This window comes from Tasmannia lanceolata, unplaced genomic scaffold (assembly GCF_043159265.1).
Source record: "Tasmannia lanceolata isolate RefF3 unplaced genomic scaffold, GAP_Taslan_0.1 ptg000003l, whole genome shotgun sequence".
NCBI lineage: Eukaryota > Viridiplantae > Streptophyta > Magnoliopsida > Canellales > Winteraceae > Tasmannia > Tasmannia lanceolata.
Window position 1 is genome coordinate 22,174,330 of NW_027518680.1, and position 144,179 is coordinate 22,318,508.

The following is a 144,179-nucleotide window of genomic DNA, read 5'->3' on the forward strand; positions in this document are numbered from 1 at the left end:
GTCCTAGATGTGTATCACAATGGGAACACAAATACTTACTTTTTACAAGGAAAACATATCCTCCTAAAGCCCTCTAGTAATGATGAAGTTAAGGCGTGTAAGAACTAAGAAGGATAAGCCTATGGATTCTGAACCGAATATGGCCTTACATCTCCTTAATAAGAATAAATTCAGGAATGAAAGTAAGGAGAATGGGGTTCTCTTTGCTTTTGTGACAAAAGAAGTGAGGGGAGCAGGTATTGTTGAACCAATGGATGTGCCTCAAGAAGTCGATCGAATGCTCCTCAATTTTTCAGATCTAATTCCCAATGAGTTTCCTAATGTACAACCACCCTATTGACCTAGTGCCGAGTCCCTCTTTGCCTAATCTTCCTACTTATCACATGCATCCCACAAAACATGCTGAATTGGAGGCGTAGGTGGATGAGTTACTACGTAAGGGATTTATTCTTGTGAAAGCCTAAGCCTTATGCTGTTTTGGAATTACTTACGCCGAAGAAGGATGGAAGTTGGAGGCTATGTGTTTATAGGCCATTCCATCAAGATTACTACCAAGTGCTTGTTTCCAATTCTACTCCTTGACAATATATTGGATATAATGTTGGGTTCTATATTTTTCTAAAATTGTTATGAGAAGTTGTTAATCATCATGTTCGAATAAGATCGGGTGATGAATGGAAGACAATTTTTATTAAAACAAATGATGCACTTTATGTGTGGCTAGTTATGCCTTTTGGTGTCACTAACACACCTAGCACCTTTATGCAGATTTTTATGTGTATTCTGGCCCTTTATTGGTCTATTTCTAGTCATGTACTCTGAAAAGACACACTCTATATCAACTTGAAGAAGTGTTCTTTCATTAGTCATATTATTATTTTTTGTTCCATTGTCACCTCAAAATGTGTTGAAGCAGATCCTAAAAAGGCATAATTGAATAACTTCTTCCCACAATTATTCATGAGGTGTGGTGTTTATATGGATTGACAAAATTCTATTGGAAGTTCACCAAACATTTCAACACCATTATAGCACATCGCATGAAGAAGGGACATCTCAAATGGTGAAAGGCAACGAGTAAGGCCTTTGAAGAGATCAAGAAGGATATGACAGAGGCACCGGTGTTCCGCCTTTCAAAATTTTTTAAGTTATCTGAAACGTTGTATGATGCATTCACAAAGGCGTTGGAGGTGTTCTTAGTCAATTGGTAGCGCTGTATATAACCTTGTGTTGTGCTTCCTCCCTTTAGCTAATTAGTAAGCACGACATTGCTGAATCTACTTAACTGCATCACACTTTAGACTTGGCTAGTAGAACCGATCTTCGACTATACCAATCGTCTTGTCATGCCCAAAGTGTTAGATGATCCTCCTACATGCCCTTTTCAAATCCCCTGCTCCCTAAGAGAAGTGTCTAGTAAATAGAGACAAGTACCCTTGAAGAGATACCTCTCGTGTATAGAAAAATCAGAATATCCACCTTGCTGCCTGCTATAAGTCTAGAATAGATAATGCTAAAACCCTTCCATGATGTTCAATCCCGCTTCAATTGATCGAAGCCAATAAGCTTCATGGTCATTGAATGAAGGATATACACAACTCTACTCGAGTCATCCAAAACCTTATTCTCCACTCTAGCACAGTGTTTAACAACAAACGTATACTGCTACAAGAACTTCACCCACTTGGCATGTCTAGTATTCAACTTCTTCTGCGAATTGAAGTATATGAGTGCTTTCTCTTTATTATTTCTTCTTGTCGTTTTTTGTTAAATATATACTATTCGAACAGAAAACACCTAAACCTGATTTTCTATACCCCTGACACACCTTTTCCCGCCAAACCCTAGCTATTTACTATATTTAAACCATCTTTACTTCATTCCCTACAAGACATCTTGAATAGCATGCATTTCTTTTTGGCACTTGAGTCAGCCATGGAGTTTCTTTTGGATTTCAATTCTCATATTTCAGGCAATTTGAGATACAATGCTTTTTGATTTATCAGAGGCATCAAGAAAATTTTAATTCTAGTTCTTGTAGGGAAATATTAGCAGGGGAGCTAAGTTCTTTCTTTCAATTTCATCCATCAATCTTCAATAATAGTCTAGCATTGTTAGAGGCATGTGTCACACTTATTCTATCGAAATTCTTGAGGACATACACATTGACAGAATGGAGTAATGATGTATCGATCTTGTGTTGAATAGAAGGTGCAACAGATTTTTTTTTTTGAATGGTGATTATATATGCATTCAAAAAAGGGGCCAACAATGTAGAACGTAATCAGAGTATGAAAGTAGATCTTTTGGTTCCCGACCGAGCCAAATGATCGGCCTCGCTCTGGCAGATCTCCAAACATAATAACATTTGGCTGCATTGCCCTCGACTCTATCGAGGATTTCTTCGATAGCATCTGCATTTCTCCAAGGGTAATTTGTTCCACAATTCTAGTTAATGATGTTCTTGGAGTCTCCTTCCATTATGACTTGGTCCAAGTCACTTGCCTCTAGCAAGCGTATACTATACCTCTGCCGTGGTTGCATCTATCAGCACAAAAGGCCCTGAGAAGGCCTGCCTCATGATCTCGTTATGCTAAAAAAGAAGACCATCAATGCCTGCCGGCCCAGGATATCCCAAGCTAGATCCATTAAAGTTCGACTTAAGGAAACCTGAAGGAAGTGGTGTCCATCTAGGGGCTGCCCTGATCTGAGAGGTTTTGCTTAAACAAACCTCATTCCACGATCTCCTTATGGAATTTCCCCCCACTTTCTTGAATTCCATCAAGACACCCGCCCACCGTACCAACAAAGAAAAGAAACGTTGTTGACAATAACTGATATCTTTAGAAATCCCTTTTAACACACAGGTGTTCTCTCTTTCGAAGGCATCAAAGCATCGCCATAAGGACCAGACTCTAGAATACCCAGCCCCTCCTCAGCCAAGGGGTGAAGGACCAACTTCCAAAAAGATCCTCAATGTGGGCCAGAAGAGTCCAAGCGACATCGAACAACTGAAACACAAAGGACTAAATCGCCCTGACATATCTGCAGTGGATAAACAAATGATCTAGTAACTCTCCCGCATCAAGTCAAAGTGCAACAATCGACAACGATCATCCTTCAGCTTCTTAGATGGTCTAGAGTAAGAATTTTATTGAGGCACTCGGTCCAAACGAATACACTCTAGGGAAGCAGGGTAACTCCATGCTCTGTATGCTGGTGAGGCAGAAGAAGCTGGCTTCAGGCACGGTTAGGAAGAGTGCCCTTAAAAAGCCCCACTTGGTTCCCATATCCACACCCTCATATCCTCTTCATTCCTCTTGATAAATATTGAATCTCGGTGTTGTGAGGCTGGCCATTCTATCGATCTCTCTATCAAAGAAATTCCTACGGAACTGAACACCCCAGCTCATACCATGATCCTACCTCTGAAGCGCATCTTTGACTAAGCATCCCGGATCCGAAGCTACCAGGAACATATATGGATACTTAACTTTGAGAGGCGCTTCCTCACACCAAGTCATACCATAACTTAATCTTGTTGCCTTTTCCCACTCTGAAGCAAATCCCTCTTTGGAAAAGAAGTAATCCTGACAGTATGCTTCACCAAACAATAATTCCTTTAAAACATGTACTCATCTACCATTCAAATAATAATAATAATAATACATGTATACATGTGATGAGATCCATCATTCGAAGAGATCCAACCTCCAAAGTCTACGTTGTATTTATTTGCTCTGTTCTCCAAAGCTGACTGTGATCCCCCCCAAATCTCCACATCCATGTTTCTAAAAGGGTCATTTAGAAAAAAGGGGGGCATGCCCATCACCTTCGAACTTCTGATACCAAGACCCCTTGAGGGTTTAGCTTTGCTAACCTCTTTCCAATCCACCAAATGATGGAACCTTCTTTTTGTTTCTGAGTCGTCCCATAAGAAGTTCCCTTGAAGCTAGCTGTTCAATGTGCTTGACAACGCTGATCTGGCATTGAATAAGGGCAGATAATACAGAGGCATGTTAGACAGTGTCACATTAATCAAAGTAATTCTAACTCCCAGCTATAGTGTATTACTTTTCCACGAGGACAGGTGCTTCACAATCTTCTCAATGACTGGATCACATTCAGCTTTGTGAAGGAACCTACCTCATATATGGAGGCACATGTATATGCTAGGGATGAATCCCGCTCTAAAAATGGCAGCCCAGTGCATGAGGCTCCCGCCATTGCAGGGTCTGGGGAGGGCTAGATGTACGCACCCTTACCCCCTTCTTTGCAGAGAGGCTGTTTCCGTGACTCGAACCCGTGACCACCAGGCCACAATGGAGCAACCTTACCGTTGTGCCAAGGCTCGCCCTCTATGAATCCACTCTTCATCCAAGAATTTTGTCAAACAAGTCTGCTTCCTCATTCAGGTGGATTCCCATAATCATATATTTATTGAAATCCGACCTTTGCCTCATAGTAGCTTCATATAGCCCTTATTGACTGCCTCGAGGTTCTTTATCTTCTCCTCCTTGGCACAAATAAAAAGTAAGGTATGTTTCCATACTGTAATTGGGATGTGTCAACTCCTAATGGGCTGATTCTAAAGCCTTTAATCAGATTGAGATTCCTTGCCTTGTCCAACATTCTACTCAAAGCTTCAAACATGATGGTAAACAAAAAGGGAGAAAGAGGGTCTCCTTGCCAAAAACCTCGGGAACCCTTGAATGAGCCGTGCAGAGTTCCGTTGATAAGGATAGAGAACCAAGGAGAGGAAATGCATTTATAGATCTACGACCGCCACTTAGCACCGAATCCCATTTGACCCAAGATATAGTCCAAGCAGATCCACTCAACTCTATCATATGCCTTTTTCATATCCAGTTTGCGCATAATACTTTTGGTCTGGTTATAAGTATGGTGATCCACTCACTCATTTGAAATGAGAGCTCCGTCTAATATTTGTCTTCTTGAATGAAGGCGCTCTTGTATTGAGAAATGATCAAACTCATAGCTATTATGATTCTCTCCACAAGAACCCTGGCCAGAATTTTATACACATTTCCTACCAGACTAATAGGCCTGAAGTCCAATAATCTTTCAGCACCGTCCGATAATATGATTCTTCCATGCTCTTGTTCAAACTCATGCCACTATAAAATTCTTTTAACAAAGCCAAAACATCCGCTTGGACCATATCCCAACAGTCTTGGAAGAGGGCCATACAGAAATCATCCTTGCCTGTGGCTGAATCACCTTTCATGGGGAATAAACTTCTTCGAACTTCATCCTCGCTGAATTTCTCTTCAAGCTGTCTACAACTATCCGTGTCCAATTTGGCTGAAATCTAAACCCTCTAGTTGAAGAAGAATTGAGTCGTCCGAGGAGTAAAGGGAGTGAGAGAAATTCACAATGTCAACAGAGATGGTCTCTTGATCATCGCTTCTAACCTCATATATCACCGGCAAAGTTCATTGTGAAAACTTGAAACAGAAGGTTCTTTCGTGCATTTATTTGCTGCCATTGTATTTAGGGTGTTTAACACGTGTTTTGTGCTTACGTCCCTTTCAACTTTCAAGGGTGCTTTTGCCTATAGCAATGAATCAACAGTTGAAATATTGGCCATAAATTTGGTAACTTATTGTTTTGAGATTGACTTCGCCTATTCAAATGAAAATTGCTCTAGAAGGATGAGAAAGTGGAAAAAAGAGTACATGGTGCTGGGCTGTCTTGGTCTCAGACTCAGAAAATAATGATATGCTTAAGAAAGATTGATCAGTTTAGTAAGAACCAAGAAGGAAAGGTTATCTGGCATTTGGGATGTATAAGGCTAGTGAAGAAAGTGATTTGAAGAAATTTTTTAAATTACCGAAATACCTTGATTGTACACAAACATAGAGTAGACTTTCTGTTTCCATTGTTCACAAAAGTGATTTCTTGAAAAGTTCGGCAAGTTCAGTATTAAACATTTTTGAATTTTTCAAGACACAAATGTTGTGCTGACTGAACCATTTTTATGAAAAAAATTGGCAAGCTCAGCATCGGCTTGTTTGAGTTTTTGAAGAAACAGAAAAAAATTAGTTAGGTCTCCTTGCTTGGATTCTGACATAACTGATGAATTTAGCCAAGCTTCAAGATTGAGTCCAAGTCTTTTACTCATTGATACAAAATTATCCATGGGGATACACTTCAATGTTATCTTCTCCTGAAAGGCCTGTGATAGCATCCCATTTAAATTGAGACCAACATTTCAAACCTACCTTCCCCCATCTCTTCCTGTGGTGTGATACCATCAGTCTGTGATTATAATGTACCTAGTGATTTTTTATTTAGACAGGCAGTTTCATTTTTCATCACCTGGTGAAATATATATATATATATATATATATATATATATATATATATATATATAGAGAGAGAGAGAGAGAGAGAGAGGGTTTCCTACACACTTGTGTAGATAAGTTACCTACACACTAGCTTAAAATACAGTGGGGGCCCACATTGTTTGGGTGATCCAAACCATTCATTTGAAAGATCCTCACATAGATAGGGTGTCCATAAAAAATCAGATCCATAGGATCATCCTAACCATTCAAACTATGGAGGCAAAAAATGGACTAATTTGTGAAGGTTTATACACGTCCATTTTACCTCCACAAATCGTAGGGTTGGGATGATCCTATGGATCTGATTTTTTGTGGACACCCTATCTCTGCGAGGACCATTCAAATGAATGGTTTGGATCACCCAAACATTGTGGGCCCCCACTGTATTTTAAGCTAGTGTGTTAGTAACTTATCTATACAAGTGTGTAGGAAACCTTTTCTCATATATATATATATATATATATATATATATATATATATATATATATTTTTTTTTTTTTATGACGAAGGGTGTCCCCACCCCCTTCGAGGGTAGTACTACTCCCTACGGATGCGTGTAGGCACCCGTAGACCACGCGCATCGGGTAAGCCCGGGTGAGATATTTCACCAGGTGAACCCGGACGACTTTAGCCGAAGAGCCACACCCGTCCGGGTTCACCTGGTGAAATATCTCCATTCTTAGTTGCATTTTTCTTAGATATGAATATTTCTAGAACCTTCTTATGATTGACTTTCCACAGTGTGGTCATGCCATGCCATGGAAACTGCATTGGAAGCAATGTTTTAGATTTCAGCCGAAACCCGAAATTTCAGCTGAAATCCAAAATTTCGGATTTCGGCTTAGGTTTCGGCCGAAATTTGGTCATTTCAGCCTAAATTTTAAAATTTTTGTCTGAAATGCTGAAATGACCGAAATTTCAGTTTCTGAAACCAAAACTGAAATTTTGATCCATGATTAGAAGCAGATCAAGACTGGGCAGACTAACATACCAGACTCCACACCTTTTGCCTCATCTTTCTGCATGTAACGAGCCATTGGTGGTTCTGTCATAGTGTTGGGACTGCAGTTAGTTAGAGGCTGCTAACAGCTGAAGCAGCAGCAGTGTCATGCCTCCATCTCACCCAAGGTTTTAAATTTCGGTTTCGGTGTCGGTTTCGGCCACCACCGAAACCAAAATGTTTCGGTTTCGGACCGAAATTTCAGCCAAAATCATGTAAAAATATGATTATGATTTTGTTTATTTTTTAAATTTCAACCGAAATATCTAAAATTTCGGCGTCCGTGATTTCGGTTGAAATTTCAACTATTTCGGTGGAAATTATACATTTCGGTTTACATTTTTAAAAATTCGGTGGAAATTTATTTAAAAAAGTTCAAAAATGAAATTTCAACAAAAATTTAGGTGACATTTCGGCGAAATCTTGTAAAGAAACGACTTCATGTGAATTTCGTTTCGGCACAAGCCGAAACCGAAATATTTCGGCCGAAATTTAAAACCATGATCTCACCATCACATGTTCGTTTCGGCTGAAATTTAAAACCATGATCTCACCATCACATGTTTTACATTTCATAAATATGATTGTCAAAGTAGTTTTTAATTATCAAACTGATTGTGTGATTGATATAAACAGAATTAACTGTGTTTTTCTTGACAGGATGGAAATGAAAAATTCAAGATCAATTGGAAAAGGGTGGCTGTTACAAGCATGTTTGGACTTGGATTTGTTGGACCAGTTGGTCATTTCTGGTCAGTATTTCTCCCCAAGTTGCATACTCACACGACGCAAGACACGTATACATATTTTGCTTCAGTTTGTTCTCATGTTAGACCTAGCAGTGGACTTGCTTACAGGATGAACATTTTAACAAGCACCCACGAAGTATAGTTTGGGGATCACAAAGTTCTTTGTTCTTATCTTTTTTGACATTAAACCTTCACTTTTAATTATAAAATGTCTAGTACTGACTGTTGTTCTTCACAATTCATATAACTTCACCGAGTGCTTGTTAGAATGATTCAAGTCAAATGATGTTTTAAAACTTATGGCAATCAATATTCAAATTTTGGACTGGGTATGGAAATAAGGCCATGTTACTTTTACCGGGAACACTTTTTTTAACTGGGTCTTGTTCAGCTATTGCAAAATTTAGCAAAGGTTTCAGTACCACATGTAATTCTAGATTTTGTTGCTATTGTGGGAAAAAGGATGCAAATTTCCAAGCTGTATAACCTTGCTAAACATGTATTCCCGGGGATGCATATTTCTGACACAGCCCAGTTTCAGATTTTGTGGGGAACATTTTAGAAACATGTATTTATGCTGGATCCAAATATGTTTACCTTTAAAAGACATTTAGTATGATCTTGAGAAATAATATGCTTAATGGAACAGAGTCAGTTGTATCTTAATGTATTGATTTAAACCCACCGAGGCATTGGCTCTTCGGCATAAAGTCACGGGTTTGCTCCCTGTTGACGAGTGTTCGAATCCCGCCCCCGACTTACCTGATACACGTGGTGAGTGGGTCATTGCGTGTATCCGTAGGGACTAGTCCTACTCCTGAAGGGGGTGGGGACATCCTACGTCATCAAAAAAAAAAAATGTCTAACAATTTTCCTATATTGTTCCTTGCTGCTATTCAAGCTTTTCTCAATTGTTTCTCAGTGTTCATTATCAAACAGTCCCCACCATTTTCCCATTGCAACTTCCTCTTCATTATTTTTGCTCTTAAGATTCTTGCTTCTGATTCCTGTTTCTCTTCTCGAATTCACCATAAGCCTTAGTAATTATGATTTAAGTCAAATGCAGAAAGATGTTTGTCGGTGTCGGACAGGTTTCCTATATATATATATATGAGGAAAGTGAAGCTACACCGCCGGCTTAAAATACAATGGGCCCACATTGTTTTGGTGATCCAAAGAATTCCTCATATATATATATATATATATATATATAAGGAAAGGTGTGCGTACTCGGTCGAGTAGATAATCTTATCTACTCGGTCGGGTTAAAAACAGTGGGGGTCCACATTTTTGGGGTGATCCAAACCATTCATTTGAAAGGCCCTTACCTAGATAGAGTGTCCACAAAAAATCAGCCCCATAGGATCATCCTAACCCATGCAACAGTGGAGGGAAAGATGGGGAAAAATGGACAAACACAGCTTGTCCACAAATCTGCCCATTTTTCCCTCCACTGTTGGATGGGTTGGGATGATCCTATGGGGCTGATTTTTTGTGGACACCCTATCTAGGTAAGGGCCTTTCAAATGAATGGTTTGGATCACACCAAAAATGTGGGCCCCCACCGTTTTTAACCCGACCGAGTAGATAAGCTTATCTACTCGACCGAGTACGCACACCATTCCCATATATATATATATATATATATATATATATATATATATATATATATATATATGGGTGGGTGGGTGACAATGGAGGTATATAATTAGCAAAGAAGTAAATATAAAAAAGAAAAAAAAAATAACATAAAAAGAGAAGAAAAAAAATTTGTTATGCTTTTGTTTTGTCTTTGGCAGGCCCTCTTGCACTTACAACCTTGGTCTTTTGGTTTTTCTTTTATATAATTGACATTATCATCTTCAAAAAAGAAAAAAAAAAAAAAAAAAAAAACCATTCAAACCAAAAAGTTCTCTTAATAATAGCCATGTCCCCTGGTGGTATTGGCACATGTAGACATGGCATTTCTTGGGAAAGTGGAATGTCAAGCTTGTATTATACTTATGAAGAAGTCACAGGGGATGTTTCATGTTAGTCATCTTTTCATGAGGGTCTGGAGGGTGTTGGCCAATCTTTCCTGTTAGATTGGGGGGTGTTGTTTACCACCTTGGTCTTTTGGTTTTTCTTTTATATAATTTACATTATCATCTTCAAAAAAAGAAAAGAAAGAAAGAAAGAAAGAAAGAAAAAGAAGAAAAAAACATAATTTGTAGTTTACCATTCAAACCAAAATGTTCTCTTAATAATAGCCATGTCCCCTGTGGTATCGGCATATCGTAGACATGGGATTTCTTGGGAAAGTGGAATGTCAAGCTTGTATTATACTTATGAAGAAGTCACGGGGGATGTTTCATGTTAGTCATCTTTTCATTAGGGTCTGGAGGGTGTTGGCCAATCTTTCCTGTTAGAGGCTGGAGCCATGGGTTTGTGGTGTCCAACTTTCACTTCTTTTAAGCATTTTAATTCACTTTTTTTTAATGGTATTTTAATTCACTTTACAATCTGAAAAAAGCAGTATTAGACGCGCGCGCGCACACACACACACTTTTGGGTGTCTCCATAGGTTGATTCACTTTTTATGCCCTGCAGGTACGAAGGTCTGGATCGTATCATGAAACACCGATTTCAATTACAACCCAAGTCAATGAGGTTTGTCACTGCGAAAGTCGCTGTTGATGGGATTATCTTTGGGCCTCTAGATTTATTTGTATTTTTCACATACATGGGGTTTTCTGCTGGGAAGAGTGTTGTTCAGGTGAAGGAAGACGTGAAGAGGGATTTCATTCCAGCCCTTATTTTAGAGGGAGGTGTATGGCCACTGGTTCAAGTTGCAAATTTCCGATACATTCCAGTGAGATACCAACTTCTTTATGTAAATTTGTTTTGCTTGTTGGACAGCGCCTTTTTGTCATGGCTTGAGCAGCAAGAGGATGCCCCTTGGAAGAAGTGGTTTAGATCTTTGATATCTTTGGAAGAACATGATAAGCGGGGTTCATGACTTCCTCATATATCCCCTATCTTTTATTGCCTTCCATTTTCCCTATTTTTCTTTGGTTAGACATTACAAAATTGCAGATACACACAAATTCATGTATGTGAAAGGTTTGTAGAACACTGCCAACATGGGTTATAATGTTGGGATTTTTGGAACAACTACCATTGAAACTTTGTATATTGAGCAAGCCCTTTTGCTTAAATTCTATGTGAAAGAAGACTGTTGATTAAATCTTGAGAAGAACCCACAAGACTTGGATAGATGCCAAAGATAAATTGCACAGTCGGGAGTTCAGGGAAATGTTTTGAGCTGTTTTGAAGTCTTACATTTTCAGTTTTCTCTTTGGTTAAATTTAAGGAGAAGATCATACACCAATTCATGCACTCGACATTATCTCATGTCTATGATTTACTGTTCCTCTTTATTTCCCTTATATGGTGGTATTAGTGTTCCCTTTGTGATGATCTCAATTTAATTGGAAAGTCAAGACTCATGTCTGTGTGTGAAAGATATATAGAAGACCAGGAAACACTTTTTCAAAAAAAAAAAAAAAAATCATGCTGATGCGTGTTGGATTTTGCTTTTCCGCTTTGGCCCTGTTTGGAATGCAAGAAAAACATTTTTAATGGAAAAACTTTTCTTGGGAAAAATATTTCTTTCTATGATGATTAGAGGGAAATGATATGATTATATTTGCGAGAGAGAGAGAGAGAGAGAGAGAGCATCATACCTTGAAGTTCCTTAATATAGGGAAAATGACCAAAAAAATGGGCTTTCTACTTACTATGACGTGTCAAGGGGGGTGTTTTCTAAATCACCAATCAAAAGTGCATATGACTAAAATGCCCTTGATTCTCTCTCTCTCTCTCTCTCTCTTTCAAATCACCTTTCTTGCAATGATTACCTTTACAATACAAATCCCAAAACCCACATTTTTCCCTCTTCTTCTTCCTCCAACCTACCAATAAAAAAATGTATGTCTGAAAAGCCCAAAAACTTATATTTTTGAAACCCAAAAACCTCCATTCTTAGATGCCAAAAGCTCCATTCTATTGCACAAAATCTCATTTTTAGATGCCAAACTCTTCCTTGCATTGCACAACGCCTCCATTTGCAACAACTATTGCAAAAAAACGTTATTGGATTCCGAAATCGCAAAACGCTTCACTACAAACCACCATTACATTGCACAAAGCCTCCATTTGATGGAAATGTGTGTATTTCTAGCCCTCTCCCTTCTCTTTCCATTATAAGGCATGTTTCCAAACTTGAATGAAAGTTCTCCACGTTAAACTACTGTCTTCCATTGCACAAAGCCTTCAATCACTATTTAATCACATTTAAATTACTTTAAACACTTTATAATCATTATTATTTTACTGTAAACCACTAATTTCTTAAGTTAAACCACTATTTCACTACGATAAACCACTACTGAAGGCCACTAAGTGGGTGTTTATAAGTAATTTATATAGCTTCTTTGGTTAAGAATCCTCAGTAGTAGTTTATAATCGTAAGTAGTGGTTTATTTAGATTTACCGGTGGTTTAGAGTGTTTTTAATTGGTTTATATGGCTTAACAATGGTTTAGAGTGTTTATAAGTGATTTATACAGGGTAAGCAAGTGTTTATAGTGTTTATAAGTAGTTTATATAGGGTAAGTAGTGGTTCAAAGTGTTTACAACTGGTTTATATAGGGTAAACAGTGGTTTATCTAAGCCTATCAGTGGTTTAGAGTGTTTATATAGGCTTATCAGTGGTTTAGAGTATTTATACATGGTTTATACAGGGTAAGAAGTAGTTTATAGTGTTTATAAGTGGTTTATATAGGGTAAGCAGTGGTTTAGAGTGTTTACAAGTGGTTTATATAAGCCTAGCAGTAGTTTAGATGTTTATAAGTGGTTTATATAGGCTTATCAGTGGTTGAGAGTTTTTATAAATGGTTTATACAGTATAAACAGTAGTTTATATGTTTATAAGTGGTTTATATAGGGTAAGCAGTAGTTTAGAGTGTTTACAAGTGGTTTATATAGGGTAAACAGTGGTTTAGAGTGTTCGTAATTATTTTATATAAACCTAGCAGTGGTTTAGAGGGTTTATAAGTGTATAATATATGGTAAACAATAGTTTAGACAATGGTTTAGATTGTTTATAAGTTGTTTATATAAGCCTAACAGTGGTTTAGATTGTTTATAACTGGTTTATATAGGCTTAACAGTGGTTTAGAGTGTTTATAAGTTGTTTATACAGTGTAAGCAGTGGTTTATAGTGTTTGTAAGTGGTTTAGAGTATTTACAAGTAGTTTATATAGGGTAAACAGTGGTTTAGAGTGTTTATAAGTTGTTTATACAGTGTAAGCACTGGGTTAGAGTGTTTATAAGTGGTTCATGTAAGCTTAGTCGCGTTTTAGAGTGTTTATAAGTGGTTTATATAAGCCTAACAGTAGTTTAGAGTGTTTATAAGTAGTTTATATAGGCTTAACAGTGGTTTAGAGTGCTTATAAGTTTATATAGTGTAAGTAGTTGTTTATAATGTTTGTAAGTGGTTTATATAGGGGTAAGTAGTGGTTTAGAGTTTTTACAAGTAGTTTATATAGGGTAAACAGTGGTTTAGAGAGTTTATAAGCGGTTCATGTAAGTCTAGCAGCGGTTTAGAGTGTTTATAAGAAGTTTATATAGGGTAAGCAGTGGTTTGAAGTGTTTACAAGTTGTTTATATAGGGTAAACAGTGGTTTAGAATGTTTATAAGCGTTTTATATAAGCCTACCAGTGGTTTACAGTGTTTATAAGTGTTTAATATAGGGTAATCAGTAGTTTAGAGTGTTTATAAGTGGTTTATATAAGCCTATCAATGATTTAGAGTGTTTATAAGTAGTTTATATAGACTTAGCAATGGTTTTAGAGTGTTTATAAGTTGTTTATTTAAGATTACCAATGGTTTAGAGTGTTTATAAGTGGTTTATATTGGCTTAACAGTGGTAAGCAGTGGTTCATATTTTCTTGTCATGACTTAGTAGTGGTCTAGAGTGTTTAAAAGTGGCCCGAATTGTCTTAGTAGTCGTTTATGTTATTTTATGGAGACTTAGTAGTGGTTGAAGTTGTGCATAATTCTAAAATGATTGCTTTACTTGTTAATTGGAATGGTTTTTTTTTCAATTGGTTATTTTGACAATGGTTTAATTTTGTGTAAACAGAATAAATGTAGAACGAAGGGCTTCTTTTATCTTACACATCGACGGCTTTGTAAATGATGCGGTATCATTTGAATACGTCGGCGGGAAGAAGTTGCCACTAATTGTGGGTCGGAAAACAAAATTTTGAGAATTTGACACTCTAATTCACAGCAAAATTGGGACTAATCGAAGTGATGTTTCTTTCTCTATAGAGTGTCGATATATTTTAGCCCCATATCAGATCATCTTATACGATATTCGAGATGATAACGACCTTGATCTGGTGATGATGCTTTTTTATAGTACGATCATTAATTCTCTGAGCTTGTATGTAACTAAAGAGTACGATTTTAGAGGAAACAATTCTCCTGACCCTACGAATGTCGGTCTATCGTATCGGTGTGGAGATCCTCCTGAAGACATTGTGATGGACATACCAGTCATAGGTAAAATAGTTGATTGTTTACAATCCATTCGTGAAATTGCCTTCCCTCTATTCTTACTCACCTTTGCACAGATGTCACGCCGACTTAAGTGAAGTTTATGAAGATCCTATTTGTTACCGGAATGTTGGTGTCGCTACGATCCCTACCTCATTTGTAGAGAGGCTTCGAGGTCGAAAATTAATTCTGTCCCTGCACTCCCTGCATCATCGAGTCCATCGGCCGCTGCTCGAAAAGGAAAAAAAAGAAGGCATAGCGGTGGTCATAACATACATCGATAAATTATAGTAGAGAGCAATTGTTGAGTGCTATTCATATTCCTTCCTTTTATTTCTGAATCAATTATTTTATCTCTAATTGCTACCCGATGTGCAGCTACGAAGTGGACTTGAATCAGGTTATCGATGATCCCAATTTTAATGAGACCGATGCCACTGAGACCGAGTTTGAGACAACCCTCCCAGGCAAATACGATGCGGAGTTGTGTAGGGATTTTGGAGGTAATGTTCATGCTAATGATTCGATTGGACCGAACGATGGCAGTAATAACGATGATGATGAGGACTTCGGTGATGATGATGAGGACTTCGGTGACAATGATGACATGAGTGATGAGCAGGATGAACCTACTAATTGTATAGGAGATGCTTTGGGAAATACCTATGCAAGGCAGCCGATGGAAGTAGATGAAATAGTTGTAGGGGCTGATGAATTAAATGAGATTGTGAGACTTGAGGAGTTCATGGTTGGGGCAATATTAGGGCTGCAACTCGAGCCGGGTTTTATCCGACCCCCATTGACCCGACCTGAAAATAGCCTGGGTTGGGTTCAGGTTTCATGGGTTTCGGGTCGAGCCGGGTTGAGCATTCAAAAACACGAATGAATCTCGGGTCGAGCCGAGTTTGAAGGGGCCCGACCCGACCCGACCCGAGTTACATAAGTTATAGTATGTACATTTTTTTCTATTGTTAGTTAAAAGTTAAAAGTGAAAACCCACGCACCCACTGTTACTGTATGTGAGTGTAATTTCTGCTTCTATGAGTTGAGTTGATTCAAGTGTTTGATTCAGCATTGTTTGATTGTAATTACAACATTGTTTGATTACAGCATTGTTTGATTCAAGTGTGATGTGAGTGTAATTACATCATTGTTTGATTCAAGTGTAATGTGAGTGTAATTTCTGCTTCTATGAGTTGAGTTGCCTTGCCAAACAAGAATTTTCCTTAAAAAATTGCGTCAACGTGAAAAAACCCGACCCGACCCGAACCGAACCGACCCGAGATATTTCTCGGGTAGGGTTGGGTTCTCCAAAACCCGACCCGCCCGACCCGAGTTGCAGCCCTAGGCAATATTCCCAAATCTTAAAGTCTTTCAGAAGAAAGTCAGAGCGTACGCAATCTGGCATCATGTTGTGTTTGTCCCACAGGAGACAAATCCCACAAAGTATGGCGTTAGATGCAGTGAGCGTAGTTGCCCATGGCGTATCATAGGGACCACTTATACAGATTATCTTAAGGTAAAAACATTTATCCCCCAGCACACATGCTCAGGCACAATGAAAGGGAACGATCATCCCATGGCCACTGTAAAATGGGCTGCTGAAAATTGTCTAGCCTTATTCTCCCGCCCAGAAGACGTCAAGGCTACTTTGATAAGAGAGTACATCAAGGTCCAGTGGGATATAACAATGTCATATCGAAAGCCCACATGAAGAAGGAGCTTATACACGAAATTAAGTGCGGAAATGCCAAGGCGTCTTAATGCTCTGTGTATACTGAGGAGTTGGTAAGAAGGAATCCTGTCACAGTAGTACGGTTGTGCCGATCCCGAGAACTATGACCAAGAGGGGATGATACTTTCGCCCATTTATTTTGGTCATTTGGCCCTAGCATACGTGCGTTCAACCGAACAGTTAGGCCCCTTGCCCTAATTGACGGGACCCATTTGCGGGGAAAGTACAGGGGACTCTACTAGCCGCAACTGGGATAGACAGCAACAATGGGTTATTCCTGCTAGTTTTTGCAATAGTCGAGGGTGAGACATATGAAAGCTAGGTATGGCTTCTGCATTTGTTCCGTCATAATTTCATTTCAGCGGGCCGAGATGTCATCACGATTGGGTTTGACCTGATGAAGGGGTTGCCTAGAGCCGTAGCTGAAGCTTTGCCGAGGTCACACCATAGTTATTGCATCCATCACCTCAGTGCGAACTTCCATTCAACCTTTAAGAATGAAACGCTCCGGAAACTCTTTATGACAGCTGCATATTTCCTAAGGGAAGGTGCTTTTAAGGATGCGATTGAGAGTATTAAAAGTCAGAGTAAAAGAGCACACCAATGGATATCGGACATTCCTAAAGAAAATTGGGCCAACACGTATTTTGAAGGATGTAGATATAACGTGTTGACAACTAACGCAGCTGAGTGCTTCAATGCCATTTTAAAGGGAGCAAGGGAGTTACCAATTGCAGCACTTGTTGAACACACAAGATGGAAAGTTTGCGACTTCTTTCAGTTCCGTCAGAAGACAGGTAGAGAATGAACGACTCGTTTGACACCAACAACGGAATCCTGGTTGGCCGAAGCACGTAAAGAAGCAGGTGGTTATACGCCGTGGCAGTGTAGTTGGACCGAATTTCAAGTAACGTTCAGGTATCACGTTGACAAGGTGGACTTAGCTAAGCAAACATGTATGTGTATGTTCCAAACGATGGGAATGCCGTGCGGGCATGCGATAGCAGCCATGGGACTAAACCACTAAGATCCATACAGTTACTGCCAGGATTGGTATCTGGCTGATGCGTATCGGAAGACTTATGATGGAGTAGTTTATCCCACGTTAGATCGATCGCAATGGTCGGATCCTTCCCATACTTTGCCGTTGCCGCCAAAATTAAGACGACAGCCAGGGCGACCCAAAAAAGTCAGAGTGGAGAGAGGATTGCAAAGGGGAGTGCATCATAAGTGCGGTACCTGCAGGCAAGTTGGACATAATAATAGATCATGCAAGAATCCTCCCATCGTAAATCGTCAGCAAAACGAGGCTCCAATCGGGTTTTCCGCACCAATGGAGAACAGGTATGATCGATCTAACATGGTTTTTTTACTAATTATAGTCCTCGATACAACCCGTGCGAGCTTTAATCGATTCTTGCAAATTTTATTGCAGGCCTGGTCTATCCTGCCTGCCTCCGTTTTTTCTATAAATATGAATTGCAGGCCCGGCATTTTTTGGAATAAATAAACATTTTTTGGAATAATTGTTTTGGAATACATGTATGTTTTTTGGAATAATTGTATATTTTTTGGAGTACATGTATGTTTTCTGTAATGGGGTGCTATAATTAATGAGAACATTTTACAAAGCAAAGGGAAGCACGGAGAATCTACACAAGGACAACAAGCTGAATCTACAAGCATTGTGCATATCCTGTGACCAATTACTCTTTAATATATAAATGCTTCGGTAGAAATGGAACAAAAGAATCTCAGAATTGTATTGCAGCTTTGAAGTAAGCAGACCTTAATTTCCTTGTCAAAACCTAAAAGGCCATACATAGAATTCTACCTATGAGGTGCTTGGCTAGACACCAGCATACAAACTACATTATCCAAAATATCATCCAAGAAGATAAACCTAATACATCAGATGTCAGTATATCTAAAGAGTCTGAGCAAAAAGGTATCCATCATCATCAGAGAACTGAAGCCATCTACTGCTCTGGAGGTGGTGGTGGAGGATATGAGGAACTGCCAGGCTGCTGACCCCACTGACCACCGGAGAGGTACTGGTAATAGGCGGTCCACTGGTCATCAATGTGTGTAGTAAGACTCTGAAAGTGATTGGCCATCTCCGTTTCAACGTGAGTAGTGAGCGCCTGGAAGCGACTGGCCATCTCCGTGTCAACGTGAGTAGTGAGCGACTGGAAGCGACTGGTCATCTCCGTGTCAACGTGAATTGTAAGCTTCTCAAACTGAGAAGCCATGGATCGCTCAAGGGCCTCCTGCATAGCGGCGAAATCCTGAGATGCCCGTGGTGCCTCAGGTGCCTGAGTATCCTAATCCGCCTCTTCTTCTTCTTCGTCTCCAGGTGCAACTTCAACTACTTCTTTGTTTAGAGCCATGCGCCGGAAAGACTTATCATCAAATGGAGCGGTAGGAATGATGGTCTCCTCACTATCCAAAGCAATACCAAAGTTGCGGAAGATACACATAAGGAGCATGCCATATGGCAAGGAGGCTCTGGACCGCTTAAGTGTTTGGAACATAAAACGAAAGAGGATATAGGGTAGACAAACCTTGCGACGCTCAAGAATACAATAGATGAGGTAGGCCTCTAAGGGCCTTAGAGTATCGGTCATGCCCCCGCGAGGGGTGAAGTTGTTGAACATGAAGTTGTGAAGCATCGTAGCTTCAGGAATGAGATGGGAGGCTTTCACTATCATGTTGGGTCTATAACTCCGAGTAATCCGACCATACACAGTGTCGTGATCATGATTATTAAGTAAATGGATCCCATTTTCAGGCCAAAAGTAATGCTCAAAACCATCCAGACTAATCTCAAGCATCTCGGCAAGTTCATGATAATTGAGTCGAATCGTTGTTTTCTTGACGCGAGACTCAATTTGGAAGTACGAATGAGTGATTGTGAGATTGGCATAGAAAAGACGTACCAATCTACGATAGATAAGCTCATCAAGATGAAGAAATTGTGTCAATCCAAGAGCATCAAACCGAGCTTGAAGGTCGAAGTGTTTGAGGATGTCGGGCTCTATGAAGCGTCTGGTGAGGATGCCACGATTAGCCATTTTCGGCCATGCCTTCTTGGCTTGTGCAGAGGAGAAGTAGGAATTTGGAATAAGCTCCGGTTCGGGAGACGGAGCCCTAGCTTTCTTAGACCGCTTTCTCGAAGGTCCTTCATCGTCCTGGCCTTGGGAAGAACCTTTGATTTGGAGATTTTTGGTTCGAGGCATGTTGAGAAGAGTTAGGGAAGAAGAGAAGTTGTAATGGAGGGAAGAACAGAGATGGGAAACCCTAGATGGAAGAAAATGGAGAAGATAAAAGAAAATGAAAGAGAAATTGATTCTAATGGTAGAGATGAGGTAGAAAATGAGGAATGTGGAAGAAAAACAAGACAAAATGGAAGAAAATGGAAGGAGGAGTGGTAATGGAATAAAATGGACAAAAGGAGGAGGAAATGGAGGAATAGGGGGACAAATTGGGGGTTTTAACAAGGAGGACACATTTTTTGGGTTTTTGGGTAAAAAAGAGGGTTTTGGAGGAGGAAGATGATGAATTAGGGTTAGATTTGGAGGGATTTTGAGGAAAAATGATTAATGGAGTTAGGATTTGGAAAGGGTTTGAGAGAAGGAAAAATAGAAGGGGCAATTGAAAAAAATAATCGCACGTTCCAGGGCTTTAAATGTGCTTAGAAAATTCTTAGAATTCCGAGAAGACATCTTGGAGTTCCTAGAAATTTTTTGTAACTGTGATGTTTGCGGCGGAATTCTGAGAAAAAATCTCGGAGTTCTGAGCAAATTTTTTGTAACTGTGATATTTGCTGCGGAATTCCGAGATTTTTTTTTTAAACTTAGATGTTTACTGCAGAATTCTGGGAATTTTCTTAGAGTTCCGATCACGGAATTTCAAGAGAAAATCTCAGAGTTCCAAGAATTTTTTTTTTTAAACTTAAATGTTTACTGCGGAATTCCGAGAATTTTCTCGGAGTTCCGATCAGGGAATTCCGAGCAGTATTGTTTTTAAACACCATATGTACCCATAGGTGCTATATTGGATTTGAATCAAATTTCGGATCAATCTATATTGATTGACCGCCTCCATTCATTATGTTGTTGCTAGCAAATACCACTATTTTGGGTTTTGGAGCCTTTTTTCATCCATCCCATCCCCATGAAAACAAATAAATTGAATTTGTTTCTCGATCACCTGCTTTAAATAATTAATGATTCAATTGGAAAAGGAACATGGATTCCTCTCATGTCTTATCTCACTGCAAGCACCATATGTGAACTCATGAGCATGCACAACAACCAAATCCTAATCCAACCAATTATTAGATGCCAAGGTCTTGAAAGGTACATTCAATTTGAACCTGCATTGGAGTTGCAAAATGGAAGAGACGGTCTGATCCTTACACAATGAAGAAATTTACACACATTACAATTTGGAACTGAAGAAATGGAGTAAGTGGTCTGACAATCAGCATAACACATTACAATTTATACACATTACAATTTGGAAATGATATGCCTCGAGAGCGTCGACCCAACATAATCACTCGGCCTCACAATCAGCATAACAATCACTGCCCTTGAAAAGTGGAACATAAGGTGCCTAACCCTTCAATGGTTCCCTCTCTAGACAAGTAAGAGAGGAGTGGACAACAACAAAAAGACAAGTAACAGATCTGGGTCACCTGCAACAGCACCACCACAACCCCTACAAGTTGACAATCGTGCCACACCCGCCATCTAAAAAATCCTCTAGTAGTTGTCTTCTCATGACCGTGATCTCTGCCTGAGTGAACTTTGGCGAAACATCACGTGCCAGGTAATCCATCTCATTCAGCACAAACAACCCACAATCATTGCTGCAAAAGAAGAAGACATCATCGAGCAAGCTTGTGGAGCACAAATAAGAGGCACAATGAATTTACGTTTCCTAACTGATTCTAATGAAATTTAGTACCTATTTCTCTGTATGGGCCTCTTGTGAAGTTCTTCCACTAGAAACTTACTTACATCCACCTTCCACTTTTCTGAGTATAGTCCCTCGAGGTATCGAACCTATGAAACAATCATTACAGGGTAACGATTTTATATACTTACAAATTTAACCAAGGAATGTGAGACTCGAACTCACCAATGGTCGAACCTCTGTCCAGTACTTAACATCTTTCAAGGAGTAATAGATGTAGAACTTTTCGTCGACCATATCAAGGACCAAAATAATCCAATGCTGAGGGACATGCACCGGGAAGAGGACTCTTTTTAGGCTATCCGGCGGGCGGTCGTTCAAGTGCCAAACGCACTTCTCAACGGACTCGGGGTCGGCGTAGCCCTTGTCAGTTAAACAATCCTTCAGAAGCAATACAAGCAAAGTGATTCGTGAGCAAAACACATTCAAAGCTTCCTCAAAAACTACAAAAAGAAAGTTTGGAAATGAAAAACGATTTATTCTTACGTAGAGGTAGGTGCTGATGGAAACACAGGCTCTTTCTCCAGGTTTTCTATTCCGTTCATCCCGGACGTTCAGATACTCTGCGTATACGTTCATAAGCTACGTAAGATAACATATAGATATTAGAGACGAATATCGCTAGTGAAAGAGTCAGTACTAGAAAAAATAACCAAAACACTTACCGGAGAAGTTAACCACGCTACGGGGTCGTTAAGAATAACCAAGTCTTTGGCACACATGTACTCGTCGTTGATCTGTATGACTCGGTGGCTGCAAAACTCTGGATTGTTTAGCATTTACAAAGGCTAGATAACTATATTACAGAAGAGCTTGAATCCAATTTACCTTTTGGGAAGCGCAAGAAGCAGTTCGAGTAACCGATGGTTTTGCGGCTCTGTCACCATCGGTTTATTGTTCGTCTTCTTAGGCCCAAAACCCGTATACGGCGAACTAGTGTATTGAGAGGCTTTCTTCCTTCTCAAACCCAGCTTCACTGCTCTCTCAATACTCCAAAGTTTCAGAGCCACAGGTATTGGTGGAGTGTCGTACATGGAAATTACTACCGGCTCTATTCCCTCCTGTCCATCTTGGCTTCCAAAAACGATCAACTGCCGGTCGTTCCCTCCATCCAGACCTTCACCTTCAACTACCTTCGGTGCATCCTGGCTGTGAATGATGACCAACTGTCGGTCATCCCCTCCTTTCATCATCTCCTCCTCTCCTTCATCTCCATCCTCCCCTTCGGCCTCCTGCTCCCCTTTAGCCTTCATCTTCTTCAACTCAGCTACTTCATCTTCAAGTTGTCTTACCCTCCCCACTAAGAAATTAAATTCAGCCCTGTTTATAGGCTTCTCTTCTCCATACTCTTTCTTCTCTTTCCTATCAGCTTCTCTTTTTGTCCCTCTTCTTCTCTTAACAGCTACGTTGCTCTGAAAAATGAAAATGTGAAGTTAATAACATATGATATAAATAGTTATTGAAAAAGAACTTAAAAGACCGTAAAAGTAGACTCAGAGACGCTATCGTTTCTTCCTCTGAAATCCGAATGTCTTGGAGGCTATCATCGTCTCCGACGCCTTCTGTCTTATAAACCTATAAAAAATATAAAAAATATAGATAACTTGAATACAATGACCTTATGTAAGCAAGAGAATGATGTTCCTTACCACTGATATCAGAGTAGAACATTCTGCGATCAAAACATTGTCGACATCGTCGACATCATCTTCTACGATGGACTGCCGCTGGCCCTCTTCTCGAGGAAGAGAGGATCGTTGAGATTGTCTACATCATCTGCTATGACGGATAAGAGGCTCTCTTCTTGAGGAAGAGGTAGTAGGCACCTCACAACCTAAAATCGAATAGTTCATTTGGGTTAGAATAAGTGAGGACTAGGGGAGTACAGAAGCTTTAGGTCTCACCTGCGTCTTCTTATCACAGACCAAGCTAATAAGGGTTATCTACTCCTTCATCCATGTATCGATCCTCGCGGTCCACTTCAATAGGCGTGGACGCGCATCTAGAACTGAAGGTTCCCACAGGGTAGTATGCTCGAATAGCCACACTTGGAATGAAGACGTATAATGATTAGAGAACAAAAAATTAACTTACATGTGGCTTATATGGTATATACTATATGTACTCTTTACCTGTAGCACAATAGCACATCCGGTGATATATCCCATCCTTTTCTTCGAATATGAATCCAATGACTCTATCAGGAAGTCATAGACGGGGTATGCTCAAGCAATTCTTCCACGGTCTCTGCTCCTAAGTAGGGGAAAATGCAGGATTTCGTCTTGTGATCCGTGGGGTCGGTCTGTGCAAAAAGCACAGACCAGCACAGGAGTAGCAACACATGTCTCACTGTCGCCTGGATCGATAAAATCTCGTCCGACATGGACTCTGCCCTGATAACCTTCGCAATCTCACTGAATCTTGCAGTTGGACCGGCAAACCTCCAACCTTCGACCTCCTCTTTCGAATGCCAGTCTATCCGTATTCTATTCCCTATAAGGCTTAGACCTAATGCTAATGCTACATCCCTAACCTCGAAGGGGACTACGATGCCACCTACTCTAAATGCCCTGGACATGGGTATCCAGGATCGCACGAGGGTGATCAAAATTGCCTTGTGTAATTTTACACCTTGTAGGTTAAGCAAGCCCCCAAATGGGCTTTTACTTAGGGTATCAGTATGTACGTCCCACAACTGCAGGGACTGGAAGAAGTCCTAAAACTTGGAGGGGCAGCATCTCGACGTAAAATAAGACGACTGCAAAATAAAGCATTATCAGATATATAGCATATTAGCAGAAATACAACGCTTAAAAGAATAACAGCAGGCATTACCATGATTTCATGAGATGATTACTATATGCAAAAGATGGATTCTAATCCAAATAATCAGATGTGGACCTGCTCAAACACAATGTGAGGAAACAAATTAACACATGTCCATTTAATTTCTTAGAAGCCTATTAGGGTATTGAGCAAATCTCTAAGGAGAATGAACCTCCTAATTTATCTATTAAACCATTGTTAACATGAAAAATTAGGGGTTTAAACACCTGATTGCTTGCAAACTCAAACCCAATATACCAGTGAAATGTCCATTCTATTTTTTAAAAGCCTAGTAGGGTGCTGAGCAAATCACTAGGAAAAATAAACCCCTAATTTATTAATTAAATCACTTTTAACATGGAAAAGTAGGGGTTTAAACAACTGATTTCTAACAAATTCAGCCCCTATAGAGCAATGACATGTCCATTCATTTTATTACAAGCCTATTAGGGTGTTGAGCAAATCACTATGGAGAATAAACACGTAATTTATCAATTAAACCACTAATTTCTCCCAAATTATGTTTTTAAACCATCAATAGTTAGTTAAAACACCTTATTTATCAATTAAACGACTGATTTCTCACAAATTAGGTGTTTAAACAAATAATTTCTCAGAAATTAGGGGTTTAAACCACCGATTTCTCACAAATTAGGTTTTTAAACCACTGCTTTCTAACAATTAGGGGATTAAAACCATCAATAGTTAGTTAAAACCCCTCATTTATCAATTAAATCACTGAAAATGGTTTAAACCACTGATTTTTCAAAACCCTAACTGAGAAAACGACTAAACCACTGATTTTTCAAAACCCTAACTGAGAAAACGACTAAACCACTGATTTTTCAAAACCTTAAATGACAAAACGACATAGAGAGGGAGAGGGAGACAATGAGAGAGATGGGTTACCAACCTGTGAGATTTGTCGGTGAGATTTGCCGGAGAGAGAGAGAGTAAAAACTCTGTAAAGTAAAATGTAAAAAGAGAGAGTAAAACTCAATGTTTTTTTTACAATGAGGGCATTTTTGTCCCAAACCCATCCAAACCTGTCAACATCACTTCGAATTTGTAATTTAGAAAACACCCTCCTTGCCACGTCATAATCAGTAGAAAGCCTCTCTTTTTTTTGTCATTTTCCCTAAAATAAAAAGTGAATAAATGTAGATATTTTCTTTGGGAAATGATAAATCCGCCCCTTATCTTTACATGGGACAGCCAGGTCTGCAGCTAGCTGTCCCTAGTAACCAAAAGGGGAGCAAATATCACTTCCCTTTTTTTGGGTTAAAAAAAAGGATATTTTAGAATTATTTTTCCTTTCCAAATTTTTCAAGGGAATTCCTACAATCAAAATAGGGCATTTAAGGTGAAGGCAAGGGCCTTTTGGACATTCAACAAGACCCATTTATTTATATTTATATCATTAATTACATTTCTTTGCTCCTGTGGATTCAAGTGAACCTATAAATAAAATCGTAAGAACAGAGAGGCTTGAGTCACTGAAGTTCAAGAGGGCTTTCCTTTGTTATCTTTAAAAAAATACATAAGACTGGATACCCTTCGAGTGAAGAATAAACAAACAAGCAACCCTATTAGAGCATGGAATTTTATTTTCCATGGAAAAATGCATTTTCTATAATTTTGGATGAAGGGAATTTTTTTTTCAAAATTTTTTCCATTGAAAATGAATTTTCCAGTGTCTGGCAAACTTATTTGTAATGAATTTTTTTCCAAAATTGAAAAACTTCCAATGTTTTTACAGGGAACCTGATAAGAACACAAAGGAGGTGGAAAGATTTGTTTTACGTACTCGTCAAGTGAAGAATAAACAAACAAGCAACCCTATTAGAGCCTAGAGTTTTATTTTCCATCGGAAAATGTATTTTCTATGATTTTCTAAATTGCAGTCAAATTGCAGTTTGGGGAGCAATAAGAAACAAAGGAGATGGAAAGATCGGTTTTAATTTTCCATGGAAAATGTATTTTCTATAATTTTGGATGCAGGGAATCTTTTTTCCATTGAAAATGAATGTTTTAGTGTCTGGCAAACTAATTTGTAATGAAATATTTTTTCCAAAATTGAAATTTTTTCCATGTTTTTCAAGGGAACCTGATAACCTACCTACCAGAACATGGAATTTAATTTCTCATGGAAACTATCATTTTCCATAATTTTCTTTTCCCTGGATCTATTATCTATATACCCCTAATTAATTGCTGATTGCTTCTTGGTAATTGTACAAGTCGAATGAAAAAAAGCATAAAATAAAAGACAAATAGCAATAACAAAACAGAAGTGCACAGGTTCATTGTCAGTTTTATTTTATTTAATAAGTTCTCAATTTTATTTATATATCAGAGAACACTTCTCCAGTAAAAAGAATACTAGCTTAACATATACCAAGGCCCTTGTTTGTTTTGGATTTTGAGAACGACTGTGTCAATTGATTATTGGACTCAATTAAACGTACATTTGAGTCCCATTATCAGTTTTGGACTCAATCGGTACTTAAAAAACCAAAACAAATAGGGACTAAGCTGTATTTGGTTAAGCATGAGGCCAAACCAAACAGCCTTAGTCAGGGTCTTCAAATTGATGTCAATGTTCAACACAAAGCCAAACGAAAATTGAGCAGCATCTTTCAAGTTTGTAAGAAAAAAATTCACTGGACTCCCCATTAAATAAATAAATAAAATCACTGGACTCCACTGTTAATCACAAACCTTTTAGATGTTTTTGTATTCAAACCTTCATTGATAGAAGAAAATGGTGATAATACTTGCAGTAGGGATGGAGATTGCCCAAATATTGATGCGGAAAAATGGACCCCTTTGTAACTGAAACATCTCAGTTGTTTCACGATTAACTTGCGACTGGTGTGACGACCAACATTGTTAAATCTCAATCTCCGATCTCGGCAGAAATGAACACCAACCACAATATTCTTCCATGAGAAACCATGTCGAGCCCTAGACATGATTCCTAATTCCAAGATCGACCCAGGATGCTTAGACTAGAATATAGAGCAGCTGAAAAGAGGTGTCTAAAGAGGTCATCCGCTGAATTTAATGAATGAGAACACCAGTGTTACACATCTTGCATCCTGAAAAATGAACAAAATGCCTCCGGTATGTTGTCTTCAAGATTCCTCATTCCAACCACTATGCATCATGACAGTTGTTCCGCCACAAAATCACATAGTAGAATACAAACTCAGACTTATATCATCACCATCTTATGATATCTCACTCCAACTCCAGCATCCATTAAAAGTTCCATAACCCAATCGCGGTGAAACTGGCAACTGAGAAACATTGCTTCAGGCCATTTCATTTCTTTCTACAGTTCAATTTAATATAGAAATGCATAAAAGGATAAGAGAACTTTCAGAGCTACAGGTGCTTGCGACATTCTGATGAGCTCTCCTCGAGATATCAGATATATGAACTATAACCTCCTCCAAGGGGTACTTTTGGCTTGAATATAGAATGAACTGATAAGTACGGGCAACGATTGAAGCAAATGCTCTGAAAGAAAAATTAAGGAACTTGTAAGCCCTCAAAGCACGAATCTGAACTGAATGATAGATATATGTGCGAAAACCATAACTTTTTTTGACACTGACTATTGTTTATGTTATAAGAACAAATATAGCATGTCTATGTAAAGAATCATATGATAAAAGAGATTGACTAGCAAAACTATCATCCAGAATCCCAGATTAATGAAAACGGCCATGTGTGAAGAATCAATGGCTTGTAGAGATCACTCTCGATCAGGGGCTAGGACCGACCATAAGGGTGGAACCAGGGGCAATGGGCCAGACCTGCGATGGCTGACCAGATGCACAAATCCAATCACCACATGTGGGGCTGGTGGAGTACAAAGACAAATTCTCATGCTGAAAACACTCATGATAAATGAGATGAACATACAGACAAGTTTCAAGAGTTTTTAAATTTCCTCACCGATGTCTAGAAGTATGACATTCAGAGAGGTTTGGTGAAGGCAAAGATTAGATGGGAAATGCAGATGATGGAAAAGGAGGACAAGAAAAGCCAATCTCGGTCCATGAGCATGGTATCTTGCACCATATGATACTCAAAGTAATTATACCGGACAGTTTTAAGCATTCACAAGGTTTTCATCTATGATTCTAGAAATTGGTTGATGGGTTGGATGAAATAGCATGGGACTCATTGCCACCCATAGGAGCCACTTGTGTTAAAGTATAAAAGATTAAATAACGTCATCTCCAACAACTTAAGCTTTTGAAGTAACTGGTTGTTTCACATGGTATCAGAGCAAAGGTCTTGAGTTCATACCTCCCGGATAGCAAAAATCCACATGCAATGGCCAAACCCAAAAGAGGGGCCACACATGAGGGGGAGTGTTAAAGTATAAGAGATTAGATAACGGCATCTCCAACAGATTACGTTTTTGGAGTAACTGGTTGTTTCATAACTAGGAATCCTCTCACTAGAACAAGTGATTGAGATCGACTTTGAAGGTATACAGCAGGGTTAACTTGGGTCTGAAGGATTATGAGGGTGGTTGTCATGGCTCAAGTGAGACAGTCTCATGTGCGAGCCAAATTGCTGAAACAAAATTCTATGTTGGCCGTTGGCGGAAACAGAAGCGCCAAGGATGGGTCGGAAATGCTTAGTTAGCATGCTTATCGAGCTGAGGCGACAGCCTGAATGTGTTGGACTAACAAGACCCCATAGAGAATTGCTAGCCATTCACGGAGATTTCCGATTTAATTATGATCTAAAGGGACTTTCAGATTGTCAATGCCTACAGTGAAGCCAACGACAGTCAGAAAAGATAACACGGCTACTAAGGGTCTGGAGTTGCCCATCCATGAAATTGGCAATCATTTAGGTGGGAGGGGTTTCAGTTCTTCTTTTTTTCTTTTTTTTTTCTGGTTGTTGTTGTAGCTTTTTGTAATTGTAACTCAACACATTAGAATCCAGAAAAAAGGTGGAACCTACAGGTATGCTCAGTAGCAGATCCTGATGATCGACCAGAACAGGTAGGCCTCTTCTTGCTGATACTGGGATAAGCTTCAAGGCCTGAAGAGCTCTCTGCGCGGAGAACTGTACATATTCGGAACAATGAATCCTGTTTGCTTCTTTCTGCTCCATCTTTTCCATTGATGAACTCGTCTTCTCTCCGCATTCCTCTAGGGTCTGACCATTTGAGAGCTTAGCAAGATAAAGCCAATCAGCATCAACCATGTGACGGATGAAAGCTGTCGTGTCATGACAAACTACACAAGAGTTACAACGACTATCCCAACTACCGTCTCTACAAAATATATCCTCCATTATCTTTTCAAACACTTTCCACCTGACTAAGAATCTATTCATAAAATGACATGACCGTCCATATTGAAGTGGTTCACTGAGCGAAGTACTGACAGATTTTGTCTCATATCTCAACCCATGCTGGGACGTAAATTCTGTTTTGGCATTGAATTGCTGTGATTCCTCTCGTTGCAATAAAATAATGCTTTGAAGGGTTGGCTCACTAAGAAGATTGAGTTTCTTTGCTTCGTGTAGAACAGATTCAGATGATGTTACATGCAAGAAAGGCACATCTGAAGCATCTGGGACCAGGCGATCTGAATATAATTGTGCTTCCATGATAATTTGCTCTATCTCACTCGGTAGACAATACTTTTGGTCTTCAGAAGTGTAATTGAAAGATAAGTCCATCCTTGATGGCTGAGGAGAATCAAGAGAAGAGCAAACCAGGAGTTTTGTGCCTTTGGACTGTGGTGCTGAACAGAGGTAACATCCAGCTGCAGTAAGGGAAGTCTGCAGCGTGGTTGAAAATTAGAATGTGAAAAATTGGAACTGTCACATCATCCATCATGTATATTTAGACATATATAAATTATCGAAGATAAATTCTAATCATACTATGGCAATAAATTTTGATAAAATGAGTCAAAGCCTATATTCGTTTGGACGTCCACATCATTCTAGAAAGAGAAGAGGCGGATTGCAGTTGGTTAAATATGCAAGCATCAGAGTGGTGCAAACAAAAAACATATAAAACTAGCAAAAAATATCAATTTATTTGAACTCTAAAACAGGGGCCAAGATGTTAGAATGTGTGAGATCTCACCGTTGGATTAGGTTGAGATCTCACCATCGGATCGTTGTGGCGGTGGATTAGGCAAGTAGATTAGAAGAGTTAACCTTGGGAGATTAGGAAAGTAGATTTGATTAGGATAGATTCCTTTAATAATTATCAAGATTTCATTCTATGTTTAGCCCTTAAGTGCTCTATATAGCACAATTTGGGATTGATTGTAATCAACCAAGATTCTATCATAAAAAATTATTATTATTAAACCATGCCATGTGCTTTCTTTATGATTCTTTAACTACAGTTACCAATATCAAATTAGAATATAAGTATTTGGCCTATGCTAGCATAACTAAGCGACGTAAGCATCTAATTCTTAACCCTGCCACACAACTGAGGCATAAGGCCGCAAACACAACACCAATGGCATATCTTTAAGCCCCAAAGCTATGGTAGACTGAACTGTGAGGAAGCATATATCCATGTAAAATTCCAATTGAAAATATAGAACCACTTCAGTTTTCTGTGGTATCTTTCATAGGGTGGTCCTATATCATCATAAAGGGACCCCATTGCTCCCGCCAATAGGAGTGGAGGACTTAAGTCCACATGTACTCTTTTGTCGAAAATAACATGCATCTGCTCCCCGATGCCTAACCATGATAACATATTGTTAAATTAATTGTTTTCCCTGTAACAAAAGCTCTTCCGTCTGTATAAATAGGCTTTTCTTAATTGCTTACTCCAACCATGAGAATTGCATCTTGTTACAAAGTACATGAAAACATGATAGGGCCAACCACTTGAGTGTAAGCGTTGTTTATGCATATATATAGGATGGGGCCCGTCGCTAACACACACACACACATGGATACGTGGGGTAGCCCCAATCCCAATGAATTTTCTTTTTCTCCCAATATTATTTCACCTCTTCAACTTTCTCCTATTTATACATCTGATATTTAACATGATACCAGAGCTATGGCACACTCTATCTCTAAGTTGGTCTGGTTGCGATCATGTCATGTTTAGAAGAATTGACCAAAGTCGTAAGATTCAGAAGATTAGGTTTTATTTGTTCCAAGTTCCAACCTAGGTGTGCATGCATGACATTTACACTCCAACTTGAGGAAGTGTCACACCATGTTAGGACCAATCACTTGTGTGAAAGTGCTGTTTATGTTTACTTATATAGGATGGGGCCCACTATTAGTGAACTTACTAATGACATACGTGCAATTAGTTAGTGTCTACTAATAATAAGATGATTTTCATGGGGTGGTTGCCTACCCAAAGAAATTTCATTCCCTCCCAATATTCTTTCTCCAAGTTTGATGTGCACAACATCTACGCTTAAGCTTGAGCGTGCGTACTTGTAGGACCAATCACTTTAAGTGGGTAAAGTGTTGTTAATATTTATTTATATAAGATGAGGCCACCATTAGTGAACTTATTAATGGCATACTCGTAATTAGTTAGTTACAAATATATATAATATGATTATTTTTGTGGGGTGGCGCTAACCCCAACAAAATTTTTTTCCCCCTATATTCTTTCTCCTTTGCTTCTTCTACTTCATATAAATCTGATTTGTAATACGCCTAAATCTTATGTGCCCTGGGCAAGAGCATCTTGCATTTTGCATCTGTTAGATCTACATGATGGTTAATAGAAGGAAGAAGAAGTATGAGAGATTAAGAGAGATAGAGAGAGGGAGAGAAAATATGGAGGAAGAGAGTTACGTCTGTTGGGAGAGAGAATGCATTAAGCAATCTCTCCCCAACACGCATAATATGTATATATATGTGGAAATGTCACAAATGCCCTTACTAGGGAGACAGTACATTTAACACTCCCCCTCAAGCTGGAATGTATATATCATACATTCCAAGCTTGTTACAGAAGTCTTTCAATTTGGCACATCCCATTGGTTTGGTAAACATATCTACAAGTTGATCTGCAGATCGGGTAAACACCGTGCAGATTTCACCACTCTGAATTCGATGATGAATGAAGTGACAATCAACTTCAATATGCTTGGTTCGTTCATGAAACACTGGATTCGTTGTAATATGAATTGCCGCTCTATTGTCACAATACAATTACTCTGGAGATGTCGATGCGAAGCCAATCTCTGATAAGAATGAGCGAAGCCATATTAGCTCCCCACTCGTATATGACATAGCTCTATGCTCGGCTTCTGCACTTGACTTGGACACAACATCTTGCATTTTACTTCTCCACGACACCAGATTACCTCTGACAACTGTACAATATCCTGTCGTTGATCTCCTATCAGCAGGAGATCCTGCCCAATCTGTATCATTGAATCCTTCTACCTTCTCATGTCCATATTTTCTGAAGCATAGACCTTTGCCTGGTGTACCCTTTAAATATTTGATGATTTGGATGACAACGGCCCAGTGGGAGGTACGTGGAGCACTCATAAAGCGACTAACCATACCAATAGCAAATGATGTCTGGACGGGTCACAGTCAAATAGATTAGTTTTCCAACCAATCTTCTATATCGACTAGGATCATTTGGCAACTCTCCTTGATCAAGAAGAAGTTTAACATTTGGATCCATAGGGATAGCTGCAGGTTTCACCCCCATTGAGCCTGTCTCTCCTAAAATGTCCAACACATATTTCCTTTGTGACAATGAGAGACCATGACGAGAGCGAGCAACCTCAATACCAAGAAAGTACCTGAGCTAACCCATATCTTTAGTAGAAAATTCACCTTGGAGAAAGGACTTCAGATTGTGTATGCTGGACTTGTCATCTCCTGTAATTTACAATATTATCAACATACACTATTAGGAGAATATATCCACAACTAGATTTGTGGTTGAACACAGAATGATCAACAGCACACTGGTTCAACCCAAAATGCAAAAGCGCAGCACTAAATCGTCCAAACCACGCCCTGGGCGATTGCTTGAGTCCATAAATCGCCTTCAAAAGACGACATACTGATGAGAACATCTCCCCCTGAGCAACATACCCAGGAGGTTGCTCCATATAAACTTCTTCAGACAGATTGCCGTGAAGAAAGGCATTTTTTACATCAAGCTGATATAGAGGCCAACCACGATTTACTGCCAGAGATATCAATACACAAACAGATGGAATCTTAGCAACTGGCGAAAACGTCTCCTAATAATCGACTCTGAACGTTTGAGTGTACCCTTTAGCAACAAGGCTGGCTTTGAGACGCTCAATAGACCCATCTGGAAGATACTTAATGGGAAATACCCAACGACACCTAATAGTCTGTGCACCAGAAGGAAGGGGAACCAGCCGCCACGTTTTATTTAAGTGAAGGGCAGCCATCTCAGCATCCATAGCAGCCCTCCAACCCGGATGATTCAAGGCATCTGTAACAGACTTAGGCAAACTAATCCAAGACATGCTAGAAACAAATGACTGAAAGGAATGTGAGAGATGGGCATAAGAAAAAAAATTAGATATACGATGAGCAACAGTACGAGATGCAATTGGTGAATCATGAATAGGAGAACAAGTACCTAAAGGCTGACAATCCGACTGCGGAGCACGATCAGTGGGTGAAGATGGCGCTTCTTCAATCGTAGAATGAACGACCTGGCGAAGTTCCCGAGTATAAGTTTGAAGGTCAGAACCCTTAGAAGCCCCAGGAGGACCCGTTGGAAGATCAGGAACAGCCACAGGGATTGGCAGAAGAGGATCCATCAGAATAGGAACAGGCAGGCTTGAGATGTCAGCAGGTAATGGAGAGCCTGTGGAAGACAAATAAGGCTGGTCCTCAATGAACGTGACATCCACAGAGACATAAGTCTTTCTAAGACGAGGACTATAACATTTATAGCCTTTTTGGGTACGAGAGTAACCTAAGAAGAGACACTTTTCTGCCCTTGGTTCCAACTTGTCAAGTCCGGGAGATAGGTTATGAACAAAGCATGCACATCCAAAGACACGTGGCACCAAGGGAAATGGATCACCGAGAGGGTAGGTTATGAACAAAGCATGCACATCCAGTTTAATGGAACATTTAAACTGGTTAACTACTTCAAAATAAAAGTGACGAAATGCATTAAACACTTGAGATCTATCTTTAAGTAAAAATAATCACGTGGCTCTCGAATAATCATCAACAAAGATAATGAAATATTTATGTCCATTTAATGACGTAATTCTAGCTGGACCCCAAACATCAGAATGAATAAGTTCAAATGGACGAGACACTCTACTACTAAGACGAGAAGGAAAGGACACACGATGGTGTTTCCCTAACTCACACGACTCGCAATGAAAGGATGGAACAGATTCCGAAACAAAAGAAGACTTCCGAAGCGTATCCGCAGGTGGATATCCCAAACGACAATACCATTGATAAGTATCCACCGAGGAACGAAGAGCCACACCAGCACCGACCTGGTCAAGGTAGTAAAGACCATCAATCTCACAGCCCTCCCCAATCCTCGTCCCAGTCTTCATGTCCTGAAAAACACAATAAGAAGAAAAAAAGGAAACAGTACAATTCAGTGATTTCGTTAACTGGCGAACAGATAACAAGTTAACAGGAAAGGACGCAACGTAAAGAACGGAAGACAATTGAAGTCCTGTCGAGATGGAGACAACACCCATCCTAGAAACAGGGGATGTAGTCCCATCTGCCAATGTAACAGTACGAGGTCCCATAGAAGGGAGAGGTTGGAGAGAAGAAAGAATTGTAGGATTATCAGTCATATGGTGGGATGCTCCTGAGTCAATGAGCATGTCCCAGAAGAAGTACCAAAGAGAAAATAGGAGGGACTACCTTTATGGGCAAACGTGGCAACTGGCTCTTTTCCCTTATCCCGAAGACGGATAAGCTCGTCATATTTTGCTCGAGGGATAACAAGAGACTCAGATGTAGATGGAGCCATAGGAGAAGAAATACCATCAGAAGCAGCAGCAGCGGCATTTGCAGGCCTGTATAGATGAAACTCAGGATGCAAATCATAGCAATAATCAACAGTATGGCCATCCAACCTACAATGAGTGCAATGGCGGCGCCCACGAGAATAGCTAGACTGAGCAGTATACAATGAAAAACGGCCTTCATCAACCTTGAGAGTAGTAAGTTGCTGAGCGGAGGTCTCCACAAATTCCATAACCAAAGCCGACAAACCAAACAACCAACAGGAATATCCCAGTCACCACCGAAAAATAACAAAGAACCTCCACAAAGCACTCAACAGCCTACTGCAATGTCACAGTAACTGTAGCAACAACCACAAGAAGACAATCACTAACAATAACCACCATAGCACTCCCAAGAAGAAACAACCAACACGAGGCTATAACACACACAACCAACCATCCACAAATAAATCACTAGATCTGCGCCAACACATGCAATAGATGTACCATCCAACCTCATCAAATCACCAACAATAATACTAGGGTGTTGATTTAGATCATAGATAACAGCCTGAACCAAGAATACCACGAACCACAAGTTTCGTAATAAGAGACAAAATATGGTTTAGATCATTGATAAAAGAGGTCTAAGTATTGGAATCACAAACGAAGGGACAACACAAGGGAAAAAAAGGATTTAGGGCTTGGAGAAGGGAGGCCGAAACTGTTGATTTGTGAATAGGACAAAAAAAAAATATTTGGGAAATGGTTGGGCGAAAATGAAGAGTATTGGGTATGGAAGATTTTGGTAAATTTTGGGTTGAAAATTCCAAACGGTTAGGGCTGAAATCAAAAACCCAATAAAGGTTGAAAAAAAAAGAAGGCACGAAGGAGAATACCGAATCTTTATTGTTGATGTGGATCTCTCACACAAGGTAGAGTTAGAGTTTAGCGTGGAGGCAAGGGGACGTGAGTGGATTAGGGTTAGGTTTTAGGTATGAATAGGGGGTGCAAGTGGGTTAGGAATAGATTTTAGGGTTGTGTTTACGGTTAGAGTTGAAAGAGAAGGGATTGTGTTCGTCGCGTCTTCAGGGTTAGAGATTTGGGATTGTGTTCGTCTCGTCGCGTCGCGTCGCGTCTTCAGGGTTAGTGTTTTAGAAGTTCTAGGTTTTGGGCTTCTTCAAGGATGGGTGGTCCGATCTTCAACCTTGAAGCTCTGATACCATGTTAGATCTACATGATGGTTAATAGAAAGAAGAAGTATGAGAGATTAAGAGAGAGAGAGAGAGAGAGAGAGAGAGAGAGAGAGAAAATATGGAGGAAGAGAGTTACGTCTCTTGGGAGAGAGAATGCATTAAGCAATCTCTCCCCAACACGCATAATATATATATATATATATATATATATATATATATATATATATATATGTGTGTGTGTGTGTGTGTGTGGAAATGTCACAAATGCCCTTACTAGGGAGACAATACATTTAACAACATCATTTTTTATCTACATGATGAAGTAGTGCATATGCATATGATGTTATGTGAGGCACACATGCATGAAGCTAAAGACACCTTATTCACCCTAAAGAGCATTAAGTGAACTCTACTTGTCTCCTTTTCAAAGACAGGAAATATATTAAAGATATTAACATGATTAATCTCCTCTAAAAGTCAAAGCCAAATAAGAGAAGCAACCAACCCAGTTTTAGTTAAACCATAAATATAGCCATCACTAGAGATACTGTTTTAAAAGCAAAAAAATATGTGAGTTGAATCCCACGGGGGACTTAAGTTCAGTCATTCCTTAGAAAAACATATGTCAATTGGTTTTCTATTTTGAGAAAGATAATGATGTATTCATCAAAAGAAAATTACAGAAACGATTAGAGTTGAACCCCACAGGAGACTTAGCTTCAGTCCTACCTTACAAAATCCTATGTCAATTGTTTTTCTATTTTGAGACAGCAAAAGAAAATTAAAAATTCAAAAAAAAAAAAAAAAAAAAAAAAACTAATCTTGCCCTAGAAACACAAGAGCGCGCCATCTGATGCACTTCGTCGTTAGTTGATCCCCTAACATGGTGGAAGCCGACTTGAAAACCATCCAATCGATCCCGGATCTCTTAAAAAAACTGCAAAAACCTCTTTCAACCATGCTATGTCCGGGGGAGAGCCGTCTAGGGAGAATTGGCAAGTATGTCCATTTCCCTATCAAGGAAGTTCCGCTGAAGTTTAATTTCCACAACATTCGGCTCTCCTCCTTCAGGAAGCACTCTTGAGCCCATGCTTCCTTGTTTAAAATCACTCCAAAAAGATCGGGGAACATTTCCTTAAGCGCTTCCTCCGAGCATCACGTATCTTCCCAAAACCTCACTCTGCCACCTTGGTACACTCTAAACTGAAAATGCCGGCAAACTTTTGTGTTTTAAAATATCCATCCAAATTGTTAGGTTATTAGAGCACCAACCCCCATGACAAGCTCCATACTTTCAATAACTCTGGTCCAAAGGGGCTTCCTTACTTACCAAAACCACCACAGCCATTTACCTAGCAGAGCATTCTCAATGTTCCTTCAATTTCTAATTCCCAGCCCACCATCTTTAATAGGCCTGCACGCCTCTTTCCAGCTGACAAGGTGGAATATTTTCATATCATCAGGCCCACACCACAAGAAATTCATCTGAATTTGTTCGATGCATTTGATTAGCCCTATCGGACATTGAAAGAGCAAGAGATAGTATATAGGGATGTTTGCCAACAGAGCCTTGATCAAAGTAATTCTTCCTCCAATCGACACCAAGTTCCACTTCCAGCTGAATAGTCTCCTCTCTACCCTCTCTACAATGGGGTCCGAGGCCCTCTTCTTTGGTCTCCCCTCTTCCCAAGTAGGTAGTCGGGAAAGATTCAACTGAGCACCCTAACAGCTAAGCCAACCTCTCTTTGTCCCCATCCTCTAGATGAAATCCCATCAGATTTGATTTTCGAAAATTAGACCTCTGCCTAGTACCCACTTCGTAGCACCTAACCATGACTTTAAGTAAATTTGATGTAGTACCGGGAGAAAAATATACAAGGGGAGAAAAAGAGAAGAAGAGGAGAAGGAGAAGAATAGACGAAGAATAGGGGAAGAAGAAGAAGAAATTAGGGGAGAAGAGAAGAAGGAAGAATAAAAGAAGAGACGTAGAAGAAGAATAGGAGAGGAGGATAGGCAGGGTTTGTGGGCTGTTAGGACGGATGTTAGGGTCTTGAAGATGATGAATGAACCTGAATTCAAGGGCGATTCGTGGCTCAATCGGGGACTTGGATCGTTCAACGGTGCTTGGATCTTTCGCTCTGATACCAAATTTGGTGTATGAAAGGGAAGAGAAATAGAAGAAAGGGGATAGAAAGAGAAGAAGAAGAGAATAGATGAGAAAAGAATAGAATAATTTAGGGAGACGAAGAGAAGAACCGGGGAAGAGAGGAGAAGAAGAAATCTGTAGAGGGGAGAAATATCAATTCAATTCAAAAATCATCAAAGTTATTAATTCTTAATACAATGAGGCCTTTACATATGCAATTGAAATAAAATTCCATGGAAAATAAAATCTTAAAACAAAAACATGGAAATATAAATCCTAGAAACTAAATAACATGGAAATAAATCCTAATGGGCAAATATGCCACTTATTGGCCTATTATCTGCATCAGCTTTATTCTCACTTGCCTTACTGAAAACCAAAGTGTCTTCGGAGAACTAGAGGTGAGATACTTCCACACCCTATGACCCAATGCTAAATACATCAATCAGACCACATGATTTACTTTTTCCAATATCTTACTAAGAGTCTCGGCTATGATCACAAACAAAAACGAGGAACAGGATCACCTTGTCTCAACCCATGAGTTGAATTGAAGAAGCCTTTTGCAGATCCGTTCACAAGGAGAACCGCACCGACGAGACACATCTCACCATCCACGCTCGCCATCTCATGCCAAATCCCATCCTCCCTAGGAAAGAGTGCAGGCAATCCCACTCAACACACAATTATTAGATAAGAAAATATGAGTATCAGGTGCAGGAAGGCAGATTAGAGAGTCATCCACCTCTTGATTCATTTTGTGACAGCTCGAGGGATCTGATATGTTTTCATTAAGATATTTCGGGTAGGTGGGTAATCCCAGCATGATTATCAGATTTATATGGAAACTAGTCGGACAGGTTTTATGGTTGGCGGAACATCTTGTACAAATCACCACTTAAGCAGTTTTGTTGGAAACATGGAAGTTGAGGAATGATAGTGAGGAGGAAGCTGCACGAGAGAATAAAATGCTTGGTATTCCAATGGAAATCATGTAGAAAGGAATTTTTAGGTACTACGGTGACTTGAGCTGCAAATGGATAGTAGCAAGATGGACAGAACCCGCAATTGAGATACTCAACCACAACTTTGATGGGAGCTCAGTTGAAAATATAGTGATCAAACACCAGCGATGGAATTATCTGAAGTATATCCAAACAAGTATTAGAGAGTAGTAGATTGACGTGGATACTCTTTCATCAGCTGCCAAGGATCACGGACCAAATTGAATCAAAGGTCCAAGCCTTGTAAAACACTAACCTTGGAAGGCAAGGTAAAAAAATTTGCACGCTTGGTTTTTTGAAGTGGAATCATAGCTAGTGCATACTTGTTTGGTGTAAAAACCCAGACTTCGATAGATTTGTTTTTCTTTACTGGAGTGTTTCCCTTTCATTCACTTAAAAAATCCATGAACCCACTCATTCTCATGTGTAACAAAGGACGCCAAACACCTAGAGAAATCCCCCCGAAGATCATCCTAGAATCTTTCAGAGGAGAGAGAGAGAGAGAGAGAGAGAGAGAGAGAGTCCTCATAGAATTTAAAGTATTCCGTATGCTACACTTGCAAGACTGAACCCAACATTAGACATAGGCTCCAACTCATGCTGCTCACTAATACAGGTAACTTCCACTCCCTTGAAATAATAGAGATGGCATCTAGTAATACCAACTGCTTTTTTATCAGGAACAAGTACAACTCATCCACATCCCCCATGCAAGGGTCTCTAACAACAACGCTGTCAATCTAAAGTTCAAACTCCAGAATAAAATGCACAGAAGAAAAATGTCAAAGAAATTAAATTTTCCTTCTACTAGATGAAATAACTCAACCAGTCAATTTGGATAGTCATTAAGAATGAAAAATGAAATACCATTACGGCTAAGTTGAATGAACCTTGCATGGAAAGTTACGGATGTAGTCCAACAACAACTTTGAAACGCTCCCTCGAACTGGCCTATGCCTTTGCGAGATGAACTGTAGCACATATATTAGAACATTAGCAGTAAAAAAATACTGAACTTTGACATATGGATGAATCGAACTTTCTAAAAAATCACTTTTATTTCCAGAAAGAACTGACTCGATGTATAAGACACATGAAAAACAAGCAATATCTTAAGAGAACTACAAATAAACAAACCTGCAAGACCAATGTAACAAACTTCAAAAGGCATAGGTCATTAACATTTGATGGGTCCAGCTTTTCTAGATCAATAATGGCATATCCATGCTGCAATCAATAGAAATGAAAGTAGTAAATGGCTGGGATATAATTGGTTATTGCATCTGAAATTTCGTTCTACTTCTCAAAAGGTAAAGAAACAAGAAGATTAATCTGCAAACATGGTTTTAAATTTCGGCCGAAATCGAAACCGAAATTTCGAAAATAATAAGACAATACTTTTTTTCGGTTTACCGGATTTCGGCCAAAATTTCGGCATTTCGGCTGAAATTTCTTCCAAGGCCGAAACCAAAATTTAAATCCATGTCCGCAAACACATGCATTATGAAATTCAGAAGAATGAAGTATAGCTCATAGGAGGTAGACATAAAAGTGGATACAAAACTCCAGGGAATTTATGAAGGAGCTCTTTTTCATCATTTTAATCTACTGCACTACAAACATAACCAAAATCTAGAAATTAAGGATAAATATGGAAAGTCCCATCATACTAGCAGATTCTGCCAAGGATTTAGTTTGACCTTCTCTGTTTTTCTTTTCCCAACAGGCATAAGGGAAAACTTTCAGTACTATTAACCATGGTTACCGGAAACGCCTGGGGGAAGTGTGAAACGCGTTTCGGAAACGGATACGATACGTATTTTTAAAACATGTGAAACGCTCGTGAAACGTTATGGAAACTCCCGGGAAACGCCTTTGAAACGTTTGTGAAACTCTTGGGAAACGCGTTTCCCAAATACGGGAAACGCATTTCTAATCAATGAGAAACACGTTTTCTGGATAGAGTAAACTCGCTCGTTTCCAAGAATTGTGAAACTAATTTTTTCCGTGGAAACGCGTTTCCTGAAAAATAAAACCTATTTTGTTTATAAAAGTTTACTACCCCTATTGTTTACTATGATAGACCCATTTAGTGAACAAGGGGAGTCATAAATACACTATATGGGGGCTGCTTAAAGTAAAAATTGGTTTGAAATTTATATCAAACCCTAACCGATTCCTCCCTGTCTCTCGAGTCTCTCTACGCTACAAAGCAGAAACCCTAACTTCTTGTGCGCCTCTCTCTCCTCTCGACCAAACCGGACGCCTCTCCCTCTCTCGGACGCCGCCGGTCTCCACTCTCCAAGTATCTCCTCTCTCTCTCTCTCTCTCTCTCTCTCTCTCTCTCTCTCTCTCTGCTTCTTTCTTTTTCTTCTTCTTGTGCGCCTCTCTCTCTTTCTTTCTTCTTCTTCTTCTTCTTTTTCTTCTTCTTCTTCCTGGATATTTCCCCCCTACAACCGTTCAAAGTTCAAAGAAGTTAACGATTTCTGTTAAGGGGGGGATATCACTGCTGTTCGTTTGAGATTGTGGCGACTGATTGTAGTCCCCAAACCGATTGTTGGACTAAAAAATTAATGTAATTTCTAATTTGTCCAATAATCGGTTTGAGACTTTGAAAATGAGAGTTTAAAAGTCACAATTTCAAATGAACAGGGCTTAAATGCATTATTTGTGCACAATTGTGAGTCTGTGACAGTGTGACCCAAATATAGCCACTTTGTTCTCTTTTAGTAGCAATTTGTTGCTGACTTGCTGATTTGCTTATGAAATTCATTTTTTCTTCTCTTTTAGTAGCAATTAGTATCTTAATTGTTAGTTGTCGGAGTCTTTCATTTTTCTGCTGTTAGAAAATTTCATATTTTAGTAGCAATTTATATCTTTTAGTAGCAATTTTAGGTTGCTACTGAGTATGCTTTTATATTTTCTTTTATTTGTGATTATATTTTTAATTCTCTTTATGGTTGTTCACTTGTTTTTAATTTAATAGGATGTCTTTCGACAATGAATTCGAAGGCGTCGACGCCGACTTTAGGTATGGAGATGGAGATAATCAAGAAACCTTGCCCACTGAATCACATCAGAATTAAGATGACGATGATGGTGATACTGGTGAATATATATGGGAAGATGATGATCATGAATATTATGATGATGAAGATGGGATGGTTGATGATGATCTTTATGATGAAGATGGAAATCTTCTGCCCGGGGCAAAAGGCCCTTTATGGAGACATGTTGTTAAAGGCAGAAAATGTGGGAGGGGCCATGGGGGATCGATTGCCTGGAAATGTTGGCATTGTCATATTATATACCAGGGATCCTATACCCGTGTGCATGCTCATCTAATGGGTGCTCCAAAAGGCCAAAAAGCCGGAATCGCTTACTGCGATGTTGCTAAGAAAAATAGAGAACTACAGGCCAAGATGAAAAGACAAGTAGAGAGGTTTGAGAATGCATCAGGAGCACCTAAGTTGAAGAGGTCACGCCTTGACAGGCCCACTCTTATGACAGATAAATCCTCTACATCAATGGGTGTTGCAGGCCCTCTTCCAAAAGCCTTAAAAATACAAGGGCGGGAAGAGGTAGATTATAAGGTGGTGAGGTTCTTGACGGCGAATGGAATTCCATTCAATGTGTTGAGGTCGCCGTATTGGGAAGAGATGGTTTTTGCAATTAGTAAAGTACCGGGTACAAACCGCCGTCATATGAGAAAGCAAGGACAACCTTGCTTGATAATGAAAAGGAGAGGGTGAGAAAAAGTTTACAGGTGTTTTCACATAAGTGGGAAGCTCATGGAGTTGCAGTTGTTTCTTATGGATGGACTTCTGTGAAAAATAAACCGCTTATCAATGTACTTGCATCAAATTGTTTTGGGTCTATGTTCCTATATGCACATGATTTTTCTGTAGTGGAAGGAAAATTATATCTGAATTCTTACTGACAGCTAGTGAGAGCATTGGACCTTCGAATGTCGTTCAGATAACTACAGCCAATGCGGCAAATTGCAAGGCTGCAGGACATGCAATTGAAAATGCCTATAAGCATATTTTTTGGTCTCCATGTGTGGTGCACACTTTGAATTTAATTTTTAAGGATTTGGCTCGTGAATTCATATGGATGAAAGAGACATGTTATAGGGAAAGATATAGTGAAGTATGTAACGAACCACTCTCAAGCTTTAGCTATATTTAGAAGCCACTCAAAGCTAGAGCTATTAAAGGTTGCAAAAACAAGGTTTGCATCTCATTACATTACGTTGAAGCGACTTCTTGTTGTTAGGGAGGCGTTATTGCAGACAGTGGTGTCAGACGCATGGAGATCATGGACAAAGGCGCTTAATGATGAAGAATCTCGAAATTTTCCTGCAAAAGTGAAGAAAGATGTGATGTCAAATGAATTTTGGGATTCGGTTCGACTCATTATTTCAATGACAAACCAATTTATAAGATGATCAAATTTACAGATCAAGAGGGCCCTCTTATTAGAGAGGTGTATGAGGGCATGGACAACATGCTAGGAGAAATTCGGGACAATTTACAAGGAAATGATAATTTTGAAGGGATTTATGGAAAAGTTCATCACTTTGTTTGCGAAAGATGGGGAAAGATGATGAATGTAAAGCTTCATTCCCTAGCATATGCCCTCACACCTAAGTATTATGATCTTGATTATCTGAAGCTACCTGCACCAGGTGGATTTCGACGGGTGACTCCAGGTATAATGCTTAATTTTGAAATTTTGATTGTCTTTATAAATTATTTTTTGTGTTTTGGTTACGTATAAAGTGATAGCATATCAATTTAACTTTTTAATATAATTTTTATGTAATCTTTGTCAGATCAAGATAATGAATTTATTGATGCTGCCATGAAAGCAATGGAAAGAATAGTGGGGGAGGATGCGGAAATGAGGATTCTCCTTAGAGAGCAATTTGTTAAATTTGTTACAAGGAGAGGGAGGTTTGGTTCACACCTTGCAACAAGAGAAGCAAGAAGTCAATCTATGAGTGTACTTGAGTGGTGGAGGTTCCACGGAGGCGATACTCCTGAGTTAAGAAATTTAGCGATCAGAGTTCTTTCTCAGAGTGTTAGCTCGTCATCGGCTGAGAGAGCATGGAGCACATATAGCTACATCCATAACGTTAAAAGGAATCGACTGAATGCAGCTCGTGCAGTTACATTGGTTTATATCCATTCGAACTTAAGATTGCTTTCGAGGTAATTTCTTCTCTTGTTAATTCATATTTTAATTGCTGCTTGTTACTTTGGTACATTTTTTTACATATTTTCATTTTTTTAATCTTTAATAGGCTTAGTGGAAGTCACAAAGAAGGACCACACCGCAAGTGGGATATAAATCCTGAGATCCCATTGATTGATGACTCTGCGGTTAGGCTAGAGGAAATGAGGTGGGAAAATCTTGATGACCCTGTCGATCATGTTACGTCGGATGCTCCACCATTGAGGCCACAACCAGTTGCAATACGACCTCCACAACCATCATTGCCTTCGCTCACCATGCTTGACACGGCGACTACATCTTCATCACCCACTAATGCGCCTTCGTCTATGCCTCCACGATTCACTAGACAGCAAGGCATTAATCAATTTGTTCGTGGTGGGGGGCGGGGAACAAGGGGAGGAGGCAGAAGGGGTTCACCTAGAGTCGGCCCTTCAGATCCTAAGGGGAAAAGAAAATCTACATAGAGATTTCTGATATTTTGGGTTTTGGCTACTTCTAAACTTTTTGGGCATGTACTTAATTAATTGTGTTGTCACTTGTGACTTGTGATTAACTATTTCATGCTGAATTGCATTTTTTGGGTACTTAATTTTGATATAGAATTATATTCTCCACTTCTATTTCTACTTTTGATATAGAACTATATTTTTTGGGTATCACTTATCATAGCAAAAGCTTACATGTTCTCTCTCTTTTTTTTGCTTCAAGAAAGGCGTAAATTCAGGTACCCATGATGTGAATTTTCTCGGGATGCCACTGGAGTACAAAACAAGGGTATGAAGTGCCACTTATTGCTTCAAGAAAAAGGTACTTTAATAGTTTAATACTTTAATTTGCTTATGTTTTACTTTTATACTTCTATAATTTTGTTTTATAATTGATATGATATGAAATTGAAATGCATATTTATGATTTATCACTTTGAACTTTGAATTGTATTTGCTTATGTTAGACTTAGAACTTAGAATTATATATATTATATTCAAGATTCTAGTACAAGCATTTTCCTATTAATGTGTGCTACTATCACATTTATGTGTTTCACTAGCGTTTCCTTTAGGTTTCACTAGCATTTCCTTTAGGTTTCCCAAACGTTTCCCAAGACGTTTCCCAATGCGTTTTACATGCGTTTCTCTATCGTTTCCCGTTTTTCGTTACCCCCTTGATTTTTTTCATGCGTTTCACGTTTCCGTTTCACGTACCATTTCCCGTTTCCGTTTCCCGAACTGGTAACCTTGCTGTTAACAATATCATGGATAGAGTTACATGTATGTTACAAGCAATTTGTATGACTCCTTCCGTTTTTAATTTTCCTTTATATTTGGTGTTAGAAGAAATGTTAGTAAGAATATTGATTGAGGAGAAAATGCAAGAATAGAAGCAAAGGCAGGAAATAACACGCTGATGAAAATAGTATCATGCAACGAGCTGTGTAATATTAATTATTTGCATGAAAAAGAAAGTAAAGTAATACTTAAGAATCATGAAACATTGAAATGCTCATTGCTGCAAAAAATAACTATCCATAGGTTTGCTCGAATGATGGTTTGGGTTGGAGGATGGATGCGGGGTTTAAGGAAGAACTTGAACAAAACTGCTAGAGCAGGCAGGAAGTCGTGGTGGATAGGGGATTGGAAGCGTGAGTATTGTGGTTATATGAACATTGGGTGTAGAAAAGAATGCAGCTGCTTCCAGCAAATGACGGAGAAAGGAAACAGTCTAGATTCCAATAGAGATTTCACTACTGTATCAGGAAGCTGGAAAAGACAATACTAGAGGAGTCACACCATAATATCAGCATGGCTGGAGGGCAATTATTCCAGAATGCTGTCTATAGAAGGAAGTGGCTGGCTGGGGTTGTCTGATTAAAAGCAGAAAGACAGAACAAAACAGTGCTTAAGGCACCGTTCAGTTGTCGGGAAAGGAAAGGAAAGAAAAAGAAACCTGACAGAAAACTGACAGAAACTAAAAGAAAATACAGAAATATGTCTTCAGTTGCACAGAAACTCAACAGAAACCTATTAGACATCATGACATCATGTAAACATAAACTGTGATAGTCCTAACATGCAAAATGGGGCCCACAACCTACGCCACAAATGTGACCAAAATAAGTGGGTCCAACATTTGGTAAGTAAATAAAGAGACAAAGTGACCAACATTTGGATGTCATATTCTCTAATAATGAATAAGAACACAAAATAAGCAACCAACCTATGAAAACCGAAACAAAGAATAGACCCATGTTGTTGCGTACGACTCATGTTGCCAGGGCCTGAATTAGTTTTATCTTTTGTTTATCAACATTTTCTTTTATCCCTAAATTATTTTCTTCAAAAGTTGAGATGTTTCATTAACATCAGCCTTTAACTAAAGGCTGTACGGTTTGTGTAATGCCAGTCCAAAGTATAATGGGGCCTACAAATTAGTAATCTGAGGGCTGTGTTTTCACAAACAAAGTGGTAATTGACCAAGATATGTTCGGTTCTAGCATAAAAAATGAGATTAAAAGTCATATAGAGTGCAGTTACATTGTCACAAAAAAAAAAGTGTTGGGCTTGTGGAGACTATCTCAGAAAAAAGGTGTTGAGATTAAAAGTCATGTTTTATGTACTGTTTCTTGCAATCCATGATAAACAATTTTCCCTCCCAACGTGGTGCATATACTAATAATGGACATACATCTAGTTTTTCCTTCCAATAGTTTTTCCTCCCAAACACGACCTAGTCCGCATCAGAAAATGCATATGGATCCATTGTGTTATGGGCTAAGATCCCTATTCCATAATTAATCGTGCCATTGACGTATCCGAGTTGAAGATAGAACATAAGAAAGATAGAATTTCAACTAATTAATAGGAATAATATTCTCAATGGTTTTACACATTCTCTTTCTTTAGAGAACTTCAATCAAACAATAGCCATAAAAATCCTCCAAGGGAAAATCAGAACCCAAAACCCAATTCATCATCCAAAAATTAGAAACCCTAAATCCTAAATTCCAAGCCCTAAAATCAGAAACCCTAAAACCAATTTCATATCATCAGAAACCCTAAATCCTAAAATCAGAACCCTAAAAATCAGAAATCCTAAAATTCAGAAAACCTAAACCCTAAAATCAGAAAAAATCCAAAACTTTACCCTAATCAGAGAAGAAGAAGATATCTCTTTGATTCACACGCCCAAATTAGAGAGAGAGAGAGAGAGGATGGGAATGTGATCTAGCAAAAAACCTAGAAAGGGTATCAGATCTGGTCGAGAGAGAGAGAGAGAGAGAGAGGAAAAACATAGCAAAAAATAGAGAAAGGATGAAAAAATATTGGAAAACAATAGAGAAAAGGGGAAAGACGAAATATGAGAGAGAGAGAGAGAGCGCGTACTTGGAAAACCTTGGATCGGAGGAGGAAAAGTGGGTTTGCCTTTTGCCTAACACACACAAACCAGTCAATATGAGAGAAAAGTCTAGGGTCGCGTTTTGCTCTTTGTTGAGTGTGAAGTCAAGATAGGGTCAAGAGAGAGAGAGAGAGAGAGAATCGCGGATAAGTGGCTTTTTCTGCTTCCCGCAAGTGGAAAAGAATCCGGGGAATTTTTGGTGAAACTCATATTCCACGTTTTTTTTTTAAATCCACATATGTTAATAGGGTTTCCGCGGAAATTAAGGAAACACCCAAAAAAAACGAGTTTCCATGGAAAAAAAAGTGGTTTCTGCGGAAACATGATGAAAAAGACAGTGCCTAAGGGTCTGGCAAGCTACCAGAATTTGGGTTGTTATCCTCTCCAGTAAGCTGACTTTGAGTATCAGGGAGGCTTTCGTCATATTACACTTAGAGAAGGAAGCCGACAGAGTGCACACACTTGCAAGGTCTATGGGAAGCAAGTCAGAGTCCTTAACCCATTGGAAAACAAAAGGGGGGAAGAAAAAAGAGGCCCCAAGTGGAGGCAAACTGCTGACCCCAGCTTGACATCAGCATAACACTTGCAGACATCAACAACAGACTACACATCATCAGATGGGGTTAAAAATTTCCCAACCCCGCTGTTTTGTGATGAACTTTTATGAAGTCATTAAAGTGGGTTTTGAAGAGTTCATATTTGGGAAACCTTGTATGGCTAGGACACATAAGATTTTGAAGAATAATATAAGGCCACGTTTGGATACCTAAAGTTTTTGTATTTGGATTTGGATTTGAGTTTTGGTACAAAATACATCAATCATCCTCATGCACGTGTTGTACAAGAGAGAAAGAGAGAGAGGGACGGAGGGAGGGAGGGATGTCTCGTTGCTGCTGCTGCAAGGTCGAGGAGCAGCGAGCGTGAAGGTAATTGCCACAAATATTGATTTCCAAATAATATCTTGCAGAACAGATTTGAAAATCGGATTTTTTTTCACTGTTGTAGCTGATTTGGAAATCTAAGGATCTGATCCAGTTCCAAATCTCAACTGCAAATGTGAGAAATCCAAAACTAAATCTTGTGGGTATCCAAATGACTCAATGAATAATGTAAAGGGGCGGAAATCGACCCATTTGCCCCTCCTCTCGCCAAGCTTACAGGAAAAGGTCGCCCAGCCCCTTCGAGTCCTAAAACAGGGATCGAAAAAATCTGGAGTTTCAGGACTGATCGCAAAGGGACAAAAATGTCGGTGGAGTGTGACAAAAAAAGGGACGATTCTTCGTCAAACCCTTGGGGAGGGGCTTGCAAAGGAAGTTCCTGGGCGAAAGGATAATCAATCTAAAATCCTCAGTCATGAAGATAGGCCATCCACACCATGGAAATTTAACAAAGTTCCAGCTTTGGTGAGGCGGGCCCTGCTCGCTTAAGCCACTATCAGTGGGGAGTCCTCGTCTGAGAGGACTGAGAAGCCATTGGGAGTCCTAACTGAGAGGACTCAGAAGCCATTGGGGAGTCCTAATCCCCGCTCCAAATGAAGCTCGGTTTTTGGAATATAAGGGGATTAAGGGAAGATAGGAAGACACAGGCGGTGAAGGATTTTATTTATCGAAGCAGGCTAGACTTGGTGGTTGTTATTGAATCCAAACTAATGGGGGTAGCAGACATCATCATCAACAAGACTTGGGGTAGAAATCAGCAAGAATGGGTTACAAAAGACGTCGTGGGTACAGCAGGAGGGATTATTGTAATATGGAAAGAAGGGTGATTCCATCGAGAGGAAGTTCGCATGGGAAGGTTCTCGATATAGATCATCTTCTCCTCTTTCGATTGGAATGAAAAATGGATGCTTACAGTCATTTATGGACCGGTCAGCGCCTTGGAGAGACGAGACCTATGGTGTGATTTGATGAACATTAGAGAAGCCTGACAGGGTGCATGGATCCTTGATGGTGACTTTAATACAATCCGATTCCCTTCAGAGAAGAACACACATACCAAAATCACAACTAGCATGAGGAACTTCTCTAACTTTATCCAAGACCATGAATTGATAGACCTTTCACTAAACAGAGCAAGGTTTAGCTGGTCCAATAATCAGGGTCTACTAATAATGAGCAAAATTGACCGGGTTCTTATCACACGAGAATGGGAGGAATGCTTCCCTCTAATTTCCCAGAAGGCGCTCCCAAGATCTGTGTCTGACCACAACGTAATTATACTGGAAATTTCTAATTTCTCTAGGGTCCCCGGCCGTTTAGGTTTGATTTGGACCTCTTGGAGGTAACGGGTTTTGAAGACATGGTCAAGCAGTGGTGGGAAGAAATCGAAATCAAAGGCTAGAAAGCATACATTCTCTGCCAAAAATTGAAGGGGCTAAAATTGAAAATTAAAGAATGGCAAAAGACAATTGATGAAGAAACTATACAAAGGAAGGAAGAGATCTCTAGCAGTCCGGTCCTCTTAGAAAGCAGAGAGGACAACGGCCCGTTATCACTGGAGGAAAAAATGGATCACCTCAAACTCCTGGAGGAGAATGAGGCGATTTTACGAAGAGAAGAGATCCGGTGGAGTCAAAAATCTCGTGCCTTGTGGCTTAAAGCTGGGGATATGAACTCGAAGTATTTCCATAGAATTGCAAATTCACGAAGGAGAATCAACTCAATCAACTGTTTGAAGGATGGGGATTCCATAATTGAAGACCAAACTCTCATCAAAGCAAAAATTGTGGAATATTACTCGATTCTATAATTCTATACTCTAGATCCTCGGAGTGGTAACCGAAGTTGGCTGGAGTTCAATTCAAGAGTATTACTCCGGATCAAAGATTAATGTTGGATCGGAACTTTTCCGAGGAGGAAGTTGAACAGACCATTCTCTCAATGGCCAGGGATAAGGCCCAAAGCCCGGATGGTTTCCCAATGGCCTTCTTTCAACATTTTTGGAGCATACTAGAGGGAGACATTATGGCTTTCTTCCATGAATTCCAACAAAGAGGAATCATCAGCAAGGCTGCAAAAGCAACTTTCATTGCTCTAATCCCTAAAAAGGAGTAATTGGGATTACGGATTTCCGCCCAATTAGTTTGATGCATAGCATTCCTAAAATCATTGCAAAACTGCTGGCAAGAAGAGTGAAAAATGCCATTGGAGGTATCATATCCCAGTTCCAAGGAGCCTTTGTTGAATCAAGACAAATCTTGGATGGGGTCCTCATTGCTAATGAACTTATTGACTAGGTGAAGACAAGCGAACGTTCGAGCTTAGTGTTGAAGATAGACATTGAGAAAGCCTATGATCCTGTGGACTGGGATGCCCTTGATTTTATACAAGAAAAGATGGGTTTTGGTCCAAAATGAAGGATGTGGGTCAGGTCACTCATATCATTTAACTCTTTCTCAGTCATCATCAATGGTGCAGCAGAGGGCTTTTTCAAGGCATCTCGAGGTATTCGCCAGGGGGATCCTCTAGCTCCATATCTATTTATAATGGTGGTGGAGGCCCTTAGTCAGATGATGACTAAAGCAAATAGATCGGGCCTGATTCGTGGGCTCCAAGCTGGATCTGCTGGTGAAGAAATTACTCACCTCCAATTTGTGGACGATACATTAGTGTTCTTGCAAAACAATCCCCAAGCCATCCCTAACACCATGAAGATATTTAAATGGTTTGAGGTCACATCTGGTCTTAATATCAACTTCAGCAAAAGCATGCTCTTGGGAATCAACATGGATCAGCGAGAGATTCAAAGGCTGGCAAGGACAATTGGGTGCAGTGCTGGAACCTTCCCTATGTCATATTTGGGCTTACCTTTAGGGTTTGGAATTCCATCGACTGCTCAATGGGATCCGGTGGTGGAAAGAAAAGAGAGGATGCTAGCAACGTGGAAGAAAAGGTATATCTCTATTGGGGGCAGAATAACACTAATAAAAGCTACACTCTCTAACATGCCGGTTTACTTCATGTCTCTCTTCAAAATACCGGTCAAAGTAGCATTGAGAATTAAAAGATTACAGCGGAATTTCTTATGGGATGGAGATGGTGAGTCAAAGAAGTTGAAACATCTAATTAATTGAGAGGTGACCGAATCCCAAAGACACGGAGGCCTGGGATTGGTAAGCTCAGATTACGAAACAAATCATTACTTGGAAAATGGTTATGGAGGTATGGTGTGGAGAAAATGGCATTGTGGCATCGGGTAGTTGGGTTGAAATATGGTTCTGAATGGGGGGACTGGAACATTAGAAAACAATCGGGAGGAAGGGGATCGGGAGCATGGAAATCCATCTGCTCTGTTAAGGAAGATTTCGAACGGGAAAACGCTACAAAGTGGGTGTCGGCAGAAATGTAAGATTCTAATTAGACCTCTGGTGTGGTAAAACACAACTGAGTACGGTATTCCCAAGATTATTTAGAATTGCAGTAAACCGTGATGGCAGAGGCTTCTGGGATATACGCTTACGGAGGAATCTTAAGGAGGAGGAAATCCACGACTTACAGAGGCTCCTATCTGTTCTGGAATCGAAATACTGCTCATAGTTTAAGGAAGATGAGCGGATATGGATGCCTGCATCCAACAGAGACTTTACAGGAAAATCCTTTTTCTCGGCCTTATATGCTGGCCAACCATCACCAATCGAGTGAATCTGGAAATCTCTTGCCCTTCTGACGGTGGTTGCTTTTGGGTGGACGGAAATCCATACGAAAATAAATACTTGTGATCGCTTGAAGAGAAGACATTTCAGCCTAGCAAGTATGTGCGTTCTCTGTCGGCAACAAGAGGAAACGTTGGACCATCTTATATTGCATTGCCCGTATTCATACCGTGTATGGGTGAGAGCGGTAGGAGCTTTCAGTATATCCTGGGTATGTCCCGACTCTATTAATTCTTTGCTCCTTGAGTGGCATTCTAGCCCCTTCAGTTACACAGGTAGAGCATTATGGCCGACCTTTCCCTAATTTGGAATGTTTGGAAGGAACATAACAGGCGGATATTTGAGGAAAAAAGCAAAACTTCTGGTTGCCTGGCTTCGGACATTAAAGTGGAATTAGTTTCATGGACAAAGACTAAGAAACGAACTACCTATGGGATGGGTGATCTTATAAGGAATTGGTGGTCAGTCATATGGGACAAAACAATCAGAACCAAGCCCATACCCAAATGGGTTCCACCGCTATTGGGGTGGCTGAAACTTAACTTTGACGGCTGCTCCCTCGGTAATCTAGGGAAGGCTGGTATAGGGGAAGTTATCAGAAACTCTAGCACTTCGATGGCTATGACTTTTTCTGGACCGGCTGGTATCTGTGATGCAAACGAAGCGGAAATCAAGGCTCTCCTATTCGGATTGCATTGGGCTTTTGAGAATAACCAACGTCCCCTAATTGTCGAAGGTGACTCTATCAATGCCGTAGCTTGGGCCTCTGGTTTCTCTAAGGGACCCTGGAAATTGCAGGAATTAGTTACAAAAATATTGGATCTGATAAGGGTGCTTGGTCCAAGGATTGAACACCGCAGGCGATCGGCGAATGAGGTTGCCGATAGCTTAGCTAAGGCTGGAGCCCAAAGGGAAGAAATTGAAATAGCATCCTTTCTGTAAGCCCAATTCAGGATGCTGAAAGGAATGAAGTAATATTACAGGATATTGTATTTTATTTTATTTTTGAAAATTGACAATTTTATTGATACTATGGAAATTACATTGAGGACCAGACATCCCAACTTGCAATACATAGAGTCAATTAAGGATGGCCAGGAGCATACTCCTAGACTAGCTAAAACCAAAGGAGAAAATCTACTAGTGCATCCGTTCCGCTGAGGACCACACTTCAATGGGCTGCCATCATGTCGAGTAAAATAATAACTTGCCTGCCAAATCTGCATCTAGTATCACAGCCTAGAATGTCTTCACCACTCCCCCATTATTCCATAGCATTACCCCATGGCCACAATTGAAAAATGTGCCATTGAAAAAAGTGCCATATTTGGGAGCCTCTTAGACAAGGCTTTCCTCAAAACAGACTTGTCATCACCATTTAGATAGTCATTTAGTTTGGTCTTCTAGGCAAGTCATCAAAACCGAAAGAGACCCATCCATGCTATGCTGGCTTTGGGACGGGAGCAGATGTACAACCCCGGAAATCAGGACCAGGACTTCCAGAGAGTCGCTAATCGCCAACCGTTCCTCCACCAGACGGCAACCCACCGCCTTAAACTAGAACCATTTTTGTCTGAATCGAACACATAATCCGATCCTCGAATTCCTGGCGAGCTTCTAGATCAAAAGAGTAAGGGAGAATCGACTTCTTAGGGAAATATTCCCGGGTCCTCAGGGGAAGCCATTCCTACTTTAGCACGGAAGCTTTCTTCAAAAAATAAAGGGAGGGGTACCTTTTAATGGCAATCCCCCTCTCCCTCCTTTGTGCTTGTGCTTGGCCTGACCTGTTTCTAGCTCACTAACTGTTGTGTAGCTTCCTTTGATCTTTCGAAGACCCCTCCCCCCACCCCCCACCCCCCCAGCAAGCCAGAAAACCATCTGGAATCAGTTCTGTTCAGGGTAGCTGGGAACCACTGGGAGGCAGAAGCCTGATTGCTTGGGCGGGTCCGCACGAGGCCAGCAGGGTGAATTGAGCCTCTGGATGCCTAAAGGATGGCTTGGCACTCTCTTTTGCCACGATTCTCCCAAACGAATAAAAGACCAAGGCACTGTAAACTGTAAAGTGCGACTGTTTGTGTCGCCAAAAAGCGGGTAACATACGTGCAATGATTGAGAGTTGAGACGATCAGAGGCAAAGAGTGCTTCAACACGAGTATTTAGAAAAGAGGATCTGAGGAATGCGCAGAACATATAGGTTGTTGCGACCATGGTTTAAAATTTCGGTTTCGGTACCGGTTTTGGACTCCTGAAATTTTGAAATTTCGGCCGAAATTTTGTAACATTTCTTTTTCTTTTTTTTTAAATTGCATTTTCTCGAAATTTGGTAAAGGCCGAAATTCGAAATTTAGCCAAATTTCAGTTTCGGTCCGAAATTTCGGATTTCGGTTGAAATTTAAAACCATGATTGCGACTACCAGAGGAGATTTCCCAATTGTAGATTCTCCACAAGAATATAGCATACTGTGAAAAAAAAAAAAAATTTGAGAGTTAAACGTGAGAAATAGCAATTTAAGTTGGATAATTGGATATTTGGCACAACGTACACAAATAGGACATGAATGAAACTAGGTATAGGAGTGTATGTAGTACCCATGGTTTTAAATTTCAGCCGAAAGGGACCGAAATTTTAAGATTTACACCAAAAAACCAAAATTTTAAGATCTACACCAAAAAACCAAAATTTTAAGATTTAAACCAAAATTTCCACCTAAATCAAATTTCGGTGATTCCACTGAAATTTCAAACCTTGGTAGTACCTACGCTCATGAAGAAACACGCTGAACTAGAATAAGGAACGGAGAATGACAATGAACTTGCGCCATCAATTATATGATGGGCAGCACGTATAGCCACCTAGAAAGCTTCAATCGGAGTGGTGAGGCAGATCTCCCATGTGATGTGCAAAGTCCTTTGAGGAAACTGCTGTTATTTGGAGTTGTGGCAATGGTAGCACTCAACAGCAGTGTGGTTCCGACATCCACAACTCTGGCAAGGCACATGGATGTCTGGCATGATACAAATTAATAAATTCAAGTGCTCAAGGAACCTGTGGAGATTGAGAAGCTTAGTGGAGAGTAGGTGATGTGGGAAACAGTCGCCCACCTTATGTATGGTGACTAGGATACGGACCAAGTCTAGGATGAGCAACCCCAAGATATCGATAATGTGAGTTTCCACCACGCCTGCCTTGTCCACGACCACGACGATGGCCTCTCCCACGACCACAAGAAGCAAATCAACCAACAAAGTATAGAGCCCCAAAGGTGTACAGATAGGCTTTCTGAGGAGCCGATAACTTAACAGATGCCTTGGGAGAAGTGAGGACATCAAAATATAGAGCAATACTAGCAGGTCAGTGAATGATGGAAACTCTGATCGGGTCAATATAGACGTGTTAAAATATGATAATCATCTTCTAATCCATTCAGCTATAAGAAACTTTATCGCATTATCAAGAGGTTTGATCATACAAATTGATCAAACAAGTTCATCATCTTCATAAGGTACTCGTGTGTGTGTGGGTGGCTTGAAGTTGGCATCATGCATTCTTCAATTTGTTGTTGTGCAAATGAACCCTTATGTGCTTTCCAAAGAGCACGAGCAAATGTCATATTTAACACCTGGGCTAATAATACTCCTGGAGAGAGAGTGGAGTCTAGCCAAGCAATGACAATTGGTCTTTTGTAAGCCAAGATTCTTCATATGCTGCAATTTTCTCCCAATGATAGATTTTGGTTTGTTCAATAGTGCTCGCATTGCCTCTGTTCTTCACATATTCATCAGGTGGTTTAGCAAGGCCTCAAATAAGATCAAGAATGCCCTATGCATGAGAATGGGATGGATCTGAGATCTGACCCTTCCACAGGAAGTAGGTATCGTTTCTAAGATTAATAGTCACATGATGGGGTAGAATAGGAAAAGGATTGATCGAAGAAGGAGAAAGTAGAGAAGTGATAGATAGAGGAGAGGAGGGGCTGATGTGAGATGGAAGAGGACACAAATGGAAGGGAAAGGAATTCAGGGTTTTGTGAATTTCAAAGGATTTAGGGATTACTTTCATGGAAATTGTGCTAAGTTGCACCTTTATTTTAAGTTGGGTGCTAAAATGAACCAAATTTAAGTAATAGATGGGCTCTATCTTGTGTTTTAATGCTCATCACTTAATGATAAAAGGAGCCTTAGCGAGAGAATAACAAACATAAAAAGGAGAAAACCCTAGAAAAAAACCATTGGGCATGGAAGGGAATGAATCAGGATGAGATTAATGTAAGAAATTATGGTATCATGTAAGAAAGTGAAAGCGGGAGTTGTAAAGGGTTTTGAACGAATGAAAGAAATTGTAGATCTAAGGGTTCAAACCAAAGAAAGAGATGGCTATGGTAAGAGAATACGAATAAGATTGATGAAAATGAAATACTTGTTTTGGAAGATTAGACCTCGTCCCTTGATGTGAGATTTTTATTCTCTGGCTTTGATATCATGTGAAATATGAATATGCAATGGAGGAAAGGATAAGAGAGCAGACACAAGGGAGAAAAAAGGTGTATTACATCAATCAAACCCAAATAGGAGTATTACAGTGTAATATAGATTAGGTTACAAATGGAATAAATACTCTTAGGAGGATCGTACTACCCTTTCTAAAATTTATATCTTCAAGGAATTGGAAGGCTTGTCCATGGGTGGAGGGAGACTTCAAAAATCCAATTGCTTGGGCCTCAAAATCGGGTCATGGAGATTAGCAAATGCAATATTAGAGGTGGTGGACCTTGGTAGAGAAAAAGCACCAGGGATGTGTGGAAAACCTTACAAGGGAAAGAGTAAAGAGAGATGTTTGGTTGTGGGCCAACATCTTCTTCCTATTATAAAAACACTCTTTCCAAATAGTGGAGGGCCTAGTTATCGGTTTTCTTTTGTTCCGCATGCGATAGACAAAAAGTTTCGTTCCATTTGACAAAACGAAACAAAAGACAAAATGAAATATTTCTCCCAGAAATCTGAACCAACTAAGTTTGTTTTGCCTTTATGGGCGAAACAAGGAAAACTGGAGCATTCTAGATGAAACCAGGCAGAATTTCTGAGCAATTGCTACATTTGTGTTGCGATTTGTCTTTTTCAAGTTTTCAATTTTTACCCTCACTTAGTGATCGTTATATAATTGTTTGAAAGGGCACTTGATGTCTTTTAACCCTCCCAAACGAATGGGAGGGTTAAAAAACCATTAAAACCTCTCATTTTACAAATTTGCAAAACCCATTTCTTCCCTAGAACCCTACCTAGAACTTGAAGACCATGATTTCTCACCAATCACCATTTTCTCCTCCAATATCTTCTTCCAACATCATTCTCCACCAAGGGGAGAATTCTTTGCCTCCATCAAAGTGGTGATTCAAAAGAGATACCGTATTTTAGGCTTTTCATTGCCTTATTTAGGATTTTTTGTCATATCTTCTACTTTTTATTAATCTCTCGCCCCAAATGAGTTTGGGACCTTCTAGGGGAGCACCTTACATTGGTTCCACTTCCACTAGATGGAATGACCCGGCATGGACAGATGGCAGGTTGGTGTTGGATCAATGAAAGAAAACTAATTGGACATTTTGTCGTAAAGTTATATCAAGTGGAGGTATTATTCGATTAAAAGAATACCTAACAGGTATTCCAGGTGAACTAAAAGCTTATAAGAAAGTTCTATTGGATGCAAATGGAGAATTGCAAAGCTTTTAGATAATTATAGAAAAGAAAAATCGAGAAAGAGTATAGCTTTACAAGAGATAAGTGATCCCTATGGTATGCCACGTCATGAAGTAAAAGGGAAATTATGAGGATTTTTTTCTTTCTTTCTGTTTTTTTGAAAGATGAAAATGATGAAAATGTTGCTATTACTTGCCCCCTTGTAGCTAAATCGGATCAATAGTATGGGGAAAGAAAATAGCGTACAAGGGAGTAGAAAGAGGGGGAAAAAGGATCAGAAGTGTTTACACAATTTTTCGCCCTGAACAACCCCTAGAGCTCAGAGAAGCATAAAGAAGCGATTGATCGGACTAACTGGAAGTTGGCATGCTCATGATGCCAATATCGCTTTCAATATTGCCAATTCTCCATATCGACAACCAATATTTGGTACGGTCAATGTGGTTGGGTTGGGGGGCAATAGTAATGAAAACGAATGCATTGTTTGGCTAAGATTTGTTAAGATAAAGTTTAGAGAGAAAAATGAATGAGTTAGGGTAATCTCCCCCTGACTCGTATCTTTATACTAAAACATAAAGAAATGTACAACGTCCTAAATGCCCTTAGGCAAGTTACATATTCCAACACTCCCCCTCAAGCTGGAATGTAGATATCATACATTCCTAGCTTGTTACATATATCACTCAATTTTGACTTATTTAAGGACTTTGTAGACATATCAGCTAATTGGTCCCCTGACCGAGTAAATACAGTGCAAATCTCTCTTTTCTGGATTCTTTGACGGATAAAATGACAATCCACTTCAATATGTTTGGTGCGCTCATAGAAGACTGGATTGTTGGCAATGTATATTGCAGCTTTGTTGTCACAATAAAGCTGCGAAGGAGAAGATGAAATGGAGCCAATTTAAAAAGAAGTGAACGTAGCCAAAAAAGTTACGTGCTTGTCTGTGCCATTGCGCTGTATTCAGCCTCTGCACTGGACTTAGCTATAACATCTTGCTTCTTACTCTTCCATGAAACAAGATTGCCACCTACAAATGTACAATACCTAGTGGTGGACTGTCTATCTGTTGAGGATCCAGCCCAATCTGCATCAAAGAAGCCTTCAACTTTCATATGGCCATGTCTTTTGAACATCAATCCCTTCCTTGGAGCCCCTTTCAAATACTTGAGAATCTGTATCACCGCAGCCCAGTGAGAAGTACGTGGAGAGCTCATATACTGACTGACAACTCCAACAGCATATGAAATATCTGGCCAAGTAACCGTAAGATATATAAGTTTACAGACAAGCCTGCGTTACCTGCCAGGATCCTCCAACAACTCTCCTTCTCCTGGAACGAGCTTCACATTAGGATTTATGGGTGCAAAAGCTGGTTTAACTCCAAGATTGCCTGTTTCTTTTAGCAAGTCCAAGACATACTTTCTATGTGATAGGAACAAGCCTCTAAAAGAACAAGCAACCTCTATCCCCAAGAAATACCTGAGCTGACCCAAATCCTTAGTAGAGAATTTCTTTTGCAAGAAGGTTTTCAAACGCTATATACCTTGTGAATTGCTCCCTGTGATGATTATGTCATCCACATAAACTATCAACAAAATACACCCAGCTGAGGAGTGATAACTGAAGACTGAGTGATCCACTGCGCATGACTGCCTCACTGAATCTCCCAAACCACGCACGCGGAGATTGTTTGAGGCCATAGAGTGACTTGCGTAGGCGACACACGTAGAAGGAAGTCTCCCCCCGAGCAGCAAACCCTGGTGGTTGCTCCATATACACCTCCTCAGTCAGGTCGCCATGGAGGAAGGCATTCTTCACATCCAGCTGATGAAGGGGCCAGCTATGATTAACAGCAAGAGACAGGAGCACACGTACAGAGGGAATTTTTGCAACTGGACTGAAGGTCTCAGTGTAGTCAACACCAAAAGTCTGAGTGTACCCTTTCGCGACTAACCGTGCTTTTAAGCGCTCGACAGTACCATCAGGGAGGTATTTGATGGAGAAAACCCACCGACAACCAACAGGACGGGCACCAGGGGTTGGGAAACCAGATCCCATGTATCATGACTATGAAGAGCGTCCATTTTTATGTTCATAGCATCACGCCCTGATGTTCAAGAGCCTCAGCCACTGACTGTGGTAAAGACATAGAAGACAGAGGGAACAAAGCTCTGGAAGGTACTGGTGAGCTTATCATAAGAAAAAAAAATCGAAATAGGATGTGCAGTGGAACGGGATCTCGTACGAGATGCAATAGGAGAATCAGAAACAATAGAGGAAGGCGGAAGAGAAGATACCTGAGAGCGGGAGAGAGGGATCATCGGCTCAGAAGATGATTGTGCGAGAGGAGGTAGAACAGATCTATCTGTAACTCGGCGCTGCTGATACTGCTGTGTAATTTTAGGTGGAGCTGGCTTCTCCAACGTAGCAGAAGAAGTAAAATATGCAGAAGCTGGCTGCACGGAAATAGGAGATGACAGAAGAGAAGCAGGTAGACCTGGTAAGGGAAGCGATACCTCGGACTCGAGAGAAGGGTTTAAAATTTTCGCGCCATGTTTAAACAATGCCTCAGACTCAAAGAACGTAACATCGGCTGAGACAAACCAGCGACACAAACGAGGGCTATAACAACGATAGCCTTTCTGCATACGGGAATACCCCATAAAGACACAACGCTCAGATCGGGGATCGAGTTTGTCACGGCCAGGTCCAAGGTGATGAACAAAACAAACGCATCCAAATACACGAAGTGTCAGAGGAAACTGTTCCTTACCAGGAGATAAAATCTCGAAAGAAGCACCCTCTAAGACGGAGGAAGGAAGACGATTCGCTAAGAAACACGCAGTGAGAAGGGCATCACTCCAGTAAGCCTTAGGAACACTCATCTGAAAAAGAAGAGTACGACCTACTTCAAGCAAATAACGAAGTTTCCTCTCAGCAACACCATTCTGTTGAGAGGTGTACGCACATGAAGATTGATGTAGAATCCCATGTTGGGAGAGATAAGATTGAAAGCCATTAGTATCAAAAAAGTATTCTCTAGCATTGTCAGTCCGAAGACATTTAATATTGCAATTATATTGATTCTTAATTTCAAAATGAAATGTGCAAAAAGCAAAGAACACGTCAGATCTACTTTTCAGTAAATATAATCAGGTCATACGTGAGAAGTCATCAATAAACACAATAAAATACAGAAAGCCAGTACTAGGAGCGACCCTAGAGGGTCCCCATATATCAGAATGGACTAATTCAAATGGACTAGACACTCTACTAATGACTCGGGAAGGAAACGACACACGACGATGTTTTCCGAGTTCACATGACTCGCACTGAAAACTAGAAAAAGGTTCGGGAACCGGAGAAGTTTGCTGCAGCCGCTGAAGTGAAGGATGCCCTAAGAGACAATGCCACTGAAATGTATCCACAGAGCTATGTAAGAAAGTAGACGGCCAGCAGTCAAGACAATAGAGTCCATCTACCTCACGACCCGTTCCAATCGTCTTCCCAGTCGAAAGATCATGAAACAAGCAATAAGATGGGAAAAATGAGACAGAACAGTGAAGAGATTTAGTAATTTGGCAAACTGAAAGTAAACTAAATGATGATTTTGGTACACATAAAACAGAAGATAAGGTAAGTGCAGGATGACGGGAGATATGACCAACACCAGTGATAGGTGTAGTGGACCCATCAGCAAGGGTGATAGACTGGGAGGGAAACGAGAATGAGTGAAAAGAATGAAACTGAGAAGAGTTACCAGTCATGTGGTTGGATGCGCCAGAGTCAATGATCCATGACCCTGAGCTAGATATAAGGGTAGTGGGTGAACTACCTGGCTGGGCGAAACCTATAGACGGAGGATGAGAACTGAGCCTCAGGCGCTGGAACTTCTAATAATCGGCACGAGATGATGTATAGGTGGAATCCGCTGGCGCAGTAACAAAAGCAGAGGGAGCGGAATCTGAAGCAGAAGCAAAAGCAGTAGTAGCACCCATGTGAGCCGAGCGTGCCTGACGAAGCTCGGGATGCAGGGTATAGCAATGGTCGATATAATGTCCCTCGCGCTGACAGTGAGTGCAAAAAGAACGGCCACGGCCACCACCAGAAATACCACCACCACAGCCTGCACGGCCACGGCCACGGCCACGACCAGAGGAGGCCCCACCACGAGGCGGACAAGTACTGCCATCATAGGTCGAGAGAGGAGAACCATCAACAGGAACAGATATCACTGGATCACCAGGAGAGCACTGCTGGACTCGGGAGTAAACCTCAGTAAGGGAAGGAATATCACCAGAACCGATAATCTACTGACGAAGGTGCGTGTACTCTGGACCCAAACTCTCAAGGTACTGCACAACACGGATTTGATCCCTCTGACGGGCAGCCTCTGTGAGATCCATGGTAAGTGGCATATAAACACCAAGCTACTGACATAGGCCAACGAACTGGCTGTAATGGGTGGCAAGAGGGAGATCACCACGGCAGATCCGACTAATGTTTGCCACGCCAACCTGATCCCACATCCGTTTCGCAGTAGGCAGAAGCATCAATGGCCCAAAGACGTGAGGGGCCATACTCTGCCACAGAAGGGTAGAAACAAGAGCATCCTCCTGTTCCCATCAATCAAAGGTGGGATCCGTCGTAGGAGGAGGATCACGACGAATGACGTGAGCTTTCCCACGGGCAATAAGATACTTCTCGATGGCTGCTTTCCATGTAATGTAGTTTGCCCCATCCAACTTAACAATAGTAATCTGTGGGAATGATCCATCCACAAAAAGATGTGGTGGCGAAGAAGATGCCAAAGAGGGTGTCTGATGAACAACAGGAGTCACTCCTGAGAAGGGATTCTCAATCACTTCCTCCATAATAACAAACAAGACAGAAAACAGACAACCCAAACAAAGACGAATAACAGTAGATAACTGAATAGGTGGGCAAGCTAGGGCAAGCCAAGAAAGCTAGACGCGGCTCTAAGAATGATGGTCATCAACGAAGCTTGACAAGACTGAAGCCATGAGGCACAAAGAGGAGCCGCAAAGACAAACAAGAATCAAAGTATGATAGGAGATGAAGATCTAACACATAGAAAGAGGGAGAAAGAGTTTTAGGTTTTACAGAGGAATGGAAGAAAGAGGAGGAAAAATTATGTGGCTTGAATAATAGGGGGGGAGGTTAGGCTTAGGGTTTCTCGAGGAGAGAGAGAGGGCGTGGGATTAGGTTTTTGAGTTCGTAAAAAAAAAAGAGTGGAGATGGAGAAGTTAGGGTTTAGGGCTAGGTGAGGGAGATGGAGAAGATGAAGGTTAATGGAGAACCCTGGGGATCAGAAAACCCTAAGGCTCTGATACTCATATCTTTATACTAAAACATAAAGAAATGTACAAAGTCCTAAATGCCTTAGGCAAGTTACATATTCCAACAAGATTAAATACTCATCGAAATTCACAAGTTGTACTATTATGGCTGATGGTTGGATTGACACAAAAAAAGTCCATTAATTAACTTCGCGTTTATCATCCCAAAGGGGTTATTTTTTGTAAATGTGTGGATGCATCATGCATAACAAAGAATGTTGATGCTTTGTTTTTATTTTTGATTTGATCATTACAGACGTTGATCCAGACAATAGTGCAATTTGTAATCGACATTGATCCTAGTTAACAAAGTTGCAGGGAAGAAGTTGGAGATGAAATACGAAACTTTCTATTGGACCCTGTGTGCAGCTCGCTAGATAATAATGCTAGAAAACCTAGCCAGGTCAAAAGATTTCCCAATTATTACTAACACGGTAGAGGGAGCTCGAAAGAACCCGATTTATCTTTAACCATGGAGGGTTGCTACCATTTAAAAAAGCCGTATGAGGTTATTGAACTTGAAGAGCAATAAGTTTACTAAAAAGAGAGATTTGTGTTGTCCTGCTTGGACAAGGTTTGTGACAAACTTCTTGACAATGCAAAGCCTTATTTTGCACAAGAAAGGTCTAATGTAGAATTTTGTGTCTAACGAGTATTCTACTAATAGGAATGTCAAAAAAATAAATAAATTCAAACACTAATGATAATGCTTTATGGTCAAGTACTCTGCACAGTAGATGCCAAGACAAACATGTCATGATTTATTTGTATGAGGCCATGGATAAGGACAAGGAAGTAATAAGGGAGAGATTGAAGACCAAGAAGTTCGAGTACAAGTCGATCTAGAAAGTTATCGATAGAAGATGGGATAACCAACTTCAAGAATTTCGTCAAGGTTTTTTTTAATACTAAGAATTAAATATATTAGAAAAAAGCACACAACCGAGATGATCAAGGCGGAGAGAAAAAATATACAGTGACAGAAAAACGCAACAACAGTCAAGAGGTAAAAGGTCAAAAATCTCCGGGGCAACCCTACTAACCCCTCTTCGAGCAAGCCTATATGCATCGCTATTCGCCGCTCTTTTCACATGCTAAACCATACCATGGAAGCCCGCCAACTTTCCTAAATCTCATTAATGAAATTGGCAAATCTCTAGGTCTCGAGATGCAGCCCCTGAAGTAATTTCCTCGAGGTTTTACATTTTAATTCTTCAATTCATCTCTTTATGCTCTCGACTTAAGAGCTTAATTCTAATTTTCACATTGCAATGACAGTACATAAATTTTAACGAAAAAAATTCTTTTTTCGGCCAAAAATACTCCTTCAAGAGAGAGGAGAAACACAGGAACATATAACTAAAATATAAATGAGCAACATTTACTACGAGTAAAACATGTCCATAAAATTAAGAGAAATTGATAAAAAAAAAAAATGCTAATGTAACCATCATAATCAATAGCATATCGAAAGACAAAATACAACAGGACATTTCATTTCATTTACCAATAAAGCAAGAGACGGAAATCAGGCATACAAAAAGATTTATGCTTCACCATCAAATATTATACTTACAGCCATGATGGTCACAGCCTGACTTATCAAATTGCGGCTAACTTGGTCGATAAATGAGCGTGTTTTTCGACAAGCAGAGATAACTGCCTGTAATTCGTATTTAAAAGTACCTGCATGGTTTGAACCAAGGTAACCTTGTCAAGGTACTAAAGATGGACTGGAAAGCAGACAACTAGTACTATTTTTACCACTCCTTCATTCCAAAGATGCTAATAAACAAACAATGCATTTACAAATGAAAATCAAAGTTGTGAAGCACAAAGTCAACAACTCCATCAACACACGGAATCCTAATTGCCATATGTATAACACCTAACTTGATAAATTTCGTAATGACATGCGAATCCTGTTACGAGCAAACAACGAACTTTGGTTTGTTGGATCTTCCACCCATTCTTGACTAGCCCCTAGGCATATCTGCATAAAGAAAAAAAAATGCCAATTAGACTAATAGTTTGACAGCACACTCTATGCCACAATAGGAAGGAAACAAATGCAAAAGTATACTAAGTCGTGTACCATTGAATATATTCCTCTTCCGGTGATAAATCTAGGATGAAGGTACACAACAAGCATGTGCAGAGTATATGCATAGGACTGTGCTTCCATTTAGATGATTGGTTAATTCCTGGTATAATTTGTTCCTAGATTATTTTTATGTAGATTGGATGTTTTGCTGCCTTGAGTGAAGTGTGATCTACTTGGTGTTAGCAGCCTCGAATCCACAACAAGTATGTGCAGACCAGTGTTTAAAAATGCGGTTTCGATGCAGAACGCGGCCGAAGAAAATCTTTGTCGACTCGGCGCGGACGCGATCAAGAACGCGGTTGACGCGGCCAAGTCAAATGGAGGGCTTGGATCATCCAGCCAATTAAAAATGTAAGCCTTACATCATTGGATGATCCCATGATCTAAGCTATCCATTTGTTGAGCCACAAATTAAATACGTTGTGCCCAAAAATTCATTTCAGTAGGATGATCCAAGCCTTCCATTTGAAGTGGAACGGCATATTATGGAAAGCCAATTAAAGCTGTAAGGCTAACATTATAGGATGATCTAACCCATCCATTTGATGAGCCACATCATAAATACATTTTGCCCCAAATATCATTTTCATTGGATGATCCCAACCCTCTGATCTATATAGAGGATTCCATAATATGCAGTTTCCACTTCAGATAGTAGGGCTGGGGTCGTCCTATTTAAATGAATTTTTGGGCAAAACCTCTTTACGCTTTGACCTATAATAGGCAGCTTGGGTCATCCAGAGGCTTACATCATAGGATGATCTAAGCTGTCCATTTGATGGGCAGCTTAGATCATCCAATGTGATATGATGGCAGCTGTCCATTCTGAGAGCAGCTGTCCATTTGATGGGCAGCTGTCCATTTAATACGCTATGCCCCAAATGTGATATGTGCACCACCATTTTTTACTCGAGAAAATCACCCCAGCGTGTCTATGACTGTACTTTTACCTAGAGAGGGCTGTCCCAAGTAAGAAAAAGGGTTGAATGTATCATTTACCTACATTTAGTGATTTAGGATTTCATTTTCGTTTACCTCAAGACAGAAAGAAACCTTTCTTCTTCCTCCTTTGCCAACTTACCTCAAGACAAAAGGAAACCTTTCTTCTTCTTCCTCCAAAAACCAGCTTATGATTGCAACAAAAACAGTTGATTCTTCTACCCACGAAAAGCCAGTTTATGAAGGCAATGAGAAAAGGGTTTTGTGCAGAAACTAAGGTAGATCTGGCTATTTCAAGATGAATGGAAATGGGAATCATATGATATTTTGTTGAAAAAATCAAGATCCGATCCTTTTTTTTCTTGTCTTTTTGAAGTTTAGGAGTCACGGATCGCCTAGATTCACATGCTGGTAGATCCCATCTGAAAAAAAAAAGTTTGATTCATGTTTGATTCGGCCCGGACTCGGCGAGTCTGCGACTCCAAAATGCGGTCAACACAAATCCGAGTCAACTCGGCCGAGTTCCGAGCTGAGTCAACGAGTTTTTAAACACTGGTGCAGACTATATGCAAGTCGTGCTTCCATTTAGATGATTGGTTAATTCCTGGTATAATTTGTTCCTAGATTATTTTTATATAGATTGGATGTTTTGCTGCCTTGTGTGAAGTGTGATCTACTTCGTGTTAACAGCCTCGGCTGTTGTTCAGTTTTTTATATGGTAAAGCTAGTTTGCTGCCTCAGATTGTTGCCTTAATGTGTAATAGCTAGTTTGCTGGCATAATTCGTAATTGTGTTGCCTTCGTGAAGATTGATTAGTGTGAAATCTTTCTGATGCACTTGTGTGGAGTGAGCTCACTTCACTTGCTGCCCTGTTTTGTGGATCATTCAGCCTTCTTATAGCTCTTGCTACCTTGTTTCCCAAGTCACTAATGGAGGGTTTAAGGTCGGTATACATCATGATTTTAAATTTTGTCCAAAACATTTCATTTCGACCGAAATATTTCGATTTCGGCTGCTAAGGAAACGAAATCTACTTGGATTCAAAAAATTACGTCTGAAATTTAGGAATTTCTAATGTTTCAGTCAAAATGTGCGAAACATGCAACTTTTCATATTAAAAAAAAGCAAAGTTTCTGTTGAAATGTCGACCTAACGACAGTAACTCTGACAAAAATCAACTCCAATCCTAAAAGAACAACGAGATTCATTTAGGATATTTCAAAAAAAAAAAAAAAAAAAAACCTAAAAAGAAAAACCAGTAGTGAAGAATCTTACTTGGATTTCAGCTGTGATTTCATACCAAAATGTTTCCGTGAATTTACTAGATTTTGGTCGAAATTTCGTACCAAAACTTGATGAACGAAACCGAAACCAAAACTAAAATTTAAAACCTTGACATTAGTTGCTCCCTAAGTACGATTATCTATCAAGATCTATTTGTTGTCCTACTAGTGAATCTCTATAAGGTGTAAAATCAAACCTAGTTTTTTCAAAAATCATGGAGATGCAAGGGATGTAACTTTCATTTGTTACATTAAGTGGGGCCTAATACATTATACATTCCATAGGCTCATTTGAGAAGGTAACCCTTGGTGCAAAGGGGAAATTAAACTTTTGAATTAAAATGGACCTAATGAGTCTGCTAATAAGTATGAAGAGTGGATTTGAGAGAATTATCAAATCATGATTTGGTTGTGGAATGGTCGGGAACCATAAGTTAGTGCAAATGTGATGTTCCTTGATACAACCAAAATGAGGTATGAAAACTGCATATGAGGCATATTCCTCAGAGGAAAATATATGGTGTGTTTGAGTTGTTTAAAACATATTCTTATTTCAACAAGGAAACAAGAGTTTGAGTAAGCATTATAGTACAATTCATGGTATGTGGGAAGGTTTGAATATGTATCAACCACTCACATCTGACCTGGAACTATTAAAAAGGCAACAAGAGAACTTAAGGTTACTAAATTCTTCTTTGGATTGGATCTAGAATATTTGCTTGGTTCATTCACAAGTTCAGTGCATTGGGATTTCAAGATCCGCTTCACTTCTCAATATTAGAGAGGAGTCCACCATGACATCTACAGCAAACAAAGGTGATGATGGCAGAGGACATGGTCGAGCGTCAGGGGCAATGTTACCGAGGTTGCTACCCTCCCTATTGACCCACGATCTGGATCATACGACCTGAAGCACGGATCATTTGCATCCCAGGTTGTTAAAAATGGTGATCCGGATCGCACAACCCCAAACATGGTTCGTTTGTGACTTGGATTGCTAAAACTGGTGACCCAAAAGAGAGATAAAGATGTATATTAACATATACCAAGAGAGAGCATACCCAAAATGGAAGAGTTGTTTTCGCCCTTTGAGAAAGAGACATCAAAATAGGTTTTTCCCTCCAACTGCCCAGTTTACAATTTACATGTGAATACCATACTTCCTCTTTTGTCTTATGCTCTTGAAATTTTGGCACTTGCCTTGTTTTTGAAGCTAACCAAACTTGTCGGTTTTTTATGATTTTGTATTCATTACTCACAAAGTTCACGTCATTAGACAATTTTCACTAGTTTCCAATCCCCTTATGCCCTCTTCATTTTGTATTTTTAGAATTGATTTTTAAGTGTAGAATTATATATATATATATATATATATATATATATATATATATAGAGAGAGAGAGAGAGGGGGGGGGGGGGGGGAGAGTACCAGAGAGACCCGAATTAGTGCTCCAAATTGACCCGCGACCCCAAATACTAAATCAGCTAAGCCTGCCCCCATTGTACTGCATACTGGGCTAACATTGTACAGCGTTCTCATTCCTGTACCGCGTATCAGAATGAATCATGTTCCAAGTAACAGTGGTCAAGGGAGAGGTCGTGGTGGTGTTAGAGGACTTGGTAACAGAAAGTGCAAGGAGATCAAATCATACAACCGACAGCTGGTGGGAATGGTGGAAATTATTGAGTTACTAGGGTGTTTTGGGCACTTGACCCGATGATGTATCATTGTATTTCCCAATTATAAAATTAATGAAGTAATGAACTGATGTTATAGTCCATCTCCTCTCTTCTATTTTGCTCTCTTCTCTTCTCTTCTCAGTCGCTATCTTTATGGTTCATCACCTTCAAGAGATTTTTTACATGGTATCATAGCATAACAAGAGAAAACACTCAGACCATTTGGATATTCAAATGTAATATGGGTAAGACAACAATACTTCAAGATTCTCTAAGACATTTCTAGATCTCTTTTATCTGTTGCTTCTGAATATCACTAGCACAACTTTACAATTACCATATGTTTTAAGTTTTTACTTTTACTCATCCTAATATTAAGTTTCTTAAACTCAACTCAACTCAACAAAGTCTTTGTCCCAAACTAGTTGGGGTCGGCTAAATGAATCCTTTAGAAAAAATTCATGAAGAAGGTAAAAGGAATCTACCTAGCTCTAATACTGGTTCTAGTTGGGTTCTTCTACGTGGATCATTTTCTTCTATTCTATCCTATCCAAGGTCATGTTCTCTGTTATGTTCCTAGCTATCAAGTCTTTCCTCACTGTTATCACCCAAGTTGTTTTCGGTCTGCCCCTACCTCTTTTTACTCCATCAATTTGGCACGAGTCGCCTCTTCTCACCGGAGCATCCAAAGGCCTACGTTGGATATGTCCATACCATCTTAAGCGGTGCTCTCTCATCTTCTCCTCAATTGGAGCCACCCCCACCTTTTTACGAATGTCTTCATTTTTAATTCTATCTAGCCTTGTGTGGCCGCAAATCCATCTAAGCATTCTCATCTCCGCTACACTCATCTTATGCACATGCTGCTTCTTGGTGGCCCAACATTCTAAGCCGTACAGCATGGCTGGCTTCACAGTTGGCTTATAAAACTTTCCCTTCAACTAGGTAGGGATTTTACGGTCGCACAGAACTCCTGAGGCAAGCTTCCACTTCAACCAACCTGCTCTTATTCTATGGTTAACATCCTCTTCAATCTCTCCTTCCTTATGTAGAATTGAACCAAGATAGCGAAAGATATCCCTCTTAGGTACCTCTTGTCCAGACATATTTACTACATCCTCGTCCCACCTCCTTACATTACTAAAGTTGCATTCCATATATTCTATCTTAGTCCTACTCAGTCTAAAACCTTTAGATTCCAAAGTAATTCCCCATAACTCTAATTTAGCATTTACTCTTGCTTTGGTTTCGTCGATTAATACTATGTCATCTGCAAATAACATACACCACGGCACCTCATCCTGGATACCCTCCGTAAGCTCATCCATAACTAGCGTAAAAAAAAGGACCGATAATATTCATAGATGACCATAAGGGAAGTATTCAGGGGTCAGAGGACTGTCCCTACGGGACCCTTGGGGTTCCATCAACCTCCTGGATTAGTATGTAATTGTGGAATTAACCTTGAGCGAGTTTCGGAGTCCTGCCTGGATGGAGGCTATTCGGTTATGGAAGTTTTTGAATCGCTTGGGATCCCCAACCCCTGTTGTTGAAGACTTTTATTCTCTTTTGGGCAGGAGACTAATATGGAGAGGCCCCATTGGGCCCAATGGTACCCACCGAGATCACATGCGGGTTCTTTGGGAAGCTTGGAGGACTGGGATACTAAGGGAAGGAGTTTAGATTTTGGAGTAAGGGAGTTCCGTGGTCGGCGAGCAGTGGAATCATCTCGCAGAGGTCTCTCGAATGGGAGCGACTGGTTATGTTCAAAATGCAATTACAGGAACTTTGGTACACGTACCGTCTGCAGAAAATGCTTACTTCCCCGGAATAAGGGCAATTCAAATCTAGTTTGGAGACCGAAGGAGGCCCAAGTGACCCCCCGAGAAGAGACTGGTTGTCTGGAGATCCCGATGTCGGTGGTGGAAGAAAGAAAAAGACATCTCAAAACATGTCTTATTGGAAATTTGAAATCTGGATCGTGGCTCCTAGAGGATTTCTGGGATTGGGCCAAGAAATTCTGGGCCATCCCTGACCTGGAAAAACCTTTTGCCATCAATCATGTGGAGATCCTCTTCTGCTTCTCTTCGGAAGCCCAATCTTTGACCGTTCTCCAATGTGGGGGGGAAGCTTTTGGGGAATTCCTCTCCTCTCTCAAACTTTGGTTCCCTGCGTATAATTCGGGAGCTAGAACGGTTCGTTTAAGATTTTATAATATCCCTCTTCATGCTTTCCCCTCTGCCACGGGGGAAATTCTGGGATCGCATCTGGGTCAAGTCCTTGAGACCCAGCTTTTTAGTAATCACTCTCATTGTCTGACTTTTGCCTCTGCCCTGGTTATTTCCCCTGTCTGGAATTCCATCCCTCGTTCAATTAATCTAAGGCTCTGTTCACTTGTTTTCCCGGGAAAGGAAAAGAAAAGGTTTCCCAGGAATCTGACGTGGCATTCGGAAAAGAAATCTAGAGAAACTATGTAGGAAAAGGTTTCTCGCGCCTGTTCACTTGGCAAGGAACTGTGCAGGAAAAAGTTTCCCGAGAAATTGCTTGCCCGCATTTTTTCATTAGTTTTCTTGGGAAAGCAAATCCCACCAAAATAAAGGGATAAGGAATCTCACACTTGTGAGAAAAGACTCATTTCCACATCATTTTTCACAATTTCCATGTCAGATGTGACATTTTCCACATAGGCTCCTTCAAAATCCCGTGAAGACAAGTGAACATGCGAATTTTAGCTTTCTCGAGAAAAAAGGGGGTGTTTTCCCAGGATTTGGTCTCCCGGGAACGCAAGTGAAGAGAGCCTAAGGGTAGATTCCACCATTTACTCGGTGGGAATCAAAGTTGTGTCTGAAGACGGGTATTAATTCTTTGGCCTTGTCGGTTGTGGGAGAGATTAGCAGTAAAGACAACCTTCCTCTTTTTGGGAATATCGAACAATCTCTCACTGATAAAGGCTCTCCGGCAGAGGTTCGCTTACCGAAATCTGTGGCCGTGGCCACCGGACGTGAATTGGAACCGATGGCCCTACTTTCAAATTTTGAAATCCCCACCTACCCTCGTGATTCCCCAGATCCTGTCATTGTCTCATCAGGGAGTATGAAGGCCCAGCTGATGGGACCAGTGACCTCGCCATATACTACTTAGTCAAAAAGGGAAGCGCCACGTGGCTCAAAGGGCAAGCCGGGTAGAAAAGAATTTGTGGAATTCTCCAGCATTAAATCGGTTGAGCGGAAGGCCCATGAATTAAAAATAGATTTTTTAGATCGAATTTGAGCCCTGATATTAAAACTACACATGGGCGCACATACAGACTTACAAAAGGTTCTGGACCGAATTGTCTGCGTCTTGGCTCCACGCGGCGGCCTTTCATCTTTGGGTTGGAAAATCAAATGCGCCCATCCTAAAAAGGGGTTTAGGAAGAAAAATCCTCACTCAGAAAGCCTCCATGAATTGAGAATCCTACGACCCTCTTCTAGTCCAGCTATGTCTGAAAAAGCATCTCTTGAAGGCCCCAGTAATGTAAGGGGGGTGAATCTACTTTGGTGGACGAAGACTTGGAGCTCCTAAAGACTCTTAAATATAATGAAAAATTGGCAAGGAAGGAATCTCCCACGCCAACTGAGGTGCTAATTTCTCCACTAAAGAAGCAATGATTGGAAGAACGGGAAGCAATTCAAAGCATAGGTGCTCCCTCTTCCCATCTCACCATGACTAGTGAGGAGGAACTTCATACACCCCTTCATAATCTGCCCATTTGCAAAAAGTTGCTGGAAAAAGAAAGACGAACGCGAAGACGGTTATGGGAGGAGGAAAAACCAAAAAACAATCAGCGATTGCAAATTTGGAATCAAAGCGAACAAATCTGGATGAAGATTTTCAGGGCTTAGGGTCAGGAAGTCCAAGGGTTGAATAGGGTCAACTACAGCAGTCTAAGACTCCAAATAGGCTAGATAAAGGAAAAGGAATTTTGCTCTTGAACACTGAGGACGAATCTGGGAACCCAGACTTGCAAGGCTTTAATGATTTCCTGACAGTGGGTGATGTATTAGGGATGTCATATCAAGAAAACATAGGAAAGACTAGAGAAATGTTCCGGTCGATGCAAGCGGGATCTGCAGCGAATGCAATCGAAATAGCCAAAGAGGATGACCCATAAGCTGATGTCAAAGAAGAACCCTTAGAGAAACCGATTCCTTATAGAGGAAATGGTTGTAGGGAGAGTGGAAGCTGGAATCAAGAATGAACTAACCAGGGGTGCTGAGATCAACCCCTTAAAATGAACGTATGACGGTTACTCTTATAGCTAGGTTTTTTTGGGGATGCAGGAGCTTGGAAGAGTTTAGTTCAATGGGGGTAACACCACAGTCTTGTAAGATGATGTTCCAAGCTCCTTGGATGGTGGCTAAGTAGTAGTGGTGGACTCATGTTGTCTAGATGGTACATACTTTGTGGATGCTAGAAGATGTACAGAATACGGTCTTTTTGTCTTTTGTGCAGTATAGGGATGTCTTTTGTGTAGTTCAGGGATGTATTCAAACCAATGTCTATGATCCACTTATCTCTTTAGACTGGATCCAGCATGTCGGTCCGGTCCGCCTTAGTATTTTGTAATTGCAGGATGGGACTACTGGTCCAGATTGCTAAACTTAATATTAATGAAAATTGTCAATTTTCAAAAAAAAAAAACTAGCGTAAAAAGATAAGGGCTTAGAGCCGATCCTTGGGGCAGTCCTAGTGTAATTGGAAACTCACTAGACGTGCCATCCGTGGCTCTGACACTAGTTACTGCTCCATCGTACATATCTTTTTCTTGAAAGATAACAGAAATTTCATTGATACTGTGAATGATACATTGGTGACCAGAGGTCCCGTCAGGTATTACATAGCATCAATAAAGATGGCCAGAAGTATACTTCTAACCAAGGAGGTAAAAGGTTAACATATAAATAGAAAACAGACAGCATTATATTGGGTATCCCACCGCCTACATCCACTTCCCTATTTCACTGAACTTCGCGATTAAGAACTTCTGATATCCCTCGAGTCAATCTATGACTGGATTGCTGAAGTACTACCAAAACCCATTAGGCGAACAACCATGGTCCATCGTACATATCTTTAATCACATCAACATATTTAGTAGGCACTTTTTTCCTTTCAAGGACCCACCCTGGGAACCCTATCATACGCTTTCTCCAAATCAATGAAAACCACATGAAGGTCTTTTTTATTTTCTCTAAATCTCTCCATTAACCGCCTAATCAAGAAGATAGCTTCCATAGTCGATCGTCCAGGCATGAAGCCAAACTGATACTCTGACACCTTAGTCTCTTTTCTTAGTCTATGCTCAATTACCCTCTCCCAGAGCTTCATGGTGTGACTCATTAGCTTAATTCCCCTATAATTGGTGCAACTCTGAATATCTCCTTTATTCTTATAAATAGGTACTAATGTACTCTTCCTCCACTCATCAGGCATCTTCTTAGTCTTCAAAATATTGTTAAATAATCTAGTCAACCAAACCAAACCCACATCATCCAAGCATCTCCAAGTCTCAATAGGAATATCGTCAGGCCCCCCAGCCTTAACTAATTTCATATTTTTCATAGCTACTCTTACCTCTGATGTTCGGATTCTATGAACAAACCTCTTATTTGTAGCATCAAAAGCGTTATCAAGTTCTCCCAAATTCGCTACAAGTTCCCCATTAAACAACTTATCGAAGTAACTTCTCCATCTCTCTTTAACCTCGTTTTCTTTTAGAAACAATCTTTGATTCTCGTCGTTGATGCATTTTATATGATTCAAGTATCTGCTCTTCCTTTTTTCACCCTCTTTCGTCCCTATCATGTGGTACAAATCCTCATATGCCTTGCCTCTAGTTTCCCTTACTGCCTTCTTAGCTTCTTTTCTAGTCAATTTATACTTCTCAATGTTCTCCTCATTTCTACACTTACGCAAACATTTATAACACTCTTTTAGACCTAATCGCCTTTTGGACCTCCTCATTCCACCGCCATGTGTCTTTAGACAGCTGTCCACTTCCTCTAGATTCTCCAAGTACCTCCCTAGCCACTTTCCTGATATAACTAGACATCATATTCCACATAATAGCAGTCCCCTCATCAAGACTCCAAGGTCCTTCTTTAAGAAGTCTATCCTTAAACTTTAATTTTTCCCCTTTAAGATCCCACCGCCTAGTCCTCGGATGTCTAACATATCTATCTTTTCTCCTCCAACATTTGATGCATATATCTAACACCACTAGCCTATGTTGTGTGACTAAACACTCCCTGGGTATGACTTTACAATCTTTACACCCAGCTCTGTCCTCTCTCCTAGTGAGGATAAAATCTATCTGGCTACAATTGTTGCCACTGCTAAAGGTTATCAAGTGTGAATCTCTTTTCTTAAAAAAAGTATTTGTTAACATCAAATCATATGCCACTGCAAACCCTAAAATATCTTCTCCTGCCTCATTCCTATAACCAAAACCCAATCCTCCATAAACCCTCTCAAAACCTCCATTAGTTCTTCCCACATGACCATTTAAATCTCCTCCTATAAATAACTTCTCTCCATGTGGTATTCCTTTGACTACTTCAACCATGTCGTCCCAAAATTGCCTCTTGAGAGAATCATTTAATCCTATTTAAGGGGCAACGCACTAATAACGGTAATCGTCTCTTCACCTAATACTAATTTAATTAGCATAATTTTATCACCCTTCCTTTTAACATCTACAACTTCATTTCTTAGGCTAATATTAAGTTTCTTAAATGGAAATAAAATATTATCTATACTTAACCTATTAAAATATTCAATATATTAATTGTTACAACCATATTATAATGTAAAATATTGAGAATTGATTAAAATATTTTGGCAAATCCATGAATCCTTCTTTTTGAGGTTTGCCGAATCTAACACTCGATACTCGTGTCGGATTCCGACACTCGTATCCGTACTGATGCAACATAGATCCAATCTCATGAAGAAACAAACAGAAGAGGATTGTAGCTAGATTGAGACTCGCTTAATGTTATTATGTGGCTTAAAGGTTTTTTGGTTCCCCTTTGGAGATTCGCACGCTTCTTTGATGAGATTAAAGACAGATCTGTAGGTTCCTCTCTCACTTTCTTGCATGTGAGACGAATTGCAAATGGGATTGCCGACAAGTTTGCTAGGGATGGAGTACATAAGCAGGAATTAGATTTTTTTTATTTTTTACCCCCTTGATACGCTATTTGGTTTTTTGTGCTTTTGTATTTCTATTTAGTCCTCTATTTGTATTGGTGGGGTGGACCTACTCGGTTTTCCCTTGTTTAATGAAATTTGCTAACATTCAAAAAAAAAAAAGGTTGTAGCCAGATCATGTGCAGAGGCAAAATACTAGTTCATGGCATCTACCATAGCAAAGCTTACATGGTTGAGACTTGAGATAAAAATCACATCTTCTTTACTGTAACAATTAGTCTAGAGACACCACCTACAGGAGTTACACTTGAGATAAAAATCACATCTTCACAGCAACAATTAGTCTACTATCAAACAATCTTACAAGTACAACCCTATTATCCATGCTTCGACAAATAACATTAAAAGACTATCATTTCATACATGAGGAGCTAGAAGATGATAAATTTATCCAAGCTATGAATCAAGTAGAGAGCTAGTTGTAGATGTATTCAAAAAAGGTCTCACAATAGATCATCATCACTATTTGAGTGACAATATGAAGATGTTTCGTAAAAAAATTCAGCTTCGGAGGGTGTTGAAAATGGTGAAATTGCTTAGATAGGGGTATTTTGGTCATCCGACAAATTATTATTGTGTTCCCCAATTTCAAAATTAATTAAGCATTGAACTTTACCTTCCTCTCTTCATAATATTTATGTTATATCACCTTCAAGAATTTGTCGTAGAAACAAGTTTAGAAGTCTAGCTTGGGCGAATAAAGTCTATTATAAAGCTTTTGAGGATAATGGTCCCATTGAGAATCGACAATATGGTGCTTCTGATGTTGAGATGTTGATTCAGTTGCAATCTCACTTGAAGAGTATGAAACACAGTTTCAAAACATGGATTCGGGTCAAAACGTGGCCAAAGAAAATCCTAGTCGACTCGGCACGATGCGGTCGAGTAATCGGTTGACATGACTGAGTACTCGGTCGATGCGGTCATAACTCGGAAGAGTCCAAGGAGTTTTCATTGAATTTATAGGGCAAAATACGGACCCAAACAAAAACGTGCCCAATGTAAAAGGGAGTTTACGATGATGCGGGGGGTTTTTGAAATTATGGTATGAAAAGTTCATTGAGACTTCTCGTCAATCAACAAGTCATCCTTCCTCATTCCTGGCAACATTGTTGATTGTTATGAACCCCTCTTCTCCTCTCTAGTCAATCTTCGTCTTGGATCATTGACTCATGCTTCTCTTACCACATGAAAAAGTGAGTCTTCAGTTTTCTCATCATATAAGTCTACTTTATTTAAAGGGGATCATATAAGTCTACTTTAAATTTGTTAGAGTATTAGCCTTAAGGGCATAGTTGTCTTTTTGTATGGTTTCTCCTTTATATATGAATACATTAGTGAGGGGGAGCTCCCAACTCACTAAACTTTTCTTTTCTTTCTTCTTCTTCTTCTTCTTCAACATGGTATCAGAGCCCTAGGGTTACTCTAGCGGCCCATTGAGGATCACCATCCTCCCACCTCTCTCTTCACCCTCCCATTAACCCTAACCATTTTCTTTCTTCATCTCCCTCCTCCCAAAACCCAAAACCCTAACTTTATTCCACCCAAAACCCACAACCTAACCACTTCCCTTCACCTTCATTATGGTCTAAATCCCTTCGTGGGTGTTTAAGCTCTTCTCCGCGGCTCCGATTCTTCTTTTCCAACCTTCCATGTCTTGGTCTTCTCTTGTCCTTCATCGAAGCCGCGTTCAGTCTAGTGGATCCGTCGCGTAGTCTCTGCTTTGTGGGGTTTTCTCTCCGTTTGTGTCTATGGATTCTCCCATCATCGAGGATCCCTCTCTTGGGCAGGCTACTTCTAGCCCTACTCCCCCCCCCCCTGGCTTCATCCTCCACTCGTTCTTCCTCGGGGGATGGTTCATTCCCTCCGATGACTATTGTTCCATTAGATGGGTCCAATTACGTCAATTGGAAGGTTGTTGTCGAAACTTACCTCATTGCTCGACACAGGATCTACGTCATCCGTCGGCCTCCTTCTCCTTCCACCGATTCCTCCTATGAGAAGTGGGAGGAGGACGATGCTCTTGTATGTACTCTCTTATGGCAGAGCATGACCTCTCAGATTTCTGGCACCATAATCAATCTTCTGACCGCCAAGCATATTTGGGATGAGACTCCAGTTGTCTTTTCTGGGGCTGGCGATCTTGCTCGCATTTGTTCCTCCTATTCCCAGTGGATGCATCTCAGGCGTGGTGACACCCCCCTTTCTAGGTACTACAGCCAGTTTATTTCTCACTGTCAGCAGTTGGATGTTCTCATACCTCTCACGACAGACTTAGCTGTTGCTGCCCAGCAGCGAGACCAACTCTGTGTTGTTCACTTTCTTGAGACGCTGGGTCCTGAGTTCCTCCCTCTCCGGCAGTAGATCTTTGGCTCTGGGACTATGCCCTCCCTACATGAGGTCTATTTACGAGCTCAGCAGTATATCGTTGGTACTTCTCTGCCCACTCCGTCTTTTGATGGCTCTGCGACGGCGGCCTATAGCACTGATGATCGTGCTTCCGAGGGAGTGGCACCTTCGGAAGCGGTCGTGGACGTGACTTTAGCCGTGGTGGCCGCGGCTCGGGCCGAGATTTTCCTGATGGACGGGGTACGAGTGGTCGTCCTCGTCCTTACTGCTCTCACTGCCGCCGAGAGGGACACACCCTCGAGACATGCTATGTTCTTCACCTTGAGCGTCAACCGGCCTCTGCTCCGCATTTTGGCCGATCAACACATCTCTCCGCCACAGATCCATCTGAGTCAGTGCCCTCTTCCTCTTCAGAGCAGAGCCATGCCGCGCCATCTAATGGTTTCTTTCTTTCCCTCGCCGAATACGATGAGTTACAGCACCTCTGGCTGACCAGCCACCCTCCGCGTGCCGGCTTTGCTCAGCCGGGTAGCTCTCCTGCTTCTCTTCTCACTCGTTCGAGCTCCTGGACCATTGATTCTGGAGCCTCGAATCATGCTACATGTATCTCATCATCCCTTGACTATTTTCGTCCTCTCTCCTCTCAGTTTATTACCCTTGCTGATGGGAGTACTACTCCCATCTCTGGTATTGGTACTACCTCTCCTTGTCCTGGTATTACCTAATCCTCTGTGCTATGTGTTCCTAAATCCCCTTTTAGCTTACTTTCCATTAGTTAGATTACTAAATATCTCAATTACTCTGTCTCATTTTATCCGTCTTATTGTTTCTTTCAGGATCTTCGACTGGGAAGACGATTGGCTCGGGTAGAGTGGTGGATGGACTCTATCATCAGGACTGTGGCCCTTCTCTCGCACTTTTGCACAGTTCTGTTGACTCCTACCAGTGGCACTGCCGTCTTGGTCATCCCTGTCTTGACTGTTTACGACGCACTCCTCTTATGTCTTCTCCTGTTCAGCCTTTTACGTGCGAGGCTTGTGAACTTAGAAAACACCACCGTGTGTCATTTCCATCAAGGCTTGTTAGGAGGGCCTCGCACCCTTTTGATATAGTGCACTCTGATGTATGGGGTCCCTCGAGGACTACCTCTATTTTTGGCTATAGATATTTTGTTGTCTTTATTGATGATTTTTCTCGCATGACTTGGGTTTATTTGCTTCGAGATCGGTCTGAGGTTTTCTCTACTTTTCGCACTTTTCACGTCGAGGTTACAAATCAGTTCAGTTGTACTCTAAAATGCTTGCGCACAGATAACGCTAAGGAATATTTCTCCAAATCCAATGGTTTTCAGGATTTTCTTTCCACTCGTGGTATTGTCCACCAATCTTCATGTGCTCACACCTCCGAATAGAATGGTGTAGCGGAAAGAAAGATGCGGTCTTTACTTGATGGGGCCCGTACACTTCTTATTCAGATGCGGGTTCCCAAATCTTATTGGGGTGATGCTATCCTCACTGCATGCCACCTCGCCAACAGGCTTCCTTCTTCGGTCCTGGATGGCTCTTCTCCCTTTGCCATATTGCATCCTCATCATGATCCTTTCCCTCTCACCCGTACGATTTTTGGTTGTGTGTGTTTTGTTCACAACCTTGGCCCAGGCTTAGATAAGCTGGATCCTCGGGCTGAGCGATGCATCTTTCTTGGGTACTCCCGGACTCAGAAAGGTTATTGTTGTTACAGCCCTCACTTGCGTTGATCATTTGTCTCTGTTGATGTTACCTTCTTCGAGTCAGAGTCTTACTTTCTCACTCCTCCTGCGGAACGGTCCACTGTTCTCGATTCGGATATCCCTCTCCCTCGGGTCGTCCTTCCAGATCCTACTCCTCCTCTTTCTCCTTCGCAGGTTCCTGAGCTGACCTCTGTGTCTGATCTTTCATCATCCTTACAGGCTCCTCCGGCTACCCGTCCTGTTACTCGCTAGATCTATCAGCGTAGTCCGAAGTCTGGAGCCCATCCTCCTCAGCCTGTGCCATTACTCTCTCAGTCGGAGATCCCGTCACCCTCCCCTCAGATACCTCTTCTTCTCTCTCCTGCTACTACTTCAGATTCTCCCATTGCTTCTCGTACTCGCTCTCATTGTACTGCTCATCCCATTTCTTCTGTTATTTCCTATGATACTCTCACCCCTCTATTTCGAGGTTTGGTATCTTCCTCGTCTTCTATTCTTTGCCGCAGTCTTTGCCAGCTGCTCTTGATCATTCGAGCTGGCGTACCGCTATGGATCTTGAGATGGAGGCCCTGCAAGCCAATCATACATGGGATTTGGTTCCCCTTCTTCTCAGTGCTCAGCCCGTGGGTTGTCGCTGGGTTTATGCCGTGAAACACTTACTTGACGACACCATCGAGCGCCTTAAGGCGCTGCTGGTTGCCAAAGGTTATACACAGACATTTGGCGTTGACTACAACGAGACCTTCTCTCCTGTTGCCAAGATACCTTCCGTTCGGGTTCTTATCTCAATTGCCGTGAGCCAAGGGTGGCATCTGCATCAGTTAGATGCAAGAAGGCCTTTCTACATGGTGAGCTTACTGAGGAAGTGTATATGGAGCAACCTCCTAGGTATGTTGCTCAGGGGGATATGTCGTCCTCAGTATGTCAGCTAAGGAGATCTATATATGGCCTCAAGCAGTCCCCTAGAGCTTGGTTTGGCCGTTTTAGTGATGCTATCATGCGCTTTGGCATGAAGCAATGTGATGTGGATCATTCTGTCTTCAGTTACCACTCCGCTGCAGGTTGTGTGCTATTGATAGTATATGTTGATGACATTATTCTTACAGGCAGTGATTCAGTAGGGATACAAAAGCTGAAGACCTTCCTGCAGAAGGAATTTTCAACCAAAGACCTGGGTCGTCTTAAGTATTTTCTTAATATTGAGGTTGCCTATTCTACTAGAGGCATCTCCCTCTCCCAGAGGAAATATGTTCTGGACCTTGTTAAGACATCTCGGAGTGAAACCTGCTTCTGTTTCCATTGACCCAAATGGGAAACTTCTTCAAGAAGAAGGAGATTTATTAGAAGACCCTGGCAGATACAGGAGGCTAGTTGGCAAGCTCATATACCTTTCAGTCACTCGTCCAGATATATCATTTGTTGTTGGTGTTGTCTGCCAACATATGAGCTCTCCTCATACTTCACACTGGGCAACAGTGATTTAGATTCTTTGCTACTTGAAAGGAGCGCCAGGTAAAGGCCTCCTATTCAAGAAGCAAGGGCATATCTGAGTGGAAGGCTTCTGTGATGCAGATTGGGCAGGTTCTCCTGCAGACAGGCGATCCACCAATGGATATTGTACCTTTGTGGGAGGCAGTTTAGTGTCATGGAGGAGCAAGAAACAAGACATAGTATCCAAGTCCAGTGCCGAATCAGACTACAGAGCCATGTCCCATACTAGTGGAGAGCTTCTTTGGTTGCGTTATCTTCTATCAGAAATTGGTTTTCCTTCATCCTCTCCAGCTCGGCTTTATTTTGATAATAAAGCTGCGATTTATATAGCCACCAATCCAGTCTTTCATGAGAGAACCAAGCACATAGAGGTTGACTGTCACTTCATTCGCCAGAGAATACTTAGAGGCGAGATTCATGTTTCCTTCACTCGATCTCTGGACCAGCTTGCAAACGTTTTCACTAAGCCCTTAAGTAATGCTAAATTGAATGACAATTGTAACAAGCTTGGAATGTATAATATATTCATTCCAGCTTGAGGGGGAGTGTTAGAAGTTAGTGTATTAGCCTTAAGGGCATAGTTATCTTTTTGTATGGTTTCTCCTTTATATATGAATAAATTAGTGAGGGGGAGCTCCCAACTCACTACACTTTTCTTTTCTTTCTTCTTCTTCTTCTTCTTCTTCTTCAACCCTCTAATACTCTAGCGAATGGTTTTTATAGGTCTAATTTAAATTCTTCTATTACTCTAGTTGATGGTTCATTAGCCCCTGTAAGGAATAGTGTGTCCTATCAAATCTCTTTATCATTTTTCCTGCTCATTTCAAAGTTTCTCCTTAATCTATCATTTGTGCATCTCTTCGAAGTTCAATGAACTTTTTCCTTCCGTCATATGTGCTACAGGATCTAAAGACAAAGGGGGATTAGTGGCGAGCTTGGGTTTGATGAACTCTACTATCTGGATCGTAGACTTCCAAGTGTCTCTTCATTTAGTCATCTTTGCTCATCTTTGGAAGTGTTGACTTGATCACCCGCCCTTCGTAGTTTATAGTTGTTCCTCGTCTTGAGTCAGTTTCTATATTAGATTGTGAAACTGAACTAAGAGAGTAGTTCCTTTTCAGCTATTCATTATACAATTTGGGGGCCAGCTAGAATTCAGAGTTTGTCATGTCATAAGTATTTCATTGCACTTATATTGAATGAAAGATAGATCAGAAGTTGTGTATATTTTTCAAGTGATCCATATGAAGTTCAAACTCAATTTTTCAAAAACATGTGTTTGACATTCAGACAATGCAATGGAGTATATGTAACCAAAATTTCATAAATATCTTGTACAATCTAATATTTTACTTCAATTATCATATGCACAAACTCCACAACAAAATGGAGTAGCTAAATATAAGCACCACCATCTTCTTGAGGTTGTTCGAATTTTATAGCTTAGATCTTCATGTAGTTACATGTCTTTCTGGGGTACTCTCACACTTAGAAAGATATCCTTGTGATAATCTTACTTAATGAAAAGTCAGTTTGTGCAGATGTTACCTTCTTTCATACTCGATGCAAAGAAAGTCCAGATGAGTTGAGCGTTTTCTTCTACTCTTCTTCCACTTCCTAGTTTGGTTCCCTTGTTCGATATTGATATCTATACTCCCATGTCTCTGTTAAAGTATACAAGATTAAATAAAGCCTTTCTCCAACAGCTTAAAATTTTGGAGTAATGGAAGTTTGACATGGTATCAAAGGTCCTAAGTTCAAACCTCCTTGATAGCAAAAATCCACATGCAATGGCCAAACCCAAAAGGGGCCACATGTTGTGCAGTGTGTAGGCCAACCGTAAAAAGAGGGGCGGAGTGTTAAAGTATAAAAGATTAAATAACGCCTTTCTGCAACAGCTTAAGCTTTTGGAGTAACGGTAGTTTGACAGTCTCCAAAAGACAAGTATACACAAGAAAGAGAGTGAGGGATATGACTGAAACCATCAATCTTCGCTTGTGTCAGAGGATCCAATTGTTCCAATTGCTACTTTAGATCTTCCTACAGTTGTTCGTAAACGTAAAAAGTGTTGCACTCAACATCCAATTGCCAAATGTTGTTTCTGTTAATAATATGTACGATATGACTCAAACCATCAATCTTCGTTTGTGTCAGAGGATCCAATTGCTACTTTAGATCTTCCTACAGTTGTTCGTAAAGGTAAAAGGAGTTGCACTCAAGATATAGATTCTGCTGGTACATATGGGACATGCATATCTTAATAGAAATCGTAGTACTAACAAGCATCAACCTGATCTATTTTTGCTTTACTTTTTTGTTGAACAGCAAACCTGATCTATTTTTTCTAAATAAGAGATAATATAGAATATGTATATTTTGCCCGATGAAAGTAATAAAAATGCCCATGACAATGCACAATAGCTTAGACATAAGAAAGACCCAAAATGTTGATGTGCATATGAAAACAGTAAGCCTAAAACATGTGTCGGGCATGAGAGGACATACTCACTTTGTACATATCTGCTTTTGAGAATTCTAGAAGTGGTCGTATTAGTAGAATTCCATGGTTGCCTGAACTTTCTTCAGAACAATGTATCCAAGCAGGAAACAATTGAGAAATAAATGCCATGCCAGCAAGTCCAAGGACACCACTATTGCGGGATAACCTGAGAATGAACAATTCAGCCTGCATTGTTGTCATTTCATCACTTAGAAACTTTACACTCATAGTAATGAAGAGTAATTCCATTCAATAATTTGAAAAAAAAAAAAAAGGTCTGAAATTTTAAGATTTGACAAGTACGAAACAAAGAGCAACCCTTTCACTTAGTGACCAAATAGTGAACATACACAACTTTCAATAGAAAGAACCCGGGGAGATGGCTAGATCGGCCTTCTGCCAAAGAGCGGTGTTTCTAGCATTGTGGTCAGCCTAGGGTCGACAGCTCTGATACTATGTGAAACAACCAATTACTCCAAAAGCTTAAGCTGTTTGAGATGGAGTTATTTAATCTTTCATACTTCAACAAGATGCAATCAATTGTCATATCATCAATTCTGGTTTTTTTTTTTTTAAAGATATACCAGTTTATCATATCTTCCTTGGACATGTGGACTCCTAAGCACGTGGGCTTCTAAGAACTCGTGAAAGGGATGAGTAAGAACCAACCAGTTCCTGATATCATTATTCACATACATATACACCGACAGATCCCGGTATAGACACCCTTAAAATTAGGAGTGACACCAATGTCGGTTTGTCCCTATGATTTGTGGACAACTATTCCTGTGTCAGGTGTCGACACGGATACAAGGTGTCCGACATGGCAACCCCTAAAAATTTTGAAATGGAAACACGCCAATATGCATACTTACATATAAAATTACTTATTACTAATCATAATTTGCAATAAAATAAATATGGTATTCATTTAATAAACTAATATATCTTATTACTTTTTTAATGGTCTAATATATCTTAGTATTAATCAACTAAAAGTCTCAAGAAACATGAGATAATCAAATAACAGTGCATTCATCAATCTATTCTAGTTATCTTTAGTCTCCAATTCTCGATTATCCGTCAAGAAAACGAAACCATTAGGATACAATGAATATATTATTGGAAGAGTGTTGTTATCTTTAGTCTCCATTATCCATCAAGAAAATGAAACCAGTAGGATACAATGAATATATTATTGGAAGTGTTTGACTAGTGTTTTAGGTTTAGAGGAGGGATAACAAACAAATATTAGTTAAAGAGCAAAAAGAGCCAATAATAACATTATGAATTAATGAAAAATAGGAGGTAAACAAAATATTAGATAATAAAAAGTATTTCACTTAACATGGTACAATAACGTCCCGAAGTGACCACATTAAGTCCGACAGTTCTAGCAAATATGTTTACAAATGTCGAAAGGAGTGTCAATAAGTGTCAACACGTGTTTCTGTTGAGAATTTTAAGTGTTGGTTAAATTGTAGGTTTGTCCTATGTGTTGAAAAGGAGAACGAAATCAAATAACGCAAATTGACAGCATGGAAAATCCCTAAATTTGTGGATGATATATATAAGTGATCTATATATAGACTCATACATAAATATGAGACTGATTAGGATTAGGGACTTTTGCACTCCAATATTTTCACAGGGGTCTTTCACTATCACAACCACCATGTCATTCTGACAAACAAGCCGCCCCTTATTTAAGCAGCATGGTGGTTGTGATGCCATATCACCCTCCGAAATAGCAGGCTCTGAATGTTTCTTGTATGCACCAATGAAAAAATTTCGAAATAAAGAGATGGATCAAAGGTACCAAAACAAGTTGGCAATACCAGTTCCCTAGATGTTTTGTAAAACGTTGGGGACAGAATTCTCACTCCTTGAGGTGGGAGTCTGCAAGCCTTTGTAGGGGCATGCACTCGCCCTCACAAAAGTTCGTTAAAGGTGAGGGATAATGGTCTCAGCCCTTGAGGATGCAGCTCCCAATATTATATTAAAACATATGGTATGATATTTACAGTCATCAGCAGCTCCGAGTGCACGCGCGCGCGCGCACACACACACACACATAGCGTGTGTGTGTTACCATTCAAAAAAAAAAAAAAAAAAATTTGTGTGTGTTACTGTGTGTGCACTTGTGTGGGTGCGTGTATGCATGTAAACAGCAAAAAAACACATGGATATGTAAAGGGCAAATAGACAAACTTGAATTAAAAAATACAACCAAACCTGATCATCTGCATGGTGTGCAATAAGCAAAACATCAATCCTATGCCGGATACAGACATCCTGAAAGACTTGATACCTGAAATTCAAACCTGCAAAAGTTAAGAAATAATAAAACCAGCTATTTATTTGCATCATGTCAAATTATAAATTCAAAATTACACGAGCACAAAATGGCACCCTCTGAAAAGAATGATAGAAAAGTTAGATGATTTTACAACCAGTTTAAGGGTACTTCTCCCATTCAATTGTAACTTTATGATAGGTAGGTGGGTTAGCAACTTTTTTTTTTAAATTGACATTTATTATTCCAAGGAGTGCCAAATAAGGGACAAGCTGTCCCCTAACAGGCTACAACAGTACCGCCCCGTACATACATTAGAATTATCTTACATATCAGCTATATGTACCCAACCCCATTCCCCATTACATTACCCAATAACCTAACTTGCATTGAATCCAAAATAAACGTACAAAATAAGCTATGATTTGGCCGACACATCGAATTTATTGCCAACTCACATGTCCAGCCATGTCAGACACGACACGCGTATCCACACGTGTCGACACTCCTTTGGACACTTTTACTTGTATTGCTCGAAGTGTTAGACTTAATGTGGGTGTGTGGACATGTTTTGTACCGTGTCAAGTGTGACATTATGTTTTTTTATTGAATATTGTGTTTACCTCATTTAGACAACTCGTATCCATGTCGAAACTGGACATACGAATCCATATCCACAAATCATGATTACATATACTTTCTATTTTAGCCGTGTCCCCGTTTCTAAAGTTTGGGAGTTTGTCGTGTCCGTGTCAACATGCGACACTCCATGTCCGTGTCAACAAATCATAGCAAATAAGTGATTCACAACCACATTGTAACTCGCCCATAACTCACACTTCCAGGTAGAAAGCGGATCTTCCACATTTTCCTCATATCCAATCCCAACATACACTTCATTTTCCTCATTTCCTCAAACTCTTCTGACCGCACCTTAACTTCCTCTTCCGAAAGCTGATTATCCCCCTCCGCCGATACGTGATCAGCCCTAAAAAGACAAGATCTAATGTTGACACAAAGCTCAACATCCATAGAGTCAAGGGAAGGCCCCAAATCACGAATTAACTCCAGCATACAGCCCTCACACGCCTTTCCACTCAGGTTCTCGGAGATTCCTTGCTTCTGATTCTCTCCTTCCATTGTCTCTTTCGAGATGCTAATTCAAGGTTTACATTTTCAAGAGAGTCAACTGGAATGGCGCATTCAAACTGGATAACCTTAGCAAAAGAACGAATATCTCAAGCTTTGGCTATTGGAGATAAAATCTTGGATGGCAACCAACATCACATTAAATTTAAGCAAAACAAACCCTGAGTGGAATTGAGGGGATTACTCCCTATTCTCCTAGAACCCAGATCATGTACTTTCAACCAGACTCGCCGGACTAAAACAATTCTGCACTTACTTCTCAAGCACTGTACCAAGGGGAACACCCACGCCCAATTCGCAAATTAACCTATTTAAACATCTACTCCAGAATTGTTTTAAACAACTACTCCAGGCTTGTTTCAGATTTCTTTAGGCCTAACCTTTTGTTCTTCCTTATCTCTTTCCTTCATTGCAAGGAACATATTTTTGGTTGCCCTCAAATCTTCCTTATATGTAATCCCGAAAACATCCCCTACCGATAATACGTCATTAAACTCTTCCGAGCATGATCCCCTACTCCTAGAGTCATCAGAACTATGATAAACCTGCACTGCCTTACCTCTAGAGTCCTTGGGGACTTGGGGCTCCCCACCTTGCAGATCTTCAATCCCCCCTGAATTCCCCAAAGTCAACGTAGATCGATTGGTTTCCAGGTTTCTGATAGCAGTTTTTCTTTCCTCCTCACAAAGACGCCGCCGAGTACTTCTTTCCTTTTCTAGAACCTTACTGAATATGGGGAGATCAAGGAGAGGAACATGCAGTTCTTTATCGCTAGTCGATTCCGAAGCAGGATCCAGATAATTGATGGAAGAAGAGTTTTTCTTTAGCTAAGCCCATCGCTTTTTTAGCGGACTAAGAGAAATCTCACAGGGGGTCGGAGATTCCTTCCTAGCAAGTTTTTCATTATAACGAAGGTCTTTCAACAATTCAATATCTCCGTCCTCAAACAAAAAGCCCTGAATGGGCGGAGAGCATCCCTCTTAGATCGATTCTTTTCCTGACATAGCTTGCGAACTGATAGCGTCGAAATTTTGGAGTAGCTTCTGAGTTTCGACAGTTACTCTCTTTCCCTTGTGATTTTCTTTTCTAACAATTCCTTTGAATTTTCTCGTAAAGGCTGAAAGGCCCCCTCGAGGGGCTAGTACCTGTAAATCCGAGTTAGTGTCCCTCCAGCGTACTTTGACTTTTCCTGAGCACAGGCGCTTTACTTTAGACTTCTTGTCATTATGGAACCTAGTTTTAATCTTTAGCGCCTTTTTGTCCTTTACCGAGGTCAAAATACAGCTGTCAGCAATATCTTTTCGAAAGGCCTTTCCTTTCTCTCCACGAGACCCTGCAATTAATGTTTTCCGTGTTGAACCACTTTTAACCTGGTCCCACTTTGCAGCCGCATCAGCTTTCCTACTCTCCGACATAACAGATGAGACAATGGCGGTAAGCTTGGGAGATTCAAAATTCAAACTGGGTCCCACCAATGGCTCCCTGTCAAGTTCACAAGTATTGGGATTAGAGCTCATCCCCATTTCCGGTGAGTCATCCATCGCCGGTAACTTGGCACCGAAGACCTGTTCAGGACCCTCGCAAACGTCCAAATTGTCTTTACTGCTTGATTCACCCATAACTGATACCGCCATACTATTAATGATGTCCTCAGAAATCATCTTAACTCTAATAGAATAAATGCAGAATTCCACCCTTAAATTAATGGATGAGGGTATAGATTTCCATTTTTTAACTCCAGTATAAACTATGATGGCTGCCTTCCTGCTCGGAATAAGGCCTTTTCCTGTTGTCCTCTTCCTCTCCTCTCCTAACCCCTTGATATTGCAGAATAATATCTTCATTGATGAACAATTTAATTTCCCCCTTCCTTGGCCTCATCTCAGGCCTTTAAGCTCCCTGAGCCCCTTTACTTTTACCCCTTTTCTCAGAGTTGCCCTTCTCCTTCTCCTCCTTAGCCACCTGCAGCATTTCCCATGTTCGATCTTTGTGTTCGACAAAGTTTACACCCAACTTCGTCCCCATTTCTAGCGTTGCCACCATCTCTTGCTCCCCCACACTTGAACTCTCTTGAAGGGAGCTACTGTGCAACATTTCACCTAATTCTCCGTTACTTGATTGAGACAAGAGACCCACTTCCAATACAGAGGTAGCGGACATGGGAGAAGCTGGTGCAATTGCTACCATATCCTTCGACAGGTCTTCTGGGACCACAAACCCAATAGTTGGATCGGCTTCATCGCATCTCTGTTTAGCTTTAAGCGCTCATTTCTAAAGATGATTCATGGCTTCCTCTCTCTCATCCTCGTAGAAACCAATAAGTTTTTCTTCTTATGGGATGTCGAACGAGGAATGTTAAACTTTACCTTTCTCTTTTTGGAAGTAACAGCCCTTCCCTTGAACATCTTAGATTCCCAAACTGCCATATCCCAAAGATAATCCAAGATTAAGTCATAATCTTGGTTGGACGATGGTGAAATCTCTCCCTTCCAAATTTTCTCCGCTATCACGTTCGTATCACCAAGTTTCGCCCATCTGCTGGCTGGAATTTTCTGCATTGCCAACATTTTTTGAAGTTTCAACCTTTTCATGATGGATGACAGCTGTCTCAGTCTCTTTTTCCAGGTGTTGGCTACATTTTGCCTGAGGAATACTCTTCCCCAGCTGGCAATCATCAGAAGCATCTCTCTTCCCCAAAACAGACGTGATAGATCCTTTTTTGAATTTCAAATTTGAGATGTGATTCTGAGAAACTTGTGGGCCCAACAGATTTGGAAAGTAAGACGATCTGGACCTCCTCATAGCATTTACTTTATCATCTGACTGGTTGCCCCCTGGGGGCCCACCCAATCGAGTCATCCGTCCATCATGAGATTTTTCCAAAATGTCAATCAACGGCCGCGATTTTGTCTTCTCCAGCAATAACCTTTTCTCATTTCCTGAGCTATTGGATGAGGTAAGACAGTTCGGGAGCCGCTACAACGAGGAGCAGCCATCAGAACTTGCAGTTGTAGGTTTTGCCCGCATTTTCTTCTCCTCTTTTCCATTATCGGAATCCATCGGTTCCTCTTCTCTTCGGACCCCAATCAAGAACCATCTATTTAGCACTTTCAGATGGATCAAGGGCTGGAATAGAGACCCTTCTTCTGTGAAGATATGAACCCTCGCGAACTCCAAATGACCTCCATCCTCTAATTTCATATCCACATCCAGGACTGACCCCAAAACACTTCCTAAGCCTTCCACTGTCTTTCTATCCCACGTGTGCGAAGGGATACCATGAAGATGAACCCTGTTCAATAGGAGACGCTCCACAGTTCCAACCTTAGAATCCATTCTCCAAAGGCTTGTCCTCCTCTGCGAGATATCGACGCTGCTAGTTCTTCTGTTTCAAATACAAATAGCACCTCTCTTTTTCCTAGAATTTTTGGTTTCGGAAGAGTTGGGATGTCCCAGAACCAGCTTGCCCATTCAAGTAATTTCTCTATTTCCCATTTTTCCTTTTTTAGAACTCCAATCAGACATTTTTTTCAAAAACACCATTCTTTGTACTACTTCTCTACCAGAGACCATCACCGACGGGATATGGTCTTCTTTTTCTATTGTCACGGATACCCCCATCGCCCGTCGATGCAGACCTTCTTTCATCTGAGGATCTTCATATGTGCGCCCTTCCTTTCTGGTTACTGATTTCCTTCCACACCATCTGCATTCTAGACGCTTCTTGAAATTCTGGTAACCACAGATTGAGCATATCTTGTCACCCGGTAACATCTGGGCTCTACTTTTCGGTGCCTTCCCCTTTGTAACATCACTGCAAGCACTTGCTGCTTTAGTTCCTTCTCGAAGGGCCTTGGCCACACGCAGAGGGGTCTTCCTGATACCACCTCTATTGGAATCCTCACCCAAACCCTGCAACGAAATCTTAACGGATCACGTCCGTCTCTGATCCTTCCTCCAAACCCAGCTCCAGAAACCCTAGCTTCACCCTGTTCTCCAGTTCTGCATCCAGATACCCCTCATCTAAAGCGCTCATTTTTTCCGGGTTCCCTCGGCCTTATGATATAGGGGACTTAGGTGGGCTAGCAACTCAATGTAACATTTCTTCCCATGGCCCTATGATGTAAAGGCCAGAAACCCTACTTAGCTATATTTGATTCCGATGACATCTTAGAATAACTCTAAGAGAGACAAGAAGATGTAGCAGACCGAACATGATAAATACTCAAAGGTAACATATCAAAGCAAATTGAGTCTAGTATAAAACATAAACAATGCATCCTTGTTGATCGTAGCTTTGATTCCCTACTTGAAAAAGAAATTTATGGAGGAATGGGAATGGTTTTGCACTTTAATTTGTTGACCATCTTTTGGGGCTGCTTCTGCATGATAATGGCAAATACCTTCATTATCTTAAGTGTCAGACACGATCGAAGTTCATATGATCATTAGGATTTTATTGTGTCCTCGTCGTCTACTACTATTTCCTTGTCTGGCCTCGGCTGCACCATCAGCCAACATTTCACTCTTTGTTTCTACTAAATTAGCGCGAGTTATCGTGAATCAGATTGCCATTGGAGACACTTGAACAATCAATTTCCCATCCATCAAACTTGAAATAGACAATGGCCATTTCAATGGCTGGTTGGCTATGGCTTTTTTCTCAGCTCAGGCCATCTTGGCTCAATTTTGTTGTTCATTAACCTCAATCGTCATATCTGACATTCGCGCTTAATAGAGGTGTTTTTTTCGTCCCCGACAATCACATGAGATTTTAACAACTTCTCTTTGCCTTGATCTCAAGTTAATAGAGTTCGTCCTCATTCAACATCCAATGCACAATGATTTCATCTTGAATTCATATCCTCAAACCCCTCAACTGCATAATTCATATCATTGAGGGGAAAGAAGAGAAAAAGAGATAGAAGAAGCAGAATTAGCGTCAAACCATTCATACGCATAGCAGTGTTTTAAGAGACATACGCCTCGAGGCGAAGCAAACTCAAAATGCCTCAAAACGGAGGTTAAAAGGAAGGAGGCATGTGAGGCAAATGCCTCAGACCTTGACGTGTATTGAGTCTTACGCCTCATGTACGAGGCTTTAAGCCTCACAAAGTCGCAGGGAAACATTAACTTACATAATTGAGACTTGATATACTATGGAACTCAAGCTTCTTCTTTTTTTGAAAGTTTACTATTGAACTCAAGCTTGGTACAAAGAAACTACAATACCCATACAAACAACGATAAAATCCGTACAACAAAAAGGATGATCATCTCATACACACAGCCAGCATGGTACAACACTCCCCCTCAAGCTAGTGTGGTGAATACATAGTGAAATACATAACAAAAAAAGAGTGTAATGGCGAGAGCAACGGCCACCAAAAAATAACAGCTCCCCCTGAAGCAGCACTATGGCGAGAGCGATCACAACAGGAGCTCCTCCTGAATGAGAGCACGACGAAGAAATCCGCATCCCAATGAGCAATGGAGGCGCCACCAACGATCCAACGAGCAAAAAAAATAGGCACACCAAAGGCGCGCACAACGAACAACGGAGAAGCACCATCGTAGACATCATCCGAGCAGCACATCGCTAATAGAAGAACTCCAAACACCAGAAAGGTGAGAAGAGCCAACAACCGATCAACAAACAGGGCGATAGAAAATCAGCCCATCACAACAATGATCAACAACTTGCGCTCAACAAAGTGGTGCACGACAACCAACCAACGACAGCCAAATAGCACGCCGCCTGGACAACAAGGTCGAAATCAATGCTAACGACAGGGCATATAGCCACCAACAACAACAAGACCGAACGCAAGGCTATTGACCGGGCATATAACCACCAACAACAACAAGGCCGAATGCAACGCAAACGACGGGGCATATAGCCACCATCAACAACAAGGCTGAAATCAACGCTAATGACCTGGCATATAGCCACCAACAACGTGGATTGCAACGCAAACTACTACAACGACAACAAATGCGTAAAACTATGCAAGGCAACTACACACGTGTAGAAGCACCAACAAGGTGGATTGTGACATAAGCCACAACAACAACAAAGGAATAAAACTACGCCAAGCAATTACACTCATCGTGTAGAAGCATCAACATACAAGACTCGCAAAGCGAGTCCACCAACAACCAACCACAACCAACCAACCAGCAATCCAACCAACCAACAACCAACCAAACAACCAACCAACCAACCAACAAACCAATCAACCCATAGGGCGCACAAACCACCAACCAAGCGCGAAGAAGCCACCAACCGACCAACAAATCAACAACAAAGAAGGGTAAACAACATAAAAGGAATCACACTAAGAATCAAACAACAACAAGTAGGAGCGACTGACCAAAAAAACGAAAATGGTGAAAGAAAATCAACCAGAGTTACCGATAAACACCAAACAGGAGGAAACAACTAACAACATGAAGAACCAACAACTAACAATACAAAGAAGCAACTAACAATGCGAAGAAGAAACTAACCAACCAACCAACCAATGAACCAACAAGGGAAACCTCACAACACTCCAACAAGGAGGACGATATTACACGAACTCGAAGACGAAGACAAAACATAATAGGAAGAACAACAACCAACAAAGAAGCACCAACAAGGAACTCCATGTGGAACAACCACCCACAAGATAACAACAATACAACACTCCATCCATGGAACCTACATCAACACTCCCCCCCCCCCCCCCATCTCCTCAAGTTGAGGCCAAAGGCCTATAAGTTGAAACGAAAAGAACTCTGAAGGCACCAAATCTCTCTCGGCATTTCATCTAACACTTGGGGTGCAACTTGGAAATGAAGAGAAAGGCCATACAGGCTAAACAAATATAGAAAAGAGAAAATAAGGGATTTAGAGTTGAAATTTGGGGTTTGGAAAAGGGTTTTGGGATGCCTAAAGAGATTTGGGAAGAAGATTTCTTTCCAAATGTGAATTCAAAAGAAAGAATTGGATGTAGCGCAAAACATAAACAGAACATGGTTTGTTCTACAGCAAAGTGGGTTTAGAGTTTTGGGTTTTACGAGAGAAGTCCAAAAGAAAAGAGATGTTGCGTAAAAAAAAACAAAGGAGAGAGAGATTGGGAGAGATAGAGGAAATCTAGTGGAAAGATTTTAGGGATTTAGAGAATAGAAATAGGGTTTACCGTAAAGGGGAGGAGATGCGCAAGAATGAGCACGACACAAGAGAAGAGGGAGGGAGGGAGTAGGGAAATCATTTTCGAGATTTTGAGAGAGATTTTAGGGTGGACAGTGAGAGATTAGAGAGAGGGATTTTCTATAAGGGAAAATACATGGAAAAAAAGGGTTTGTCGATTTGTGTTTTACGCATAGTTGTAAATTCCGTTTCGGTCGCCATTTCGTTTTGGCCACCGAAACGAAATTTCGGTGGGATTTCGGTCATTTCGGTGCATTTCGGTCGAAACTTTTCGTTCACACAAAAAATATATTAAAAAATATGAGAAAAATTCAAAAAAATAAAAAATCAATAGAAAAAGATGAAAAACTAATAAATAGTCCAAAATATGTGTCAGGGTGCGGGTACGACACGACACGGGTACGTGGGTACGTGATTAAGTTCCATATTTCATAACATGAGATATCAATACATCATTCATTAGAAAAAAAAAAGTCTGTTACCAATGTGTTGACCAGTGCCTGACAAAATGAATAATTTTTAGAGACCAAATAATGAGATTTTTTTTACCGGACTTTTGGGATTTAATAATGTTTGGACAAAATAGATTTTATGAATTTTTAAAATTTGAAAAATACCCCACCGTTTGGAAGTTAAGAAAGTTAAAATTTTGACCCGACCATTTTTCTTTGAATTTTGTACTAGAACTGGAGAGTTGACTTTTTTTCCTTTTAGATTTGGGTGTTGAAACTATTTTTAATAAATCCAAAAGGGGGGTATTCTGTTATTTACATGTAAATCTTAAGTAAATGGACAATAAAATAGTAAAGACATTTACTTAAATGGTTTACATGTAAATACCGAGTACAGGAAAGTAGAGAAGTACAGGAGAGGAAAGAGAAGCAGCAGGAATCCAGTCAAACTAGCCCTTATGCACGATTCCGGCCGGAATGGAGAATTTCGTCCATTCCGGACGAAATTCCGGATTTCGGAAAATTTCGTCCGGAATGGCCGGAATGGAACGAAATTTCCACCGGAACGAAATTTTTGGAATTTCGTTCCGGAATTGTAACGAAACCGGTTCGTTTCGTCCATTCCGGACGAAACGAAACGGAATTTACAACTATGGTTTTACGGCAAACCCAAACCCAGATTTGGGTTTTGCGCAAATGCTCAGAAATGAGAGAGGGAGATACGAAAAAAAAAAAGGAGAAAATCTAGGGGGAAGATTGAGAGAGAGATTTGAGGGAGAGAAAATATGGCAAACTCAAGATGGTTTGGGATAGAGATAGCGAGAAGAGAGGAAATGCGAGGATGAAAAAGGAAAACGTGGGATGGATCTTCTTCTTTCTTCTTTCCCTGGATCTTTCCTATGATACCATGTTAGAAATGGGGATTAGGTTAATGAGGAAGACGAAGAGGAATGGAGAAATGGAGAGTAGGGGTGTCAATGGATCCAGACGGTCCGAAGGATCCTCTGAATCCGAACGTTAATGAACAGGATCTAAACATATCAACAGGATCCATGGGCCTATTTTGGATCATCAAATGTGGGATCCGAAAATTTTCGGATTGGATATGGGCTTGCAACAAATATCCATTGGATAGTCACGATCCGAAATGTTTTACCAAAATACCTTCCAAATTTGCATAATGTTTATAATTCTTTGAAGGGTATTTTTGTCAAAATCTCCAATTAATGAAGTGGAGTGCGATTTCACGACTCAAAAGCGACTTCTCGCCTCTCGTGTTTTAGGGTTTTTTTTCCTTTTGTTGTTAGATTTCAAGAAGAGAGAGGAGAGGAGAAGAAGAAATTTTGAGCTCCTCCTCCAGCCACCAATCCCCTCCACCATCCCCCCCCATACGCCACTTCCACCACCTCTTCTTTTAAGTCCAAGCTGTCTCTCCATAATCACCTCAAAATCACAGCACCACAATTATGCTTTCATTATGCTAGTCTATTGAACATATATGATGTCATGAATATACTATTAGTTCATCATTTTGTTATTACTGAATGTTATAGTTATACATCATATTCTTTGATAATAGTTATAATTCGTGTATGTAATTTAGATTAATTTTATTGTTTACAAGCATTATTTTACTCATAGATTAAACATAAATAAATTTTACATTTATTTGAAGAAAATGCATATAGACACACTAAGAGTGGACTGGAATTCTACCTCTTTTTAAAACAAAAAATTAATTGTGTACTTAGTTCAGTGGGACATAACAGGACTCTCCGATGGACGGTCCAAATTAAAATGGATCGTGATCGTGACATGGAAAGTAGGATCCGAAGAACAATCCGAATCTGATCCGACCGATAAGGAATTTGAATGGATCGTGACTGTGACATAAGTGGATCGGATCCGAAGTGGATCCGTTGACACCCCTAATGGAGAGTCTCCATTAAGAAGTCCTCCCATGTAAATGATGTATAAATAGGCCCAAAGTAGGGCAACCTTGTACAAAGACTACAATACCCTCCACACATACACATAATACCTAAACTACCCTTACATACTCTTCAACATTTTTAAATTTAATTGTGGGAAGGTCTTATATGACTCAATTCATCATTTGAAATCACATATTTGGTGATTTTGAAGAGCATTTTTTTCAAAATTATTCTTTGCTTGATTTTGTTTCAAAATTATTTTTTGCTTGATACTTCCAACCGCTAAACAGAATCAAGGTCGGTCACTTCTGGTGGATTTCTGTCATTAAAAGAAAACTAATAGTGGTAGAGCTTCTGGTGAATGATCAATGTTTCGAAAGAAATCTACCATTCAAAAACAAGGTGACTATAGACCTCTAATTTTGTGGGTTTTACCTTTATAACTCCATTCCTATTGTAAGTAACTTGGTAATGATAGTTGGATGCTGCGGTTGATACTTTATTTTGTTAGTGTATTAGTGGTTGTATGATGATATTTGGTTGAAAATAAAGCACATGTTTTCTCTAGATTTTGTAAAGCACATGTTTTTTCTAGATTTTGTAAAGCAAATGTTTTCTAGATTTTATGGTATTTTTTATTTTTCCTAAATTTTTAATTTTTTATTTAAAAAATTCATGAGGCGTACACGTCATGCCTCTGAAAACATAGGTCTAGCAATGATATGTTCACTATCCTCACATACAAGCAGTGTTTAAAAATGCGGATGTGACGCAGAACACGGCAAGAAAAATCCTTGTCGACTCGGCGCGGATGCGGCCAAGAACGTGGTTGGCGTGGTCATAACTCGGGAGAGTCAAACGAGTTTTATTAACTCTGTAGGGCAAAACGTGGAATGCGGATGCGATGCAATGCGGAACACAGCCCAGGTAAAAGGGAGTCGACTCGGGCGAGTTCCGAGTCGAGTCAACGAGTTTTTAAACACTGCATAAAATGTTCCTGGTGGAGATTGATATAATTCCTTAGTATATTGGGAAAAACTTTCTCCTTTATATGCAAGTTATAGAACCTCTAAGATAAGGGTAGCGGAGTAGGTTCTCACACAATGTATTCCACATCTCACTCATAGATAAACTCTTTTCCTTTCCTCTACGGATCAACTAGACTCGCCAAATCAACACACATCCCTTCAACTTCGTGCATGCAAACTGGACTTTCTTCACAAAGTCCAATCAGAACTACGAGTTTCACTCTCCTTCGTCTATGGTTGATAGGCGTAAGACCTTCAAGCTCAAGCAACGAATCGCAAGCTATCTCCATCGTATGCTATCTTCTCAGATCATAACTTATGCCAGTTCTTCAAAGCATCTATCTACAGCCAAGATGAATCCAAACATATGAGCCCAAACCTCCACAAGCACCATTGCTGAGAGCGATTGTCACCCTCAATCAAACTAGCTCCAATATCAAATTATGTAGGGTTTGCAAAAGAATTAACAACCATTACAAACTAATTACAGATGAAGTGTGAAACTATTCCTTAACTGAAGTCTAATATAAAAGCAACTCAAGGGGATTAGATACGTCTGTATGACTGTATATATATATATATATATATATATATATATATATATATATATATATATATATATATATATATATATATAAGTATGTGTATATGAGAAATTATATGGTGTAAGGCCTTACAACAATAAGGCCTTTGTACGGTGGAAGTACCACCATTGACATTTGATCCAACACCAGCTCCTCAAAAAGCTCAAAAAGTGAGCCGGATCAAATATCAAGGGCGGTACCCCTACCGTATTGTTGTAAGCCCTTACACCGTATAAAATCTCTGTGTATATAAAGAAAAAAACTAACATAGAAATCTAGAACTAAAAGCTTTCCAAAGTAAAAAAATCTTCAAAAACAATGGAATCCCAATCAAACTAGGAAACAGCCCTGAAAATAAAACCACTACTGAACCATGTCAGAATCTTTCGGTCCAAAACAAACACAGAAAATGATGGAATTTTGATAAACCAATAGACTGGAAATCCCATCAATTATATTGCTGGCTGATGCAATTCATCCATCATCTTAGGCATTAGATTTAGTTATATTAATGGCTGATGCAATTCATCCATCGTCTTAGGTGTTGGATTTAATTTTTTTATTGGACTATTGAAGAAGTGTTAATTTTCTTTTAGATAATACTTTATTTGATTTATTAGCATTTTATTTAACCTGGATGTAGGGGATGTTTGGATGCAGGGAATGTCTGCATCAGCCTATGGCCCACCTTACCCCCTTTTTCATGGCCACTTACCCTTTTAAACTCATTTGTTACAGCCTTTTAGCCTTGACCCATTTATTTCTTATTTTCAATTGATAGGACCCAAAAAAAACCCACCTATAGCCTTTTTAATGCCTTTTATTTTATCCTATTGGTCAAATATAGGATCTCACCCGTTAAATAACTCAATCCCTTCATATAAATACCTGGAACTCCCACCTAGAAACATGGTTTAAAATTTCGGTTTCGGTAACCGTTTCGGACCCCACCAAAAACCGAAATTTGGTAATTTGGTTCCAAATTCCGGACCGAAATTTCGATTCCGAAATTTTGTAACATTTTTTTTTTAATAAATAATGTCTTTAAACCGAAATTTCGGACCGAAATTACCGAAATCAGAAATTTGGTAAATGGTGAAAAATTGAATTTCGGAAATTTTCGGTTTCAGTCCCCACCGGTATCCGAAATTTCGGATTTCGGTCGAAATTTTAAACCATGCCTAGAAAGGACTAATTTTGGAAGACGTAAAGAAATTGTATCACATCTATTCCCTTCTTTCTCTTTTGTTCACCCTACTCTATTACACTTTTTACCTTCTTACATTCTCCCTTCCCACTGCCCTTTTTATTTCTTTGTCTCGCTCTTTATTTCTTTCCCCTTCTGTTACATCCCTACATCATTTTCTACCCTTGCCTTTGTCACCCTCCCTTTGGTTGGATTCATAAAGTGTTCCCCGTCGGTTGCGCATATAAAATGTTCACCCTCAATTGGGCATATAAACCGTTCCTCTCTTCTACTCTGATCTTTCCCCCTCTTGATCTTGATCTTTCTGGATCTTGATTTTCTCTAACGTGAACTTTCTAGATCTTGATCTTTTATTAATATTGATCCTTCTTTCTTTTATCTCACATTGTATTGGCTGAGAGCAACCCCTTTTCGTCTCTACTCTAACTATCCCTCGTCCCCCACGTGGAGACCAACTGCAGCCATGGATTTAAATTCCGGTTTTGATTTCGGTTTCAGATATAGCCGAAACAGAAATTTCGGCCGAAATTTGATAAATCAAAGCAAATTTCATTATTGTACTGAACTTTCAGTAATTTTGGCCGAAATTTTGTAAACAAACTTAAAAAATCACATTTTTCCAAAATCTCTAGCCAAAAGTCAGGTGATTTCGGTTTCGGTCCCAACCAAAATCTGAAATTTCAGTATTTCGGCCGAAATTTAAAACCATGACTGCAGCAGGACGATGCCCGAGGCTCAGTACAATGTCACACAAACGAATCCATCATATTCTTTCATTAGCCAGCCTATATTCCTTTTTATGAATATTTCTCGCCAACATTAACCATAATCTTTTCCATCTAATTTTCCCTTTTTATATCTATTCTAGCTATCCCTTTCCCCCTCTAGAATTCTAACTGCAGCAAGACGATGCTCGAGGCTCAGTACGATGTCACAGATACGAATCCATCATATTTTTTCATTAGCCTATGGCCTACCCATATTCCTTTTTTTGAATATTTCTCCCCAACCATAATCTTAATCTTTTCCATCCCATTTCCCCTTGCAACACACCCTGAATCTATCATTCGTACAACTTGCCACATACCTTTTGGGTCGTAGTTAGACTTTCTTCAGTATATCTAATTTTGTTTGTTAGGTATACATTGAGATCTGATTCTGATTTCTTTGATTGATTATCAAACTTTCCTTTGATTAAAGTTTATTATTGGTGCTTTACATGGTGAGCTGATCTCTATTGATGACTATTTTTAAAACCCAAGGTCTTTATGAAATTTATAGTTGCCAATTGATTATTATGGGATTTTTATTTCGTTGCGGGAATGTTACTATTAAACTGAATGAGAAAGCTTATATTGCTCCTAAGTTCCAAAAAATGACTTGTGAACCTTAGGTTCGCATTGCACCAATGGCACAGCCTCATACGTAGCTCTAAACAAATAGATATACTAACTTACATGACTCATAACAGTTAAATGGACACCCAAGCTCGGGGCTACAACCCAAGAAGTGAGGACACTTATGCATTGCATTTCTGCATCAAATCTTTAAGCTTTGTCCAAACCTTCATCATGCTCTACAAGTGATTAAATCACTAAGATCTTTCCCATTATCTGCTTTGTACTTGTAATTTTATTTTTTTTCCTGAATGGCTTTGTACTTGTGATTTTGTTCAGTGTTGACATGAGTTTTCTCTCCACCATGCCAAGCTGCTTTAGCACATGAAGTCAACACTACCTCTAGTTTTCTGAAAATAGCCAATGTCACATTTACATTCTCAACTTTTGCTCCAATTAGCTTAAGCGCCAACACATAAGAATTACCATGCATTGAGAGAGTAAAATAGATTCAGCCTGACCACAATCTTTCCTTGCAAAGTTACACCACTGATTTCTTTCCCAACATTCACTCTGATCTTATTAATGTGTTTAATGTGCAGCATTTGTGGGTTTATCATCCTCCATGACAAACCACTTTAACAACTCCAAGTCATAGTTCTACTCATTGTAATGTCAAGAGCTTTGATGTTGTTATCAATGATAACAATTGCATCACACATTAAATAAACTAACCGCCTATTAGAATGACGGTTCTAGCCAAAACCATTCACAGCCATGAGGACCAGTTCTGTAGCAGTACTACTGAACACACACAAAAAAGAGAGAAAACACCTAATATAATAAATAAATAATAAAATTCTTGTTGTAATAACAGTAAATTCAAAGTCATCAATCAAATATTAGTAGAAATATTGAAATAGAAAAGACCCACCTCATATCACGAGCTGCTTCTTGCAAATGGCCTTGCTTCGGCCGACCATCCGGCCAATCACAACACGCAATCTCACTTCTAATTCCTATACTCAGTCCAGATCAGTATTAAGTTTGGAATAATAAAACAATACCACTTGAAGAACAAAAGAATTATTTAGAGAGAGAGAGAGAGTATAGATACCCATTTTGGAGACTGCATCCCGGACATGACAGGCCTCATCTTTGCTCTCCGAACGTAATCCATGGTCAACAATTATGCCCAAAAGCCCCTCAATAAAACCCGAGCTTTCATCCTTTCCAATTTGAGCATCCATTTTCCAACCTGAAGCTAAAACGCAAATCCCAATGCTATCCGGTCCGCCCGAAACCCCCAAAGCTGCAAAAGGAATTCAATTCCATATTAATGTATAAAAGATTAAATAACGCCTTAGTAATTGGTAGTTTCACATGGTATCAGTGCAAAGGGTCCTGAGTTCAAAACTCCTTGATATTAAAAATCCACATATGTGAAGGGGAATGTTAAAGTATAGAAGATTACATGATGCCTTCTCTAACAGCTTTAAGCTTTTGGAGTAATTAGTCGTTTCACATTCCACGATAAACAAGATGGAAATTGGGGTTTTTGTGATCTCGGAAGTTAGGGTAAACAAAAAAGAGATGAGAGAGAGAGAGAGAGGACTGACCGATTTTGTGATGGGGTTTGATGCCGGCCATGGCCATCCTTCTGGAGAAAGTTTCTCTGTACTTGGCCATGTCGATTGCATCTCCGCAGGAGGAAATTTTGCAGAGAAAACGAATGGAATGTGTTGGAATAAGAACAGCTCTGAGAGAAGGGAGAGCGTGAGATAAATGGAGGGAATTCAGCAACATGTTTCTCTTATCCACGCCGAAACCCTAGAAAGGGAGCGTCTTTAGGATTATGGTGATAAAGCTCGGGCGATTTATTTGAAATATATTAGGTTTCGCTGATAAATTGGCCCCTTCTCCCCATTCGCACCCCCTTTAACCTTTCCACCGTTAAGCCCCCAAATCTCTCTTGCGCGGGCTTTTTTTTGTATCTACGAACGTAGCCCCCAGGGGTGCAAGTTTGGCCTTGTCAACCTTGACCCACCCTGAGCCCGAACACGGTCAGGGCTGGATTTCCAACCCTAAGGGCAGGTCAGGATTCATTTTTTTAGACCCTGACTCAGGTCGGGTCGGGTTCTGGGTTAATGCCTCGGGTACCCTGACCTGGCCGGACCCTTTATAGAATTGAATCATCTATGCATGTTCCTTTTGCTAATGTTTTCTATTATCTTGGATTGGTGTTTCTTTAGATTATTATTATTAATTGTCTCTGTTGCCCATCATGTTGTTGAATTCATATTGTCTTATTTTGTTCATTTTCTCTATTTATTGATCATTTTGTTCTATATGATAAGTGGTTGCTTTATTTTTGGCACTCTTAACAAGTATTTGCACTAGGGTTTGCCCAATCAGGGCCAATCAGGGCGGACCATGGGTTGAGGTTTTTCGGCCCTTACTCAGGGTCAGGGCGGGTCAGGGCCGAGATAATGGGATCCAGGGTTGGGCTAGGGTTTTGAAAAACCCGACCCAACATGACCCTGTTGCAGCCCTAGTAGGCCCACTATATTTATATATATAAAAAAAATTATGTGCGCATACATTATCGTAAAAGGGAAAACTGTTTATGAGCTTGAGCTCATATAGCTTATATAAGCTAGAGTGGGTAATCCAAAGCATTCATTTGGAAGGACTTTACATAGATAGGGTGTGTACCAAAAATCAGCTCCATAGGATCATCTTAATCCATCCAAAAGTGGAGGGGAAAATGGACAGACACTATTTGTCGACAAATCTGCCCTTTTTTGCCCTCCACTTTTGGAGGGGTTAGGATGATCCAATTGACTTGATTTTTGGTACACACACTATCTATGATGGGGCCTTGCAAATGAATTGTTTGGATCACCACAAAAATATGTGGTACCCATGTGTTTGGGCACTCAAGCTCATGTAAGCTTATATGAGCTCAAGCTCACGAACAAAATATATTTTCTAAAAAAATCCCAAGTGCCTACGTGCCCACTTTGTTCGAAGATCCAAATCATTTAGGGCCCCAATAATCATCTCGATGATCCTAACTCTTGGGCCTCGTTTGTTTTAGATAATGACAACCGATTGTATGCCCGAAACTTATTATTAGACTCAAAATTACATTTAAATTTGAGTCCAATAATAGGTTTAGGGCTAACAATCAGTTGTCATAATCCAAAATGAATAGGGGCTAAGATATAAAGTAAGCCCTGTTTGTTTAAGATTATGACACCAGATTGTGAGTGATAAACCGATTATCGGCCTCAAATTTAAACGTATTTTTTAGTCCAATAATGTTTCGCACCCACAATTGGTTGGCATGATTTGAAGGTTTGAGTTCTCTGTTATGATCTCCTTAGCTTTTGTAACAAATGGAGGGGGAAGTTTGTGTTAGAGTCAGTGCCCTAAAAACCAGTGTACTTTGCTAATTAGTTAAATAAAAAGTTTAATATCATGACATTTATGGGTGTTATTTAATTAATATGTGAGATGCGCTTAATTGTTTTACACATATTTGTCCTTACGGAGCAAAGTAGCAATTCCATGCTCAAGGATTCACAGATCCTATGGAGCAAGAAGATATGGAATTCTGGTTCTTTGCAGACCTTGAAGGTTCCTAGTTGGGGTTGAGATTGGACGTCTCATCCTGTACACAACTAGCACTAATCTTGCCTACATGTACGTATCGTAGAGTAGTTTATTTCAGTCACTTGGGTAGTAGACCCTAAGAAAGAAGAGTGGGTGTGACGATGGGATCGCGCATTGAATAGGATTATATTAGGATAGCCTGTGGACAGGAGACAGGAAGGCTTTTCTACCAGACAAGACCCTTTACATATCCTTCGACCTAAGGGATCATATTAATTTGTGGGTTTGTCCTTCTTTCTTGGTCTATCTAATAGTGGTTCTTTTAAGGATCACCTAAGGATAGTACTGGATGTTGGACAAACCTACGGGACTAATAGGGATACCCGACATGAAATTCTCTGCCCAAATAATTGGGAATCATCTACAGTTTTGGTCAGAGCAGTAGGCCTATAAAATTACCTAGCCAAGTGGGTTTGATAAAAGGTTTATCAAATATTTTCCAAAATATAATTTGAAATGATTTTTAGCAAATGCATTTGCAGGCCCAAACTGCTTGACTAAAAGGTATACCAGGATTGGGCCCAAGAGGTGGTGTGTGTCTAGTGTCCACCCTCTGTAGGACCCAACTCGGTAGATGTGGAAATGGAGAAGGGACTTGCACATATTTGATATGATTAGAGGTATGATGATTCGACGGTTATCTTCAGGATTACGTCTTGATGGAGGCCACTGATCCAATGCAATTGTAGTTTTGACTACGGAGCAAGATCGCAGTGGGGCCCACCATTGGGTTCTGCAGGATCGGCCTTTAAATCTCTGCAACAATTCTACTCACAACTCGAATGACCCGTTTAAATCTATTTGATAGGGGTCCCGCATTTATTTGGTTGCACACACGGACTAGTGTCGTGGGATTTGATGCAAAAGTGAGATTTACAAAATGCAAATGGTGTATATGCACTATGGGACGCATTGGAAATACCAAATTGGTTAAGTATTAACCATAGGGCTATTTTGGGAATTACATAAATATATCATGGAGCTTTGATCCTATTGGATAGGACGGATTTGTAATTTGATTTAATTAGGAATTGAATTGGAAATTACAAAGGATTTCAAATTAGATAGTGGAAACCCACATGGGAAGAATTTGGGTGGGACCCATAAGTGTGCGGCCCCATATGGAGTGTACATATCAATTATAGATTTAATGTTATGAACGTTATTTTAGAAAGTGTTAGATGAAAAATAAATAAAGAAAGAAAAAGCTTGTATGAATGGAAAAAGAGAGAAATCGAATCTCTGACCAAAAGTTTTGGAAACAAAATTAATATAAAATGAAAACCCAAGAGAGTTGGGCAATAAGCCATGTCCTTTTTAGGTTTGCCATATATTTAACTTATATGTTTCCATTGTTGACTTTTCTAACATTGATTACTTTCCAATCTTTGGGTACTATAAAGCAACTTTTGGGAATTGTAAAAAGCAACATACAACATTATTTAAATCACAAGGGTGGACAAATTGAGGTTGCCCAAGCTGCTGGAATTAATATTGACAACCCTAAATTCGTCTGTCTCTCTCTATCTCTTTGTTTTCGACTAGTTTTGAGTTTTGAACTCAAAAGGCATTCTACAAGCAAAGTCCCATAATCTTAAAGGTGTTTTCCCACATACATATTATGATTTAGATCAGAATACAATCAAGAACAATTGTTTTTCTATCCCCTTTGTGAAGAACAAAAGATTCCATCGGATCAACTTGCAGGTTCGCGGCGTTTGGAACGATCATGAGTGTTTGAGGAGTAGATCACGCAGAGGTTCTTCTTCACAACAACAACTGAGATAATTTATATTTTATATGTTTGCTTTATTTTGATCACCATCAGATCATCTAAACCCTCGGACTCCCTTGGGAAGATTGCTTACCTTATAGGGGGCACACACAATCAAGTGTTAAGAACGACGAGGGAGTGACAAAAATCCTGAGATGCCAAGACTTGCGAGATCGTTACACTACGAACTCAACTAAATTAAGGAAAATGATAATCACATTCCATTGTTTTTATAATGGCCCTCTACTCTTTCACCTTTTGAGTGAAGTATTGGTTTTTTTGGATTTCAAATCCTAGTTTCTTGTATTTCAAATTAGAATTGAAAAATCTTAAAGTTCAGAACCAATAATTTTTTTTTTGTTACAATCCTAAGTGGAGGCCTGTGTAAGTATGGGATTAGGTGGTACCCAACTGCGCTACGAGATAGGTTTAAAGGGCCTAGTCGAACCTATTCCATCAGTTCTATAGCTTTTGGCATATTGGTTACGAACCTAACATTTGTTAAAAGAGTAGTAACCTCGAGTCACGGAATGGACAGTTTGTGGAGAGAGGACTACCTGGAAAGGGCTTTTGGTAAAAAAAATAATAGAATGTCTAGCTTGTGGAGAGAGGACTATGTGGAAAGGACTATTGGTAAAAAAAAAATAGAATGTCTTGATCAGATGATCTAGACCGCTATTTTTTATTATCATTTATCTAAATTTATGCGACATCCGTTCTGGACGAGCTTTAGACCATGTGGCCTCAGGATGTTTTACTAGCACAAGTGCCATGATTTAACGTGCATGTTCCCATATGTGTCTAAAGTTTGCCTTTTATACCATTGATCATGAAAGTGGCTTTCTGTGTAGTTATTCTTATAAGAAAGAGAGACTTCTTTCATTGTTTTTGGGAAAACATCAAAGAACAAAAATGGCAAAAAAATGAATCCCGTAGGATTTAATGCCAAGCTATGTGGGAATGATGTTTATATATTAAATCAATATCTCACATGCGACAGCCCAGCCGCAAAATGCCTTCTGCGATGCTCCCTAGCAATAATTAGTATATATCTTTTAAGAGGGCACCATTTGATCCAACTCCCTCACTGGCTTGCAATAACTGAAGTGATGAAAGTAAAATTAAATGTAGGTGAGTGACTTTGATTCAATGGGATGACCTTGCGGCTGAGATTGGGTGCGCTTCACTTTCGTATACCTCCCTTTTCTCTCATATGAATGCACAGAGGAATGCTTCATTATGGGGCCACCGCATGATACTACAATGAACCACACTTTGAAGGATGAATGCTTTAATAGGGCACGATCTCATTGTAATAGAGAGAAGTATGAAATGTGGGCATTAATTGCAATATAGTACGGATCGCGGTACCTTTAATCTTTATGACAAAACACGCATGATTCTCATTTTTTAGGTAGAAACAAAGACCGCAATGCCCTTTCTGACATAGTCAGTGCGCAGATATAGTTCCTTGTAGTTTGTGGAAGAGGGTACACCTCAATCATTCTTTTTGCAGGCACCCTTCTCACTATTTTAGTATATATTGGGAAGAAAATGACGCTTCATTTAATGCACATCTCGTCCACATTAATGCATGGGACGCTTGCATGCTCACTCTCCACGTACTTGTTTTTTGTCACCTAATACACAGAAAAACGTTGGCGTCCAAAGATAAATTTTGGCGCCCAATTAAGTAACGGAGGCGTCCTTATAAAAACGCTGACGCCGACGTTACTTAATATAAAGTCCGTATCAACAAAGAAATGAATAATATAACGGTGACGTTAATGTAAGGCAAGCGTGTTCGAGTATGTGCCCTAAAACCCAGTATATTTCGCATGTTAATCAATAAAAATTTCTTTTCATGACAATTAATGGGTAACTATAAGTTAAATATGTGTGATATGCTACTTGTTATTGACACGTATTTGTCCTTAGGTAGCAAAGTAGGAAACCCATGCTCATGGATTCACAGATCCTAGGGAGCAAGAAGATATGGGATTCTGGTTCTTTGCAGACCTTAATAGTTCTTAGTTGGGGTTGAGGTTGGACGCCTCTTTCTATATCTAACTAGCATCTATCTTGCCAACATGCACGAGATGTAGAGTGACTTATCTCAATCACTAGAGTAGTGGACCCTAAGCTAGATAGAATGGGTATGACAATGAGATTGCGTACTGAACAGGATAAAATTAGAATAGCTTGTGGATAGGAGATAGTTGAGCTATTCTACCAGATAGGACCCTTTACATGTCCTTTGACCTGAGGGGTCATATTGGTCTGTTGGCGAGTCTCTCATTCTTGATCTATCTAACTATGATTCTCTTGGAGTCACTAGAGGGTAGTACTGGAGTGTTGGACAAACCTTCGAGGTCAATAGTGATACCCGACATGAAATTCTCCACCTATTTTATAGGATAACATCTACGGTTTTGGTCAGAGCAGTAGGCCTAGAAAAATACCTGGCCAGGTGGATTTGATTAAATATTTATCAAAAGGATTTCACAAAATAAGTTTTGAAATATTTTAAGCAAATGCATTTGTGGGCCAACAGTGCTTGATTGAAAGGTATACCGTGAGTGAGCCCGGGGTTTGTTGATGTCCACCCCCCGTAGGACTCAACTCAGTAGATGTGGACTTGGAGAAAGGACTTACATATTTTGATGTGATTAGGAGTATGATAATTTGATGGTTATCTTTAGGGTTACGTCTCGATGGAGGCCACTAACTCAATGCGATTGTAGCATTAGCTATGGAGCAATAATCGCAGTGGGGCCTACTTGTGGGTTCTGCAGGATCTACAATTGAATCCCTGCTACGATCCCACTCACTACTCAATTGACCTATTATTATCTATTAGATAGAGGTCCCACATTTATTTGGTTGCTTACACGAACTAGTTTCGTAGTATTGGATCCATTGAAAGGATATATACAATGTATATAATGTATATGCACTATGAGATACATTGGGAATACCAAAATGGTTAAGTATAAACTATAAGGGTATTTTGGAAATTATAGAAAAAAATGGATGGAGCTTTTTATCCCATTGGATGGGAGGAAAATATTTTTTTAATTAAAAGAATTAAATAAATAATTGTAAGTTTAGCTTATAAACTCATTTTACTAAAACAGTTATAACTACTCATCTCTTGTCAAAAATTAATGTGTAAGTACTCCTTTCGAAGAATTTTGAAAGATCTACAACTTTGTAGTCTATGATGTTTTCTAATTTGATCATTTACTTGTCCAAAAATGAGGTCAAAATTTGACCTACAGGCTTATAGCGGGAATGTTGAAAAAGGAAATAATGTGTGAGATATTTTGAGGATTGTTTTTATCCAATAAAGTAACCACGCTTTTTAATTGGAAAAAACTCAATTTAGGGATTTGTAAAAGTCCAAGAATTTCTAAAATACTCTCACATTGTTTCTATTTTAAAAAAGCCAACTAGCTTGTTTCCAAATTGGAGCTTCTAATTGTGGCTAGTTTCCATGTTTTGTGAGATTTCACTAAAAGTTTTGGGTTGTTGATGTAGAGCGTAGCGGTAAAGTGACTTAGATCAGATTATTTTTTTATTTTTATTTATGGAATTTTTGGAGAAGATAGGGTTCTTGATCTTACTTCGAGCGTGGGAACACACGAGATCAGATTAAGCACTGAATCGTCGACAAAGAACCTTGCATGCAACAAGGGATGAAAAGATAGGAGAAATTGAAAAGAAACTAAACTCAATAATTTGCAATTCCCATTTCTCAAGAACAACAAGAAGAGATACTCCAAATGTTAAATCATCAAAAGGTACCAAAAAAATGAGATATCATGATGCTTTATATCTAGCCCATTACAATATGAAATGACTTACCTACCCCTAGTAGGCAAATGACAACTAAAGACACATGAAAATAAGAAAATACAAATATGGCACCACATGACTAATACTACTGAAACAAAAATAGAACCTACACTAGGGAGACAAAGGCTGACGTAAAATGCCCAGGGGACGCTCTTGCATCAAACTCCCCGTCGTGAAAGAACTCGTCGTCGAGTTCCCATCAGCCTGGTAGTGGAAGGGCTCTGCCGGGGTAAAAAATGTAGATGATCAACTCTCTTAGGGAGAGTAGTAATCCATAGAAGTAAATTCGCCCCATGCATCTCATCAAGAATGGATCATCCATGCAAATTTGGCGGTCAAGAAGGGTAGGAGTCCATATCTGTAGACACCCCCATTTTGCCCCACCTTAATCAACAAAGGAGTTAGTATTTTTCTATCTGTCTTTTCCATTGTCTTCCCTTTTCGTGTCCGTCTCTTACATTTTTTCAACCGTTTCGGTCATTTCCACTACGTTTTGTATTTTTTCGCCAAGTATTGAGGAGGGTTGTTTACAAGAATCTAAATAAGAGAGAAGTTGGACCCATTTGGTGGGCCCGCATTGAGCATTTTGATCAAGCAAGTGTGCCCTGCAGTTTTTTTAATGGGAAACATGAGTTTTGAACTTATTTGGATATGAAAAATAAAATTGCTTTCCATTGGGGGTCCATATATTTTCGACCAATATCCGTTGTAGCCCATTAATCAATGGTTTGGATCATTTATTCAGAATGATTTTGGCGGAACAACTTAAGGCTTTGTGGTTCAACAAATGGGCAATTCGGATCGTCCCTTAGGGATAATCTACATGGCACAACTGATTTCATTGTGGACCATCAACAGAAGGTTCGGATCATATTATGTGAGTACAAATTTTGGGTTTAACCTATTAACATTAAGGCCTAGGAAATGAACAGTTAAGATTATCCAATTGCAATGATTTGGGAGTACAATCTAATTGCGCTATGGCCCCACTAAATGGACAGCTAGGATCATCCTATTGAACTAATTTGGGAGCACTACCTATTCATCTTGGTGGCCCACCAAATGGACAGTTCGGATCGCTTTTGAGAATGGTTGTGGTTATAACCAATTTGCATTGTGGCCAAGAAATGGACGATTCAGCTCATCATATGGGAGTAATTTTGGATGCAACTTGCCTATGTTATTGGACTTCCAACCGAATGGTTAGTTTGAGTTATCATATGGAAGTGATTTTAGGCTGCCACCTATTTTTACCATGGCCTACCATTTGGACAGTTCGGATCATTATATGAAATTAATTTGGGGTACAACCTTACTTACATAATTGATTATTAAATGAATGGTTAAGATTGTCATGTGATAGGTGTTTGGGGATTATCATATAACATTAGAAAATTTCATTCTCATAAGGCTCGGTCTGTACACAAAACCAAGGGCATGGTTGCTATTATAAGGATAAGAAGGTAATTTCGTTAAGGAGATTCGGTTTATATCAAGGAGAATTCTTCCTTTGTATCCAAGGAAATAGCCGATCCACTCTTCTTTGGAATGGTAAAGTAAATATCTTGTTTCGTAATTTTTATCGACACCATGTCTGCCACAATTCTTGTCAGCAGGTTTCCCATTTTCATAAAAGCTTTAACCAAATCTTGTTCTTTAAAGGATAATCAAATCTTCTCACTTTGTAAAGAAGAATCCAACCGGCCCACATTCCTTCCGTATTTTTTAGCTTATGACTCTTGTTTCCCAAAATTTTGGCCATGATTTCAATCTTGAAAATTCGGTTGTCTAATGTTGGTGAGATATATTCGACCACTTTAGAAGTTTTCTATAAAATGAGTGATTTCTTAGGCAAGTTATTCTTGAGAAAAGAAAGAAAATTGGAAAGTGGCTTATTTTGGTCATTGGGATCTTTATAAAAGCAAAGGATTGGACTAGCTTTTGGGACTCTACAATTTTCGGCCAACCTATTCTCCCTCTCTGGAAAAATTGGTCCTTTCTCTCAAGTTTTCTCTGTCTTGCCATCTCAGATTCTCTCAACAGCCATCTCTCTTCTCGCGCTCTCGTTCCAGCGTCTCGCTCGCCTCGTTCCAGCCCTCTCGATTGGCTCTCTCGCCAGAAACTCTGTACTTCTTCAAGTAAGTACTCATAATCCATGTTTCTATTGTATGCCTAGGAAATTCTTGTTAAAGACTACATATGTTTTGAATCCTAGATATATATTTCTAGCTTATTTTGTCTTTAAACTACATATGCTAGGCTGATAGATGCATGTTTATGTTCTTTTTATTATGCTTTGAGAGATGGTTTTCACAATTTTTGAATCTGTCTAAGAAGGGATTTCGAATCCTAAGATCAAAGTGGTATTTGGATTCTTTGGCAAACGAGTTTTAATGGAACAATCATAAAATCGACTTTTCATAAAGCAATCAACACAACCGGTTTTTGCATATAAAAATAGCTCTTTAAACCCCTTAAAAACTGCTCTTTAAACCCCTTAAAAAACTGCTCTTTAAACCCCTTGAAAATTGCACTTTTATACACTAAGAACTGTACTTTAATACATTAAAAACAGTGTTTTAAATATATTAAAAATTGCACTTTAATACACTAAAAACTGCACTTTAAAGTAATTAAAAACTACACTTTTAATCTCATAAACTCAGCGTTTTAACTACTTAAAAGATGCACTTTAAACTCATAAAATCAGTATTTTAAACTTCTTAAAAAATGCAAAATAACTACTTAAAAGATGCGCTTTTAACCATTTAAAAGATCATAATTAATTAACGCTTAGAGACATGAATCCTGGAATTTACCCAAATAACACCCTGTTTGGAAAGTAAAATCCAGTCCCAGACACCTTGTTTGGAAAGCAAAATCCAGTCCTAAACGCCCTGTTTGGAAAGTAAAATCCAGTCCCAAACACCCTGTTTGGAAAGCAAAATCCAGTCCCAAACACCCTGTTTGGAAAGCAAAATCCAATCCCAAACACCTTGTTTGGAAAATAAAATCAATTCCCAAACAGCCTGCTTGGAACCCAAAATCCATTCCCAAACAGCTCATTAGAATGAAATAATCACAGCCCATTAATCATTAAAAGACAAAAAGTAATAAGACAAAACGTGGTAGTGCCAATATCATTCTAGTCGTAGCGCTAGCTGCTTGTCTTTAAACAGATTTTCAACCTCTAAACAGGAGAATCGTGGAAAATGGTCAACTACAAAGTTGTAGATATTTTCGTGCCGTTTCCAACGAGTATTCTTGCTTGATCAGAGGATGAGCGGTTAAAACGTTATGGCCAAAATGGTTGCAGCACACCTTTAGGCATTTCCAGTTTAATGTTTTTTTATTTTTTTTGCAGCACAATTCCGAACTACTAATCATCAAAACATGCATATGCTGAGAGTGGCAGTGGTATAGTGGTCTGTCATGAGAACCAGCTGTAATCCCACCAAATATCTCATATGTATCGTGTGTAACGACAATAGGCGGCACCATCTGAATATGAACAACATCTGCCAAGACTCTATATGTGCATGTGGCAAATGTTATGCCATCTGTAATGTCTATGTGTATCTGCTTCTCATCTGCAACTGCGCTCACTAACGGTGCGGCAGACTCTGTCGTAGCATGCTCTGTCGTGATCTCAACACTATCATCATCGACAGCTTCACTATCAAGGTCAATAAGCTCACCACTAGTATCAACAATAATGCTGGTGTCAAGCTCGCCACCATAAGTGTCTGACTCTAACATTATGGTGTCAACAACCTCTCCTGACTGGCCATGTAAATCCTCAGTATCCGCTATAGCCTCTCCCTCCCCTTCTTGTTCGCTAGCCTCATCATCAACCTCTAGGGGTGTAGAAGGGGATGTATGAGCATGTCGCTCGAGTCTCTGCAACTGCATGGTGAGGGAATCAAGATCAACATTCTCTTTATGGCGAGCCTCCTGTTCTCGGCGATGCTCGGCCAAGAACTTTTGCCATCGGTCCTCATGGGCTCTCTCCTCATCACGTCGTCGTTGATACTCTGTTGGAGCATAAATCCTCAAAAAACGATCACGGACCTGCTCCCATCGGCGAAATGGAGGTTTGCCCAAGTCATGATGCTCTCTTTCTATGAGCATCCACATAGACTCTGCATTTAGTCTAACTGTCTCTCTAGCATACCTTAATGTCTCACGATGGTTGAAGCCATAGTATTTACGATACACATCGAGTGCGTTGGCCCAAATCATGCATTCGGTCTCAACATCAATTTAACCATAGATGTGAGGAACAAACGGTGACTCCATAGATGCAAATATTTGTTCAACTCAGCTCGCCAGTGTCGGTTGTGTGGAAGACTTGCTGCTAATTTGAGGGAATGATGCTCTTACACCCTGTTCAAAGTCAGCTAACAAAATACAAACAATGGCAAGAGAAATGAAGTGATCTGTTTTAGATAGCTAGTTCGAATAACAGCTACGAGCTGGTGCACAAACTGAAGCAGAAGATAACTTGGACTGAATCTTGGATTCAAATCAGAAGTGAATTCCTACTCTCTGCATTTCGCTCTAGAGGAGCCCACTAATTCAAGGCTGAAATGGATCGAGTGGACATTTTCTAGTCACATTACCAAAGAACAAGTAACCTGTACAACTACCAAATCTTTTGCGATGGCAACAACCAAAATGCATTTAGTAGCAGGTGTAAATCTGTCTTACCGACATGACGTAGCGGGATCTGATTTCCTGAATTTGAGTAAAAAGCTGAACTGGATGGTTCTTGGATGCCAATGGGAAGTGTTGCAGCAGATTGCAGCCCTTCACAGAAGTGCTATTCCCAGCTGGAGTATGTTTGTAAATCCCCACAAGACTTTAGCACTTCTAAGTCTCAATTTCCTAGCAACCAGTAATTGCCGGTTGATCTCAATTATTAGCTCAAGTAAGTTGTTGGTTCCAGGCTTGTGCAGATTGAATTGTGCACTTGTGTCTCAAGTAGATGCTTCAAGATCTGTGGTAGCTTCTGTAGATCTGCACCCATTTTGCAATGGGATGCACACTTTCTGCATTCACCAAGTAGTGAAAATTGAGCAGAGGTTGAATTCAGAAGCTAAGGCAGACAACAAATAAGAGCTCCAACAAAATTTCTTTGTAAAACTATGTGAGCACCACTGTAGCAGAATTCTGCTTCTTATGTAGTCTGAATGCCCAATTAGATGTGTCCAAAATTGGTTGATGATATTCCCTATGGCTTCAAATCAGACACTTGGTCTTTAGGGTGCTGATATGAAACTTTTGACGAAGCCCACGCTGGTTCTTGACTCGGAAGGATGTTTGGTTGCCAAGTGCAGAAACTGGTTCCTTACATCACAAGCTACTCAACTAATTCTCAGAAGGTATCTCTGGACAATCCAATTCTTTGCTAGAAGAACCTGCACCTAATTGAATAGGTACTATCGAATTATAGCTAATTCAGTCTCGGTTCCACCACCCCAACACCAATACAACCTCTGCTTTGGTTCCCACTGACAGAGCCTGAATAAGAGCTTATCACTCAATGTTTTGGGCACTGAAAATGGTTTGTATGATAACGCAGAATCCATACTATGCAAGCATTATATTTGAACCATGTGTGAAAAGAAATTTGCAAACACAACAATTAGCAAAGGGAAGAGTGCATCTGCTATACCAAAACAAACCTTTTTGATTCTCCTCACTAGGTCACATAGCTCTTTTCAAATTGGTCCCCAAAAGAAAAGCAACATCCATATGTTAACAGTGAAGTAATAAGGTCCCACAGTAAAATTCAGCTATTAGGATTGCCTAGGTAGAGTAACTGAATAGGTCCTCGGTCTCCACCAATTAAATGTGATGCTAGAAGCTATAACTCACTTCTAATAGAAGTGAGCTATTAAACATTCCAGAATGAAATTTCATGGCCAAATTTAAAGGGAAGACTTGTCTAATGCAACAGTGCTATCTTGTGTCAAACAAGCACTCAACTCTTACAATTTCCACAAACTCACAACCCTAGGCATGCATTCAACTTTAATCAAATGATGGATGGATCTGAATTTTAATCAAAATTTCCTTGAATGGCCCCAAATCAATTGAAACCTTATTTCAGTACCATAAAAATTATAGCCTCTCGGTTTGCACTTAGATGGGCCGACATATTCAAGAAATTGTAGTTCCTGTAACCAACTTCATTGCAAAATGTAGAGATATGCAAACTATTGAGAATCTGTTGGTTAGCTTCTTTCAACACAGAAATTCTTATTTTCCTATGGTAGTAAGCAGTAGGTTAAGAGGCAAAACAAAATTCATGGTTTGGAAAATGAATTTCAAGGACTGGGTTTCGTTTGATGAAGCAACTTCTATACTCCGATCTCTTTGAAGACAATCAACAAACACAAGAGGTGCAAGCAGCTTCAACACAAATTCAATTGCATGTTTGGTTTCTTCAAGAGCTTCAAGAAATTAAGCTTCGGCTCAATTGGATTGGGCTTTAGCTCATATTATCACAGGGATCTAACACCGATTTACCCAGCTCAAAATCAGCAAGAAGATCTTTATGCTTGGTTTGATGAAAGCTCATTTAATGGCTCAAGATCTGAGATCATTTCATTTAAATTTGTTGCTCTTGCCAAAAGAGGGACAATCCGATCATATGGATCTAGATTTTGGAATGGCGTCCTGGCTCCAATTCTAATTTTTAATGAATTTTATTCACATCAAGAAATGCTTACCTATTGAAGATCTGTAGTATAACTTTCCATGCAAATTCACATCATAAAGCACTCACCTAGCACCAGGAAGAAAGCACGAACAATACCATCACAGAAAATTGGCCGCTTAGCTTGATGTAAACTTGGCCTCAATGTCCGGCTTGTAACACGATTAGAGAAGGGAAGAGAGTCGCTCAAACAAAAAAGTGCCGAGTTCAGCATTTTTTTCCTTGAATTCAATTTCAAGAAACCTGCAACTGTTTCAAACTCTGAACAACCTAGATCTGTACTTTTTTGGCCTTTTTTCCTTCGAGGATTGCAAGAATTAAGAAATTCTTGCGAATTAGCTCTGATACCAAATTGATGTAGAGCGCATCGGTGGATCGACATAGATCAGATTATTATTGTTTTTTTTTTTTTTGGAATTTTTGGAGAAGATTGGGTTCTTGATCTTACTTCGAGTGTGAGGACACACGAGATCGGATCAAGCACGGAATCATCGACAAAAACCTTGCATGCAACAAGGGATGAAAAGATAGGAGAAATTGAAAAGAAACTAAACTCAATAGTTTTCGATTCCCATTTCTCAAGAACAACAAGAAGAGATAGTCCAAATTTTAAATCATCAAAAGGTACCCAAAAATAAGATATCACGGGGCTTTATATCTAGCCCATTACTATATGAAATGACTTACCTACCCCTAATAAGCAAATGACAACTAAAGACACATGAAAATAAGAAAATACAAATCTGGCACCACATGACTAAAACTACTGAAACAAAAATAGAATCTACACTAGGGAGACAGAGGCTGACGTAAAATGCCCTGGGGACGCTTCTGCATCAGTTGTGTACATGAAAATTGAGAACTCTATAAATACAAGACAAATGAATAGATTTTGTAAGAGCTCTTCCATAATTCCTTGTGTTGGAAATTGCTAGACATTCCAAAGTCTTTCTCTTCTTCTTTTTCTATTCTATCAACAAGTTTTGTCTTTTCTAAGTCAAAGACAAACATCCAATAAAGCTCCATTGATCTAAATACATATTTCCACATTATAATCTGATTTAGATTATGTTATAAAGTAAACAATGAGTTATTTACAAGATCCTTTGTGCAAAGAAAGGAATCCATTGGTTCAACTTGCGGTTTCGCATCGATTAGATCGTTGGCGGATTTTCGAGGAGTAGATCACGCAGATATTTTTCTTCTCATCAGCAAAATAAGGTATTTATATTTATATTTATTAAATCACATTAAAATCAATTAGTCCCTTGGAATCCTGGGTTAGAGCAAAATATTTGTTCTACACAGTTTATTCTTCCGCAACGTGTAGCGATTTTGCTCGGGGTTTTACAACCAATCTAACAAGTGGTATCAAAGCTAACTAGGGAATAGATAGGAGGCTAATGAACAAAAGACAGATCATGAAGTGATCCGCTGTGAGTCCGGACGTTTATCCCGGCTATCCGAGGTTCTTAGTCTTTGTGTGTTTTTAATAAACAAAGGACTGTTCATTAGAAAATAGCAAAACTGAACCATATGGTGGATTTCTGGACTGATTGACTTACATGGTTGGAAAGTAGACTCGAATATGAATCCAACGCATCAAGAACCATCGAAATCTGACGAGCGGTTTAGGAGATATGATTTTTCAAAGTTTGGAAAAAGTTGTTGGAATTCAGAAAATTAATTTCGAAAATTGATTTGGAATTTTGTTTCTCCACCCCAAATGATTTGAAAAGCCTATAACCCAGGTATAGACTTTTCTAATAATGTCTTAGGGTGTATGTAGCATGATCAGATCCTTGAGAAATCATTCGAGTAACTATATCCCACTCAAGGATACTCGAAAGATCATGCTATCCGTATTGTGTTCTCGGTATGGAACAATTTTATTTTTCATAAATCAAACGATCTTGTTTTCGCAAAATTTTGTACTCTGATTTATTAGACCATTTAAAAAGATTTTATGTGATTTCTAATTAAAATCAGAATGGTTGTGTGTTAATCAAAATTGAATTAACGCGGTTTTGTGCGAATTGATCGGTATTTGTGAAAGATGGGCAAAACAAGCTTGAACCTCAATTCATGCATGAGATGCATGACCTTTTTATAGATGTTATGATCTGATGTGATGATATATTTCATGGTTTGTAATATTAAAGTCCGCAATGTAATTTAATTATTTCAATTTTTAATTACTCCCTCTGGGCAGTTGGGCGGACGACTGGTTCCCATGGAGATTGATTATACTGGTTTCCCATGTATAGATTACCTAGGCTAGTGTAAGACACTAGGGTAGTTTCTATTTGTTAGTCCAAGACCAATTGAAGATGAGATCATTCTCTTGGTGCTCCATCGATGGATCGTGGATATTGCGGCATGGTGATGCTCCAGATTGACTTGCAGATGGAGGCAGATTCGATCAAACCAAAGAGGGATGAACTTACTGATGTTGCTGATGTTATTGTGCTTCATATAGTAAGGCAAATCAGATCACACTCCTTTGGGAATACTCTTTGAGGTCAGCAAAGTTCCCCTTGCGCCATTGCACAAAGTTGCCCATAATTCACCCTCAATTTGACAAGATGGTGTTGTAGGCATTCCCTTATTCAAATAAGGTTAGTGGGAGAATCCATATGATCCAAGATGCCAAATTGGGTTTCATGGATGGTATTTTTTTATTTTCATAGTTTGTTGGTTTGCTTTTCATGTGATGGATGGCATGATTTGGTTTACGATGTATGTTTTTCTTTTATGCAATGGATGCCTAATCAAACTGTAAGCCCAATGGTTCCCACCTTGGCATTCCCATCTTCTTTTGATGATTCCAATACACAAGTGATTTTATATCACTAATGTGTTTGATTGTCTAAGTTGTAGATCATGATTGTATAAAGACAAGATTGCTTGGATTGAGGCCAAGAAGCTCTCATTGGACCACATTCGGAAGGCCAAAGACATCGAAGATCCAAGACGCATGAAGACTTGAAGCATCGCAATTGAAGATCGAAGTCATATTAGAATGTATAAGATCCAATCCTAGTTTAGATTTTTAGAGGCATAAATAAAGTAATCTCACACACCCTATAAATGTTTAAGAGATTGTCTTTGTGGTGTTCCAACACTTTGAAACCCTCATAACAATCCCAACTTGGTGTAGAGTTGGAGCCCAATGAACAGAATTGAAAATCTGCTTGACATAGGCTTCTCGGAACTCCGAGAGATTCCTCGGAGCTCCGAGAAATGGTCCAGTAGCCTTTTTCCAACTTCTGTTTGTATTCCCGGAACTCCGAGATAAATTCTCGGAACTCCGAGAAAATCTCTCAGAACTCCGAGACCACTATGTTCGGGAAGAAATTATAGCCGTTGGTGATTTTGCCAGATTTACCACTATGCCCTTCAAACGGTCATATTTGGTTTTTCTATATATATGGGTATTCTAAACTTCCCAATTATGAATCCTAACACTCTAAAAACCTATTGGAATATCCTAAGAGTGAATCAAGCTTGTTTATGCCTCTCATCCTCTAGAATTAGGATTTGGATCATTAGGCTCAAATTTGTACATCTTCTACAAACCTTGTAAACCCTTGTGAGGGATTTTTTTGTTCTTTCTTTCTTATTCAAAAGATTGTATTTGGGCGAGCGTTCGGAGAAGTGGAGCCCTCTCTCCGTGGTGAAGATTGCCACCAAGGTTAAAGGCAATTGGAATTGTAATCGGCACCGATCTTCACCGAAGTTAAGAAGATCAAATAGTGAAGCCATCGGTTTGGTTGGTGGAGTGGAGTAGGTCTCGCGTTTTGAGGACCGAACCACTTTAAATCTCGGGTGCACTCTCTCTTATCTCTTGCTTTATATTTGCATTGCACTTAGGATTTAACTTGTGCGCTTAATTTTCATTCTTGATCTCTTAATCTTCAAATTTGGGTTAGAGGTGAAAGATCATAAGATCGTTGGTAACTTTCTAATTGTGAAATGGCAAACATAAATGGAACCGGACTTCCGGAAGGCCATTCCACAACTAGACCTCCTTTCTTTGATGGGTCCAACTATGGACATTGGAAGACAAGGATGCGCATCTATCTTCTTTCAATAGATGTGGAGCTTTGGCATATTGTTGAAAATGGATACACTTTGCCTTCCAAGCCATTTGAAGAATGGAATGTTGTAGAGAAAAGGCATGCAAATTTAAATTACAAAGCTATAAACTATTTGTTTTGCTCCTTATGTACGGAGGAGTTTAATAGAGTAGCTCTTTTTGATCCCGCCAAGGTTATTTGGGATACTCTTGCCGTTACCCATGAGGGAACATCACAAGTCAAGGATTCCAAAATAAACTTGTTAAAGAGCAAATATGAAATGTTTAGAATGGGTCAAAATGAAAGTATTTCCGAAATGTATACCCGATTTTCTAAAATATCAAATGAACTAGCTAATCTTGGTAAATCTTATCCTACTGATGAGCTTGTGAGTAAGTTGCTTAGGTCACTTCCTCCTTATTGGGATCCAAAGGTCACCGCCATCCAAGAATCAAAAGATCTCAAGACGCTAACTATGGAGGAGCTTGTAGGATCTCTTATCACTCATGAGATGCTCCTCACTAGCCGTCAAGAAGAGAAGAAGCCGAAAGAGAAAGAGAAAGAAAGTCGATCTCTAGCTCTGAAGGCCTCCAAGACGGACTCATCATCCTCAAATGAAGCGGATAGTGTTGAGGAAGAAGCGTTAAGAAAATTTAAAAGCTTATGGAGAAAGAAACACAAAAGGGATAAAAAGAAGAAGAAAGAAGAAATTGAAGTAGAAGGAGGAATAATGTGTTACAATTGTAAGAAAACGGGACACAAAAGACTGGAGTGTCCACTTCTCAAGTCATCTTCCTCGAAGTACAAGGGAAAGAAGGATTGGAAGAAGAACAAGGGTCTTGTAGCCGCTTGGGATGCTTCTAGCACTTCGGGAAAGAGCTCAAGTGAAGGGGAAGCTAATAAGGATGATATTTGCTTCATGGCACTCACCCATGAAGATGAGGTAAATTCTTACCCCTCTTGTAATTCATCAAGTAGTGATAGTGGAAACATATCTTATGATGAATTATGCATTACCTTGCATTCTCAAATTTAAAAAATAAAGTTAAAAAAAATCTATTTCAAAATTAGAAAATGAACTTGATGTTTTGAGAAATGAATCTTCTTCTTCCAAATCTCAAGCTAAAGTAAAAATTAAAAATTTTAAACTTGAGATTGAAACCCTTAAGGGTTGTTTGGATGAGAAATCTTGCCAAATTGCTAAACTCCAAAATGTGGCAAGCTCTTCCAAATCTTATGAAGATGACACTAATGATTTTTTAAATCAAATAACACATCTTCATAATGAAAATGAAAAGTTAAGATTATGTCTCCATGGATTCCTAAATGGTGATAAAATTATTGACATAATCTTGGAAAAGGTTAGTCATAGACCTAATCATGTATTTTATGATAGGACTAGTCTATCTAACCCTCATGTTAGATGTCATTATTGTGGAATCAATGGTCATTACCAATTCCAATGTGCATCTAAGATTAGGGATTGTGTTGGAACCAAGAAATCTTGGGTTCCTAAAGCCCCCATATGATTCTCTTCATATGTGTTTTTAGATTAGGGCTTGCACTTAAAATTGAATATCTTTTTATGGTTATTTAAATATCCCCTCTTGTGTTGAATAAAAACTCTTAATATGGGGAGTTTTATGATTGTCTTTTTCCTTGAAAAAGGGGGAGCTTAAAATTGTAAATTTCATCCCTTTGATGTTCTTTTACCCCATCTTTTTGATTGATGCCAAAGGGGGAGAAGAATCTAGTGTAAGGAAATATAGTGTGCTTTTATTGGAAAATCTCTTGTGCTTGTCATCATAAAAAAGGGGGAGATTGTAAGCCCAATGGTTCCCACCTTGGCATTCCCATCTTTTGATGATTCCAATACAGAAGTGATTTTATATCACTAATGTGTTTGATTGTCTAAGTTGTAGATCATGATTGTATAAAGACAAGATTGCTTGGATTGAGGCCAAGAAGCTCTCATTGGACCACATTCGGAAGGCCAAAGACATCGGAGATCCAAGACGCATGAAGACTTGAAGCATCGCAATTGAAGATCGAAGTCATATTAGAATGTATAAGGTCCAATCCTAGTTTAGATTTTTAGAGGCATAAATAAAGTAATCTCACACACCCTATAAATGTTTAAGAGATTGTCCTTGTGGTGTTCCAACACTTTGGAACCCTCATAACAATCCCAACTTGGTGTAGAGTTGGAGCTCAATGAACAGAATTGAAAATCTGCTTGACATAGGCTTCTCGGAACTCCGAGAGATTCCTCGGAGCTCCGAGAAATGGTCCAGTAGCATTTTTCCAACTTCTGTTTGTATTCCCGGAACTCCGAGATAAATTCTCGGAACTGCGAGAATTTCTCGGAACTCCGAGACCACTATGTTCGGGAAGAAATTATAGCCGTTGATGATTTTGCCAGATTTACCACTATCCCCCTCAAACGGTCATATTTGATTTATCTATATATATGGGTATTCTAAACTTCCCAATTATGAATCCTAACACTCTAAAAACCTATTGGAATATCCTAAGAGTGAATCAAGCCTGTTTATGCCTCTCATCCTCTAGAATTAGGATTTGGATCATTAGGCTCAAATTTGTACATCTTCTACAAACCTTGTAAACCCTTGTGAGGGATTTTTTTGTTCTTTCTTTCTTATTCTAAAGATTGTATTTGGGCGAGTGTTCAGAGAAACGGAGCCCTCTCTCCGTGGTGAGGATTCCCACCAAGGTTAAAGGCAATTGGAATTGTAATCGGCACCGATTTTCGCCGAAGTTAAGAAGATCAAATAGTGAAGCCATCAACGGGTTTGGTTGGTGGAGTAGAGTAGGTCTCGCGCTTTAAGGACCGAACCACTTTAAATCTCGGGTGCACTCTCTCTTATCTCTTGCTTTATATTTGCATTGCACTTAGAATTTAACTTGTGCGCTTAATTTTCATTCTTGATCTCTTAATCTTCAAATTTGGGTTAGAGGTTTTCAAAAGATTAAAACTTGTTAGTAACCTAAATTTTACTTCCTCATAAGTTGCCATTAGAGTAAGTACTCGGGCCTACCCTTAGAATTTCACAAACATACGAAATGATGATTGTAACTCCTACATTAAATAATCCTCTTAATATATTAAGTTGATAAACGGGATTAAGTCGAAAGGACAAGACCTCATGACCTTTCATAGTCATCTAACCATTTGCTAGTCTAGGAAATAGGACAGTCACATGCCAAAGCAGAAGCCGATCTTGTTTCTTGACTAGATTAAACCGGTAGATTCCTACAAGGATAAGGAGAATATGCATGATATATTGGTCACATGCCAAAGCAGAAGCCATTATAGATTGCGTAGTTTTGCCAGGCGGTGGGTATAACTTAACCAAGCAAAGGGTATTGACTCCCAAAGGATATAAATACTGCAATGCTTGGAGGCCGAACATAAATCGGATCTCATAGGATTAGATGATTCCAGTTATTCAAAATTGTTGGATAAGTTTTCGATGGCCATTGGAGAAATTATACATTTCTGTTGATTCATGAGGTTGAGGGGCCCGTGAATGAGGCGTGCTATGGGCGGTTCCATCGTAGATCAAAATCCCAGATCCGATGGACATGTCATGAAATTAACTAAAATGATAGTCTTTCTAATTATGCATCTTTTCTTTGTGCGTAGATACCATGGCTTCATTCAACCCATTAGCTAAGATCCTAGACAAAAATAAGTTAACTGGTCCAAATTACCTCGACTGGAAAATGAACCTAATGCTAGTACTCACAGCCGCTAAAGTTTATTGGGTTCTTACCACTGAGGAGCCAGAACTACCTTGTCTCGATGCGCCTCAAGCAGACCACGATAGAAAGTCTAAGTGGCTTGAGGACAATGAGATGGCAAAGTGTTACATCCTTGGCTCTATGCCCGCTACAGCAGCGACATATTGGAATGGTAGCGACCTCGGATATAATGCTAAATAAGAAAAGTGCCTTCCTAGAAGAGGGTAATGTACCCTCAGCACCTAAGCTGAAAGGTAAAGGAAAAGGAAGACCAAAAGGCCAAGGCTCTAAGAAGAACCTGCCAGTGGTAAAGAACAAGAAGAACTTTAAAAAGAAGTCAACCAAGGGCAACGACGGTTGTTTCCATTGTGGAAAACCTGGACATTGGAAGCAGAACTGCAGGAACTATCTAGCTACCAAGCAGGGCAATAAGCTTACCTCAGGTATGTTGGAAGTCTATGTTGCTGAAACCAATATGATTGATCCTGCATTTTCCTGGTGTGTTGACATAGGTGCAACCTCAAACATCTGCAATATGTTGCATGGGTTCAGGAAAATCGAAAGGCTGACTGAAGGCGAGCTCACCCCACAGGTTGGAACTGAAGCAACAATTGCTGTCCAAGCTGTAGGAGATTACCTTTTGACATTCTCAAGCGGTTATCTAATATTAAAGGATTGTCTCTATGTACCTTCAATAGGAAGGAATTTAATTTCAGTTTCAAAATTATTTGATGATGTATATTCTACTAGTTTAAATAAAAGTTCTATTTTTATTAAAAAGGGAAATTCCTTCATTGTGGAAGGTACAATGAGTCATGGCCTATACTTAATAAACGCCTTAGAGAATGTGAGCAATGTTGAGAATATTTCGAGTATTGATGTTCCAAACTTCAAAAGGGCAAGGGACACAGTAATTCCAACAAATCTTTGGCATCTTCGATTAGGTCATATTGGCCTCGAGCGGATCACAAGATTAGTGAAAGATGGTCTATTGGATTCAATCTAAGTGGAACCCTTTCTAACTTGTGAGCCATGTCTCCAAGGAAAAATAACTAAAATTCCCTTCAAGGGCAAGAGTGGAAGAAGCAAAAGTGTATTGGAATTGATACATACGGATGTATGTGGTTCTCTTTCTCATCCTGTGAGAGGAGTGTTTGTCTACTTCGTGACTTTCATGGATGACCATTCAAGATGGATGACCATTCAAGGTACGACTACCTGTACCTAATGCGATGTAAGTCTGAGACCTTTGAAAAGTTCAAAGAGTTCAAGAATGAAGTAGAAAACCAGCTAAACAAGAAGATTAAGACATTTTGCTCCGATAGGGGAGGAGAGTACCTCTCGGATTAGTTTAAAAACTACTTAAAAGAAAACAAAATAGTTTCTCAACGGACTCCACCTGCAACTGTAGACACCCCATTTTGACCGGACCCGGGTTCGAGTTGCTTGTACAAAGCCTCGTCAAATCAGTGAGTTGGGGTCCCAAATTAAACCCTGGGGTAGTTTAGGGTCTCTCATAGACCTCCATAAAATTTCATCGAGATCCGAGCGCGTTTGCTCAGTGAACGAGCCAGGGCAGTGTGCGCAGTACAGACTGAAAAGGGGAGTGAATACATCTGAAAAGGGGGTTGCCCGCGGGAAAAAGGAGGTAAATATATCAGTTACATGTAAAAGGGGGGTACATAATCCCGTCCGGGCCGCGCTTGATTCGCGCGCCCATCAATTTTGGTGCGATCATCAAATGGGGGGGGGGTGCCAATATCAATAGCCTTTTCGTTATATAAAGAGGAATAAAAAAAAGAAAGAAAGGAGGACTGTTGATTTTTCGTCTGAGAGAGAGAGAGAGAGAGAGAGAGAGAGAGAGAGAGAGAGAGAGATCCGGCCGATCATCTGTTCCGGCAAGCTTTGCCGGGGCACCGGCCATTACCTCCTCCGTGTTTCCACCTCCACCATCGCTTTCTCCGGTAAATCCTATCGTCCCCAACGATCTCTTCTCTGAGCAGATCTCCGGTCAATTTTTCCGACCGGCATCTCTGCAATTTTTGTTTTGATTTTCTTCATCGTTACTCTCTGTGATTGCCTTAGATCCTTCTTTTCCCCAAATTGGAACCCTAAAATCCAAGCTTATCACTTAGATCTGCGGTCATGGGTCCTTCTGTGTAAACCATATCACTTCCTCCGGTTAGATCTGCAAAAATTCCGGCAAGCCCCATGGATTCCGATCTGAGATTTTAGATCTGTTGAGGGACGAAAATTCGCAGAGAGAGAGAAAGAGAGAAAGATTAGGGTTTTCTTCCTCCGGCGATCTCTCCGATTCTTCTCCGGCAAAGATCCTTCTCCGGCAATCTCTCCGATCACCGATCCTCCCTCTCAGATCTTCTCTTCTTCCTCTGCTTCATCTCCATCTCAGATCTCCATTAATTCCGGCAATTTTGCCGGAATCCATTCGCCTTTTCCCTCTTCCCCGATCGGATTCTCCGATCGGATCTATTGGATCTCCGGCCAACCTCCTCCACCATCCGATCCTTCTCCGATCCACCTCCCCACAACCTCTATCTTCTCCGATCGCATCCTTTTCCCCATCTCCACCACCGGCTGTCTCTTCTCTCTGCGAATCCAACCGGGGATCCATCATCTCCGGCCATTCCCTCATGGCTCCAATCAACATTTTCATCTATTTCGGCGAGCTCCGATTTGCCTTCTCTAATCATCTCCGATGAGATCCGGCTAAGCTTCCGGCTACCTCTGCAAATCTGAGATTCACTCTCTCCGATTCTCCTCCGGTTGAATCCATCGGATCTCCGGCCATCAACTCCGGCAACATCTCCAATTCTCAGATCTGATTCAAGGGATATCCATCTCCTTCTCCGGTCATACTCCGGCAAGACTCCGATTACAAGCGTGCTCTTCATCTGAGGTGTTTGCGGCATTAATTCTTCCTTCGGTCATCTTTTCCTTTGTTCAGGTAATTTCTCCAATCTTTTGAAAATTGGTGGTGAGCTGTATGATTTGAAGCACTTTCTTTGTGATGCTCACGGATTTTGGCATAGAATGTGATTTTTTGTTTTGAATCTGCAGTGGTCTTTTTCATTAGATTGCGATGATTTTGCTGTTGACAATTGTTTAAATGGTGTGTGATCGCGATTTTATTTGAGATCATGTAGGTTATAAGGCAATTGTTAATGAAATAAGGTGATGAGAGTGAGTAGGTTTATAGATCCATGCATTTTATGAATAGTTCATATCCTCTGTGTTATTTTGCATTGGATCTGTTAGTATCTGAAATTACATGTGACGAATCTGGAATTCTAGTTCTAATGGAAAGTGGAGGAAATAATCTGATAAATGAAGTCTTGTACCTTATTACTTGAAGAAAATTTGGAGTATCCGCTTAAGCAAGGTAGTGTATACATTTTTGTTCTTGTTAAGGCAATAACAATTCTGGTTGTTATTCACTCTGTTGATTATCCTTAATTCAGGACATGATCAAGGTACACAACAGTTCATTCACCTGTGGTACAATCATGTTCTCTGTATTACCAGATTAGCCTATTCATTCTCATTAATTCAATGATTCTTGTTATAAGGGTATTTTGATATTCATGCGAGCATAAATAATTGAACATTGTTTTCAATTGTCATTGTTGAATACACGAAGGGAGTTTCTACTGTCCATGCTTTCAATTGGTTTGTTATTGGACTATCTTAGATAATTGATTCATTTTGGATTTACTTGTTATTTTGAGTAAAGTATGGTGGTAAATGATAAATTTAGGGTTAATCAATGTACTGAAAATTTAATTGCATGCATTTGTATAATTTGTTGAAAATTTAAGATTCTTCTTTTATGTTAAGTTTTGAGTTAGGTTCTGAAGATGAATGGACTGTTCAGGTGAGACTATCTTGAAACCTTATCATACTTTCTTTTATTTCATTAGGCTACCCAGCGGCTGGTCTGGGCTAATTAATTTTATAAATTGTTTAATTGAAGAAGGAAATCAGATGATTTGCACTATTCGATGTCCTTGACACGAATATCGTCTAATTTCAAGGCGGTTTGTAGGAATATTATATGTGTAGGAAATCAGATGATTACTTTGGCATCATCTGATTTCATTGGAGTCCCCGTATTGGGGTTTGTGGTTGGTTTTGAAGTGTTTGATATTGTTTTTACTTCATTAGGCTACCTAGCGGCTGGTCTGGGCTAATTAATGTTGTTTATCATGCTATTTGAATTTGAGATTGCCTAGTAATTCTTTTCTACTCTCTTGGTGGACTAGCGCAGTCTTCTAGACTTCTTTAGATACTAGAACCTGTACTAGGAGACATACTCTGTCTCGTTAGGCAATCCTCCTTTGGAGGCACGCCTCTTTTTTAGCTTAAACCTCAGGGAGGTTGCTTTGATTTTGATAAATGGTGTACCCATAGGAGGCATGCCTTGCCTCATTTAAAGAGCCTTTGAATCATTCGTTTGTGAGGTGATGTTATAGGAGAGTCTTTGACTGTTTGTCTTTCAGGTGGTGTTATTAAAGAGTTTTTGACTCAATCTTTCTCTTATTGGTTTTTCTAGAGAGTCTTTTGACTCATTTATCTTTTAGTTGATATTAGTGGAGTCTTTGACTCGTGTTCCTTTTCTTTTAGACAGGCTTTGACTCATTTATCCTTTAGTTGGTGTTTTTGGAGTCTTTGACTCGTATTCCCATTTCTTTTGGAGAGTCTTTGACTCATTTATCCTTTAGTTCATGTTTTAGAGTCTTTGACTCGCATTTCTTTTCTTTTAGAGTCTTTGACTCATTTATCCTTTAGTCGGTGTTATTGGAGTCTTTGACTCATGTTTCCATTTCTTTTAGAGAGTCTTGGACTCATTAAATTCTTTAGTTGGTTGTTTTGGAGTCTTTGACTCGCGCTCCGTTTCTTTTAAAGAGTCTTTGACTCATTTATCCTTTAGTTGGTGTTTGTAGGAGTCTTTGACTCGTGTTTCCATTTCTTTCAGAGAGTCTTTGACTCACTTATCTTTTAGTTGTTGTTTTTGGGAGTCTTTGACTCATGTTTCCGTTTCTTTTACAGAGTCTTTGACTCATTTATCCTTAGCTGGTGTTATTAGAGTCTTTGACTCGTGTTCCTTTTCTTTTAGAGAGTCTTTGACTCATTTGCAGTGTTATTGGAGTCTTTGACTCATTTATCATTTAGTTGCTTTTATTAGAGAGTCTTTGACTCATTTATCCTTCAGTTGCTCTTATTAGAGAGTCTTTGACTCGGTTGCTTCCTTTGTGCTGTTATTAGAGAGTCTTTGACTCATTTGCTCTTATAATGGTATTATTAGAGCATAGTTTCCCTTATTCACCCTACGGTTTGGCCCTAGGGTTTTGCTTTGTATATTCCCTCCGGTCTTTGGCCAAAAGGGTGAAAACATCAGAAATTTTAAAATCCATAAGCATTGAAATCATTAAAAATCTCAAAAACATTAGAAACTTAAAACATAAAAAATAGTTGATTTGCTGTAGGTGTTTGTTAGTTTGAGAGTTCGTTTCGAACTACGTTGGCTTGATCCTCTTTCACGAGGTACGTAGCGCAGCTTGGGATTTACATCCTAAGTCCAGCCAAACTTTTTTGTAAATAAATGTTTTAAACCTTCTTCAAAAACCTTTAAAATCTTGTTTTCAAAAGATCTTCCTCTAGAGTTAGGAGTTTCTCCTAGATAGAGAGTTTTAGAGTTAGGGTTTTTCTTTTGATAGGTTGTTTGATTGTTTGTTTGCTGTGTGCTTGTTTTAGAGTTAGGGGTCTGTCCTAGAGTTATAGGAGCGCCTCCGTCCGGTCAGTCGGCGATCCACATCGCCGAGTGATGACTAGAGTAGGATACGCTAGTCCACCTTTGGTCTTCCTTAGGAAATACAGCATAGTTACACATAGGTTGTAGGAACCACCTGCATTAGCTTAGGGCTAATCTGCATTTAGTTAGGGCATATAGGGTGTCCTAAAATCCACAATTCACTGGAATTTAAATAATCGTATAATAAACTTTAATAATTGGTCCGGTCTTTTAGATCGAGTCTAGGATAGAGGGCTAGGTGTCTTAGGCATCCTAGCTTAGAATAGGCGCGAAGAACTACGTTGCCTTGATTCTCGTGGAGGCGGGGATACGTAGGCTTCTTTGGATGAACATCAGACCATCCGAGGACTCGGGCTAAATCATTTAGAATCTTAGGATTTGTTGTGTTATATTGTATATTTTATTGTGTTTTCTTACTTTCTTGTGCAGACCTATACCTTTAGCTGTAGCATGCATGTGTTTGTCCACCAGAACTTAGACACCTATTAGCATGTCACTCATAACCTAGCTATGCTTAGGTAACACATCTTTCATCTTATTTTATGTGTGCTTATTATCTTTATCCTCAGGAAATGCATGCTTAGGTAGACGACTCCTGAGGATTGTTCCCATTTCACATGATTTTTATTCAAACTTCTTTGGAGTTACTAAAAATGGCATAAGAGACCAAGTGCTTGCACTCGGACGAATTAGGGGTGCTCTCAGACCTTCCCCATTCGTAACCAGGCACGAACCCATATATATTTCTGGTTATCCATTGCACAGAGGATTTGATTTTAGGGTTCCATGGCATATCCATGGATGGCGACTCTGAGTTTATTTCAGGTATGTCTTGGTTTCGAGCCTTGGCTCCGGATCGAGACATATCTCTTTCTTTTTATATCGCCACTCGTGCTATGCTATGAGGGTGGCATCCGTTTCGAGAGTTCCTTGGTAGAGCTCTCCTTCACACGTGGATGATCCAGAGGGTGTTAGGGACCCGTTCCCCCACGCCGCCTATCTCGGATCGGGGTCCACAGCAACACCAGAATTGAACGGTGTGTCAAAGAGGAGAAATCGAACAGTGTTAGACATGGTTCGATATATGATGAGCTTTGTACAAGCACCTTTGTTTCTATGGGATACGCCCTGGAAACGGCGCTCTTCATCCTTAATCGAGTACCAACTAAATCAGTAACAAGGACTCCATATGAGATATGGACGGGCAGAAAAACCGCATTGAATCATATGAGGATATGGGGTTCTCCTGCCCATGTTAAGAAGATAGGTGTTGAAAAGTTGGAGGCACGAACCAATAGGTGTCTCTTTATTGGATATCCTAAGGAAACAAAGGGTTACATGTTTTATAACCCTTGTGAGCAAAACTGTTTTGTGAGCCGAAATGCCACATTCTTAGAAGAAGAGTTCATTCAAGATGCGAGAGGAAAGGATATGATTGCCTTAGAAGAGCAACCCGAAAATCCAATAGAGAGATATAAGAAAATTGAGCAAGTACCCACTAAACCTATTCCAACACTCCGACGTAGTAGTAGGAAGGTCAAACAACTAATAGACTTCTCTACTTGGGTGAAGTAAATACAGAAGATACATATCTCCTTAACTTCAAAGAGGCGATGTTAGACATCGATGCGGGAAAATGGATGGACGCTATGAAATCCGAAATTGACTTTATGTATTCCAATAAGGTTTGGACTCTAGTTGATCCACCTGAGGGTATTAAACCCATTCGATGCAAATGGATCTTCAAGAGCAAGAAGGGCCTTGATGGAAAGGTGGAGACCTATAAGGCTAGGCTAGTGGCGAAGGGATATAGTCAAAAGACTGGTATTGACTATGAGGAAATCTTCACCAGTAGCCATGTTAAAGTCCATTAGAATTTTACTAGCTATCTCTGCACATTATGATTACGAAATCTGGCAGATGGACGTCAAAACTACCTTCTTGAATGGAAACATTCAGGAAGATATTTATATGGTCCAGTTGGAGGGTTTTAAGGCTGCTGAAGAGGATAATCAAAAGGCGTGCAAGTTGTAGAGATCCATATATGGATTGAAGCAAGCTTCAACCTTCGTTTTGATTAAGCAGTCAAAGAGTTTGGCTTCTGTCAAAACATAAACGAGGCTTGTGTTTACAAGAAGGTCAGTGAGAGCACGGTTACATTCTTGGTTCTTTATATAGATGACATTCTACTCATTAGGAATGATGTAGGAATGCTATCAAGTACAAAATTGTGGCTTTCAAGCATGTTTGCTATGAAAGATCTGGGTGAAGCTTCATACATTCTAGGACTTAAATTGTTTAGGGACCGTAAGAATATGAAGCTTGGGCTATCACAAGAAACTTACATAGATAAGATATTGGCAAGGTACAACATGACAGATTCCAAGAAGGGATTAGTTCCTTTCAGGCATGGAATCAGATTATCCAAGAAGATGTCTCCCAAGACACCTGAGGATAAGTAGGTTATGAACAACATTCTCTACGCTTCGGCTGTGAGAAGTCTTATGTATGCTATGTATGTACAAGGCTAGATATCTGTCACTCTCTAAGTGTGGTTAGCAAACATCAGTCGGACTCAGGATTAGACCATTGGACAGCAGTTAAACCTATTTTCAAGTATCTTAGGAGAGCTAAACATTATTATTTAGTTTACGGTGCAGACGAGTTGGTCGTTTCTGGTTTTACCAACGCAGACTTTCAGTCTGACGTTGATGACATGAAATCACCATCTCGTTTTGTGTTCACCTTAGCAAATGGGGTAGTGTCATGGAGAAGTTGCAAGCAAGCCAGTACGACAGATTCCACAACTGAGGCTGAGTACATCGCTGCGAGTGAAGCAACGAAAGAGGTGGTGTGACTGCGAAAGTTTCTGGACGACCTTCGAGTCGTGCCCTCTGTTGAGAGACCCATTACACTATAATGTGATAACAGTGGAGCAATTGCTCAAGCAAAGGAATCGAGGTGTCATCAGAAGTCCAAGCATGTACTTCGAAAGTATCATGTGATACGGGAGATCATTGATAGAGGGGATGTGGCTATTGCAAAGGTTGCCTCAGTGAATAACGTGGCAGACCCTTTTACTAAATCCCATAGTCAAAAGGTGTTTGACCGGCATGTTGAGGGGATAGGTCTAAGATATATGCATAACTGGCTTTGAGGGCAAGTGGGAGACTGTTAGAGTAGGTGCCCTAAAACCTAGTATATTTTGCATGTTAATCAATAAAAGTTTCTTTTCATGACAATTAATGGGTAACTATAAGTTAAATATGTGTGACAGACAACATGTTATTGACAAGTATTTGTCCTTAGGTAGCAAAGTAGGAAACCCATGCTCATGGATTCACAAATCATAGGGAGCAAGGAGATATGAGATTCTGGTTCTTTGTAGACCTTAATAATTCCTAGTTGGGGTTGAGGTTGGACACCTCTTTCTGTATACAACTAGCATCTATCTTGCCAACATGCATGAGATGTGGAGTGACTTATCTCAATCACTCGGGTAGTGGACTCTAAGCAAGATAGAATGGGTATGACAATGAGATTGCGTAGTGAACGGGATAGCATTAGAATAGCTTGTGGACAGGAGATAGTTGAGCTATTCTATCAGACATGACCCTTTACATGTCCTTTGATATGAGGGGTTATATTGGTCTGTTGGCAAGTCTCTTATTCTTGGTCTATCTAACCATAATTCTCTTGGAGTCACTAGAGGGTAGTACTGGAGTGTTGGACAAACCTTTGAGGTCAATAGTGATACCCGACATGGATTTCTCCACCTATTTCATAGGAAAAATACCTGCCCAGGTGGATTTGATAAAATGTTTATCAAAAGGATTTCACAAAATAAGTTTTAAAATATTTTCAGCAAATGCATTTGCGGGCCAACAGTGCTTGACTGAAATGTATACCGTGAATGAACCCGGGCGTAGTTGATGTCCACCCCCTGTAGGACTCAACTCAGTAGATGTGGACTTGGAGAAAGGATTTGCACATTTGATGTGATTAGGGGTATGATGATTTGATGATTATCTTTAGGGTTATGTCTCGATAGAGGCCACCGACTCAATGCGATTGTAGCATTGGTTACGGAGCAATAAATGTAGTGGGGCCCACTTGTGAGTTATGCAGGATCTACTGTTGAATCCCTGCTACGATCCCACTCACTACTCAATTGATATATTATTATCTGTTAGATAGAGGTCCCACATTTATTTGGTTGCTTACACGAACTAGTTTTGTGGCATTGGATGCATTGAAAGGATATAAATAATGTATATAATGTATATGCACTATGAAATACATTGGGAATAGCAAAATGGTTAAGTATAAACCATAAGGATATTTTGAAAATTATAGAAAAATATAGATGGAGTTTTTATCCCATTGGATGGGAGGAAATATGTTTATTTAATTAAAAGAATTAAATACATAATTGTATGTTTAGCTTATAGACCGGTTTTACTAAAACAATCATAACTTACTCATCTCGTATAAAAAATTAATGTGTAAGTACTCGTGTCGAAGGATTTTGAATGATCTACAACTTTGTAGTTTATGATTTTTTTCGATTCAGCCATTTACTTATCCAAAATATGAGGTCGAAATTTGACCTACAGGCTACTAGCGGGAATGTTGAAAAAGGAAACAATGTGTGAGATATTTTTGGGATTGTTTTTATCCAATAAAGCAACCACATTTTTTACTTGGAAATAACTCAATTTAGGAATTTCTAAAAGTCCAAGAATTTCTAAAAACACTCTCACATTGTTTGGTTTCTATTTTGGAAAAGCCAACTAGCTTATTTTCAAATTGGAGCTTCTAATTGTGGCTAGTTTCCTTGTTTTGTGAGATTTCACTAGAAGCTTTGGGTTGTGTATATGGAAATTGAGAACTCTATAAATACAAGACAAAAGAATGTAGTTTGAAAGAGCTCTTCCATAATTCCATGTGTTGGACATTGGTAGAGACATTCTAAAGTCATTTTCTTCTTCTTCAATTCCATCAACAAGTTTTGTCTTTTCTAAGTGAAAGACAAACATACAAAACTCCATTGATCTAAATACATATTCCCACATTATAATCTGATTTAGATCAGGTTATAAAGTAAACAAAGAGTTGTTTACAAGATCCTTTGTGCAAAGAAAGGAATCCATCGGTTCAACTTGCGGTTTCACATAGATTAGATCGTTGGCAGATTTTCGAGGAGTAGATCACGCAAACGTTTTTCTTCTCATCAGCAAAATAATGTATTTATATTTATGTTCATTAAATCACATTAAAATCGATTAGTCCCTAGGAATCCTGGGTTAGAGCAAAATTTTTGTTCTACACGGTTTATTCTTCCGCAATGTGTAGCAATTTTGCTCGGGGTTTTACGACCAATCTAATAAAGCGAGCACATTTGCTTTACTTTCGAGAGAGTTACAACTCTAGCACAACAAGATATTTCCAAAGTTGGTTTCTTTGAAGGTCTCTTTGAATCCAGTCTCTTTGAAGCCTTATTGCAAAGGTGGTCTTTGAAGCTGGTGTCTTTGAAACTGGTCTCTTTGAAGCCTTCTTAAAGAAAGCCAATCAAATTTGGTTTCCTTTCCAGAAAGTTACAAGTCTATCAAAACTAGATATATTTGCAAAGTGTTAATGTAGAAAACTCTGTAAATGCATTTGAAGTTCTCTTGAAGGTCTCTTTGAAGGTCACTCTGAAGGTCTCTTTGAAGCACTGTTATATTTGTCAAATCCTTCAAAATATAAAAGTTTGAAAGGGTTTAAGGGGTAAGACATTTATCATTATTTATACATTTAAAGTAGTGGTTTAAGGGCTCACACTTACTTACATATCTGAATTCTGGTTTGGCAACCAACAGGGGGTGAATTGGTTGTCTTTATAAAATTTTGCCCTTTTTGAAATTCTTTGCTAATTCATGAAAGATTGAATGCTCAAATTAATCAAGTTATATTAGTGGTGATGATAGATCGAGTTCAAGTCCTAGCTTTAGTTTCAAATACTTGATTAATTAGAGAAGGAACCAAATTAGCAAATCAACAAATATTCAAGATAGATTATATGATAATATCACTCATGTAAAGATATCACAATCAAACATAGTAAGAGAGAGAGAGAGAGAGAGAGAGAGAGAGAGAGAGAGAGAGAAAGGCATGCACAAAAAGAGAAATGACCACCAAGATTTTAAGTGGTTCGGTCTAAAACCAAGACCTACTCCGCTCTTCTCAAGGTCGTACTTGAGGGAATCCACTAAATGTAGTTTTGGTACAACAATGATGGTTACACGTCCTCCACACTCACCCATGAAGAAGATTCTGCATCTCCGAGCACTCGCCAACAATCTCTCCTTAGCGGCCAAGATTCGAGCCCTTTACAAGTATCCAAGGGATTTAACAATAGTGCCCTTTCCACCGTAAGATTTAGCCTCTTTGTAGGCTTTATTACAAGTTGTAGTTCACACAAAAATTCTCTAAAAGAAGATTACAAGTAAAGCTTAATCCAATCTCAAAAGGGTTTACTCAAGATCAAGGCATAAGTGAGGATTGGAGAGAGATCTTGACCCAAAATGGATCAACAAGTTTATACAAGGGTTTATTAAAGTTGTAAGATCATTAGTCTCAAATTTGAAGTCAATATGATGTATATATAGAGAGATCCAACTCAAACTAGCCGTTGAGAGGCATTTTGGTAAATACTAAGTCATTTAGAAACTAGCCGTTATAGCCCCAACGACTATATTTTTGATCACGACAGTCTTCTGGGCTCGACCAGTCGGCTGGCCAAAGGGGTCTGGCGACTTTATATAAAAAAACTCATACTAGCTGCTCTAGTCGACTGGGGGTCCATTCGACTGCCCGTAGGCTACTGGTGTGTTTTAAAAAACCAGTTTTTATGGTGTCCAGTCAACTGGGGTGTCCAGTCGCCTGCCCTTGCAGAAAACTATTTTTTCTAGTTTTTGCAGCCAGTCTTGTAAAATTCATATCTCTCTCGTTTCTTATCGGAATTCGACGTTTTTGTACTCTACAAATATTAGAAGAATGAGAGGAATCTTTTAAAAAAAATTTCAGAATTATTTAAAAAATATTTTAGACTAGTTAAATTAGGTTTAAGGTGCTGGATTCATAGTTCAAGTGCCAATGTCATGTCTTTCCGTTTGTAAACTTTGGTTAGAACTTGGGCTTTGTGTCCACATAGTATTGGGCCTGTTTTGAAAATATTTTGGGTTAGTTTTCAGTGTGCCTTGACCAAGAATAAATCCAAGAGAGAGAGAGAGAAAATACATTCTACCATTTTGAACACTCTCTTGAATGACTCTTGTGCTAGCCATTGCTTGATCTTCAATTCAATGCATGGATTGTTTTTGGGATCTTCATCATGAGGTTGATTGCTTGACATGTTCCATTCTTCAAGGTCTTCTCTTGTGGGTGTAGACACCCTATTTTGACCGGGCCCTAAATAAACCTTGTTTGAATAAAAATCCTAAATTAGAGTGAAGCGGTGTCCCAAATTTGACCTAAGGGTAGTTTAGGATACCTAGAAGGCCCCTGTAAAACTTTCGAAAAAATTAGACCAAAATTACCTAATAGGACGAGGCTAGTTTGCTTCATTGTGCAAAAAGGGGAGCGAATTATCCAGTTAAACAGTCAACTTATACACTTGAGCCAGAAGGGGGGTGCATTATCTTAACAAGAAGGGAACCTTAGCTTAAGATCTAAGCTACCCCTAAAAGGGGCGTGGTTTATCCTAGCTAATGGTCCATTAACATTTTTTCCCACTAGACCACCCTACTCAACGTAAGACAAAACTAAACATATTACACAAACGGGGTTGTCCAAGAGGATTGGGGGGGGTAAAAATTATACCCAAATTCTATAAATAGTGGTTTAAGCCATCATTTGTAGAAAAAAAGTTAGGGTTTTCATTTCTAGAGAGAGAGGGAGAGAAAGAGGAGATTCTTCCCCTCTCCGGCCATCTTCTCCGGATAGATCGCCGAAGCTCCTGCCAACGTTCATTTTCCACAAGCTACCTTCTCTTTTCCTTTGTTAGTTTTAGCACCATTATCTTCTTCTCTTACCTCATTAAGCCTATTTGCAGCTTAGAACCCTAGATCTAAGCTTCGAACCCTAGATCTACTCCTAGTCCTTCATCCTCCTTTCTCCATACTTTTATTTCCTCCACTCAAATCCATTTTTAACCTTTACCTCTCCAGATTTTATCAATTCCCTTTAGAATCTGAATATTCTTAACTCAAATCTGATCATTCATCTCCAGACCCTTCGTCAATCATTATCATCTTCAAGCTCTGTACACCGGAAAGGATAGATCCGAGTTATCTCGCACAAATCGCTGCAAATACCATCATCTGGTAATTGTGAATTGATTCCTCATCTAAATGCATTAAAGGAGAAGGTAATAAACACAAGGATCTGATTCTTAATCATATTTGAGTTAATTTTTTATGATTGATGTTCAGTTTCCTTGGTTTTCAGTTGATTATTGACTAATATGGGTTATATGCTTGGAATTTCTTATGAATTCTAGTTTTCAGTAAAAATTTCTGAGAGTTTGTGTGACATCTATGTGGATAATTGTTGAAATGGTGAAGGAAATGCTTCAGATTAATTCTTTGTGGTTTGTGTGTTCAAACATCATTTAGAAAGTCCAATTGATTTTTAAGAAGTTAAGAATTGTGTTGAAATATTATTTTAACTTGTTAAAGAACTAAATTCGTTTCTTTTCTTCATGATCCTTGATGAAATGGAACCAAAGTAAGGGGAATTAATGTATTATGGAATGCATGTCTATTAGAAAGCTAGTATTTAGCATGCTATGGAAGTTTCTAATGGTGAATTGCCCAAGTTTGGCTTACAAATGCAGAACTGATTTATCTTTAGGGGTTGAAGTAGACTAAGAATTTTGTATAATTTTAAGTATACTGGAAATTCTATATGGTGTGCTGAGCATTGTATTTTTCTTATGAGGTTCATACAGTTATTACAAAGAGGGTATCAATTCAGGTAAATCTGCTTATTCTACACCTTATGGTTTGATTTTTTTCCTTTCACCATGCTTTTAGAATTATAAGTTCCTTGTTTTGTCTTTTGACCACATATTTTCTCTTGTTATTTTGTTCTGCAAATTCTCTTTTCCTATATAGGTGTGTGCTTTCTTGTGGACTTTTTTTATGTTTTTTCAATGTATGCCTCAAGACATTTTATTCTTTACTGTTGGATTCATATTGTTTCATTTCTACTCTCAGGTCAGTGGTCATTTAGTTTCAATTCTTTCTAACATTTGATGATTCATGGGTCTTGGTTTGATGCATTCCATTTAATCTAGAGAGTGTTTTTATTCATTTTGATACCCATGCATTCATTTGTTTTTTAGTCCCTATGTCACTGATTTTGGATTTATACAGGGGACCATTACTCAAGCTCCTTGATGCAGCTCTTATCACGTTGAGATATTGAGAGAGCCATATTTTCTTCATAATTTTACAGCTATCGAAGGAGATTGCAGTCCTTTATAGTTTTTTTTTAAAATAAACAATCTTATCTCTCTTACCCAAGTCAAATCCACTCTGTTTTGGAACATGGTAGCGTTAACATCAGTAGCCTAGAAGGTATTCCCCTTGTTGTTCTTGTTGATGAGTAAAATCACCATCATCATGTCTTAGTGTTCATATAACTGCAATTTTTTTTTAAATTCATCTGGCTTGCAAGAACTTTTATGCTTTCATGTGAAACTGTAACGGCGTTTTGACAGAATTTGAACCTCTCAAGGATGGGTTGCTTTAGTAAAGATATCCAAGACACAAGGATGTTGATGACATTTCTCTTGTCACTACAGTTATGTTGAGTGTTTGCATGATTTGATCAAATTCCTTTCTTTAATTGATTCACGAGTGTCTAGCAAGAGAATTGCAATAACATTAACATGGTTCTCAATATGTTACAAGACAAGATGGGTTTAAGAAATACCAAAACATGAACACATTGACATAAAATCCTAAAGAGGAGAACATGGACTGATATCTGCATTTTCTCATTTTCATGAGAACACTCTTACTATGGTTACTGGTTACTCCTCTTGATTAGTTTAAGGAATTCTTGCCTTTTCTAAAAATATTTGGATAAATGATATGTGACCAAGGGTATCAAATAGAGTAGTTAAATATGATTCAAATGTGTTGCTTCATTTCCTTTTCTTTATGCAAACTATCTTGGTGATTGTTCATATGACATGAATTTAAATAGGTTTGATGTAACAATGTAGATAAGGTAATGATTGAGGTGAATCTTAATGCACTGCTATGTTCTAAGAATTGTGTCAGACCCCAGTTGTAAGAATTGTCATATTCTAATTGTGACTTTGCTCTTTCTTTATTGTCCTGTGTGAAAAGTTCAAGTTGAATCAATTGGTTTATGAAATGTAAGTGTGACAACCCACGAGGGGGGTGAATTGGCTAATTAAAAAAACTTGGCTTAATTAGGTGGATTATTAAAATTAATTTACTAATTAATGTAACCCTTGTTTAAATAAGCACGACAATCAATTTAGCGTTTAGAGATTACTTATCATTTATATTATCTAATCCTAGTTCAATAAACCATAAACATAAATAAAGGATAGAGATTACCAATCACCAATGTGCAAGGGAAGGAGAGGAGAAAGCATCCACAAGGAACACAAGATTTTATAGTGGTTCGGTCTAACACAAGACCTACTCCACTCTTCCAAGTTTATCTCATTGGGTACTCCACTAAAGTTGAGATTCTTCAATGGCAAATCTCCAAGCTGTACAAGCACCTTCTCCAACTCCAAATGGAACAAACCCTTTCTGCACGAAGCCTTGCGAGGGGACACTCCCTCTTTACAATGGATTCACCTTTCTTACCGGGCCGAATCGGAGACCCTCAATACAAATGAAGAATAAAGAAGACTAGAACTCTCAAAGCCTCTTGATTGGCAAATTACAAAAGTTAAAGCTCACACACTCTTTAAAGAAACGATAAAATGTAGAAGCCTATGGAGATCCTCTTGATAGAACTATCGAAGAGGATTAACCTTTGATATGAAAGTTTAGGTTCAAAAGGGTTTGAAATAATGTTGCAAAAGGTTAATTACAAAGGTTTAGATAGTGTATATATTGCCCATCTCAAAATATGACCGTTTTGGGGGTAAAAATATAAAAAACTGGGTTGAAAAAGTCACGCCCCGCAAGTCCCAATGGCTGGTTTTCCAGACCGGCACAATCGACTGAGGGACGGCTGTCACCCTCCCTTATCGGGCTCACCTTTTTTATTTTCAAATTTCATAGTGTTGCGGTTGACCGACCCATGGCGGTCGCTCGACGAGGGCTACCTGTTTGAATTAACTTTAAGCTCAAACACTAATCGTGGTTGACAGGTCCTATGCTGCTGGTCGCCTGTCCAAACCATGCTGGATTGTTTCTGCTTTGACATAAACATATCCGCGGTCGCTTGGGAGACCCCGGTCGACCGGCCCGCTTTGTTTAGGCAAGTGCTGGATTTCCATCTTCCTTGCCACGGTCGCCCGAGACACCCCGGTCGACCGGCCCTGTTTGAAAATCCATTTTAACATATAAAAACCAAGGGTTTTGGGCCATGGTCTTTGGGCTTTAGTCCAAGGTTTTCAAACACATTTTGGGGTGTGTTAATGGTTTCCAAAGATACAAAAATTAACTATGAAAACCATTTGAAAAACCTTCTGAAAGTGCAATCTACATAAAATCAAGAGAACTCTAACTACAATATAAAAATGAGAAACATTGAGTCTTCTTGGATTTTCTTGGCTCCTTGGCACTTTCTTGGACTTCTTCAACTTGTGAGTGAACATCTTCAACTTGATCTGGTTCTTGTGACTTCCTCCAATCTTCAAAACATGTTGAGAGGTGTATGAGGTGTCACCAAGGCAGGTTCATCTCCAAGCTTCTACTTGACACTTGCTAGGCGAGCTTGTGGGATCTTCATCTTGAGTTTCTTGACTTGAA

General features: G+C 39.6%; 3 protein-coding genes across 3 annotated transcripts in view; 1 reads left to right on the forward strand and 2 right to left on the reverse strand.

The window, feature by feature from the left end:
• LOC143853870 (Peroxisomal membrane 22 kDa (Mpv17/PMP22) family protein) overlaps positions 1–11,346 on the forward strand; it is an 18,550-nt gene extending 7,204 nt beyond the window's left edge. The window contains exons 2-3 of the mRNA XM_077363577.1: positions 8,032–8,123; positions 10,710–11,346. Of these exons, the coding sequence (XP_077219692.1) occupies positions 8,032–8,123; positions 10,710–11,118 (501 nt within the window). The 3' untranslated portion in view covers positions 11,119–11,346. The remainder of the gene's footprint in view (positions 1–8,031; positions 8,124–10,709) is intronic.
• Positions 11,347–26,887: 15,541 nt separating this feature from the next.
• On the reverse strand, positions 26,888–104,422 carry RSY3 (Adenine nucleotide alpha hydrolases-like superfamily protein). The gene is made up of 11 exons (XM_077363580.1): positions 104,077–104,422; positions 103,575–103,769; positions 103,392–103,476; positions 87,511–87,586; positions 85,285–85,461; positions 65,840–65,939; positions 65,523–65,632; positions 40,739–40,828; positions 40,492–40,572; positions 29,263–30,090; positions 26,888–27,795 (listed from the first exon to the last, which is right to left on the reverse strand). The coding sequence occupies exons 1-11, from the start codon at positions 104,261–104,263 to the stop codon at positions 27,703–27,705; spliced, it is 2,022 nt and encodes a 673-aa protein (XP_077219695.1). The 5' UTR covers positions 104,264–104,422; the 3' UTR covers positions 26,888–27,702.
• Positions 104,423–114,838: 10,416 nt separating this feature from the next.
• On the reverse strand, positions 114,839–119,119 carry LOC143853883 (uncharacterized). The gene is made up of 2 exons (XM_077363583.1): positions 118,561–119,119; positions 114,839–117,290 (listed from the first exon to the last, which is right to left on the reverse strand). The coding sequence occupies exon 2, from the start codon at positions 116,007–116,009 to the stop codon at positions 114,984–114,986; it is 1,026 nt and encodes a 341-aa protein (XP_077219698.1). The 5' UTR covers positions 116,010–117,290; positions 118,561–119,119; the 3' UTR covers positions 114,839–114,983.
• Positions 119,120–144,179: the final 25,060 nt, after the last annotated feature.

Coding starts and splice junctions, on each gene's coding strand:
- LOC143853883 (XM_077363583.1), bottom strand. CDS start 116,009: ATGATTTGGGCCAACGCACTCGATGTGTATCGTAAATACTATGGCTTC.
- RSY3 (XM_077363580.1), bottom strand. CDS start 104,263: ATGTTGCTGAATTCCCTCCATTTATCTCACGCTCTCCCTTCTCTCAGA. Junction 65,940..85,284: donor CAAAAGCAGATATGTACAAA/GTGAGTATGTCC, acceptor TTCTTTATGCAG/ATATGCCTAGGGGCTAGTCA. Junction 40,829..65,522: donor AGGCTGTGACCATCATGGCT/GTAAGTATAATA, acceptor TATTGATTGCAG/CATGGATATGCCATTATTGA.